This window comes from Lonchura striata, chromosome Z, assembly GCF_046129695.1.
Source record: "Lonchura striata isolate bLonStr1 chromosome Z, bLonStr1.mat, whole genome shotgun sequence".
Taxonomy (NCBI): Eukaryota; Metazoa; Chordata; class Aves; order Passeriformes; family Estrildidae; genus Lonchura; species Lonchura striata.
In genome coordinates, this window is record NC_134642.1 from 68,160,360 (window position 1) to 68,304,538 (window position 144,179).

The 144,179-nt window shown below is 36.9% G+C and overlaps 1 long non-coding RNA gene across 1 annotated transcript; it reads left to right on the forward strand.

The window, feature by feature from the left end:
* The first annotated feature begins 36,469 nt into the window (after positions 1 to 36,469).
* Positions 36,470 to 104,582, forward strand: LOC110476492 (uncharacterized). The gene is made up of 5 exons (XR_002466419.2): positions 36,470 to 36,538; positions 37,288 to 37,365; positions 96,834 to 96,879; positions 97,871 to 97,939; positions 104,543 to 104,582. It is a non-coding gene; the product is annotated as an uncharacterized LOC110476492 (long non-coding RNA).
* The last annotated feature ends 39,597 nt before the right edge of the window (positions 104,583 to 144,179 follow it).

Consider the following 144,179-nt stretch of genomic DNA (forward strand, 5'->3'; position numbering starts at 1 on the left):
TAAAACTTCATGTTGACTTTCTGATGTCTATCAGTTTCTTTCAGAAGCTTCAGATCATCAGCTAGAGTAGTGGGGGGGGTTGCTGTTTATTTGATTTTGGTTCTTTTAAAGAAAGATTAATTTGCACAAGAAGCTCACAACTTTAAATGTAGGAAGATTTTTGATTACAATTTATCTGCCTGAAAATAAATCCTATAATAAGAGACGCAGAGTATTCTTAAAAAAAATAAAAAACATTTAATGAACAGCATAGTCAGTTTTGAAAACCCTATTGAACTTTTAGTCTAAAATTATTATAAAATTAAAATATTATAGGTATTTATTTGTCCATTCTTTTATAATGCATTGATTTTGTCAAGCCAAGCAGCCCTGAAAGGATCATTTGAATCTATCGGACTGATAGAGAATGGTGTGAACCAAGATACAGGAAGCTATCCACATTTCATTAGCCATGTTCTTTAATCTAATGTAAATCTTTGAGTAATTAGCCAAATATGAAAGAGTACCGTGTAGTTCCAGAAAAAGTCAGGAAATTTTTGGCCAAACACTGGACAAAATGGTACATTTTCCTCACCAACTTTGTGGAGGCTTTTATTCTTCTAATTCACAGTGTGCATTGCAGGATACACTAGTTTATGTAGAGACATGCATTATTTAAAACTAAAACAGCATTAAAACACCAGAAATATTTATCTGAAGTCAGTAAACAGTGGAATGAAAATAAGAAAATGCAACTGGGTGTTAAAGATTATATTTCAGCCCCAGAGCTGCAGCAACTGCAAATGTTCATTCCTTGGAGTCTCATGAGATAAAACGGAGATATACAAAAACAGTAACACTCCTGCTCTTTCTGTCATCACCTCAGTGTGGCAGGTGCCACACCAAAATTGTTTCAGCAGGAGCATCCACCTGATGTGGCATTCCACAACAAAACAACTGCTACTCCCAACTTCCTTCTTCCCTCCCAGCTCCACTTAGGCAGGATTGTTATGTGAACTTGAGTGGCCACATGTGATCTGTGGAATCAGCCCCTGGGCTGGAGGGGTAAAGAATTACAACATGAGAACAGAATTATCTTGACATAATGGAAACACAATTTTATTTTAAATAATAGGATTAAATACTTCTATTTTTTTCATCCTTAGTGGTAAAACTGATCATGTAAATTTCTTTCAAGTTTTATATGTATCCACCTAACAATAATGAATGCCACTGTATCTATATAAAAAAACATATTTAAAATTACTACAATTGTCATTCCAATGATCTTGGAACACTTAACACTCAACAATTTTTAAAAAGGAAATGAAAGAGTATACTAAAGGTGGATGAATCTTTACACAGAAGCACAATCACATTCTGCTTTGTAATGGGGAAGTATTTTTGGTTTTTTGGATTTTAAAGAATATAAAGCTTCCTTCTTTATCTTGTATGAGCCAGACTGAATTAATATAGTAATATTGTAATATAAAGGCACCATATGCCAGGTTTCCAGAATGTATCATTACAACAACAAGATATATGTTATTGCAGAAGTACTAGTCCACCCTAAATATGCCATTATAACCAATACAGGAAGCATTAAATAAAAAAATACAGATAATGAAGAGACCTGTAACTTTTTCAACTCATCAGATATCTAGACATGTAAAGGTCAAGTTAAACCCCATTCCACAGTAGTATTAAAATTAGGGCTTTGTAAGCAGTGATATGATATATATGATCATGTAGATGAAATAATGTTTACCATCAGAAAATAGCATTGACACCACTTGTACCTGGAACACATTATGTCTGTTCCTGTTGCATGACTTTTTAGGACTAGAGGGTTGATTTTGGTAACCTTAAATCCATAAGAAATACTAGTTTTATCATACCTTTTACAAACATTAGACTCCATCTATCAGAGCTTTGAAAGCTTATTTATAATGGACCCACCTACAGCTACTAACCCCCACTTCTTACCCAGGACGTAATTAAACTACTCCAGATCCTCATTAACCTGTTCCTTTGATCTCTGCAGTGATGATATGCAAAGCCATCTTATAAGGCCTCATCTCTTGCTATTGGTTGGGATTTTTGATAACTGTATGCAGAGTTCTGAAGAAGCAAAATCTATTGAAGATTTTCTCAATATATGGAGAAATCCAGCTCAAAAGACCAATTTTTAAAAATCCACATTATCAAGTGAAGTGCCTTCATTACAGTCCAAGGCCTAAAAGAAAATACTAGTCCAGGGAAATGCTGAAGGTCTGTGAGTGACCTTTCTTTGGTTTTAATCACTGAAACTCCCGACAGCTTAATAAGTTGAAGGTGCTAGATCATAGTCTAACTTAATAAGGGCCCACAGCAGAGTCTTGGCCACCTTTGATTGCTCCCATAAGTCTTAGCACATCTGGTACTCTGTCCTTGGGTGAGAAATGTTTTCCATAACTTTCCCTATGTTCACTATGCTGCATGTGAATTACTTTTATTAATCAAAAATTATACAGCACTGTATCATTAACTATAATGCCATTAAGTATAATGTCATTTAAGTATAAACTTTTGCAATTTTATGTCACCATCCAACTGGGAGAGATGATTGTTTTCTCCAAAATAGAATTAAAAAATGTTTGTCACAGGAATTTCCTTAGCTTTTTCCTTCATCATTTGTTTTGTTGAGAATCACATGGGTCAACCTAACCTTCAGCTGTGACACAAGATTAAAGGGCTTAAGACTGCAACATATTCTGTAGGAACCATCTGTAATCTACTTTTGTTCTTTTTCAAAAAATAACAATACACAAGGGTAAGCACAGATTTGGCTAGTAAGCTATGTTTCAAGCAAAGAGTAAGCCAAAACCCATGCTAACTTAACTAGAAAAGGTATTTATTTTTTGTATACACAGTTTAGCTATAATGTAAATTAATATAATTTGTGAATTTATACATAGGAATTGTGGCAAAAAATGAAAAAATATTATCATCTTGAAATATATAAGTTGTATATAAGTTTTTGACTCTACTACACATACATGTATCTAGACATGTGTAGGAGAACAATAATGATTACAAAAAATCAGAAGCCACTATGCCAAAATCTTGTTGTTCCTGCCAGGTCTCATTTTACAACTTCCCATATTTGAATATATGTCTATTTGTTTGCTTTCTATTTTCTTCAGATTCTTTTCTATTCACAGCTGTAGGACATCTCAGCAACTTCGGTCTGGGCTGAAAAAAACCAATTTAAGTGGTATCAGTGATCCCTTTTCTTCCCATCTTCCTTCTAGAATAAGCATTCTGAGTAGGTTTTGGTTTTCATATACTTTGGATTGCCATTATTCTTTAATACACAATATAACATTTATCTTGGAAAAATCAAGACAATGAAATGTATCATGCCATGGAAGTATAGGCTGGTGACATTTGCAAAGATCCTTACGCTAATTTTGTAGGATTTGATTCCACAGTTTTATACCAACCCTTGAGAAAGGATTTGCACATAGATAGCTTAGCAGATTTTTGGACTTCTGTACACATAAGGGAAAAGTGCATTCATCTGAAGGATTAGAAAATTAGTAAATGCACATGACTTCACTTATCTTTTTAATATTTTGTGCAATACTGTGTCTCAAAACTGGATGGCTGAACAATTAAGGAAATTGTGCTGCTTTTACAAGGGACTTGCAAGGTTGTGCTTCTACAAGGGTGCAAGGTGTCAAAACTTTTTTGGGAAAATGAGTACTCTGATTTCAGTTTCTGCGTGGCATTCTTAGTGCTTTCTGTAAGGCAGAACTGGAAAAATAAGGATTAGTCTTTCCTTAATTTTTTTAATTGATATAGAAAAACCATTTACAAATTATAAAATTATTTACAAATATCTAATCTGAGAATAGTGGAATATAAAATTCAGAGGATCTGTTTTACTTTACTTTAAGAGGAACAGTTACTGAATAGCTGTTTTTAATTGATTTTATTGTGGTCTAGGTAGATTCCATGTGTGTTGTTTTAAGATAATCTCTTTCTAAGAATTCTTTGAAAAGACAGAAAAAAAGTACTACTCAATACATTTTGACAAAACCCTAAACTTTGTCATTAAATAAGTGCTCATGTGAGTAGTCACAACCTTCTAAAGGACTTCTCACTCATTATCAATATCCCCATAAGACAAATTCTGCTGTAATAGTAGCAGAATCATACTGGGTCTGACCAATGACCATTTAAAAGTGGCCAGAAGAAATGTCCAGGGATGAGAAAGAAGAGAGAAAATTTGTGTTAGTTATTTTAGTACTCTCCTAGTCTTCACTTATTTTCAACTCAGAGAATTCCCAATTTTGAATGGGTTTTTAATGCAAATGCTGTGTACATTCTCCACAGTTCTCAATAGATTCCTCTTCTATGAAATTATTCAGTGTAACTCAGCCCACCTATAGTTACAGATTCCCTTATGTTCTCTCGTAAAAATAAGCTTTTTTCCAGCCATAACTTCTGACCTGACTTTCACTTCTTTGATGCCTACTTTTCCACATCAGAAGAGATAGTGAATAATTAGCTTGTAGTCAGCCTCAGAATGCCACTCGTGGCTTTTGAAACTCTACCAAAGCTCTCCCAACTCATGTTCTCTCTTTTCCACAGTTCTATGTGATTATATCTCATATGGAGTTTGTGAAGAAGCCCTTTGGTGACCCCTCTACACCTACCATCTTCAATGCATCATCCACAAAGATTCTCTAAATGCTTTTTTGGGTCCCTCTAGCTCTTCTGCATGACAAAATAAGGCCAAGGCAAGGGGAAGGTATCATATGGGAATTTTTGGTATCACATTGAGAGTTTCCCTTTTCTGTTTGCTATTAAGTCTTTCCCAGCTGAAGTAGTTAGCTGGCCGTGCTAAATTCAACCAGCTCGACTCAATTTTCAAAGAAAATACTCATTGAAAATTGCAATCTTGTCTTCTTATAGCAGGTTGCATTAAGAGGTAAAGAAAATAGGCAGTTTTCTCAGACTCTGGAAAAGGTATTACACTAGTTTCAAGTTTCAAACTTCTTTTTGCTGGGTCCAGACATCAGACAATTACAGGTACACCCTGTTTTGGCTGATCCATCAGCTTTCACAACAATAAAATAACAATTTCTTTTGTTATTGGATGCTACACTGCAAGATATCTCGCAAGAACCTCTCTTTGTATGAAGGATTTTTCTGACAAGTTCAGCATTGCTAATTACATCAATACTATAATTTTAAATGCAGGCTCTTTATTTTCTTATCCTACTAAAAAATGGGCAAGGTAAAACCCAATAGACATTAATCCTGATCATTAAATTTTTAATCATTAGCTTACAGTGCAATTATTCTTATAGTTGTTTGACTGTTTTTCTGGTTTTTTTTTTATTCATGACTGTCACCATTAGAAAATTCATAGCTCCTCCAGACTGAAGTTTCTGAAGTCTATAATAAAGATAAGAGCCTTTCAAAAAATATTAAAAATTACTTCAGTGTTAGTTTATCTAAATATTTCCTGAGGCTCCTATGGGCATACTCTGTGCAATTCAGCAACAGGTTTTGAAAAGATATAAATTAAATAATATTTGCAATCAAGCGATGAACTGAAACTGGCTCCCAACCACATGCTTTGACTCATGTTCATTGGACATTTAGTTTCTTTGTCCAATTTAACCCAGCCAAATTTGAGGGATACAACAGAGGCATCTAATTAAAATCATAATTGCTTTAGGTTCTCTTAGGCTCGTGAGTAGTGACAAAGGGACATCTGGGAGACAATTCCAGGTTTTAAATACAGGTTTATTTGCTCTTTGATATGTGTGTCTCTTTCTCCATTGATTAGCTGGGAAGAAGAGAATAATGGCAATTCTAATTAAATGCCTTTCTTACATGCCTAAAATTAGCTAAGATGGATCCAGACTTCTTTGCCTTAACTTACTTTTGTAAAACAAGTTTAAAACATACTTCTCCTCTGAAGAATAAGTAGCACCAGGCATGGCTGTAAATATAAATTTTAGTGAACTTCGTACTGTCAGTTATTATCAATAGCAGTATCAACAGCAGATTCACATATCATAAAACTATCTTTTCTCAAAAAAAGCTGAGTCACTGAGATTTGAAAAAGTTTTAATTATCTATTTGTGTCTAATCAGGAGTAAAAACTGTCCAAGAGTTTGAGGCAAGATCATCTCATTAAGCCCCTTAGATATATCAAGTGATGTTACAGCTAAAGATTTGAAGAACTCAAAAGTTTATACTAAATTCCTCTTTACTCAAATCTCTTCCATTGCACAGTTTAGCCAGACCAGAAAAACCTCCCCACTGAGAAAGCGTCAATTTTTTTCACATTTACCATTCCTGGTATTGCTCAGAGACACAAATACCCTTACCCACATAACACATCCTGCTACTAATGCATACCACCTACTCATTGCTGAACCCTCTCACAATGGTGGTCTTGCCAGACTCAGGGAAATAGGAGTGCATATGAGCAAGAGAGAGCTCAAGTTAACTCCTCCTACGTCCTGCACTGTTTAGTTCAAAAAACTGTCTCTCTCCTTCTCTCTCTTTCTCTCCTTCTGCTCTCTATTAGCAGCTACAAGAGTAATACTATCCTTTTTTTTTAAGTCAGGGGAGTTAGGTTGGAGGATCTCCCCCATGCAGCTGCAGATATGAGACAGGTTTTAGCAGCTGAAGTACAAAGGCGGGAAAAAAAGCTGTTTAAAAGAATATCACCTGGCTTTTTGCCCTACAAGAACTTTCCTTCTTTTGTTGGAGGGTTCAAGGCTGTCTTCCTTTTGCTCTTTTGGGTTTAATAAAACCTTTTGTACCCCTTCCACTCTCTCTCCCCCAGGTGGTCTACATGGCTGCTGATTGAGGTCAGCTGCAAGAGATGTAATGTCCTGAGTACAGTGCAGCAGCCTTAATCTTGATGTTAGAGTTACAGCCCCTGGAGGCTGGAAACATGATTGTTTTCCTGGCTGGCTGACCTCAACCAACAGTTGTTCTGGTCAGCCAGCATGAGCCCACCTACCAAAGGCATTAGAGGAATGCTCTGCACATCTTTTTTGAGCAGAAACAGTTCTGTTTATGTAAGTAAGAGGGCAATATTGGTTGGGTGATGCAGGTGGGCAGGGCAAGATCACCAGTCTCCTGCAAGGCTCAGGACAGAGCTTGGGTCTCCCAAACAGATGGAGGCTCCAGGATCCAGAAGGGCTCTGTGAGCTGCAGTCTGAGGGCCAAGAAATTGCTGTGCAGAGCCCTGAGGCAGCTGAAGGAGGCAGGGAAGGAAACTGCAGCTCTAAAGTAGCGGATTTATTTATTCATGCCTCCTGCAGCCCATCTGACAAATAAATAGCTTTGTCCTTGATTACATGTATTGACATCCAGTCTGCTACAGATACAGCTCTTCTGTGCCCCTAGTAGACTGGACTAAATATTTCCTTAACTCACAAAATGGCAAAGATTATCTGTTTCAAATCTAATCAACCATTTAGAAATCTGCTCTTCTCTTTTATTGGTGAAGAGTCAGATTGAAGGATGAAGTAGCTCGCCTTCCTTTCAGGTTCTCGTTGGCCCTTGAGACCAGACACACACCGTGTATATGAGCTTGGAATCAGGACAACCTTCCTGCTTAAGGCACAGGTTTTCTGCAGTTGATGCACAGGGACAAGATAATGCTCTACAATGCAATTCAGCATCATCCAAATTTCCTTTGTAGTTAACAATGGAAAGTCAAGCCATGCAACTGTTTCAGTCTAAGAGAACTAAACATGGAGATATTCATCAGCTGCATGATAGACACACCAAAATCTGAGTTCCTTGGCAATGTGTGCTGATGAGTAGAAAAATTAATATACTTCATGCCCCTTTCATCTTATCCATTAAATATACATACTATAACAGAAAGAAAAAGGCAATCATAGATTGGACTGTTTTGCAGAGGTAACAAAGATGTATCATAGTGGTTCTCAGCTGAGTCAACAGCTCAGCACACTCCTTTGATGGAAGTGCTTATTTTCTTTGTCAGCCACAGGATTCAGAAAAGGGAAATTAACTTCATACAACCCAACATCCTCAGATAGAGTAAAAAAAAGTGAAAGTTCAGGTAGGGATAAACATCACTGTGGTATTTTTCATGGACATTTGCAGGGTTTTGCCAACACCATGGCCTGAATCTTGTACTGCAAAGCATGAAACTGATGTGGGGGTATGAAAGAGAAAAGGGGAAGAAAGAGCACTTCCCCATCACATGTCTGACTGGGAAGAAGAAGACAGATCTTTCCTTTTTTTTTTTTTTTTTTTTGTTGCCTTACTGTAGGCACATGACTTGGTAGACTGCATCTCTCACCCTGAAAGAGCTGCCCGCTATAAGAAACATTGCTGTGCTTCCTGGGAGCACTCATACCTTCATGGATCATGTGCACATTTCACAGTATATTTTCAATATTAGATTTAAAAGCAAACTTAGAGACAGAAGTGTTCCAGCTTCTAGCTGACAGGCACTTTCCCCAACAAAACCCTTTCTACATCCACATGCTAGTTTACCAACTGGTTTACAAAGTGCATATCACCAGAAACAGTTCTTATTCCCTTATGTAGTGTCTATCTGAGCTAACTGTGGGATACTAAGATGCAGGACAGCAAGACTGCAATCATAAAGTCATCCAGTTGATGGGTGAATTGTCCCTTTTCTCACCTGCTTATTGCTATGTTTTTCTTAAACATATATTTCCCAAATGCAGCAGCTGCTTCCTGGTGCCTCCATGAATATATGGATAAGAATTCTTGCAGAGAAACATCTTCCAGTTTACTTGCAGCAGCTACCGAGGACTTACTAGCATTCCCCATTTTTAGACATTAAAATTGTGAAATGCTCTCCAACTTAAAGTCACAGATTTAAATGGGTTTTAAAGTCAGTGATTTAATTTGAGTATTAACCTCAGAGCTGGACTCACTCAGCAGTTTTTCCCCCTAGGCTTCAGCATGCCAGGAAATCCAGCCCATGATAAATATACATAACTCTAGGTCATCATTGCTCAGATTTTGATGTGTCTGCTGTTCAGTTGTTGACTCCACATACATCAAAACCTGATATTTAATTAGCATTGGCACTGATTTAACTTGGGATAGTTAATATAGTTTGGAAGATTGTAAGTCATATAATATTTAAGCAGTTAAACACCACAGCTACTTCGATCAGTAGTAAATACTGTATATTTTTGTATGGGATGTGAAAAATCAAGATTTGCATTGTAATTATGAGGTTTTGAGCGCAATGTCTAGAATGTTGCAAAGGTGATGTAGCACTTGTGGGTGCTAAACTGTGAGGAAAAGTTTGGGGGAAGGGGGATATGCAGAGAAAGCTCACAATGAACTGTTAAGTCCCCATATTTCTTACCTATTAGTCCAAATTGCTCCTGCAATACCTCCTCGGTGGAATTAGCAAGCTCATTGACGTGCTTGTGGTATCCATGCAGGAAAAGAAAAACTGACCTGCTCTCAGATGAGGAGACTTCCAGACTGCAGCTTATATAAGGAGTAGATATTTGCTATTTAGTGTGTCCCCTTATTCTCTGGCAGAAAAGCCAGATGAAGTGCAATTCTCAGTGACTAGCATTTCCAGAGCTGCATTCCCAGTTCTGAAAATTATTTTTCCTGTGGCCTTTAGGTAAAGCATTTTCTCCTGCATTTTGGCTTCAATATGTTTCAGAAGAGCTAAAAATGGCAACTTCACAAAGACATTCACTTGGAAGCTGGAAAGCACTTTTCACATAGAATTTTTATTTTCTTTTAGTTTCTCCAGTAACCTGCTTCTCTACACCATTTCCCTAAGGAATCATTCTATGCAATGTTACTGAAAGAAAGGAGAGAGGGAGAGATCAATAAAAGACTGAATTTCCATACCATCTGGATACACAAGGTTATTTGGGGTGGAGATTAGTATAGTGAAAGGATGTCACTGAGTTTTGTTACTTCCTATTGATGTATTCATGTGAGAGGTACAATCAAATGTGAAGTCACCATTTAACTCGGCTCTAACAAAACAAAACAAACAAGAAAAGCCGAACAGCCACTAGGAAACCCCAAACCAACCTAACAACCCAGCTCCAAAGATCTTACAGTCTATGTAACTTTGGACAGCACTGAAATATAAGCATTTTCTGGAAAACTGTATTTCCTAGGCCTGCTTTCAGATAAAAAGTATCTGAAGAGTAGCCTGTGAATCTGTATTAATGTTCAATCTGTCCCAAGTGATCACTAAACATAAAAATATATACCCTATGTGCAAACTGTTGCAGTGGAATTTAACCAGTCTTCGTGAGGACAGTACAGAAGACTTTTGTCCACAGGGGGCACACTATAAGGAATGTCAGGAGACAATTTGAATACCATATTTGTTCTGGATTAAAGAAAAATCAAAACTACTATGCTGTGTTTTCAAATGAACTCTTTGAAGATCAGCTTTTAATCTTGTGGTGTTTTGAGTGCAAACATGAGGTATGTTTATACTTGTCAATTCTGTAAAGTGTTTTGTAAGATAGAGTATTTGGACTTTTCTACTGCTAGCTTTGGATTCTTCTGTAGAGTCCCTGATAATTCTGTAAGTGTTTCATAATCAACATTAATTAGCTCTTTAATAGTAAATGAACAGATGTATGGAACCATTTCACAATTCATTTTGAGCAAGCTTCCTGTGAGATCCTCCTTGAACTTGTGAGCTCCTGATAATGGGAGAGGCAGTGGTCATCTTCTCTATAGATATTGCAAAGTCCTAACATGTATTTTAGAGGGTTTTAACATAGTTTGGAAGATTGTAAGAATAAAGAAAGAATAAAGAATAAATAAACTCCTCTAATTTTGTTGTTTGGTATTATCTTTATGTTTATCTTATTGAAAACTGTCTTGTAAAGGTTTTATTTTATTTTTACTTAATAATATCGTTCCAAACATATCTTTTTGTAGGAAACTCAAGAAGAGTGAGATATCAGTCAACATGAAGAAGGAAAGAAATTGAGAAACCATGAAGACATGCACATTCACTATGCCAGTGGTATTGAACAAGCCCATCACTTTCAGTGGAGTGTCTTGCATCTTCAAGTTCTCATTCCTTTTTTGCAGTGGGATTTTTTTTTTCCACACATGGTGAACATATTAATCTTTTTCTAGATATTCTTTCTGAATTTGTTATTTAAATAAACTTCCCTCACTATCTCTAAACATCAAAGATGTAAGTCTTCCTTTTAATGTTTTCCTTCTGCAAGAGAATTTCTGCAGCATCCCATGAACACTCTTGCTATCTCACTGACTTCTTTCAGATGAGATTATTTTTTTCAACTGAGATTATTTTCTAATCCTGTGTGAGAATATGTCAGAATTTGTTTTCTGTTGGAAGCAGCAAAAATTAGCATCTGTCTTACAATGTCATATGAGTAGAAAGTGGATTCAAAATCTGCCATTTGTCAACTAGCTGTTTAGGGAAAGTTAGGCTTCCTCTTTTGTAGTGTACCACTGACAAAACTTCCTGGTGATATAAAATATCATCAAGAGTTCAATACTTCCTGAGAACCTCCGGAGCTCATACCCCTGCTTCTGTAAGATAGTAGCATGTTCTGTATACTAAGATAATATTAGCTGTCCAGATTGAATCAAGGTGGACTTTCTTATGAGACAGATTCTTAACTACTGATTAGAAACTGCCAGTATAGAAATTTGATTAAACTGGAATGTGACTTGAAACAAAGATTAAACAGATTCATAATTAATTTGTAACTGTTTGGTTTTATTATTGAGAATTTGTGGAACAAAGTCGTTGATGCAGGCATAGTAAGCTAGGGAGGGAAAAACCCAGAAGTTGTCTATAGCTGGAGTAGCCATTTTTTATTGTCATTTATAGAGGTAGACTATGAGCAAAAAGGCTAAAATTCTGCTCCATTAAATTATGAGCCAAGTGTCTACAAACCAAATTGCAATGAACTATATTTCCTCTTTTAGACTGCCTTATTTATAAATGACAGAATCACAGAATGGTTGAGATGAGGAGGGATCATCTGGTCCAATCCACCCTGCTCAAGTGTGGATACCTACAGATCTTCTTCAGCAAGGTTTTGAGTATCTCAAATTATAAACACTCCAGAACATCTCTGGGCAAGCTAGTCTAGGGAAGGAGTGCCACCACCCCAGTATTTCAGATGGGCTATCATATGTTTTAATTTTTATATACCTCTTCTTATCCTGTTTATGATAGATTTTTGAGAAGGCCAAATTCACAGGAAGCATTTATCATTTTCTTAAATAGCCTTGTACAAGAGAATATTTTCTAAATGGTTGACACAAAATGCTTGATTTTGTAGAATTCTGTTAGCAAATATGTGCAGTTGTTAAACTAAAAGAAGGAGAAGTTTGACCAGCTTAAATGCATGCAAGATCTCTCTCTTAGCAGTATAATTCACATGCTGCTGTCCTTTTTGTTCTTATGGGTAAATGAACAAAAAAAAAAGGAAGTTTATTTTCTATCAGTATGTTCTTTACAGAAGAATTGAAGACTAAAATGTTTGCAGTAGATCATAAACTAAGTTTGCATAAGTATCACAAGAGAAAATACTTCTATAGTACTATGTTGGTTATAGGCTTAAACACACTGCTGTCAAGTACAAGCGAATGTCATCATTTATGTTTGAATTGTAACATAAATATTTCATTGTATTTACATCCCTCTTGTGAATCTCAAGGGTACTCAAGTCATGAGGACTGTTTCTTTTTTTTTTAAATGTCCTTAACATCCTAGTTTCTCTCTGATGCACAGTATTTAAAGATGTCAAAAAATGTCCCTGTTATAGGGAAGCTCTATATTTCTTATTCAAGTAGGACATTCTGAAACATAAGGAGAAAGTAAAAACAGGAGGTGATGGAAAAAAGGACAAAAAGACAAAATAAGAAAGCAAGTTAGAGGCACAGTAAGAGAAAATGCAATTGCAAAGGAAATGCAAAAATAATCAACTTTCAAAATCCAGGCTATAATGTTATCTTAGGCTTATGTTAGGACATAAATTAATTCATACCTTCTTGTGATTTGTGGTGTCACGGTTAAAGCCTTAAATAGCATTAAATCTATACAACTCCAAGTTGCACAGCATTTTTTTTCTGTGTGCTGTATGTAACATCTCCATAAATAATTCTGTATTCCAGGCACAGGCACAAATATGACTTTAAAATTTATCAAACATTGCATAAGAGTGGCCACTTACTGAGCAAGTGAAAAGCAAAAATACATGATCTGAATGGAGATCAGTTGGGGATCAAACACCTTTACAGTATACTATAAGCATTAGCTTTATCAAGAGACATTTTGTAACAGCAAGGTGCATTTGCAGAAAATACAATTTTCCTAACTATTCTGGTGATTTATTTTTAAGTATTGAAGAACAAAGTATTTGTAGGGTCAGCCAGAAGTCATAATTGAAGGGAAATATGTGTGATCACACAGAGATTAAAGAGGAAATACATTCAGTTCATCCAAACATTACAATAATAGGATTAGAAAATAATAGGATTATAAATACTAAACCTTTGAGGATAAATTCTACCGTTGAGGAGATCTGTGACTGGGTCTCTTGATTGTCTGCAGATCTTTTTACACCAGTAGAAAAGCAGGAATTGTTTGGAGTACTTTCTGAACTAAATTGAGTGTTGTTTCAAATGTGATTTTTTACTACCTCTGACATATGTTGTAACCTTTTCAAAGCCCCTTACAGATGTATTTTTCTATAATTCTGTGATAGATTAAGTGTGAATTATTATTGTAAGTAGCTTGGTACATCATGCCATACACAGCAAGCAGACTGAGATATAAAAAATCTTCTATTTAACTTTTTTAAAAGAGCAAAGACCAGGGTCAAAATGCAAATACAATTGTTCCATGATGGTTTATTTCACAGAAGCAATGCAGATCTTCTCTGTTACTCTGTGTTCTCTTAGACAAAGCTATATTTTGTATATGATTCTGTTTTATACTGGTTTTGAACAGCAGCATTATATATATATATATATATATACGGTATTTCCACTAGCTATAGTGTCAACTTTAGTCCGGATTTTTATTTCCATTTCCCCACACACATGTACACACACACATAAAAAAGGCCAAATATAGAGCTCTGTCATTTTACAATGGGATTGGTTCCAAATGTCCCCTCCCATTGGCCATAAAAGGGAGGCTGCACAAGCGGAAGATGTTATGGACTACTGTCACAGATTTGATACTAAAATCATACTTGGTTTACTATCTTGTTAAATGTCACACTGATGTAAGCTGCATTCTTTAGCCATTTATATTTATTTTAGGTTTTAAACAGGAGTCAAGTATATTTTATGGCAATCCTTTGCTAAATTATGCTGACTTATTCTGAGCTGAAATCCACAGTTTTAAGAAAAAAGTTTGAAGATTTACTTCAGGATACTGAAGCAAAAGTTTGAAGATTTGCTTCAGATCCATTTACAAAGTTGTTCAGACATGCACAGTTTGAGTTTTTGCTATGATTCAGGTATTCTTCTAAAATGATATGAAGTTAAGCTATATATATCAGAGGATTTGAAGAGAAACCTGACATGGAGCAGTAAGGAAGTGTCCAGGGGACAGTGTGATCCTGGAAGCACTTTCATTTAAATTATAAAAGGAGTGAGACATGGGGATAGATCCTGCATGATGTACATGAGTTCACCCACAACAGGGAAAAAGAGAAGTGTTAAAAGTCCATGTACAACTGCAGAGCTTTTTTTATTGGTATTACAGAGAAATGGTGGGACAGTTCATGTAATTGGAAAACAGCAATTGATAGATACAGACTAAGAAAATTAAGGTATTACCTTCTTCACACTACTGTAGTGACAAGTGCAAAACTTCAAATTTTAATAACTTTGATATTTTCTGCAACTAGAATATAGCAGGTATGAGAAATACTAGAGATTGCTGGAGTGTGATGATGACAGTTACTTGATATAAGACAGGATTGAGCCAATTAAGGCAAATTTGTTGCTAGATTCATAATAAAGAAACAAGTAATAATTAATTCATAATGTGAAGAACATGGGCAACTTCTGCCATAATGACCATGAGATTGTAGTGTTTAACCCAGATGAATGAGTAGGATAAAGAAGAAAATTACAGTCCCAGACATCAGGGGGGAAGATCCATTGTCTTATTCAGGAGTCTTCCTGGCAGCATTCTGGCACCTGGGAGGCCTGGTTAGTCTTCAAGGGTATCCTTCTGAAAGCACAAGTATGGTCTGTTTAGTCTGAAGACCAGTACAGATTGCATGAGAGATCCTGATTAAAACTGAATGCTAAAAGGAAGATAGAACAGCAGTTGGGTGACTCAGATATGTGGAGCCCAGCCACCAAGGGATGAGGCTAGAGATTCAGAGACAATTGGTTGTCATAGGCATTTGTTTCTGACTGAAAGGATACCAATCCTGATGTATGGAAGATAGGAGAGATCATTTTGAAAGGGTGAGTGATTAATAGTGACTGTGTATTTTTATTGTTCTAGTTTGGGATTTCTCTTTACAGTTCTGTGAATAAAATATTACAGTTATATTAACTGTATTCCTATATCTGGTAGAAATTTGCTGATACATACTCTGCTAGAGAACAAGAGGAAAAAAAGATAAGAATTTCCTAAACTTGTCAAGAAATGTTCACACAAGAAAAAAAGTAAATGCATACAAATATGTACCTTTGTAGATAAAATTTTCAGAAAATTCGAAGAAACTAACTTTCAAAAATTTAGAGGAAGTTAGGACTTTGGAACTAGCCATCTGGAAGTAAGGAAGGTATTGGTCTTTCCTGGAGAAAATCAAAAATATTCTCATGCAAGGTCTCACTTTCTGCAGTTAGACTGAATTTTGAAACATCTTTTATTCACAATTTAATTTGACTAAAATTTGTAAACCACTTGTTTAGGAGAAAAGCAAAAATTGTATGAAAATGCAAACATTATTTGTACTGGCATTTCCAAAAGGTTTTAGTCAGGCCTACTAAATTCAGAAAAAGCCTTACCTACCAAACTAAAACCTAGGTAGGTATGAGATATTCCAGTTCTCCTTCATCTCCCCATCTAGTATAGCCTGACATGTCAAGACTTTATGCAGGAAATTAAAGGTCTCAATCCACATTCATGTGGGGTGTAATCTGGACCCTGAATCTGGAAGCTGCCCATCATTTCAACCTTTTCTTTTTTGTTGAAAATGTCTGAAATCTTCCTTTCACCTCAGAGATTCTGCTATATAACTTCAAATTTTTGAATTATTTTGAATTTATTTTTATGTTAGCAAAAATATCTTAGATATTTACACATCTATCTAGTACGCAATACCAAGGAAGAACTCTCTTATTGCATTATTAATTGTCTAATGCAGCAGAGACTAAAAATGCATCAAAAATAATGCTCAAAGTGTTCTACGATATTGACTTCCATCAAAAAATCACAGATGGCCTGCAAAGTGGTAATGCTAATTCATCCACCTTCCCCCTTTTGGATCAACTATTGGTTCCTGGGTTACAGATGCATATATTTTATCCTGTATCTATAATCACCTGAAGCGGATCATCATGCCTACGTGATGAGTGTACACATCACATAGAATTCTGAAAATTGTCGTTTCTCAATGTAATAGGTGATGCACATTACCTAGCTCTCTGCTGACCCTCTTTCTTGATATTTCCTTGCTGCCTAATTCAATATATGTGGGGAAGACTAGAGTAGTGAACTGATTAGTCTCTAATGATGAGATGCCAACTGCACCTCTCCATCCACCTTGTGATGGAGAGCTGATGCAGTATCCACTGTGGTCAAAGGGGAAGGGAGGGGAGGGGAGGGGAGGGGAGGGGAGGGGAGGGGAGGGGAGGGGAGGGGAGGGGAGGGGAGGGGAGGGGAGGGGAGGGGAGGGGAGGGGAGGGGAGGGGAGGGGAGGGAAGGGAAGGGAAGGGAAGGGAAGGGAAGGGAAGGGAAGGGAAGGGAAGGGAAGGGAAGGGAAGGGAAGGGAAGGGAAGGGAAGGGAAGGGAAGGGAAGGGAAGGGAAGGGAAGGGAAGGGAAGGGAAGGGAAGGGAAGGGAAGGGAAGGGAAGGGAAGGGAAGGGAAGGGAAGGGGAAAGAAAAAAACAAAAAAGAAAAAAAAGAAAAGAAAGGAGAAAAGAAAAATCAGCTGCAACAAGGTCTGCTCCATTTTTTTTTTTCTTTCTATTTTTATGCATATACATTGTTCTGTATTTTGTGTTCACAATTCCATGGCTAGAGCTAAGTGAGCAATGAAGTCAATGTTTGCTGTCTAAACTCAGAATGCGTAATTTAGCCACTAGTACTATATTGAGCCTCAAGGAGATTGGTGGGAATCCTGGCTATAGATAAAATGAACTCTCAGGGTCCAATGGCTAGAGGAAAGGATGGAAGAGGTACTGCTACCTGCACTCCTTTTGTGAATGAAAAAAGAGCTCCATGCCGTAATGGAAATATAGAAGTTCAGGCTAAACTGGAAAATTACATATTACTTGCACTGTTCACATACCTCCTTGAGGTTAATTTGCCATATTTTGACCTTCCATACCTGCACCATTCATCTCCATTTTCACAATATGTTCCAATAAATTATGCACTTCTGACAATGTGCCCCACTCAATCATGTCCAGAGCATTTTGTAAAGAAGGCAATTGTGCTGAGCAAGGTGTAACACTGGGTATAACAATTCCTGCACCTCAGTACAATTAAAAATAATGTTTGAGCCTGACAGCTGGAGGAAGGCTCAGTATTAGTTAATGTTTTTGTTTAATTACAGGATAGAGACATTGGGCATTTGGGGTGCCATTTCCCATCCAGGAAGAATAAAACAGAACCCAGTACAAATGGGAGCCGGATAGCATGGGCAGACTGAGCTCCTTTGCTGCCTATTTGTATTAGCCCATGTGAAGAACTGTGTGAATACTTAGTGAAAAACTACATGCGATTTTCCCTAACATTTCCAGAAATTAATTGTAACTGTTTTAAAGTTCCAAAATGTCTGGTTTATGTTGCAGATTATTGTTCTTAGTGCTTTTTATGCTGTGTTGCTATGTTCTGAGTACAGCCAGAAATTCAAAGAATAAAAACCTTAGCAGGAATATGATCTTGTGTTGATTCAAAACTAGTCATTAATAAGAGAGAAAAAAATATACTTTAATTTATTCTACAGGATTACAAATTACTATTTTCTCCATAGCATTGTGTACATGAAACAAGGCCCTGGTTTCCCAACAGAGACTTCATCAAGTGTAAACCTTCTTAGATTTTATACTGGTCTTTTATATCTTTTAGTGCTGTCACCGGTTCTAAACAAGTATTTCCTAATATTCCTATGTATCATTCATAGTCAAACATTAGATTATCCAAAGCATACTCAACCTTTCAATGCTTAGTCTGTATTGTTGTGTGTGGTCATACAGATAGTGAGTTATTCAAAGAGTGAGCAACAATAAAGTAAAATCTGTCAAAGAAACACATTCTTTAGCTTGTAAAATATGCATATTTTGGAGGATATCCATTTTCAATAGCAGGGTTACTTAAGGTACTCAGAATAATTTCTTCTTATTCATATCCTTCTGAAGAATGAAAACAGACATTCATCATATGATCTTTCTTTGGGAAAATACTGAGTGAAGGAAACTGATTCCTTGAGTGGGAGGTTCCAGAAACAGGAGTGTTTGGGAATTTATAGATTCACTCTCAATATATAATAAAGGATTTTTAATTCAAACAATCTAGAGAACACTTTTGAAATACATTTTTTCAGGAATAAAAAAGTCTGTGCTGATTTATAATGAATATTTTTACATTTTCACAGCAAAATAAATAGAGACAATATTTTAAGGGACATTATGTATTCCACTTTAAATAGGGGATAAAATAAATCTTTGAAGTATTTTGGTAATGCAGGCTTTGCTAAACACATGCCCTTTCAAGGCTGAGTTAAAGCAATGTTATTTACAAAGTTTGAATATGATGAGAAGCAGAATAAAATTAAAAAATGTTATCTAGGTGACTCAATTTGAGCACTCAGCTGGTCTCCTTCAGACATTTACAGAGGGCTCAGATAAATGGACAGAATGCTTAAAACTGGGCTATCCATAATGAAAGTGCTGTGCTGTAAGTACTAAACACCCAAAGACAACACAAGTACTGAAGTCTGAATAGCAGCTCTGCATTGAAAAGCTAGGATCGTAAACCAGCAGGGAACCAGAGCAGCAGTTCATATGACTTACTAAGCACCCCAGCTGGCATAGGTTTTTCTGTGAGTGAATTGATTTTAAATTGAAAGGAAAGGAATGTAGAGGTAAATATCTATTTAACTTTTTCATTTCCACTGTTTTGAATTTAGTTTTTATCTTCTATAGCTTATATTCTAATTCAGAGTAATAATATTTTCTTTCCCAAATAAAAAGTTTATATATATATATATATATATATATATATATATATATATATATATATATATATATATATATATATATATATATATATATGTCTTGGTTTGGAACAATACATATATAAAATGCCTCAAAAGCAAGCATGCATAAAATTTATGCATAATTGTAGATGGAGTACATGTTGAAGTGTCATAATTCTTCCAGGATGGAACACACTACAAAGTAGTACATTGTTATGATGGTTTACATAGAAGCATCAAGACTCATGGACTTTTATCTGTGAGTTCAAAAAAAAGCTAAACATCTTTACTTGACCATTGACACAGAATGTAAAATATTGGTAAAAATTATTTTAGAATTGTAAATATGTAATTAATTTTTTGACCACTTCCTGAGAAATACTACATGTTACCTAAAGAGCATTCAAGGCTGCCATTTTGAGTAGTGGTGAGAAGGACAGTACTTGCATGACACTACCACATCAGAGACCTGACAAAATATAACTGGACTTTTTCTCATGAAAACAAAATGGTTGGTTTTTACAATGGTCCTTCCCATAATAAGACACTGAAAAATCTATTTCTTAAAATGGACCTGATAGGAAGCAAAACTGCAGGCATGGATCACCCAAAGTATTGATAAAATACAGGTCTTTCACATCTAGCCTGATATTTCTAATTTAGCCTGAAGTTATCTGCTGCTACCACCTAATAACTGTTTAGTAAGCATAGAAAATGAGCTTGATGTTCTTAGTCTGGACCAGTGGATGACAAACTGATATGCAAAATTTAATAATTTAATTGTAAGTTGATTTCAAAATCATGTATTCTGTTCACTAAAAAAAAAAAAAAAACAAACTTGTCTCGTCAAGAAATTTTTCCTAAAGAGCAACTTTAATTTTATGCCAGAAGAGGAAAGAAATTTCAGCACTAAATAGCAAAAATCTTCACTTCTTGTAGTGCTCTTACTCCAATTATCCTCATTTTGTGATCAACTGTCTTGGACTTGTGTCGGTGTGGTCCTCTCATTTAACCTCATAATCCACTTTCATTATTATTCACTTGAGTACAAACACAAGTCCCAGGGAAAGGTGATCTTGACATTCCCCAGTAAAATTTACCCCATAAAGCACAACTTTGAATCATGTTACAACTAGTCCTGAATTTAGTCCCTAAGCTTAGGTTAAAATAACTGATTTTTTACAATTACAGCACAAACAAAAAATAAAAACTCTGTGAAGAAAAAAATAAAAAAGGAAAGATATTCAAAATGTATCTATTATAAGTCAAGACAACAAAATATTTTGTTCTACTCAAGAAGAAAGATTGACACCTTCTAAATTTTATGTTGTAACAAGGACTGTCTTTGGCCAGTTACAACATTAGGGCCCACTTGCCCCTGTGGGGCTCTCTGACAGCACTTGTTTATCCTGTCTAACATCCAGGTACCCTGATGTTTAGGAATAATATCTCTTCACTTTACCCTTAAGAAGAAAAGACCTCAGGCTTTTCTATTTTATGCCTCTATTGAAGCAATGCAAAAGTTGGCAATTGGATCTAAATTTTCTTCTTTTTTTTTTTTTTTTTTTTTTTTTTTTTTTTATGTAATTGGGTAATGTCAGTTGTCCTTCAGATTCTTTCCTTTGTATGGAAGCAGAGAAAAGGAAAATCTTCAATTTTCTTTTGTAGGGTTTTTACAATTCTACCATTTGAATTCAATTAATGGATAATCATTTTTCACTAAGGATACCTGACTATATGCTTCCATTTTCTGGAACACTTTTCTGGTTCTTGCTGCACAGACCATTTCAAGGTTTATCTTCAGACTATTCTAAATACTTGGAAGTACCAAAAGAGAAAAAACTTTGTACTTTGTTAACAAACATAAGTCCAAAAATTCCTGTCTGATGATACTCCATTTTAATAGAAGAACATAGAAAACTTCCTACTTGGTAGAAGTGTGCATCTCACATCTCTGTTGTAAAGTTTTAACTGACTAAACTAGCAAACTAATTTAAAATAAATAAATAAACAGAAAGAAAAAAAAAAATAAAAACACAAAAATACCCCAAAGAAACCCCAAACATAAACTCACCTCAACATAATTAATGTTCTATCCAAGTAACAGAGATAATTGTGGATCTTCCCGTCCAACTGGAACATGAGCATGACACCATCAGTTTAACAGAGGTATGTTATCATTATTTTCAGTCAAGATGCTAGATATAGTAAAAGATATTCAACACATGCCCTTTTTTTTGCAAGAAGCAAATATTGAAAAATTTAGCTGTAGTGCTCCCACAGCAAAACTGGCCTTCTCTTTCAGTGATGCCTCTAAAAATATTTATATAATCAGGAAGTATTTTTGGAAGTATGTTCAGAATCTGTGTTTTTCCTTATCTACTTATTCTCATTAAAAGAATAAAATTATAGTTATTCATCATAGTAATTTTATTAGATGCTTATCTCACTTAGGTTATTAAAATACAAAAGCTCCTGAAGTGTCATTTCATACCAACCAACTAAACCAAATCTGTATTAAGAAGTTTCATTTTTTTCATATGTGGTATAGAGTGCTGCATATTCCCTGGGTTCACCTGTCTTTATCTGTACACTTTTTCTGGAGCCTGTTTGTAAGCTGGTACTCAGAGAATTTATCCTTTTATCAGGGCCATGTTCCCAGGTTGTATTGATCCTATAAGGTCTGATATCATCTGTGAGATACATGGACAGTTTTCCACTCCAGTAGTGGTGGATAAAAAAGGGAATTCTACACATTTTGACAGTCATTGCATTCTCTAGTCGAAAAGGAAATCTGTATCGATTCTGAAATAGCTTGCATGCACTGATGTCCACTGGTCCAAAGTCTGCCTTGTCTTTATTGCTTTGCCTTGTCTGTTCTTTGACTCTACTTAGATTAAAAAAATGGGAGTAACCTAACAAATGTTCCAAAGCATTAAGAGAATACAACAGCATGTGCTTTAAGAAGTAGGGGATGACATGTAATACAACTATCAACAGGATTTTTTCCACAAAGGTATTTGGGAGCCTAGCTCCCCTTGATTACTTTTATGCATCTAGGCTTCTGCATCTGTCTCTTAGGAAGATGATTTTCTAAACAGGAAATAAGTCTTAGAGGTGTAAGACTATGACCACTCAGTCTAAATGTCCCAGAAACAGGTGTTCCAAGGATTGACAAGATGTTTCTCCTGCTCTCCAGGAGAAAAAATTCTCTTCTCAGCAGAAGTAAATTAAAGCTTCTTGTATCTCTGGAAGGTCTAATTCTGTTCTGAAGTTTATTAGACAGTAAGTCTTGAAGAAAGAGAGGGTAAATGATTTGGCCCAGGTGATGATTGTGCCTACAGCAATCTGGAAATTTACTTGAAACAATAAATATATCTTGATAGCCAAATATCTTAACTACTCAGAGCAAAGAAGTGGCAAGAAGCCTATATACATCCAGAGAATTTTTCAGACATTCCTCCCAGACAGTACCTCAGTAGATCTACCATTTTTCTAAATCTTAAAGTGCTATGTTCCGAATTTCTTCCATACACCTTCTTATCAGCTTGCAGAGTGGCAGGATATATTCTCATTCCAGTGCTGAAGCAGTCAATTCTTGGAGCTGATAATATCCTTCCGGTAAGCCAGAAAGAGAAGACAAAAGTTACTCAGGACAAAGCAAGCCAGAGGTGTACTGTTGGCTCCACAAAGTGAGATTTCACTCTATTGTTTCCCATACATTTCCCATCACTGCTAGGGAGAGTGTTGGGAAGGATGGATATTCATAAATAATACAGCCAGGATGAGAACGGTCCTCTCTGCTGGCTGGACAATGCCCTTGCCTACGGATGGGTCCAGGGGTCAAGTGGACTGTTCCATCTCACCCCCCAAAATGTATGGTTCACCTCGCACCTGTATCCCTTCCCTGAAACATCAAGTGCTTCTGACCCCATTGGCCCAAGCCTTGTTCCAGCCCACCTTGAAGCCCCCCTGATAAGGGGTCTCTGAGGGGCCAGACGCTCTCTTGGATCTTCTCCCCTCTTAGGACCTCCACCCTCTCCTAGAGCATCCTTGTGTCTCTTCCCTCCCCCATCTCCCCAGGCCTTGCCATGTGCTGCATCTGGCAGCTCGAGGCAGGACCTTTCTCCATCCCTAATAAACCTTATATCCTAAGAGCAACCTTCAGAGATGTCTCGTCTCCATTCACCTAAACTGCCCTGGAGCCCCAGCGCTCACTACAGGAGAGGAACAAAACCCAAACAAAATTGCACCAAACCACATAACTGAACAAATCCTATTGGTTAAGTGTGAGAACCCCAGCCTTGCTTTGGGGCCTCATGTGGTGGTGAAATTCCTCCTCCAACCTGTGCTTCCAAAGAAAAACTCCGCAGGCTTAGCTGTTCGGTCTCAAGGCAGTTATCTAACAGATTATGCTAGTTATCTAACAGATATTGCTAGTTATCTAACAGATTATGTTCTTGGACTGCGGCTATTTGATCAGCAGCCTGGGTAGAGGCACACACACACACTGACATCCTCTCTATCTGCTGTCTTCTTCGTCTCTCTCCCCGCCCAGGGCTGCTGCTATCTTTTATAAGATATATTACATATAACATGTTTACAATTATTCCCCAATACCTACTACCTACGTTGCCAAGTGTTTTTCTACTCTAAACCAATCTGTGAGTGCCAACATCACCAAGAACATGGAGGTAAGGAAGAAGAAGGAGGAAGAACAGGATCAGCCCACTTTCCTCCATCTTAGAACTTCTGACCCCCATGTACAAAGCGAAAACCCCCCTGAACATGTGTTAAAACCCCCCTGTACAGTACTAAAAAAATTTCCCCTCTACTTTGTAACTACTTTTACTATACTATCTAACCTTTTGTGATTGCTTGTTCCACCTCCAAAGTTGGTAATTCATTCCATGGCTCAAACTCAAAATCACAGCTGTTTTTCAGTTGTCTGCCAGGGTCTAGAATGCTTCTGACCAAGGCCTGGAACCTCTAAAAATGTCTGAGAGACATTTTGAGTTCCCACAGTTAAGATACTTTGGCAGAAATCTCTTATGATTGCATGTTTATCATCAGGGTAGCCATGAAAAATGGGTAACACTTCAAGAACATATGAACACACACATCCATTACACACTGGTTAGTAGGATTGAAAATTTTGTGGAACACCGTGAATGGTGTTATGTGGTCCTGAGTACCTTCATCTGAAAGCAAGCAGAGAACAAGAAAGTTTCTTGAGGTTATGGACAACAACTGTGAGTGGATGTGTGCATTCTGTGAGGTGATACACATTGAAAACAGCTCTGTAAAGTACCATATGTTACATATAATTATGAAGTCTGTGTATTTTGTCTTTCAACACAAAATAGTGCTCATAGAAGAGAAATTTACCAGACCCCTGTACCTCCAAGGCTTTATAGGAACATTGCTTCATCTCTTCAGAAAGTGAGCAGGCTCTATAGGAAACACCAGAAGCAACATCACTCTTGGTCACCTTGACCTGAAAATTTCAGGAGAATGAGAAATTTTAAAACATGGAAACAGAAATTATCTCATTTTAGTCCTGAAAACAAGCAAGAAATTCAGACTATAACTTCTATCTCTCCAAAGGTGTTAAATTCATTCAGTCAAAGGGAACAGACAGTCTCCAGCAAAAGGCCATTTAAAATTAAATTAGTTACCTTAGTTATTGGGAAAGATTATCTTATGACCAGAGAGCAAGCCAGGGGATTTCTAGACATCTAATTTAGCTAGCCAAACTTCATGATGTAGTTGGAAGGGAAAGTAATGCAGCAAAATACAAAATTATTTGGCATCCTGTGAATGTAAAGACTTAAACAGGGGAGATGATCTTCTTTTGCCTGCACAGAGCTTTTAGACAGACTATTAATTTTATTTTTTTTTCCATGTGATTATTCATCCAGTTCATATTTCTATTTCTTTGCATATTAATTTCTGATATACCTCTTTCTCCTGCAACACACAATGGTTTCTACTTTTAGTAGGCATTCCATTATTCCAAAATAAACTTTAAAGGGAGAAAGCTCCTGAAAATGGAAGACTGCAGCAACAGTTCTTGTAAAGTGTCATGTCATTATTAAAGGACCAGCAAAAAAAAATAGCCTGTGTTTTAATTAGATTTGAAAGTTCCGAAAGCCCAAAACTAAGTTGCTTGGTTTTGCATTGGAAATCCTGGTCCATTTTTTTCTCTATTTTCCATAAACATCTTATGGGATGTCTGGAGAGTAGCTCTTATAGTTATGACTAATGATCCACATGAACAGACAGAGTGTTTGTGAGAAATTTGGGTAATATAATGAGGCTGCCCATGGGAAAGTCATTTCTCCATGTCTTCCACACAATAGAGGCATCAAAAAATGTTTGCAAATCCTTGCAAATCAAGCAAGATGAGGCATTACCTTTAAAAATAAGCTTAATTTTTGTAGTTGTAGGTGGGTTTATTTTAAAATATAGGATTCTTTCAAGTAAAGGAGCATTTCTATTCTTAATATTTATACATACAGAGATCAGCAAATGGTGATATCAGTGTAGACACTGAAGCAAAGTTGTAAAGTTCAGTTCAAGTTCAGGTCTAAGTTCATGATCTAAGAAAAGTGGTAAGAGTTTTACATAAGTCCTGTTCCCTTTCCTGAAAACCCAGCCTTTATTCCAGATCTTAGATTACAGAAACAGATAAATAAGTTTTTCTAAAATCTATCTACAGATTTCCTCTCTTTGTAGGTGCTTAATTTACTAGTTTTATGCAAATTCTGGAACCTCTGAGTATCATATCTGCCAGTTACAGAAATCTCTTCCTCTTAGCTGTGAAAAAAAAAAAAAAAAAAAAAAAAACACAAACACAAAGTCAAAATCTGTGAATTAACTACTTCCTATTTTCCTTATTGTTTTTCACTTACATTCCAACACTTTTTCTTTGTTTCTCTCTAAAGATTGGTAGCAGTAACGCCTGCTGGAGTGGTACCGGGAATTTGAGCTCTCCCACAATGATGTTCTGCTAGCACTGAGTGATACAGACCAACATGTCTGTCCCGCTCACTGGCTGCTTCCTGGCCACATCCTCCCTCTCAGGGAGGATCACACCACAGAGCAGCCCTCGTGCCTAGGTGTCAAGACCTGGACACTTGGTCCTATTTCCAGTTGTTATGGACCTTGACAGACCCTGGAGCTGAGAATAAAATCAATGTCTCTCTAGTACAGATGGTGAACAAGCTTAAGTGACTTAATGCTTTGAACACTGGCCAGATCTATTTTAATTACTGAAACCCTGTCATTCCAGGGTCTCTGTCATGAGCTGTTACTTTGCTAAGGTAGTTCTTTTTAGTACATAAACCATGCAGCTAAATATCTGCCAATTTAAAATGCATTATTTAAATAATCTGAAAATCTTCTCTGCTTTAGCTTTTTCGACCTTTCTCAGGAAAACCTGTGCATCATTTGTATGGATTTATGGAGATTTAAATGCCTAAAGTAATGTTTCAGCACTAACAAATGTGGGTAGATGTGACTTAAAAACAAGCTGATCATGCACTGGAACAGAAAAGACTGGAGGATTAAGGCAGTCAGTGAAGATGAAAGTGTAGTCAAATCTGCAGAGAAAAAAAAATAGCTTGAAAGGAGATCCTAAACAAGTAGAACATGCAGGAAATATTTAAAGATTGCCCTTCACTGCTGTGGGTTTTTATAAATAATCAACAGGTACATAACTGCTGTGAACATGTAAGTAGATCAGTTTTAGGTGTGCCTGTCAGGATTTCCTTAAAAGAAATGTCTTATGACTCCTGTTGTCCTAAGACATCATTTAGTGCCCACATGCTTAGAAAAGTTTTTAATGAGTTCAGTAGGGAAGATTTCACAGAGCATGGAAAAAAATCCATGTGGAACGACAGCTTCCTCAGTTGTTTGCAGCTGGTGTGAGCACAGCCCCTCACAAAGCACTTCTGCAATACTTTCTTGTTAAGCATACATGCTTTTTTCCTATTTGAACAATGCCAAAAAGTGATAACTCAGACTCTGAGAATTGTTCTGACAGTCAGCTGTCACTCATTGTCCTTTATTCTGACAACCTCAGGCATTCAGCCATGGATTCATGAGTTTTCCCCTTTCTCTTTATTTTTAAAGGAGGTGGGGGATGGGTAAGTATATCAGAGGATTCAGCCCTGAATAGACTTTTGTTTTGCTCTTTCTTTTGCCTCCTGACTGTGTCAAATGCAGTGTGTCTCTCATGCACTTTCACTCTTTAGAGAGCCTTGACTGGCCTAGCTAGTTAGTATTCAGAAACAAGCCGAAGTGGATAAAATTCTCCTCTCTGGCTTGCTGAGACTGCAAAGAAGTAATTAGACTAAAAGCTCAGCATTTGGGGGAGGGGAAAGGAGGGGAGAAAATAAGACTTTTGCAGCCTATATTGTTGACTGGAACTTATCAATATATTTTACAACTTTGAGAGCCAGAGAAGAGAGAAAATTCAATACATTATTAGGAATATGTGCTAGTTAATACACTTGTACTGTATTTACCTAAAGATTGTTTCATTGTATACCCTACTCTGAACAGTGGGATTTGCCATTTGATGAGAAAGAAGGGGAAAAGGTTAGCTATGGAAATGGAAAATTCATCTTTTCCTCATAAGTAATTGAGATGTTTGAAAGACAGACATACACGGCAGAACACAGATTCCCATTCCCAGTTCAGTCTGTGCTTCTCAGTTTCCTTCACTTCCAAATGCTTTTCCATGACATCCATATCCAATCCTCTTTTCAAAACTGGCATGCCTCTGCCCCTTTTTACCTATGTAGTGTCACCTCTGAGTATTTCATCCCCCAGTTTTCTAGTCAATTACTTTCTGCCACAACCACACCTTCTTAAAAAGTGCCCTCCCTCATCCTACAGGACTGCTGAACCATCCTTCTCCAAAACCCTTTCTGTTGGTTTCTATACCCATGCTTTCTGTAATACTTCCAAAATCTGATGATTTAGGGAGAGAATGCCTGAGTGCTTGAAGGGTGTAAATAATGATTTTAAATATTTAATAATATACTGTGTAAAAGTATTCTGTAACTAAGATATCAGAAGAGAGATCATATCCAAATATACAACCTCATCCCCACATATTGTTAATGTGTATATGTAAGTGTGTACATATAAGTATATGTATTTGTATAGGAATATATTTATGTTTATATTCTATCTAGATATAGCTAGGTAAGTAGATAGATCAATAGATAGATTAATATATATTAACAACCAGAAATAAATTCTATTGCTAGCTTAAGTTCAGTACCCCATCCTTCATATTCCTAGTTAAAAATATTAAATAAAATATTATTACGATGTACAGATGACATCATAGAGACTGAGAGTTAAGTCCTCTCTTGGACAAGAGAAACAGAAATTCTTAAATGCACAGAGAGATTTCTTATATCTAGTAACTGTCAAATCCATGTTTTCTTGGTTTTTACTGGAGTTGTAAATTTTATTTCCTAGTTATATCTTTATAACACCCAAAGTTAGAGGCATGGAAGCATATTTCCCTAGACCAGGTAATTTTCTGCATATTTTTTATAAAATGGCAACTGCTTTGTGTGATAAAAGGTGTTGCCATCACCTGCGAGTATGTCCTGCACAAGTTCTTAGATCTTATAACCATAACAAAGTACTCCAGCAGTTTACCTAAAGTTGTGTAAATTCCTGTCTCTTGGAAAGGCCCCAGTTTTCACTTTCCAGACTATAGGAACATAAAAACTGCTATTAAAGATCTTTGAATTGTAAATAAATAGACTTGCAAGCTTGATGAAGCATACATACATATAAGATCTCTCTTGCTGTTGATTCTGTATGAGAACTGGAATCAAATTAGCAGAAGACTTGTTACTATCCTAGTTGAGCTGAAGAAAATTTGACTGCATTTAGTAAGCTGATAAACACCACCCATATGCTGAAATGAAAAACTCCTTTTGCCTGGATTGTTACTAATGACTCTATATGACATATTACATTTTTACATATGCAATGTTTTTACAATAAGAAATCATGGTAGCCTTGACAGTAGCTGAGACATTCTGAACTGGGTACTAAAAGCAAGAAGACATTGCATAACAACTTTAAAAAGAGAAAAATTATATTTCAAATCAGAATTTAAGATTTTTGGAAAAGGTTCATCCAGGCAAGCCATCTTTCAAGACTATTTAAGCCAGACAGAAATTTTTCTTAAAGAAACTGCCTTGAAGTGTAGGCAGATTCTATTCAGGTGAACACATTCAATGTCTCTTTCTCTAATATTTATAAAAATCCACATTTCATAGAAATCCATCAACACAATAGAAAGATATATTCTCAAGAAGGTGTATTGTTTAAATGTTATCATTATTACCTTTAATTGCTTACAGTATGACAGAATCATAGAATATTCTGAGTTGGAAGGGACACCCACAGCGTCCGTACACTGTCATTTTCTATGTATGCCTTTTGTGTACATAGATGCTTTCCCAATAATATAGGATTAATCATCTATTTACAAGGTAAAGACATAATCTGAAAAATTTATAAAAAGTATTCATATTTATATGCTTTCTATTTAATAATAACTGATTGAGAAAATTGTTCTGTCTTGCTTGATTTCACAGTTTGATTTGCACAGATAAAGTTCCTCACATTTGCAACTGATTTCAATGATATTTTGCAGAGGCCCAGCAGATTTATTTAACCAGTAAGATCTAGGCCTTAATGACCAATCAAAATAAGCAACATCATCACATCACAACAGGCTTATGAAAATTAAAACAGAAGCTAATACTCCAACAATGTCAAATTAAGTTTAAGAACTGTATCTTAAAATGTACTTAGAAATAGAAACAATGGTATGTTTTCCAGATGCAGAAATATATAAACACCAATGGAGGGGAATTCCAGCCATTGGAGTTTCTGTAATTATTGACCTCTCATGATCTCCAGTTCTTAAAAAGAAAACATAAAAAATCCTGTGTCACAAATCAAAAGTGGAAAAAGTATTATTTACTTGTTAGAATGATATCCAAAGCATGGGTCTGTGAAATCCAAACGTAAGGTCTGTGCTACTTATGCCTCTATTTAAACAGCATACATGAATGTCATTTCTATAGTGGCAAACCTTCAAAAATAATGTCTATGAGAAAAATAGATGCAACCTTATCTGTAGTTCACTTTAGAAGCCGAAGTTTTTATTTTGCTTTTATCAGAGGACTTATGGAATCTTCATATTGTACTAAAAGCCAGAAGTTTTCTCTTCATCTCATTAGATATTGACCAGATAGCTTTCACATTATGCAAATATTTGCTAACTTATTGATATTGCTTTAAAGAGAATCTGCATTTCTCTTGGTTCTTAATAATACTATAAAATCCATTCAGTGAAATTGTGGAAGTAACTGTCAAAAGGGTTTTTTCTTACAGGAACATTTTACAGTAGGCGCTAAAGTATTTCAGATATTTCAGAATCAAATAAACTATCCTAAAAATGCACTAGGGAGATGAAGAGGTAACTATAGTTCATTATTTTTTGCAATGAACTGACATAAAAGACTACGTTTTTAAAAAGTCCTTAGTTCTCTTTGCTCACTGAATATCAATAGTCCATTCCAAGGATGTTTTGCCTACTTAGCATAGAATTAATTCTTTGATAAACAATTACTTGATTTTTGGTCAGCTGGAAAACTGTGGCTTGGAAAGCTTTTTTTCTGGTCTGTCATTTATGGTGGTAAACAGTAGTGAGTTTCAGCTGTTCTGTTTTTAAATCCTTTGGGTTTTATGAATGACTCAAAGTTTCACCAGAATTTGATGTTACTGTAATTCCTCCAGAGAGGAACACTAAAGTAATTAGGAAAAATACCTTACTCCCATGACACTTTAATGCTCAAAGTCAAAATGTGTCCCCTCTCCTTGGATGCATTAATATCTAAGCCCTGGTTTGGCAAGGCATACATGCAAGACATACATGATGTTAAGCCCAAATGGTAGTCCTGCTGATTTTGATGGGTTTATACATACACTTAAAATTATTTCTTGCTTAAGTGTCTTGTTGACTGGGGACATAAAATGCTGCTTCAGATAAAATAAAGAGGTAAAATCTGGTCCATTGATACACACAGAAGTCACTCCACAATTTCAAATATTAAATTAATCTAATTTCAAAATCAGATCCTAGAGGCACAAAGGAATTTGGAACTAGCTGAAGAATGGATGGGATTTGAGAATACTGATGCTGTTGTCAACTTCCACTGTACTGGTGTAAGACCATGGCAAGTATAATACCTTGCAGTTGCCTGATAATCTATCAACATGTAATTTTTTTCTCTTCAAAGTGATGTTGCTTATCATGGCAGGGTACAAAATTCTTTCTTTTTTGCATGGTGTATCCATGACATTTTTTGTGATTCAGAAACAGTACTGACACATGCAGGAAATGACAGATAGCAATAGTGTAATAAAAGAGTTAAGTCAAAACCAAAGCACAGACATATTTCTTGTTTGAAAGCACTCACCTTAGCATCTCTCCAGAATTTTATTAGTAAAGTTTAAAAATATTTGGAAATTACTAGTGCCCTCTTGTAGTAGCCTAAAAGAGCTGACTTGTTATCAAGTGTGTTTGAGATGCTTTTATATGGAGCTATATGGTGTTTCATGCCTGTTTGTGAAAGAGGAATTTTCTTAGGCCTTTATCCACAACTGCTGAGAGGTTATTGAATGTCAGGTGTCACGGCTCAAAACAGCCTCACATAGGCTCAAAACAGTGCAGAGTTGGGGGGAGACAAAGAAAAAGAGAAACAGCTAGTGAGTTAAAAAGTAAAGGCTGTAAAAGCTTTTAAGCAGCCCTTCTGTCCTATCTCTGAAGGTCAGCATGTCACTGGACAAGTACATGCTGTATAGTCACTGCCAGTAAGTCTTTCATTAAAAAATTTTAAAAAGCTACTTGTAGAATTATATGCAGATTAAATCATGAGTTTTGATCCTGGGTTGGATTTTAGCATGAATTTTCTTCTGCTGATTAAGTGGCTTTCATGTTCCTCACTTACTTTTAAAGATCAAAAGATATCAAGGTACCTCATTGAGTTAACAGGCTCTGCCCCACAGATCTTACAATGTAATCTTCATGTCTGTGATCTCTAATTCCTGCAGTTTGCCCAGGTATTCCCATCACAAGGGGCAGAGCTGAGTAAGCAGCATATATACTAAGACAAAGGACCATAAATAAAAATTTTGGATATTTTTTCCCTCCTCCTCCGAATAAAATAGGAAATATTCAGCTTTGGTGTTGCTTAGAAGACACAGACATAATACCTTTTTCTTAACATCTTCTACACACTCTAGCATCAAATAATAAAAGATCCCTACTGAATACCCTCACATCACACTCATACCATATATAATGGTCCATTTCAGACTGGGCAGAGTTCAGTTGGGCACTGCAGTTACTGTTAATGAGGGTTGTTATGTGACAATTGAAAACATGTTGTCCATGCACCACCACCACCACAACTGTAGAAGTAGAAAGGGAAATGTCTTTTTGCTGCTGATTAGGACTTATCCTCCCACAATGGAGCTGCAGTAGGACTCAGAGGAATCTTTAGCACTGGTCTGTACCATGATGCATTTTGGACTGTATTGTATGTTTTTTTAATATGTTTTGGTGTATGTAATTAATAATTGTCCTGCAGTACATTGTCCTCTTCCACTAGCTACAGCCTGAATTCATTGATATCATCTCCCTTAAAAGTTTGAAACCCCCAGTGACAGGAATATTAATGTGCCAACACTGTCATATCTATTTCAGCTCATACATATGCAGTTTCTTTGTTTTCAAAGATTTATGTCAGACTTTGCTGAAGTGAGGTATTCTACCATTTTAGATAATAGCATGCCAAAGTGATGTTATCAGGCACATTCAGCACTCATTCAAGCAAATGGGAAGGAGCATCCATTCCTTTGTAGCTTAAACAGAAAGAAACTGTTATTTATCCTTATTTGATGAAGAAATCTTTCAAGGGGAAAGAGTGTACTTTTAGAACAAGATTATGGTCATACTGTGGATTATCTTTTAATTAAGAATGGATGATTTGTGCCCACTCTGCTGTAGCAAATGTCTTGCTGCTAATGAAGTTTAAACAGACTTACTTTATTTAATTACAGCTAATCACTAGGGTAAAATGTGGAATTGTCTTTGATCCACATGTAGATTGGTAATCCTTGTGGCAGATAGCATCTCATATTCCCTCAAATTCTTTTCTGTTTCTCCAGAAGGTCCCAGCTTAACTAAGGGTTAATTGCGATAGCTGGACTGGTGTGATTGATGCATTTTTGCTCAGGGATGCCATCCTACCTTTCCAAGGACTCTCTCCCTCCCTCTCTCTGTCTCTGTCTCTCCCCTTCCCCCCTCCCTGCACTCCCGCCCCTTCTCTCCCCTTCTCTCCCTGTGCAGTCACCTTCAGGCCATGTAATATAGTAGATGCCTGCTTGTTTGACGTGAGGGACCTAAGGGGGCCAAGGTCCTGCTGGAACAGTGAGTGGAAGAACAGACACTGCTGGAGGGAGAGCAGAGGTTAGGAGAGGGCAGCAGAGACCAGTGTAAAGCAGAAGAGGGCACTAGTAAACTGACCTATTTCAGCTCTACACTCTGAGCAGAAAACACCAATTGATGGAATATTGAAAGCCACTTGGTGAGGGAGTAACATCAAACATATTTTATCTTATATTATTGTTTTGTTTCATTTTAATTTTTTACTTAGTTTAAATTTAATTTAGGTTTGTTTGGGGTTTTTTTTAGTTTATTAAGAAACTAATTTTTTTTAGTTTATTAAGAAAAAAAAGTGGTCCTCACTTCAAGGAATGTTACCAAAGCATTTGACTTTCAGCTTTTTGAAACATGTAAAGTACAGACTGTGGAAGTGAAAAGTCACCAAAAGACTGTGGAAATTTGTATTTGCTGTAGAGAACTTGTGGTCTCATTGCCTGGTACTCACAATCCTTCCAAAGGTTTTCTTTACTCCCCCATTCCCAGGAATTTCTGAGGCTGGTGAAAACTGTAATAGCCATTTATACAAATCATGGTCAGTAAATAAAAACAGTTTAAAGGCAAAAGTCTGTACAACTGGTTTCTTATTGTTGGTATTGTTGTATGTACTTTGTAAGAAATGTTATCTTAAATTACTGGCCTTAACTTTTATCTTCTAAACTCATTTTGTCACTTTGTCTTTCCATTTTGTTTTTCTTTATTTCTTTTTTTTTATGGTAAAATAAGTCACCATTGTATGAACAATTTCTGATTTCTTGTTATCTTCTGTTAAAATAGAATGTTATATATTTCATTATTTGAAGGCAGTATGCTTGAGATTTTCTTTTTGTTTGTTCCTTTCTTTCTTTCAAAGAGTAATTTGAAATGGAAATGTTTATCTATCAGTCTGCTCAGAAATATTAACAGTTTTAATTAGCTCACTGAAAAAGTTGTTTGTTTTTATTTTCAGGAACTCTTAACTTACCCACTGGCAATAGAGGCTGAAGACATAGACTATCTCTTTTGTAAAAAAATTAAATAATTAAAAGATAATAGTTTGCAATTAGTTTCCACAATAATCAATTAAACATCTGCAATTTTTTCTCCCCATCAGGATCTGTAGCTGTCCTGAAGTCACATCCTGATAACATCTGCATGTTAGTGATAGCTTGTGTTTTAGCCTTTATGGTCTGCTGATGACAGATTCTTCAAGACCCTCTCAGTCATCAGAACCACTGTTGAAAATTTTGCTTATGACATCCTGAAGGTGGCTTAATTTACATTTGCCATATGTCATAATGCATGAAGATACTCTTAGTTAAACTGTTTAACATCCTGGCCCCTTTTCACTCTTCTGCTTTGGAGTTGGTTTTTTCCCTGCCTTTCACATGAAACTGGTTCTCACTTTTTTCAAAGATTGTGACTGCAAACTACATTTCCAGTGGAAGAATTTATTTTGTTCTGAGTTACTTCAACACCACAGATGAAATTAAAAATAATTTTTAAAGTTTGTAAGGAAGAACAGGATCTTCATTCCTTATTGCATGACAACTACAGCTGCATCCACATGAAAAGGCCAGCTTGTTAAACACCACATAACACTGATTGTACTGAATATTCTAAAGGTCAGGTATTGACAGGCCCTGAGCTGTTTATGTTTCCCAAGTGGCCCCAATTACATCCAACCTAAGTAGTCAATAAACAATGGCATTAACATATGTAGAAAAGGTGTTTATTTTACATTTCCAAGACAATTAGCAGTCTCCTCCTTGTCATCCAAATGTAGAAGCTAGATCATAGGCGCTTTGATGAATGAACACAAGAGAGAGGTTATGGGTCTTAGAGACCTCAGGCCTGTCTCAGAAATTGTAAGTAGACTGTCTGACACAGAAGCACAAAATGGATTTTTCTCTCTGGTTTTGAAAAAATAAAGATAAGGAGAAATATAAGTATATTTTCTAAGGAGAAAAGATAGTCATACAATGTAATGTGTAGCCAGGTCATATATGTAGCCAGGAAGTATTCAAAGGATCTGTGAGGATTCAATTACGTTTTAAATTAAAGTGAATTATTGATGATTTGTATTGCTTACATATTCTCAGTGCTGCTGTAGAAATTAATAATCCTTCTTACTTGTGAGCACTCTTTCTCACTCTGTGAACAAAATTTCTAACTGTATTTGGGCAAGTACAGAGACTTCACAATCCATTGTAGGAAGCATGCAAAGACCATGAAATAAAGGAGGCTTTGGGAGCTCCCTTACAGCACAGTATTAAAAAAGATATTTATCAAAATTAATTGTAAAATATTAACAAATAAGACAAAATATTGAAAATTCATTCCATTTCATTCCCAAACTGTAGGCTTTAGTGCAGGTACATTAGTCTGCTCTCTTACTGCCTTACTTACTCCCTGCTGCTGTATCGCAGCAATTACAGCTGGCTGCTGAAGGAGCAGCTTGAATCTTCTCCAGCCAGCAGCAGGAGAAGGTGGGACTGCAGCCAGAGAGGGACCCTTAAACCAGAAGGATGTGAGTGATGTGAAACTGGTAAGTGTCCCTTATCCCCTCTCCATTAAGCCTCCATGAAAATAGTATTTTCATAACAGTTACTTGCTTCCAAAGGATGAGAAGATAATTCATTGACTATCACTGCTTTGCAGCAGAATGATTTTTACAGGCTCCAGCTGACATCAGTTGGTCGTGGTGTTGCACAGATCAGAAGATATATTTTTTGCTCCAGAAGGTTTTCTGTAAAAATAAACTGTAGGAGAATATAAGTACTAACACATCTTATAGCTAGAGAAATGAGTTCAGACCGACTAACTCTCCTGTTTAATAAAGACTTAACTGTGTGCTTAAATTTCAAGGCACCACTCCAGGGTTTTATATTAAATAACGATTAAAGTGCATTGCTGGATCACAACCAAAATCACAAAACAAGTCTATAACAGTTCCAGCAGTGAGTGAGTCTCTGATTCCCAGTCCAACACTAACTCACAGGAACATCCTTCTTTAATTTAGGTTTTAATCTGATGACTCCTCAATAACAAAGAAACTTTCTAAAGGTTTAGAAATATGCATGGATCAATGACATATCTGAAGCTCTACTGAAACTTTTCTAATTGCATTGTTTTCCAGATTGAGCAGAAAAGCAAACTAGTATTTTTACAATTAATCTTTCCCCCTCTGGAGGGATACAAAAATAAATGAGAAGGACTGTAGATTAACTCAACTTTTAGAAAATCTTGTCATAGGTCTGAATATCTTCTCATTTTGTTCATTTTTCTTTCCAACAGGTGGATAAGCAGGAAAACATGACTTAGAGATGCTTTGTGAACATCAGTTTTTTGAAGTCAATCATAAAGTGCTTCAAGGTAAGAAAGCAATATTTCAACCTTTTTCACTGAGCACAATAAAGACCAATACCCTCCCCTGTACCTCTATCACAACATAGTATTTACTGATTGGTGGTTTCTAATCAAGAATCTCTTTGGTGTGTTAGAAACCTAAACCAAACAACCTAAACCAAACTGGTGTTTGATTTGCCTGTACCATACTCAAGAAAGAGGTTGAAATTATCATGTTTTTTTCTGGTTTGGTTTTTGTTTAGTCCTCCTGGCTTCTGCCAAGGTATAGGCAAAGTCTTTGTTTATAGGGTTCACCTTAAGCACCCTACCTAATTCTGCTCTGTTAAATTACTTCACTTTCATGATATGCATGTTGTCAGTGCATCCTCAGAAATTCATTCTCAGATGTCTCAGGATCACAACAGTCAAAGCAGGCTGGTTTCTCTCGGGCACAAAATCCTAGAGCAGACATGGGTAAGCAGAAAGATAAAGAGGAAAGTAAAATAAACTGGAAAGGAATTATTACCTCCAGTTATTGGTTCATTTTGAATGAATGACAGACTGATTCAAGGCTAGAGAAAAAGGAGAAGGCACAATAGAAAGTGGAATGTTGAAGAAAGGCCAAAGTAGGAAATCCAAGCACTTGGGGTGCTTCTGCATAATAGGTCATTTCAAGTGCTACTTCAAACAGCAAGCTGCTTCAGAGCTAGCATGATGCTACCTCTGAAACAGCTAATGTCCAATGAATCAGTCATTTATTTAGTTTTATTGTAAACTGAGTAATTGTCCCAATTTGGGGATTGATGCCACAAAGAATAATGAAGCTGGTCATTTTAAAAGTTCACAATTTTCATTACCATAATTGCTTTTCAATTTTGTAGCCAGTGATACATATCCCCATGTTATTGTATAAGTGTGCTCTTTCATTGTTGTTTCTAGTGGTCTGGGAACAGATGGCCTTTTGCAGAAGATGTATTATGAACACCGAAAGAAGAAATGAGTCTCCTAAAGAACATTTAGCCTAATCCTGAAGTAATTACAGAAGCAATGTAGGAAAGAACTTTTAGATGGAAATTATTCTATACATTTAGGACATTATCTAATGTGTAAAGCTTGGAATGTGATAAAGAAAAAGGAGCAATATATTACAGATACAGCTTGATATCTCACATTTAAACATAAGTGGCAGCATGAATCAGCAAACAAAATTTATAGGAATTCTCAGTCTGGAAGAGAATGATCTCAAGAGCAGGTCAGGAAAGGATCTCAAGAAGAACAGGAAGGTCCTATGAGTTGAGACAAAGATAAAAACCTTGCATTTGTGCAGAATAATAGGACATGGGAGTTTAACTATTAAGAGATTGCTGTCCACACAAGCCTGATGTGAAGACCTGTATTAAGCACTACACACATTCTTATTGCAAGACTACATATTGACAGAACAAAGGATAATGTTTTTGAACTGAAAGAGGGCAGGTTTAGATCTGAAAATAGAAAGGAATTCTTTACTGTGAGGGTGATGATGCACTGGCACAGGTGACCCAGACAGGTTGTGGCTCCCCCATCCCTAAAACTGTCCAAGGTCAGGCCAGAATGGGGTTTGAGCAACCTGCTCTAGGTTTGGAAGCTGTCCCTGTCCATGACTGACTGGTGGGTTGGAACTTGATGATATTGAAGGTCCTTTCAAACCCAAACCATTCTGTAACTCTATAAGCACACCTTGAACAATAGGAAGAGATTGTTCCATTTATTTTCCATTGAAGTTTTTCCTCCCTTGTCCTGCTTGTGGGATGTTCTTTTGACTTCTAATCTTATATAGAACTATTTATTTCCTTTTCTGTTTGCACAGCATGAAGACTCTCCTTTACCATGAGGTGTTCCAGTGCAAGGCAGTGCTGAAATTCATCTATATTGTTTCTTTGCTATTATCTCATTCCCTCTGCAAGTGTTTCTTGGCCTGCAGTTAGAAGCTGAGTACCTTAGATGTAGAATCTGGTAAACACAACTCCCAGTAGACACAGCTGTGAGGGCTCTAGTAAACTCCAGACCTCAGCAAACTCACTTATACCAAAAGCCTTGTTAAAACCTTTCTGGATTGGGTTGGTGGAGCGTGGGCTTTTTGGCTGTAGCATTCCTGTTGCCTTTTTTTCCAATGGCATTTTTAATTTCTGTGTCACTTTGAGTGTCTCAGCACTTTGTTTTTTTAACCTCAACAAAATAATTTTGGAAAGAGGCATCATACAGGGCCAAAGGTAGTAACTCTAGTTCATGTTTCTGAGCATAACGGTGGAGGGCCATGTGTGCAGCTGCAATTTGGAAAAGTATATAAATGGTGGCAAATTTAGCCATCACACTGCCCATATGGCTGATACAGGAGCACCAGGGTATGAAGGTCATGAGCAAAGGCAGGCTCTGTAATGCCTTTGTTTATAAAACTCCCTGGGCTTACAATACATGACCATACAACTGCTGAGGTGCTGCAGCCCAGGGTGTCAGGAAAATACCAGTTTCATTAGGATTCTTGAACCCTATCATATTACACTTCAGAACTAGTGACCAGTTTATTTAAAACAAAGAAGCTTTGACCTTTCTCCCCTTTCAAAACCAAAAACACATGAAGATAAAGTGACTCATTTCCGGCTTCAAAACAAGTTCTAAGAAATATTTTTTCCCAAATACAATTTGTGCACTTTCTCTTCTTTCCCTCTGCAATCTCTTCACCCCTGCCTGGCTTTTGCATAAATATCTCATATTCTTCTTATCAAGGTCAACATATTTATTACTTATATTCACTGTGTAGTCCTTTTTTGTTTCCAGTTTTCTTTCTTTTTTCTTTCCTTGCTTTCTTTCTTTTTATCTGTGTTGTTTATTACCATGACCCTTGATCCTCTAAGTTTTAAAACAGCTTGGCTTTCAGCAGCTAAATCTGACAAGGTCAGCATTTTTCTGTTTATTCTGAGAATACTATTTACCCTCTGGGATTTTTAAAAGCAGTTCTATAAAACATCACTTGGAAAAAGTTTGTAGCCTTCAACGACTTTCATAAACCTAGTGCTCAGCATAGAGTAACTGTTAATTCTTCTTGTAGTACTCAGAACAATTAAGATTGATTTTCCTCCTCCCTGCAAAACTTGCCCACAGAAATGCATTTTCCAAGAATATTGATAAGTATTTCAGCCTAAACACATAAGCAAACTACTAGCAGTTAGCATAATCTTTTGTATCATTGTCAAATATAATGAAATTAGACATATTGTATGATCAATTAGTTCCTAGGATATCCTTATTTTTACATAACTATAACAGAGCTGTATTTATTCCTTTGGGGTATTTTATTGGAAATAAATGATTGTTGTGTCAGCATTCTGTCAAAATGGCAAACAATCCTGTAATTTTCAGAAAGTCAGAACATGACAGAACTAATTATATAGAAACAATGTTTCCATGAGCTAATACCAGAATCTTTGTAAGTGATGTTGAATTAATATTAACTTAAAACAAGCTAATTTAAACAACCTCAAAAGATTTTCCAGAAAAAGGTAATTGCTCAAACACAAGTGTCCCCAAGACCACATTAAAAATGACACTGCTGTTAGCGCCTGTTGGGAATTGCAGACAATTTTGTAGATTTTCCCTCGTAATTTCCTTTTCCCTTTCCTTTCCCTTTCTTTTCTCTTTCCTCTATTCATTGAAAACCAGTGGGAATGATGCTCTGCAGCATAAGCAGAAAGTGGGGATGCAAAGAATGACAGAAAAACATCTGCAGCAAAACCAGAGGATTTCTATGAGTGAGAGAAAAATTCTGCTACATGAGATTTTGCTTTATAAGCCTTCTGCATGTCATTTACAGAAACAGATCAGAGAAACCTGCTAGCAGCCATCAGGTCACCAGAATGCGAAAGGTTTCTACTAGAAAAAGAGAGGGAGGGATGGACAGACAGACAGAGAGAGACACACATACAAGCTCAGAAAATCTTTCCAAAACCTCTGTCTATAGATAAGGTGCATACTTCAAAATCTCTGGTCTCTGGAGAAAATAGTTTCAGACATACTCTTACCATGAACTCAGGACTATTACCCAACTGAGTACTGCTTAGTTCCTCCACTGAGAATATTCCTCAGGAGACAGGAGGTGTCCTTCACTGCAAGAACACAGTGCTCATCTATCTTTTATTTGTCCCTCTGTGTTTTCAAGAAGGAGGAGAGATTAGTAAAAGTAAACATTTGAAGAAGCTCCCTGAATTTTCCATGCTTGTTCTCAGCCTAAAGGTAAATTATTCTGGAAAGTTTAGTAAGATTCTGTTTCTCTGCTTTTCAACTAGCCAGGCACATAATAAAATGTTTTTCATATTTTAAGATATTTTTCCCAGACTGCTTTATTTCCTGGTTTAGATAATGTCAAAAATGGTGTATTTTAAAAGAGATTGCCTTCTGGAAGGAATGCTTTGTTCAGTTTGAAAAGAGGTGGAGGACAGAGAAAAAAGGAAGCTAACCCCAAGTAAAAATTTCAGAGAATATATTAAGAATATATCATTTTCCTTGCTGAGAGGCTGAATTTCATCTTGCACAGAACTTGCATGTGATTGTGTATGGGTATTTAAAACACGTTGAAAGGAAGGAGAAGATCAGGGTAATGTTTCACAAACACCCTTCTACTGGTGGTTTGTTATGATTTTTTGACAAGTCACTACTGTTCTCTATGTGTTAGAGTGCTCACCTCATTTATCACAGTGCTATGAGGAACCATTAGGTATCTACATAGGATGTTTTCAAAGTCCATTTTTTACCATTATTATGATTCATGGATCAAAGAAAATAGTTATATGCTTACATGGAAATTAATATGAAATCAAAAGCAAAGAACCTTCTATTGCAAAAGCAAAGAACCTCCCCTTGGTAACAAGGGTTAATCCAAAGTCAGGATGAGTTATCAAGGACAATTTGAGTGTCTGAGTCAATGGCTTAGTCTCACATACTTCACATCAGCAAAATCTGGTCTAACTATAATAAGGCTAATTGAAAGTATTCACAGAAATTGTGAAAAAAAAATCTGGTGTAGAAAATATTACAGTGATAAACACGTAAATGTTGCATGCAAGGTAGAGAAATAAAATAAAATTGCTGTAAAAGATTAATTTCATTTTAAGGGAAACAAAGTTTTCTGTATGAAAATGTTACATCTGGAATATTGCAAAAACAAATTTTTAATCATTGTTTCTTCATGGTCATTCTTGAAATGAACACATTGTACTGTTTAAATATTTTATATAAAAACATGGTCGAGACATGTACATGTACCAGTGGAATGAAATCATCAATAACCACTATCTAAAATGAATTACATTCCAAAAGAAGAGGCTAATGCTATATTTTTTTTTTCATGGGACTGATCTCTATCAGATTGATTTATGTAGCAGCCAATCATGTTTCAGCAAACTCTAGCATGCACATGCATCTTTAAGTGATGATAAGCTGTGATTCACAATTTATTTGTACACCAGAAGCCAAAAACTTTTTGAAAATCCAACACCCCAACCTGCAAGAGTAATAGTGTGTTTCCCCAACATAAAAGCATGCAGGAAAGCTAACTTCTCCCATTGTTCCTTAACTTCCATGTCACATGCATGGCCAAATTAACATAATGGGATACAAAAACACATATCCTTAGGGGGGAGGGTTAAAAAATGTATGCTATGTAGCTATTCTATGACAGATGATAAACAAGCTTATTTTTTACTTGCGTGTTTACATTGTTTTCTTTGGTAGAATGTGGGGGGTTTTTTACATTACATTATTTCCTTTGATAGTAGATGTGATAGTAGATGCTTTTGTTGGTAGTGGGAGTGATTGGCAGCTTCAAGCTGTTCTGTTTAATTGCCTTTCCACTTTGCAAAAATCTAAGTTTAGAAGACACTGTTTCACAAATAAATCAAGTGTGTAGATGTGTGTGTGTCTGTGCAAGAGAGACAACTGGGGAAAGAAAGAATTTCTTCAATCAGATGCACTAACCATCTTCTTATGTTTTTTTCCATATTTCTTTTAACTGTGCATTGGTTTGTTTCTATCTTCTTCTCAGTCCCTTTCCAAGTATGGTGTTGGTTTGGATTAGTACTATCTGTGGCATCCAGTTACTTTCAAAGGAAGTAGGGGATATGATGGAATCTCAGGAAAAAGTGAAAAAAAATTGGCTACAGTACACCATTTGTTTTTACATAAAAGAAAACAAAAGGCACACATAGAAGGGAAGAAAAAAAAGTTGTCTGTATTGTGTTCTTTGTTTTTCTTGCTTTTTCCTTTGGACTACTTTTTAGAGGATATTTAGCAGATTTTATTCCATGTCCTAATTAAATTGTTTTTTCTTCCTCTTATTTCAGACCACAGTATATGAATCCTTTAGAAAGTATATTTTTCGTTTTTGTTTTACTGACAAAAGGAAGTAAATTCTGATTTGTGTACTTAAGTAAGAGTTTGGAAGCAAGAAAAACAGTGTCTACATCACATGAGCAACTACTGCCCAAGCCTGTAAAGAGTTGCTGAAAACATGTAATTTGAAAACTTGATGTCTAGTGACATCTTTATATTTCAAATTAGCCAAGATATCTCTGAATTTGCTATTCATTTTATTTCCTGAAATTATAACAGAATGTTCAAAAGGTGTTTATTTCAGTAGTGACACTACTTTCCTTTGATTAGCAAACCTGAACAGTTTTAGGAATTTCATGAGCAGTTTTAGGGGTCTCATGAATAAATAAATGGAAGCATTTCAAAATTGCTGTATAAAAATGTCTTTTTCTTTACACACAAGTACAGATGTTCTGTGCGCTGAGGTGTAATATTAAGATGGAAGCTGAGTTATGTTGGTTCATGTTCTGAATTGTAGTTAAAAACAATTGTATAGAAAAGGTCCAAGACATTTAAGCACTTGAGGATTTCAGAAAATGTTGTTTCTGCCATCTTAAATTGCAGAGGGTATTAATTGAAACTGTTAATTTTTTTCTAGTAATTCCTTTCCCTTTAGTTTTCCTATAAAAATTAGTAAACCAGGATAGAAAATCTCACGACAATATCAATCAGCAAATTGCTTAAATAAGATCCATAATAGACTGTATATTTTCATTTAGAATCTTTTCTTAATTTGGGATTATGTACATGTTTTATGTTCATGTGTGTTTACCATGTGGATACTGAGAATAACACAGTGGAGGGATAGAGTGCGCTCTTTTGTTACAGAGACTTGTGTAGTATATTTCTACTGTATTTGTTTTACCTCATGATGAAAGTGAATTAATAAAGCACAAAGAGGAAAGATGGAATAAAAAAAAAATATGTTAACAAAAATCAGAAACAGAAAAATTATTTCAGGGTAGATACAATATTTTTTATCCTGTGACTGTTGGAGTCCATATTTAATAAATTATATCATATATGGGAAAAAAATAAAGCAGATTCTGATCAATGCAATTGTGCACATATAAAGAATCTAGCTTGTGCCAGTTCAGAAATTTACTCAGAAAAACAATGCACAGCAATGAGTACTCATTTTTTCAAAACACATCAACATGTCTAAATAAATCTGACAGATTTAGGGTATTTCCCTTCTCATCAGCCCTCAACCACCTTCCAGACTCAACAGAAAAATGAGGTGAGGTGAAAGCCAATGACATAACATAACATAGATAGCATGCATAATATATTGCATTAGTGTTCTCTGCATGACATTAGAAAGCTATAGATGTGTATTGGACAAAGAAATAAACAACAAATATGTTTTTCCCCACAGTGAAACAGCAAAGTAAAAATACAAGCTTCTCATACAAATATTATCACTACAGTCATTTCTTGCCATCCAGCTGGACAGCCGAAAATATTTTGATCTATATGACTCCTGTGGCCTTGATCCAAGGCCTATTGAAGCCAATTAAGAATCTCTATCATCTTTAGTGAAGTTGGACCTAGCCCATTAAGAGATTTTGCCCTAAGGGAGTAAATGGAGGATTTTTAAGGGCCACCCTCGCATGTCACTTCAATTTATCACAAGGGAAAAATACTTCCCTTCATTAAAACTGTGTAAGTCCATTTCCTTTTCCAGTAAGTGCCGTATGCTTCAAACTCTTCCTCTTAGCTCTTTACTGATCCTTTATACAAAAGATGACTGCAAATATAGTGTAATATTACTTCTCAAAATAGTTCTTAGGAAGTCTGCATTTCCAGAAATTCACATAATTTTTCCCTGCTGCAATGCTCAAGTGGGTAGTATATGAATGATGACAGGTAAATTAAAAGCTATGCTGTCTGAATGGACTAAAAGACTGGCAAAACCCAGGAAACTATAAGATAAATAGAAGTGACAGTTATAGTCACCTTTCACATAAAAAACTATAAAGTATTTCATGTTGTGTCCTATTTCTCAGCTGGGACATGCTGAAAGAAGCAGGAGTATTAGGGAGCTAAAACAATTCTTCATTTCTTTCATGGATGTACAAGTATAACATGGAGCATGGAGTTTTGCCCAGATTAATTTAGCTTCATGACTTCTGACTTCTTAATTGAACATAGTTCCCCAAGCAGTTGAAACACAACACAAATATGTATAACAAAGTCAATGCCTTTTATTTAAAAAAATAATGCCTCTCTGCAGTTCTGCAAATATGTTTCTATGCACTATCTGAATACATGCAAAAGATAAACAAGTTACAAGTATGAGTTAGTAACAAAAAGAGGTATTTCTTTCTCACCCACAGTCAGACTCTGGTTCTTGCAGTCTGCATTTCTGTTCTGTGTGATGTAGTCCATTCTGGCCTGAGTGGTAACAACCAGGAGTCTACAGTAATCTCTGATCTTTGCACAAGGAATTGGCCAAGGAAGTTGCCAAGTCACTCTCCATGATATTTGAAGATTCATGGCAGCCACAGGAACTCCCATGTGGCTGGGAAAAGGAAATCACCACAACTATCTTTAAAAAGGGAAGGGTAGAAAGAAAGACCCTGGGAACCCCCAACTAGTCAGCCTTACCTCTCTGCCTGGGAATATCCTGGAACCAATCCTCCCAGGAGTTCTGATAAGGCATGTGAAAGACATGTAGGAACTTGGAGAGAGCCAGCACAGTTTCACCAAGGGCAAGTCCTTCTTGTCCAACCTAGCGGGGGTTCTATGATGGGGTGACTGCATCAGAGTACAAGGGAAGGGTTATAGATGTTATTTATCTGGACTTCTGTAAAGCCTTTGGCACAGTTCCCCAAAAACATCCTACTCTCTAAACTGGAGAGAGATAGATTTTATGTTGAATTTGAATGGACTGTTATTTGATGAATAACAAAGTGGTTGGATGCTCACATCCAGAGGGCCAGTCAATGGCTCAGAGCATCAGACACAAGCAGTGTCCCTCAGACATCTGTATTGGGACCAGTGTTATTTACTGTCCTCATTAATAGTGTAGATGAAGGGATCGGGTGCACCCTTAGGAAATTTGCAGGAGAAACCAAGCTGAGGGGTGCAGTTAACACTCCTGAAGGATGGGATGCCATCCAGAGGCACCAGGACAAGCTCAAGAAGTGGCCCTGAGGAATCTCATGAGGTTTAACAGGACCAAGTGCAAAGTGCTGCACCTGGGTCAGAGCAACCCCCAGTACAGGCTGGGGGATGATCAGATCCAGAGCTGCCCTGCCCCGAAGGACATGGGGGTGCTGGGGAGGGGCTGGACATGAGCCAGCCACGGACACTCGCAGCCCAGAAAGCCAAATGCATCCTGGGCTGCATCCAAAGCAGCATGGGCAGAAGGTGAGGGAGGGATTCCTGCTCTTCCACTTCACTCTGGTGAGACCCCATCTGCAAAGATGCCTCAGCTCTGGGGTCTCCAGCAAAGGAAGAACTTGTTGAACCAAGTTCCAAAACAGTTTCTCTAGAATGTTCAAAATTTTGAAATCCTGCTAACCACTGTTCTTAAAATACAATCCTGATTTTTTTTCTCTGCTGCAATTATCAGATGAATAGGAAGCCAAATATTAATCCATATTACTCCTACCCCATGAGCTCGAGCATCCATTTGAGATAACACACATACTATCTGGAGAACATGAAGGAAGAGATGTTCTGTGAGGACATCCTTGCATTATCCCTCAGCTTGGAGATGACACAGGGACACTGCCTCTCCATACCGAACACATATATGAGTTTTGGCACATCCATGTAGTAAGTGAAAAATAGTAACATTTTCCAAAGTTTTCTAAAAAAACACCTCCTGCAGAGTATATTTTTGAAATTTTGTTTTGTTTGAAGAAAAGAAAAAAGTCCTGTATTTTAATTACATTACAGGAAAATATTGTTGCCATCTCTCTTGCTTCTGGGAAGTTACTGCAGATACTGTAATACAGCACAAAATATATAAATATACATACAATAAATTTAGATACAATTTAAATACAATTATTACTCTTTTTAAAGAATAAACATGTCAAGCATTAAAAACCATTCTAAGTCTACTATGCTTCAGTTTCAGTCATAATACCATTTGTTCCTCTTCAATGAATATTTGAGGGAATAAAATGACACACCTGTTAAATTAACATGTTTTATGTGGAACAAAGCTGTTCATTTGTACAGTAAATAAGTTAAAAATTTGATTCTCATGTAATCCACTATTCAATCTGACTGACTGCTGAACCTCCCTAATCAAATACATCTACATGATATTGTAAGCTACATTACAGTACATTATTAGCTTGTAAAATGAAATTGCTGCAAAGTTATGTACTGTATATTTGAAGCACTAACAAATTTACTGGTGATAGATGAGCTAATGGATACATTGTATTGCAATAAATATAAATTCAGAGTAGCAATTGAAAAACATTAACATTTTTATATATGAGTTTAGGCATTTATGAGGGCTGATCCAGCTAGCAGTAAAAACTGAAGAGGTATTTTTGCTAGCTGACATTTCTTTTTTGGACTGTTCTGAGTATAAAATAAGTACTTTCTTTGTATCAGTGCTTTTATACCTGACATAAGAAACCATTAATGGAATTTTGGTAAGTAGCTATTGCTTCTTTCTCTAAGGAAAAGTTCTCGGTACACCTAATCTGCAGGTCAAACCCAGACACTACTTAACAGTAATTTTCCATGGCTATGCTGTCAGTGTTTCTCCTGCCCTCCAGACTTTCTCTTCCAGTTTCCTCTTGAGCTGCTAAAACTATCATTAACTATCCAGCAACTGCTGTTGTCTAACAGAAACAAAGCCACTTCAGGAAAAGAGTCAAAAATAAAGTGAATAAAAGTAGAAAGCAGCAGCCAGTTGCAAATGCTGGAAGGAGGTCTGGAGACCTCTCCAGGTGTCTGGGCACCTTTCACAGAAATTTTTGAGAGAATGGGTCCTCTGTGGCCTTACAGGCAGTAAGTTGGTACTGCAGGCAATTCCCCCTGCCAAGTCAGAACACCACGACAACCACATTCCCCTTGAGAGGCAGATTTTGAATATCATCCATTGTAGCAGCCAGAGGACATGGGAATTGAGAGGTGTGGTGCAGGAGGAAAAGAAGGCAAGCCAGAGGGCAAGGGATTTAGTCTAAACACTTACAGAATGAGGACAAGGCTGAAAATTTTTATATGGAAGCGTGGAGCTGGTTAAGAACCATCAGCATCCTCATGTGTTCAGAGCTCGTCTTGCAGGCTAGATGAGCGGTGTTTGTGTGAGTGCTCTTGCACAGTGGTGCTTTACTCAGCAATATTTGCTTGGCATTTGCAGCCAATATTTTCTTCACATACTGTCCTTTTCTTTCCAACTTAATAAAATGAGGGGTATGTTGCAGACTCACATGCCACAATGCATTTGTGATAACAACAAAAGCATGTCAAAATGTGGATGCAATTATAGAGTTACTGGAATGGGCAGAAATAAAATAGTGTTTGAGTATTATAATTCAGATTAATGTGAAGTGCTGTTAGTTTGCTTGCCACTGAATATCCTTTTAATTAGGGAGTCTTGATATTAAAACATGCTGCATTTGAGCAGAGACCAAAGCAATGTGCCACCATTACTCTAAATTTATAATGATGATTATAGTAGATAGTCACCTACCTTTTTAGAAAAGGTAAGGCACAGAGACTGGTGAATTAATCAAAATCTGTAATCTTATGCACTAAAAGAGCTGTAATGCACTAGTTCCAAGCAAATAGACAGGTGCTCTGAAAATGTGGAAGTGTAAGGAGCACAGAGGGATCTCTGAGCAAATTTGAATTTGTCCTAGACTACTTATGTCATCTTGTGAATTACTTCACTTCACTGCACTGAATATGAAGTGGATATTCAATTATTCATAGGTAATATAGTCCATTCCACAGTAAAACAAATCAGCAAAAATCACAACTGGCTAAGACTTTTTTTCCAATCAGTATGGTTAAAAATTATTACTGTACAAGGACAAGTAAAATAATTTAGAGAAACCAAAAAATATGTAACACTTTCTTTGATGAGCAGCTTATAAATCTGCCATTTGTCTATTTTTAAGACCTATTACTGTAGCTTATGAGGGACTTATAAGTGCTTGTGAATGTGTCGCACCACACTGGCAGAGTTGGAAAATTTCATTACTCTGAGACCTGAGAGGAGATAAGTTTACACAAGGGGAGACATGAATGCTTCCCAGGTCAGGTAGCACATGGCCACATATCAGGCCACAAGATGGTAGGATTTAGGCATGCATACTGCTCCTCGTAGCTCACATATATACACACAGAGCAGAAAGAAGCTGAGGTGTGATGATTTGGGTTGGAAAAACAGACCAAACCGCAGAAGACAAGCACCTGGCAGCCCAGGCACACCCCAAGCTTTTGAGACATAGACCTGAAGTCTTATGTTATGAACTCAGGAGCTCATTAGCATAAAATAAAACCACCAAAAATATGGATGATATTTCATTACATTTGGAGAGGTTACTCTACTTTTTTTAGCATCTCAGTGACAATCCTTTCAAACACAGTGTTTCAGGGCTAATGCCGCTCTGACCTGTTTTTACATTGATTAGTATATATGTATTGTATACTTCTGTTCTTTCTGTATCCTCTGTCAAGTGAAAGAAGGATAACTCCCTCTCCTAGGAGCACACTCTTGTTCTTAAGCTTCCACTGAGGAAAACTCTAGGAGTGTCAGCCTTTAATTTTTGTCTTAATTTTAAGACACTTGTTTTGGCATATCATCATCAGTTTGACCATTGTCAAACTCCCCAAAATTAAACCTCTTTAGTAGTTCCCTGATAGTTTCCTGGCAAGAACTGTAAGCTGTATGTTGCCTTATATTTTTCAACATTTTCATTCTTCTAAATTATATATTTCTTTACTCCTAGGTGCAGTGATTTGAGCTTCTTTTAGCTTCCATGGTTCCTTTCTCTCCTGTGGTCTGACACTACCCAAAGTTGCAAGACTATTTTACAGATATATCTGTTTAAAAAAAACCCTAATCTATCCTGTCATCAGGTCCATGGGAGAAAATAAAAACTCAGATTTTTTAAATTAGCTTCTAACATATTTTGAAAATACTTATTGGAAAACTATAGCTTAAATTTGTCTTGAAATTCTGTTTTGATCAGCCAAATCAACTTCATTCATACAAAATGTCCTCACAACATTATGTCAAAATTAAATTTAAAAAGAAAACTTCCAAAGATTACTTGACTTGTTTTGCACTTGAAATCTACCATCAAGTCTTAGAAGAGGAGAGCGTAAACACTTTGAAAAATCATAGCTTTGACCACATAGGAAATATGAGGTGTTTGGCCTTTTGAAAACTAATTTTCCACTGACTCATATTATCCACATAACTAATGAAATACAGAAGTACACAGAAATATACAGATAAAATTCCTTTCTTTATTTTGTTCAATGTTAATTAATTTTGCATAGAATTATAGGTAAAAGTTCAAATTAGTTCATTTTTTTAAACTACTTTTTTTTCAGAATTAATATATTTCACAGTCTTGACTCTGGAATACATTATTTTTTTACATATCTTTGCTGGCTGTGAAGAATTAAATCTTCAACCTATTTAGTCATCAAATAGTCTATGGCAGCCAATGCATTTCCACTTGTGGATTTGAACTCACAGGTCAGCTTCATCAACACAATAATGAGACATTTTCTATATTTCAATTTTTTTACATTTTTCATATCCTTATTCATCAAAATTTAAGACATGATAAATAATAGATGGTTCTAGATATTTCTTTTAAATAATTTTCATAGGAAGAAAAAAGCAAGAACTTTGTAACTGTTGAGTTGTGCTATTGTTTACATTTATAATGGGTTGCTTTAAATGAATATGTTAGATAATTTTTACCAAAACTTAGTTATTTATTAGTAGTTGCATCATAAGGATTAGAAATACTTAGATTTTGTTGAGTAATTCAAAGGTTTGCAGTACTTACTGCTTCTTTTGTCAGCCCAGTTTTGTCTACAGATAAAATTCAAAAGAAAAGATTTGATGTTCTGTTCTTGATTGAAAATACAGACCATATTTTTATTTGAAAAGAAAATTTCATGCTGCATTTCATTTATTTTTTCACTATATTCACATGACATTGCATGTTAGTGAAAATTACATAGTCTTACCTCTTCCCACTGCTAGGACTTTACACATAAATTACTTAAATTGTTTCAATTTTTTTTCCCATACACTCTGTATTTTATGTTGTCAACCACATCTATATGTAATGTTATTACAGGAAAGTAAAGATACATCAGAAGTAAGCTACACAAGTAAGAAGACAACTACAACACTGCTCAACAATAATTTGTTTGGACTTGCACATGAGAAACTCATACTCAGTATTTCCCCTTCCTGTGTGCTTTTTTGGTAGGTCCAATCTCAAACAGCCTCTGCAACATGGTACCCTCAGTAGGCAAATTGTACCTAATATTTAATAAGTCACATCAATAAGCACTGGATAATTAGTTGCAATAACTTTGGATTGTGGAAAGGGTTTTTTTTCTACCTTTTCAGAAGGTGTGGCTTTTCTCTCTGCATTGCCATGAGTGGATACATACCCAGTGCAGCACACTATGCATAGAAGGGTAAAAGCAATGCACACCAGCAGTGAGGACATTGCAGAGGGTCAACCATGTGATTAACGTGCTGCCTAAAGCACCGTGTATCAGCTGTCATCAGAAGGGCCAGCACTACATAAGTGCTGCTAAAAACGAGCTAGTCTTCTGAAGATTAACTGCTTGTTAATACAAAATCAGTATCAAAGCATGTGGGATGTGAGTGCTGTGTTCTAAGAAACCTCTGCCATCTTGGATTTCACAGAGGGATTCATACCACATCTGCTTTTAGAACTATCCACAGGTCTGTCCTGGCTCACCTGAAGCTCTCCTCCTTTCCCTTGCTTCCTAGAAAAACTTCTTGCAGACAATTAAAATCCAAAAAAGATGGACTTTGTGCATAGCACAAATACATTTGAGTAGGAAATTGCTTTGAAGCCTGGTGTTAATCTGTCAGTCAAGCAAAGAAATAAATCAGTTTCAAATCTTGGATGAGATCAAATTAACTGACTATCCCCAAGCCTGTTCTACAGACTAAGAGAACAGAGGGAATCCTATTTAATTAGGCTGAAGAAAGGTGCTCAGACCTTTGTATTCACTGTGCCTGAAAATATTTCATCTAATGAAAAATGCCAAAAAAATGTCACAAAGGAGTTTACTAATTCAAGTGATAAATCTGTCACTGGAGTATTCCCAGATAGTGGGATAAAGACTCTTTTATCCATTTTTTTCAATGGACAAATTTCCATTTGTTTCAATCTGCTGAAGCTCCACAAGCCTGCAGACTAAATATTTCTCAAGAGGATTGTGAAATTGTTCATGTCTTATGTGTACAGTCATGACCCATGACAACAGTCTGCTCAAAGTTTCACAATTATTTGAAAAAAAACATTTTGAAGATGAAAAAAAAAATTGATTATAAAAGATTTCATAATTTTTCAACCCATTTTCTTTGACCTGTGGTTCACCGTAAAGAGAAGAGATTGTTCTGTCTAACATAGGATAGAATAGGTAACATGCAGCATGGTTCTTAATAATGGCCACCATTCAGAATATAAAATCTCACAAATACAAATACAAAATTCTGTTCTGACCAGAACACTTGTATATTTTCATTATTTAATCATAGGGCTCTCTATCTCTTTTGAAACTAGTTATAAATCTATGTTGCCACTGAAATATTACTCTTCAAAGTGTATGTTCAATAAATAGCTTGTATCTTGAGACACCCTTTCACTGCCTTCCACACCTGGGGAGATTTTCCTTAAAACAAGCTCTGTCAAGAGTTTCCATTTTAAGAAGATTGATGACATGTAAGAGAGTACTGGCACAGAGCCTTACAGTGCCTGCAAAAAATTTCAGCTTGGTTCAGCTACCCAAGAACAGACATCCCTGCTTCTATGAGTCTGCTGTGTCATAAACCATAAAACTCTGCCCTCTTCAAGAAAAATAAATTTAAAAAAAAAAAAAAAAAAAAAAAAAAAAAAACCGAAAAAACAGAAAAGGAGAAAAACAAGCTGTTCAGGGGCCACAAGGGGTGTAAAGTGTCCTGGTCATGTGGAGGTCAGTCAATCTCAGCACCTAGAGTCAGCATAGACCAAATCAGCATATATCTCTCCGAGATTATACACTGTTAGTTCCCCACACAGGCTGCTCCAGAGAAGCCATATGTTGTCATGCTCTCCCACAAGCAGTGAGAAGACAGTAAAGAACATTGCACACAATTTCAGTGGTAAGCTGACAACATCTGACTACCGCACTCTTGACCCAGCTGCTTCATAGTATTTGCAGCAATTATACCAGTTCCTGAACATTTTATTGTGAGCTGAACTGTGAGCAATCATTTTGGTAAGAACTCAGCCAAGCCTGGATCCTAATGCCATGTTTCATTTCATTTTCTTTGCCACCACTTTCATTTGGCTTTTCAAAATGATGATGTGAGCATCGAATGCATGCTTGCTCCCTTCAGAAAGCAGAAAAATGTCACTTTTGGATCATGACTGAGAGAGTCTTGAGATCATATGTTTCATTTTGCTGGTCTGACTCACTACCTGCAAAGTAAATACAGAATAATGCAAGAAATTACCATGTAAATTAGTCATTAAATAAATCGTTAGAAGTGGATGTTCTGAGCCAGATATAATGTTTAGTGTAATCTTGCATATTTGCAAAGCATGCCTGTATGTGTTCTTTACACACTTGTAATGAGCATCAAAGGGCACTTTCTCAACACAGAGCTCCCACACTTATGCTGCAGTCAGATCTGTGCCCAGCAAGTTGCATCTTTGAGCTTACTCTAAGGGTCTTGCTCTCAACTAAGTTCATGAACCTGCAAACCTACTGTTCTAGACTGACTTTCAGTAATTTTCCTTAACTCTGTACTACTCAGAGCTGTGATATGCAGAGACCTATTCGCTCTAGAGACTCTCTAAGTTTTAGGGGGATTCACTAAATTAAGAAAAAAACCCCCTTTATTTGGGGATTTGAATGCGCTTGAAAATAGACATCAATGCCATCACTAAAGGTTGCTGTGACATATCATGTGTTTTGGTTCATTGTGGAATAGAAATATTTTATGGGGTTTGCTGCTAATAAAGATCTGCTTTTAATTCATAAATCATGTTAAGATTTCAATTTCAGGTAGAGTTTTGTAAAGCTTGTCATCCTAGATAAACAAAAATATAAATGTTTGTGTTTCATATGTCCTTTCATAATGAAGTGCAGGGGGTCACTAAGTTCACCTCATTTATTTGACATGCTACAATACCCAAATAGAAACTTAATCCATTTCATTGCAAGAAGTGTCATGCACTGATTTACCTTCCTTTAAATTGCTGAATTGTTTTACCATCAACAGTCTTCACTTTTTCAGAAGGTTGTGCTGGAAAACAAAGGGCTGACTGTTCTGTCACCAAAGCACTTTCATCGCCAAAAGCTTCAATTTTACCAAGTCCTCTTAGAGTTTTCAAAACCAGACTCCTCTGGTGCTGGCTCCAGAACTCACTTCACTGGATTGGATCATTGCCATGTGAGCTCTGGATCATGTTCTTGGTGAATGAAGCTAAGGATGTTGGTCAAAATGGACTGGGGAGTGGTAACCAAAGGTATGAGCACTTATGCCACTTCTGTATAATTAACACTTCTGTGTACTCTTCCCTCTTGTCTGAGAAAACCAATGAGTCATTGGTTATGGAATCAGAATTAATCAATGACATTTTCAGTAATTTTCAAATATATTACAAATGTTTTGACAAATCTTGGATTCTTTAACCAGATTTATGCAACTCAGTTTAGGCTGAACTGTTACTGAACTGTGTTCTAGTTTCGCCTGAGTAACAGTGGAGCAAGAATGTGAGAAAGTCTTTAGGTACACATTGATAAGCTTTAAATGTCAACTATTTTGATCCTAAAATGTAATATAAAATTGAGATAGAATTATCTAATTTTTTACTAAAATCTAGGCACTGAAATTTCACCTGGTTATTTTGCCTATATGTTAGGGACTAATTGAATCAATGGGGACCATAGGTAAAATGGATTGATTTTACACAGTTCTCATTATTGCTAGTGGGCTTTGCAAACCTAAAGGCTCCTCACACACTCATAGATAAATAAAACCTTGGCCTTGTTTTGCGAGCAAACATAGCTTCAGTATTTAACACAGAGATATATGGCTTTTCATGAGAGGGGTTAAAACAACGTGAACCTTGATATGAGAAAAAGAGGAATCTGACAGCTGAACTGAGTCAACGACATAGATTAGATAGGGAGAAGAAATTAGAACTAACACAAAATGCTAACAAGCACAGAGTGAATAAATGATAGCAGAAAGAAAATTGAACCAATAAAAACAGCTGCAAAAGGGTATTGTTGGCATAATTTCAGGCCTAGCATTTTGAAGAGGACAGAAACATTTCATTGTTGAGCAGCACTTTTTAAAAGATGTTTTACATTTTACATAATTACGTTTTGCATAAATTCATCATAATTACATTTGAAAACTATTTTCTGAATCACAAACTTTCTGTAGCCACAGTACTCCTGAATTAGCCTGAGTTTTCTAGAGATCATCCCTCTTTTCTCATCTGGAGAAGTGGAAGGGAAAAAGGAATTCTACTGTTTTGCCCTCAAATATCAGGCAGTATGGCAACCTTAATGGTACCTAAGTGAGATGCCATTTGCCCTGCCTCTTGTACTCTTTTCCTCTTAGTTCATATTGTCTCCATATTTTGTAATTTTTCTCATTCTGACCAAGTCCCAAAGATTTTTGAGGCTATCATGGAGGGCAGGTCCATCAACATGATAGACCACACAGTCGAAGATATATTAGCATTTTTTTAAGAAACCTGCTTTCTTCTAGGTGAGAATTATTTTTTCCCAGTCACTCTAATGTTGAATATAAGTCTTTTAGCTCTCTTTGCAGGTCTCCATGCTTTGATGGAGATGGTTTCTTGATGTTTTTGACCAAATATATCTACCAAACACCAGCTTTTATGGAGAGTAGAAATGGCAGTTTACAAACAGAAACAGAAATCCTGATAAGCTGCTTCCTCTGGACTCAGACTGAGATGAGGCTTCAATTCTCCGGCCACGCAAATGGTATTGCTGCCTCTTGGGTGAAAGCTAAGAAATCACTGAGTTAATCACTACATTACAACAGACTCTGGTTAATGTTAGTCACCAGCAAGTCAATAGGAGTGTCTATTCTGCTATATCAGAATATTCTGACAATGTTCTATTTATATCTTGTATAAGATTTCAGCTGAAGCAAGTAAAGCATGCTTAAAGCCAACACTGTCTGCCACAGACTTCAGGGTAGACTTGATGGACAATTGCAATACTAGAGGGTCAGCAACGTCTTAGATGAAAAATTCACAAATTACTTTTTTAAATCTGTCTAATTAGTAGCTAGACATGTAAACAAGACATATGTCTAGTACATTTGTCTCTTTCTTGTTTGTTCCTTTCTCAAGGATTTTACCTCCACAACCCTTTTTCACAGGGTAAATTATTTCTGGGAAGACATCCTTTCCCATATGCTTGAGGCTTATTATTCAAATTGGTGGTCATTTCTGGATTGCAACTTTTTTTCATTCATGCATGCATACATACCTATATACATATATATATATATATATATTAGCTTTATTATCCATTAATCTTATTAAAATTTCTTTCAATCTCTATTACTGAGTCTTCTTCTTATCCCTCCCTTAATATCACTTCCTAAAATTAAATTTAGAGGTGATATTCTCCCAGGTTTAATTTTACCACAAAATTTAAATTCCAGAAAATCTAAATTCAAAATCTAAATTCTTCTGTTTTGATTGACCTTTTAGGGTAGAGGACACAAAAGAAAACTTCTTCATTAATTATCAGATTTTTAACTTTTTTTTTTTTTATATTCACAAGGGAATTCTTCTTCAGGTTTTCTTTGCTTAAGAGTATATGCTGGGAAACTCAGCATACTTCATGAGACTTCAATGAAGGCTGATAAGTTCCACAACAAAAATGTAAACAAGTTTAGAATTTTGGGAAATGTAATGAAACTGACTTTCTTTTTCCCATGAACTTTATCAAAAAAATCTCTAATGCTGTTGTAAAATATGAAGCAGTCACCTTCACATATAAAAATTGTAAAAAACATGCAACCTGATATGCATATTAGAAAGTCTGAGAAGCATTGAGATCTGAGGATGACAAGACTCACTCTGCAATTCCATATTGTAATGAAATGAGCATGGGAGTGAAAATCCAGAGTAACTGAATTCCAGTTATATTTCTATTTCCCATATATTTGAAATGTACCTCATGCTTATGCAGTGCAACATTTACATACTTAATCTTTAAAACTCACAGTGTTCTAGCAAAGATTTATTCTTGTGTGTTGCTCTCATGTATATGTAAAACTTGTTTCTCCTTTAACAAGGATCATTGAAATCACAGAACTGGACCTGACAGTGAAAGGTATTCTGTGTTCACAGACCCAGGTGGTACTGTTAGAAAATAATTTTATTATAGGTGGTTTATTTTCATCTGCTTCCTATGCCACAAGGATGAAAGCAGGAAAAAAAAACAAATGCACACAATTGTGAAAATAAAATGTTTCCAGAGATTGTGTTTTCCTGCAGCCTTCCATGTTCACTGACGTATTTTTAGCAATATTTTGTCTGCATTATCACCAAAACTTTAGTTTATGACATTTTGACCACTTCTCTGGGAGAAGATTACAATAAGTTTAATGAGATTTATTCTCTTCCCATACACTGTGCAAAGAGAACAGTACTGCTGCATATGGAACCTTCTATTTCAAGAAATCATTTAGCCCCACCTGAATAGCTAATATTAAATATAAAAGCCTAAGCTTAGGATTGAAAATTCATGGGGTTTTATGAAGGACAAGGAAAGAGATCTGTCTAGTGGAAAGGCACTAACTCTGACTCAGAGAACTTCTGTACAGCTTTTTTTATTGTGTTTATCTTGGGCTGTTTCTAGCCAAAGGGGAATATAAAGGGCATTACCAGGTCTGAAAAATTGTAGCTGGTTCAGAGTAACCATAATGGTACAAGACCAGTGGCCACAAAGACAGCTAGAAAGAGCTCAAAACTTGGCAGCATTTTCACAGAGACACTGTCTTCCAGCTGGTTCATTTGACATACTTGGTAATAGAATCTGGTGCAAAAGGATAATTTTTTTTGGCGGGGCAGTGGAGGTGGTGCAGGGAACCCTCTTTGGTAGCTCTGGGCTTTGTTTCAGCCTGTAACTAACTCCAGCTACAGGAAGTATACGGTGAAAGATCAAAGTAAGAAACACTAAGTGAGCCTGTTGAAATGAAGTGTTACAGGCATATGTTCCTCATCTCACAGCTCCATTGACTGGGTGCTGTAACAGCTGGGATATAAGAAAAATGTTTCAGGCAGATTCAGCAGAAGAGCCTGTACTTCATTTGGCCAGCTCAGAGTTTGTATCTCACCAAAGGACTGCAGCAGCTCCATGGGGGGATGCTTTATTTTAGCAACGAGATACAAGGAATTTATTCCTGTTTTTACACAACCAGCTCAAACCTCACTGGATAACAAGCAGCCACTGTGACCCTCATTGCCCTCAGGACGTGCATTGTGCTCCCTGCTTCCAGAATCAAAAGGAGGCCAGGAAGCTGCAGAATACAGGTCCTTACCCTGCCCCCTGGTTTTTCAAAGTAGGAATAAGGTCTGTTCTTTATTCACACATTTGGGCCACCTCAACACACTACACCCTGCTCCTCTGCTTTTGCACAAGAGCTGGTGACTGTCTGAGCATATGATAATGAGCATGATGTGTCTCAGATTGCTCAGCCAGCACTGCTGCTGATGAAGTCACAGCAAATTAGGGTGATTTGTGCAATGAATGAGTTTGACAATTAATTTCTTTCCTATCATGAGTGGCATGGCCAAATGGCTAAACCTGGGACCTGGGAGAGCGAGTCTCCTACTAATTCAGCCGCTGATTTTCCATATACCCTACAGCAAAGGAAGCTTATCCCTTTGTCCTTCCTACTTCAGGTCTGCCCCATGGGCAGTGAGCAACCACCTTACACAGCAATCTTTGACAGCCACACTGTGTCTGTGATCTTACAGACACATGGTGTTTGTGCTGGTTTTGTCAGTTTTTAGTAGCTGAATTGAATTATTACATTTTTCTCCAGAAGGAATTTTGTACTTGCATAAAGATCTGTTTTGTAGAGATATTCTGTCCTGGATGCTAAAGATATTCCTACCACACCTGATATAAATAGGTCTGAAAAACCATTAGTCATCACACTTCTCTAATATAGCTACTCATTATAATTTCTGATGTTTTTATTCCTCATATTAATAGACTTTAGTACATTGTAATATTTGGATTTAAAAGAAAAAAAAAAGCAGATATGCACATGTGTATGTCTGTCCCTCCATGCTCTAATATCTACATGCTTGCTTTGATAGTTCTGTCCAGACTTTCCCATCTTAGAAATGCACTGAAGTAGCAGGAAGGATTTTAAAGTGCAAATGCATGTACTTGAGGTGGTTAATTTCTGTACAGTATTAAATCCTCAGTGTTAGAAGCCATACTACTTATTGCAGTTTTAATAGGAACTTACAGGTGAACATAAAGAAGGATAGATAAGACAGAAATTGTAGAAGCAAATATAGTCCAGATATTTAGAAGATCAGAGAGTAGCTCATGCTGTGTTGTAATATCTTTTTGACTTTTTGAGGATCCTCCAGACTATTATATGACAGCTTAGCTTCTCACCAAGTAATATTAACTTCATCTTAATCAAGGTATATTGGTTTTCAGCTTAAGAGTGAAGAGAACTATTTAACAATATAGTTTTTCAAAAAATGGTTGACTAATTCTCTGGCAGGGGTGGGAAGGGTCAATCTTTATTTATCTAAGGAATTAATATATTTTATACAAGCAAGGAGTATATTTTACCCAAAAATCCATCCCTGTCTTGTTGCCTGGAATTAAAATCTAATTACAGAGTCTCAGCACAACTTCCTTTCCAGGCAGAGTGATTTGTAACATGTAAATTTGAAGCAAGTTTGATTTAAATGAAGTCCAAATCCTGGTTTAAAAACAATTCTGTCACCATAGATAATTGATGCATGTGACTAACACAGTGAGTTCTCCTTTATGCTGCTTGGTTCAGCCTCACACTGTACAGTAAGTGATTTGGCAGTACTGTACCCACAGCACTGCCAAGAAATCAGCAACATTTACTTCTTGGTTTCTGAAGTAAATTTGTATTTTTCTTGAAAGAAACCTGACCATTTTTCATATGCCTGAAAGTAAAACAACAGGGGTTTTATGAAAGCCTTTTGTACCTACAACACTCAATAATTCCCAAATTAGAGAAGGGCTCATTTGCACACAGTTAGAAAGCAGGTTTCATGTCTTTGCTTACAGACCTTTGCAATATTAATATACAAGCCTTGGCCCTCAGGTAATGCAGTCACCTCAGAAAACAATGCATTTTTGGCTTGCATGTAGATGCAAGAAAGAGGGTTATCCAGACACTATCTAAGTTTCTGAATGTAAACATACCAATTATTTCACCATTTGAGGGGATTCTGCTTCCTAAAATCAATGGAGACTTATATGTGACTTACTTTTTTCATATCTTATCTAAAGATGACAGGTTTTGCTAAAGTATAATAAATTGCAGTGGTTTCTAGTTTTCACAGTTGATATCAGAAACACAGGACAAATTAATAAGATGCAAAATTAATATTTTTGTAACCTGCTTTTAAAAGTCAAGTTACAAAGAATGTATATTCTATTTAAATGTTATTTTAAATTGTCTGACCTTAACTGAAATTTTTTAATCTTTTAGTATTGCTACTTTAAGCAGTGCCAAATCTTTTTCCAAAGCATGATATATGCAAATAAACTGACTCTTATACCTGTGCATCATGTTTATTTTATCTCAAAAGCAAATCAAAGGAACATATATCAAAAAATACAGACATATGAATTTTCCCTTGTTGTAAGGACAAGGTGTATTTCAAGTCACCTATATCCTGAGAGAATGTTTATAAGTATAGATAACGCACTGTTAATGCCAGCTGAAAGAACAGAGTCTGTTCATTCTGCTTCATGTCTCATGACAATTTGATGCTTTCTGTTAATTTATCAGTGTACCTATGATGTGGTACAGTGATGAGGACAGGGGAAAAATCATTAAAATCTCTTAGCAAACTAGACCAAAACGCCCTAGTTGCGAGCCTTAAAGGTTATATTCAAATGCATAATTTTAGACTATGGAGCAGCAGATAAGATTGCCTTTGAGGGAGGGAAAAAATATTGTACATTATAAAAATGAGACCAAAGCGTACTGGCACAGGAGTTTGGGACCTTATTCAAGACCAGATACCTATGCAGTGAAGACATTCAATAAAGCTATTAGCTATGTACCTTGATATCAATTCTCCACACCTTCCATCCTAAGCTTTTAATCAAGGGTAATCTGGCAATGAGACAGAGAACAACTTTCCAAGTTGATTAGTTTGGTTTCTTTGACTTTATGGAAAAGCACTATCGAGTTTTCTATTCCAAGACACCACTTCTCAACAAACGTAATGGTAAAACATCAATAAACATCCTAAATGAGAGTGACAGGCATAATCATGAAGGCAATTCATAGGCAAAATGCACTGAAGTAGTACACCAGCCACCCCAATACAAATGTCTTGCCCCCATTCTTACAGATATTGACCTTTAGTTTTCATGCAGCCTCTAGAATCCCCCTAAAATAATTTCCTTTCACTCAGTCAGATCTTGACATTTTAACACTATACTTAAAAGTTGAAACTGTGGAAAATAAAGAATTTGATACAGCACTTTCAGAGAAAGGGCTGATTTAAATGCACGTAGTTATACTGATGCCTTTCCTCAAAATTTCCCTAAGTAATCAGGATACTATTTCTCATTTGTCATCATATTAACACTGGAATACTACTGGATTTAGTTCTTGAGTCTGACTTCAGGTAAAAGCTATTTAGATTTTTAAGCTTTGGGTAAAAAATAATATTTTTTTTTAATTACTGGTTTTCATTAAAAAGCAATTCTGTCCACAACTCTACAGCTGCGGATGCAGACAGCCCATGCAGAAGAGAAAGAAGCTTTGTTTTGGAGAGTCCATCTCCATTGTGAGGTGATAGCACAGGGTGGGTCTGGGCATGAGCTACAGGAAGCTGGGGACCAACAGAGAGATCCCAGGTCTAAAAGAGATGTGAGATTGCCCCTTTTTTGTCATGTGGAAATTGTTCTGTTTAGCAAGAGCTGATCTGCATGACGAATCCTAATGAAAGAAACTTAAGTGAAAGCAACATTACCTGTTTCACTGGAATAATTTCAGAAGAAATTCAGGCTATAAAGGACAGTGGGGAACTAGCTGCTTCTCAGTTTGCTGGAGCAGAGATATTCAGCTTCTCTCCCATTAACTAGGTTCAGAGTTACCCTCCGTTCTTGTCTGTGGGTGGGAAAGGCACGCATAGCTCTTCCTCATCAACTCCTTGCACTTTGTAGACGTTGCAAAGCAGAGCAGGTGTGGCATGCAGAGGTTCACAGATGAGCTACAGGCACTTCTGCAGAGAATTCAAATGCTCAGTACTGCTGCTGAAACCCAGATCTTGGGTCCATGTCACTGTAGTACAAAGGACCAACCTATTTTGGAGTACAAGTTTTAGTTTAATTGTATATATTTGTATCTTGTCCTTAGAGATTTATCAGTGTACAAAGTACAATTCATATCCTTTTCTATTGCTATATCATAACTACATTATGCAGTGTTAGACAAAATAAATTCACACTGCCAAGTGCTGTAATTAAAACTGTGCTGACCAGTTTGATTTTAAAATCTTCTCTTCGGTCATGAGTTTCTGATAAATGTATCTAGCCTAGAAAACTATATGACATAGATTCATGTCAGCAGATGGGAATAATTACTCTGAGTATAATTAATGCAATCTGAAGGGCTTCAATAGTCATGGAGTTATTATGTAACCACACATTAATTAAATGATCAAGTAACTACTCAGTAATTTCATGGTGATTTGTGCTATATAAGATATTTTCCTTGCACAAACAAACAATGCTGTCATACAATTCAGAATGGATGTGAATATCTGCATGTTGATACTGAAATATATGCCAGATTTTTGATGGCTTGCTCCCAAAACGGTGACTGCCTCTGAGCATATTTTCTGTAAGCAGGAAGATTAGGAGGCACATCTATTTTTAATGAAATTGTATATTCATTTATACATAAGCCCTTTCATGGGCAAAGATGGAACTATTTCATATTTAGGATTGAAAATATTTAAGACATGAAACATAATGATGCATATCTGGGGCCCTAAATTCAGAGACTGAGCCGTAGAGAAGTTTCTTCCCAAACCTGATCTGTACATTGGGTTCAGTACATGGACTAACTTGTGTTTTACTGTTCATGTCTGCAAATACCATGCTGCAAGCTTATTTGGATCCACAAAGGCTATGAATACCTGGGAGCAAATCGTGGAAATTCAGTGCTGTACACTGTGGAAAATCAGACAGAACTACTAAAATATCTTAACAGTTTTGAAAGATAGAGGGGTTAAATGAGTCATGGCTAAATTTCATCCTTGGTAGAAAAGGCTGGGGCTATTTATTATGAATTCTTAGTTGGAGAGTGGTATCTGTTTTGGTGTGTGGCAGCAGTTGATACTGATTTTTTCTTTTTCATGCATATTAGAAACAGAAAGAGTCCCAGTTCATACTTACAAGACTTATACAGACCCGAAAGAGAATGTTTGATTCTAGTTGAATAATTATATGCATTTTAATATTTGTTTACACCTATGTAAAATAACACCTGTGAGAAGCCTTCTAGTTTCCTTTGAATCTGTTCCCCAAAGATGCAAGAGATCATACAACAGCCAGAGGCTTTCACTTTTCTGTCTTCGGTGTTACCTTGTCCAAGGGCTCCAGAGGGGAGCTGAACCAAATGTTTGGTTCCTGACAGATCCTGACAGATCCTTTGTTGTTCACAATGTTTTTACTCACAACTGCCTGCCAGAAGTACCACATATGGGCAGGGCATTGGGACAGAGATGGCACGTTTGCTGGGGATCTGGTGATAGAAGCACTCTTGCCAAAACTGTAATAAGCAACAAAGATATGCCCAGTAGACCATGAATAATTCACTTACCATATATGCTGAGACAAAAATGTGAAAGGTATCAGAGGAAGGAGGTTCTGTTTATTAAAGTAGGGTGTAAATAGGAAATATTTTTGGAATATGATTTGGTAATGCTTCATGTAATCTCCACTCTAAGTTTTGCAATAATATTTATAAAGTTGAACTTAGTTTCTGTTGGGTGTAGACATCAGCACGGAGCCTGCTGATCTGAAACTAATAGCAAGTTTTGTTTTTAGGTTTTGTGCCATTAGCTGTTGAAATGAAAGGGCAAAAGGAAAGGGGAAAGGGCAAAGGGGAAAAGGCAAGGGCACAGGGAAAGAGGAAAGGGAAAGTGGGAAAAAGGAAGAGGGAAAGGGGAGGCAGAAAAGGGGAAAGGGGAAAAACAGACCACAAAAAGGAGATGGGGCAGAATCACAGGATGAATATTCTGGCCCTAAGCAAGCTAAAATCTCAGAAGCACTCTGAGTACTTCTTTATAAACCACCTCTGGAAGTTATGATGAAGAAAAGAAAGTAAAAAACAATGAACAAAAGAAATAGGAATACTGGAAGGGAGGAAAGAAAATACATGGTACTTGAAAGTTGCATCAAATTATATATCAATAATCTTTGCCAGTATTGACTATTTACAATATCAATTACAAAATTAAGGCAGTGTATGTAGTATTTGTTTTTTCATTCAATGCAGGGTCAAAGGACAATATCTCTTATTTAGCTGTTCCCTTTTTTACTCTAGTGAGGATTTATTTTCATTCTTATATTATATTCTTAAATATATTTCACAAATTCCTTTATTACAGAATATGTGAAAAAAAATTTCTTAAAACAAAACAAACCAACAAAAAAACAGAGACCCTTTAGTTATTGTTCAGGAAATAAAACCATAAGCAGAATATTTTGTGGGCTATTGCTGAATTTTATTTTTTGCAGTGTAACAAATCCTCATACATTGGAGATACCTTCTCCCCCTATCAACCAGTGGACTTGAGTACAGCTAATGATATCACTAGTGACAGTTACCAAATTTTTATCTGTCATAGGAAATATTAATGGATTGAATTTTCTTCTGTAACTTCTTCAACATAAACTACTGGCAATGAAACATAATGCTATTTCAAAGAGTCATTGCTATCTTCCTAAATGCCTTAATCCTATTCCTGTGTTATCCTCACACTTCATGCCCCCACCTTGAGAATATCCAACTTTTGCTCCAAGTCATGACAGAGATGAAAAATCTCTCCATGTGTAAAGATGTTAATGGAGGCTCTTTCATAACTCACACACTATAAATCTCCCGATAACTCCAGCCTTCTGTTGGGATCTCTCATGGGGTTCTCAGGCCTGAATCCATGAATAAGTCATAACCTCTACTCCTTCTGTGCAAGCAAAATTAAATTAAGATACATGCACACTGCCATTAACAAGAGAAAATAGTAATGTGTATGTAGAGAGACCAAGCCATTTGGACTAAACTATGTTTATATATTGCCCAAATATAGTATTAATATTTGCATCACAGTGCAACTGCACTACAAACTGAAGCTGATACACTCCAGGTGTCATGAAGGTGTGTTCTCTGCTGACCTCAGTGAGGTCCTAGCATGCAATTTATCCCTGGAGGCTTCTAATTCAGGGGTGAAGCTTTGTCGTGGTTTGACACGGAAAGATAATTTTTTCCAGAAGGAAGAGGTCAATTTAGATATTGACCAATTGAAAGTAGACACGCCTCTGAGAACACAGAGGGGTTGAAAGCAGAATTTTTTCCTGTTATTAAGCTTGGGCCTGCTTTGCTCTATTCTAGATTCCACTTCACAGCATTCAAGGTAGGGATCACATTTTCATGGGGGCACTGGCATTGTGCCAGTGTCAAACGATGACAAGCTTTTAAACTAGGGGAAAGACCGCTACTCTGAGCCGGTTCCTACTCTTAATTTTCAAGAAAGATTGTGCAAGACTTCTCACACAAAAGAAAGCAGAATTAATATCTCCATGCCTATTTCCAGCCACAACCAAAGGCATGTGTTTGCAACGTTCTCAAACTGTCCAACTTGGACTCCTGAAACTGGCAGCCTTGGCTGGACAGGAATCATATTCAGTCTTGAATATCTCTGAAAAAATGTCTTAATATTAGCTTATTAACCTTAATAAAGATTTATGCCATACAAAGGTCCCAGGGAGCTTGTGATAAGGCTACTTCATGAGCCAAAATATCTGAAAGACTGTTTCTTCCTCCTGTAGGAGGAGAGAGCTTTTCCCTATCATCATCTACCCAACACCATAAACAGCATTGTCAGAGTGGGAAAATGTTGAGGTACACTTGGCTGTTTGTGAGGAACAATTTCAATTACACCATATGATCAATCTTTATTATTTTTCTTTTCTGCTTAATTAAAATATGTTGGAGAGGTGATCAAGAAGGAGAAAAAAATGAAAGCAAAAATAGGGAAGAACAGCTGCTATCCATGGAAGCCATAAATGAAGGTGTATGAAAATATCCTCAGAAGCAATAAACTACTGGATGATAATGCACTAGTTTCGAATTCAAGAAAGAAAACATCATATCTCACTCACTACAGAGACTTTATGTTGGAAGAAATTTCCAATAAAGACAGATCTGCTGTCTGTCCAAGTGAAGGAATTAGCACATGCTAATACTTCTTTACATCCTACAGAAATACTGCCATACTTTATCCCTGCTCTGAATCTGATCCTTTGCTACTTTCTTCCATCTTTAAACCCTGTATTCTATCCCTAGCCACAGATGGACAGCATTATGTGTTTATCCACATGTACACAAGTAGATAAATGATGTAAAACTTCTGTTCAGGGGTGCGAGTACTGAGCTATACATATCCTATGTGGAGGCAGAGGACTCCCTTTTTTGACTCTGTTTTACTGGCTGAAATGCTTAAGTCTGCTCATTCTGTCAAACACTACAAATTCTATGTATGCAAAGTAAAGCAGAAGTTTAAAAAACCAACCCTCTTGAATATCTTGATGTATTGCATCATCTTAGGTTTTTTCATTTATCTTTGAGTTATTCTTGATGTAGACATAAAGAGATGTCTACGTATCTTAAAAGGAATTGCAATATTTTCTATCAATCCTTCACCAGATGTATTGCAAGAAAATATTAGGGAATTATTTTTCAAGATCTTGTATCAGAAACACATGTCCTCAGAAGGGAAACAGCTGAATGACTTCACTGGATTCAAAACTTAATCACTACAGAGTTTTTTAAACACTTAAAATTCTTAAAGCTTCAAAATACTTGTAGTGCTGATAAAACATGCACTAGCCATTCCACAAATGAGGTTTATGGAAGCTTCTACTGCAGGTAAAAAATACTGAGTAAGTAGTATGTTATCTATCCTTTTAGTTTGATTCTGTGACATTTGAAAATTAAGTCATAAAAGATAAACAATAAGGGAAAAGGAGAAAGAAATTTAGTGCATAATCAGCAAGGAAAAATCCTTGCACCAGATTCTCAACATAAAGTATGGGTGCAAATCACTTGGAAGTGGCATATGATCTTCCAAAGAGACAGGTGTTTCCTTTTTCTTAATGGCAAGAGATTTGTTGGTTTCTGAATTAAATTTGTAGAAATTGATTGAAATTTCATAGCACATAATGCAAGTCCAGGCCTATAAGTTACAGGAATTTGTTGGTATACAGAGAATGAGAGTAGGAAGCAGCCAAGGAAGACCTAACTGACATAGCTCTGAAAATGCAAGTGTAACATCAGTTGTGCTAGGAAAGAGTATTGATAAATCCATCCAGGGCATTGGTTTAAGTTCCTAGAGCATTCTGTAATATATTGGTAGTGTATGTCTGTGAAGGAGTAAACCAAACTGCAGAAAATGGGTATTAAGTTAATCAGGGAAATGGATGGGACAGGAAGGGGTACTGAGGAAGCTGGGCAGTTTAGTGATGCATTTAGCTATGCAAAGGGGCCCAGCAGGACTAGAATTGTTCCTTGTAAATAACTACATATGTCAATATCAGGGGAGAGAAAAACTGCTTAAATTAAAATACCAGAAGAGAAGCACATTTATTTCCATTGTGCATGAACACTTTTCAGCCACAATTAAAAGTTTCTAATTATCAAAGCCACAAGTTGCAAGTCAGGAGAAATTGAAACTGCAAAACTATTTCAGGCACAACTTGTTTTCTTTTAAAATGGTTGTTGACTTTTAAAACAGCATTGCACAATGCAAGCAGTGGCAATATCTGTAGGCTGGACTGACCAGCCTTTGAGTCAAAAACCATTATGTCACCCACTGCTTCCATTTAGAATGTTGTTGGCCTGGGGCATTTTTTCCCCAAGATGGTTTTCAGATTCCTGCCCATTGAGCTGTTATTTTATTTTGTCTGAATTTTGGCCCCACTTCCCTGTCATGAAATTCCTTTGTACCTGGATTCTCCTTTATCCTTACACATTCATTTTATATATATATATATATACATACATACATATGTGTGTGTATATATGCATACCTAAATAAATGCCACCTTTTGAACCATTTGCCTGTGCAAAATCTGATATATTTTCATGCATTACACTGTAGTTTCAATAATATTATTAAAATATGCATTGTGGTGCTCCAGTAAAATTAACTGGTATAATACCATGAAGACACCATTTCCAGGAAAATCAGTCATGACTGTAAATTGTACCATGGCTTTCTTATGTATGTTGCAAATATGTCTTGGGTTTATTCCAGGTTTATTTTCTGGATGTACAGAACAATGTCTGAATCCACAGTACCCTGCAGTTTAGGGACAGCAACATTGTCTGTTGTTCAGGAGCACTTATCAATGTTGACTATTCAAATTTATACATTAAGCATTTTCTATCTATGAGTGCCTGCTGACAGGTAGATAGGGAGTAGTAAAATGAAATCTTACTAATTTGAAGGGCAGTTTCTATTTTTCAGGTATCTTCTCATCACAAAAACTGACCTACCGTCAGCTATGACATGTTCTCTCCTTTGGTTGCATTAATGATACAGATGGGGAAAAAAAAAATGTCAACAAACAAAGCTCAGAAAAGTTTTTATTAGATCGTTATACCAATCATGGAGTCCGGAGAACGTACTGGTATTTTGTGGCTTAAGTGTGACTAATAGTCTCTCCTTGTAAATATCTAGAATTTGAGAAATTCAGACCCAAGCACCATTTTACCTTGAAGTGAACCAGAGAGGTATTTAGATAAGAGCTTTAGCTTCAGAGCAATGCAAGAAAGATAATACTTTGGAGAAAAGTGTCTGGAAACCAAAAGAAAATTTTCAAATGTCCATTGAAACACCCTCCAAACTTCTAGGGACTTGATGATGGACTCTCACTACAAGCAGCTAGGTCTTTAAACTCCAGCAGATAAAAGCACTGGTCAAGTCTCAGAGACTAGATATCCCCACATGAAACATAATATAGCATGAAATAGAAAGAAAGGATATCCTACTCTTTTAACTAACAGTTCCCTGACAACAAGGTTGAGTGTAAGCAGATGTTGTTGCTGCATAAACAACCAAGCCCTTTGTCCATATATGTCTTAAGAGCTTAGCTTCTAATGGAAAGGTGGATGGCCTTGATTTACAGAGTTTGGCAATAAGGCTGGAAATACCTTTTTATAGCCCTAAAGATACTACCTTCTTAACACCAGGCAGTTTGCAAGCACTTCATAACCTTTAAAGAGGCAAATTTACTGCTCAAAAAAGAAAACAAAGCAAATGTTTAAGGGATTTTGCTAACAAAGTTTTCCACCCTTATCAGAGGTAAGGTCTTGAGAGCAAATTTTCTAAGTTTAAAGTGAAAGTTGCAACCCTCAAAGCAACTTGTTTGAAGCATTGTGAACTGCAGACGTCAGTAGGTGAAATTCTAAGTACTACAGAATCCCTTTTTTTCTTAACATTTTCTCTCTCTTTGCACCTTGGATCTGATTTTTCTGGAATGGTACAAAGGCCAGATGGCTCTACCATTGGCTATCATGTATTTGTTAACATCTGAGGTGCACACTTTTCCAGGCAAAGTTTTTGAGGTCCAAACCCTGGCTGAGAAGCAGAGTGAAGCAAGGCATGAAGGTAGGATTCACTCTGTGGCGCAGAATCACTAACTGCCCTTCAGATTTGTATTCTGATCCACATCTGCACAGGATATTGCTGCCTGTGGCAGAGGGATTGGAAGAAGAGAATCTTTAAGTTCCGTATTAATCCATTCTAAAGTCCCACACCAGGAATTACTCCCTTTCTCCTCAAAGCTGATGTAAAATCTTATAGTGCTAATAGGAGTGCTGGGTTCTGGCTGAACAATCCTCTGCACATGCAAAAGAAGCCCTTTTTGTCCATTTTATATCTTGGTTTTTTTATATACTGTGTATATGTTTATATATTTATATATATTTTTTTATTTATATATATATATATATATACACACATATATATGTATACATATACATATATATATGTATATATATATATATATATATATATATATAAAACATATGTGTATATGTCCCACTAGGGTGGGAAACACAGTTGAACTTCCTCCTTTTTCTCTGGAGCACACATTGGTTGCTATTGTTTGTCATGATGTTGCATATTTAGACTCCAAACCATAAGTTTGAAAAAGAGGACTTTTTCCTTTTCCTAAAAATGCAGCTTGTTTAGAAAACAAACCATCAAGGCAACAACAGAAAGGAGGAAATTTTTATTAGCAAAACTGCAATACCATCATGATGACTTTTCTGAATGCTGTGACTGATTCCAAACTGGTTTCCCTGTAATTGGCTGATGATAAATGCATAATTCTGACCAGAATACAGAGTGCAAATCATTGCAGAAAGGAACTAATAAAATATTATTCAAAGGACAAGTAACTGGTAACTGGCAGACAAAGTCACACTTTCTGTGATATTCATGACTGCAGATTATAGAAATGCACTTTGTAGGTTTAGGTATCGAACACTTTGGATTTTGGATGTGACAGAAATGCACATTTCTGATCAAAACACAGAGTGCTAAATTACTGGAAAAAAACATTGATACAATATTATATATTTGCAAACAGCAACCACAGATAAATTCAGCATTGTAATATTTTTTACTGATTATATTAAAAATATACTTTTTCAGTTTAAGTGCTATATATTTTCTTTCTTATCTGACAAGATAAATAACATTTACCTGGTAATAGCTAAAAAACTTTTTTTTAAGGGAAGAAATTGCAAGAATGTGCTTAATCCATAAGTTTTTGCATGTGTCACTGCCAAATAAGTATGATATAACAAAGTTTTAATAAAGGAAGTTGAGATGTTGCTCTAAGCAAAATGGGTTTTTAACAATGCTTTATGATTTCAGTTTTCCTTTCACACTTTCTACCTTACATTGATTTTTTAATTATAGAAAATTTTCCATACTAGATTAAATAATGCCCTTAATATGTTTGCCAGTTTAAAGAGTCATGCATAAATGATAAAGATGCAAATTCTGAGTCATCTGAGTCATATTTCACTGCCATTTGTCATAAAGAAATGCATTCATTGTTTATTTTAAATCTTTTTTGCAATGTTTTCAGACAGAAATAAGTCAAATCACATATAACATCAGATCAACAATAAGCAAAGGTCAATGTTCATCATGCTGGTTTTTAAATGTGGTAGGTCAATGTGCAAAACTGTGGGATTTGTGAAAATAAAGAAACAAATCTTTGAGGAAACTGCAAAAGAGATGTCTTGTTTTAAAACACTTATTTTAAAAGACAAATACATCCATAACAACCAGCCCTTGATGTCTCTGGCACAAGAAACCTGCAAAAGTCATTAAGGCTGTCCCAGTTGCTCCTACAGTTGCTTCACTTTTGGGTGGGTGTAAGCATGCTTAAAATTAAATTACTTTAAAATAAAGTTAGAGCAATAAGCAATATCCTGCTTTTGACTCAGCAGGGTTTCCCGTGAGAAAAGAAAGTGTGCAAAAACATCTTAAAAAGACAGACAAACATATTTACCCCTAGGTGGAAGGTACAAATTAAATTAGCTTTCCACAAAAGGGAGATGTTTTCTCTTTCTGTTCAGATGTCATGGTAGTAAGGAAACATCGTCTGGGGCCAAGTAAAATGGCACAAATGCATTCATCTAAGCTACCATTCATCCTGTTCCAAGGACTAAACAGAGCACATAAAAGAACAGCACTGCTGAAGCACTTCCTAGTTACCAAATGGGGACAGAGGAACATGGGAGAGGAAGGCAGGGATATTTCCAGCATGGATTTCACTGTTGGAGTGGAAATGACAGAGGATTTCACAGACCTGATGAGGCTAGATATGAAATGCCATTGCCACAATCTGATTGCCCCTTTGCCTTGAGGGGAAGCATCAGACTGTGTTTGGTGTGTTATGTTGAAAAGTGCATTACAAAGTGTTTCCTCTGTCTCTAAAACTGAAAAACAGTAGAAACACTTCCTGAAAGTCAAATATATCTTTTATTGTGCTTCATTAATATGCATAGTTTTGGCAGTCAGTAAGGTTCAGCTGGTACACTTTCCAGTATCTCATTCTTTATTTATATGAGACCGGGAGGTGTGACCTATGGAGCCAGTTGGCTGTCATGAATTGGAATCTTCATTAAGCCTTTTAAATTATGCATTGACTGCTTATAAAACCAAGATCCATGACCAATCCAGCAAGGACTCTTTCCATTAGATTGAAAGATCCACACATTGGTGAAAAATATACACGTGTGCTATACACTGCAGAAATTGCTGCACCAGTAATCCAGGGAAGTGCTTGGGGATTTTGTGCCTCATGCTCAACAAAGTCAGTCTAATCTTTGTTTTTGTATTTATTTGAAGAGTTTTAGAGTTGAATTTCTGCTCTTGAAAGTCACATTTGCACTGTATTTGTCTAGATTTTGGGCTTTCCTTCAAGCCATTCAGCAGCCTGTACAATAAATTGGTTTTTTGTCAGGCTTAGAGATCTGCATCTGGCAATAAACCTTTTTTATATAGATATCAAGTTCTACCTTTTGTAAGGAATTCAGTATTAAGAAAGATCTCTCAAGAATACAGATACTCACTAAAAGAAAGCTCATGCTTGCCTGCAACGTCATTTTTTTTTTTCTATTGGGTGAGGTTAAACATCATGCAAAAACTAGATTAATTTTCAACCATTGCTTCTGGGTTGTATGTGCATTAAGTTTATATTTGTCTTTAGTGATTTTTAAATAAAATCAAATACAAAGATTTTATTCTCTAAAGCTGGTAGTCAGGATTTTATAAGTATTTTGAAGGCACAAACTATATATTTTCTTTAAACATTACTGTTTACCTAGAGAAGACTTAAAAGAGAGGCAAAAGGTTAACATATTTTTTTTTTTAAATCAGGGAAATTTGACATGTCAAGTTTAACAATGGATTTTAGTAGTCTTTGTCATTTTAATAACATCAGCAGGTCTCTACAGAAAAGTTGTCACCTTATGACATTTTAGCTTGAGATTTGTAGTCACAGTATGATCTACACAAGCCACAACTGTAAAAAAAAATCTAAAACAAAACAAACAGTCAAACAAAACCAAAACAAATTAAACAACTTCTATTGAAAAGTCTCCATGTCATTATTCCATTTGCCAGGAGGCATTATGCACCAGATTTAAGTGATAGTCTTTCTGCTGAACCATACCTGCCAAGGCCAGTAGCAACTCCATGTGAAGCAGCTGGGAGAAGTAAAGCTCTTCTTGCACAATACAAATTCACTGCATTGTTTGTGATAAATTCTGTGGCCTGGCCTGAAAGTGGATAGCCTGATCTATGAAAAGGTCATGGGTGAGCTCTGTGTAAAATGGTATTGTTTACAGGTTTTTTAGTAAGAGATTAGCTGTCATTTATTTCCACATATCTTAACAAGAGCTTTGAAGGTTCCCAGCAAGAGCATGTTCTTTTCTCTTTCTCAGCCTGTCACATACTTGTCAGATTCAATAAAATTCCTTACCTGAATTATGCAGATTAGGTTTTGTTGTGTCCAGAACCCATCATTGTTCATCTCCACTACAGCTGAAACTTCTAGCAGCCCTCTTGCTTATACTGCCTGATTTCAACACTCCTTAGGTCAAGACCTTTCAACCTCAGGGCTTGACTTATGCCACAACCATTTGACAAATCATCCAGGCCTTCACAAAAGCTGGTTGAGCTCCAAAGTGACTACTCTCCAGACACCACTGTTTCACTGTTTTGACATTTCCTTCTCACTTTTCCCCTCAGTAATCAGACAAAGGAAGAAAAAGACATTTGTGTCCAAGGAATGCTTTCATTTAGGACTGTGATAAATGGCTACCCTTTCCAACAAGCTATGGTCCCACTGTAGGAGGAAGTTTCTTCACAAGGACAAGTACCCACTTTCAGCTTTGGGGGGCAAGAGGGTATGTGAGACACATCTTCCACTGTAAAACCTGCACAGTGCATCTATTGATCTTACGTAGCTTTTCATCCAATTAATAAAAAAGAGTTGAGCAAGTTATCCAGGCGCTCTATTCATAAATTAGCATGAACAGGACAGTGTCGCATGTATAACAATATAATGGATGGAACAGCAGACCAAGCTGAACTAAAACATACATGGTAGAAATTAAGAAAAAAGCATACTACTTCCATTTATTTAATGTTTCTGGGTTTTGTAGGATGGACAGAAAAGACAGGAATTTTTAATCCCAACATTTACACAGATTATTCTTTTTCTTTAGTGTTTCTCAGCTTCAGTCTAGCCTGCAAAATATAAGTATGATATTCACAGATTCTTTAAAGTATCTGGGAATCTCCAAGACTTCTGTATGAAGCCAAGACATTGTTGGAAGCAGGACCAATTATAACATTGTTCTTCTACCAAATTAAAGCACTGCTTAATTCAGAAGACCTTAGTCTCATCAGTACTCATTGATCCCTTTTGCCCATTATTTTTCATGTATTTATATCAAAATAACACTACTTTATTGGACTAACAATTATTTAATATATTAGTAGGGCATGAAAACTTTGAAAGCATTTTTAAGGTATTCAGATCAAGATGTTTAGTTGCAGAAGTTAGTTTGGCTAAAACAAAAATGCCATTGTAATGTCAAATATTTCTTAATAGAAAGAACTGTCAACTATGTTTTTATAAGCTTCTATCAGATTATTGTGTTAATGATTGTTGTTCCATTGGAAAGAATGACTACCAAATAATTGAAAATAATTGAAATTTAAAAATTGAAATAATTGAAACTGCATGTGGTTTTTTCTGAAGCTGCAGTGAAAAATTGGTTAATTACAATTTATGATATGGTTAATCTGTCTCTTCTCTTCATGATAAAGCATTAATCAGAACATTACCAAATGAGATTACCAAATCATTCAAGTTATTTTTGTGTTTTGATACTATAATAAGATTAATAAACCAACAAAATTACCCTCAAAGTTCTGTGGATGATATATGCCCCTTCTCTCCAAGGCTTGTAAATAAGAGCACAACAAACACAAGTATCTTCTGAATATTTAATTTTGAGCCATCTCAGGACACTTCTTGATCCTTAAGAAATAAGAAAGCTAGAGTGTATTACTTGTAACCAGAGAATCATAGAATGTACAAGTTGAAGGGGATCCATTGGGATCATCAAGTCCAACTGCTGACCCTGTGTAGGACACCCATGTGCCTGACAACATTGTTCACATACATCTGGAGCTCTAATATAGTAGATTAGATGTATTTGATGTGTATTTTCTCTGAAGTATGTACAATATGGGGAAAATTGCTGGCCTAGAAATGCTGGACTTCAAGAGACTGAAGTCTCCTTTCTCGTTTCCATTGTGCATCATGTAAAGGAATCCATAATGCAATAATTTTGGAATCAACCCTATTATTAATTTTAAAAGTCCCATTAATTTAACAACCCTACTATTTACTAAAAAAAAAAAAAAATCCATGAATTTGACATGAGAAATTAAAGACTCTCTTAAGTTTCCTGTGTTAATGTACTGGACTAGAGAGACTTATGTATGTGAAATAACACAGCCCCAGGGCTGGAAGCAGCACACATTCCAGCTCACACTTCCTTTTCAATAAATGTGAATGTATTCAGTAGCGGGGTGGGGTGGGATGGGATGGTGGGAAATGGTGAACTAGTACAGCATTACTGAAATGGATAACCAGGTTAAACCAACCATTGCAAATCTAATGATGCTGAAAAGCAGCACACCCACATCCACACTCCTTTCCCAGAAAAAGTGCAACAGTGTTATTAGGATCTTGACCTGTCTTCACCTACCGAACTCAGTCAGATTCAAACTGGTAGCTTCCTAGTACTTTCTATGAAATACCACAGTTCATGTTTTCAGGAGATGTTCGCTATGTGTCTTCCTCTAGCTCTCTTTAATCTGAAGGATCTTGGTTTGTGGGACTTGCCAATACATACCTTTACCTTTATACCAGTTTTCAACTCATATCTTGAATGTATTCATTACCAGTTTTAAGGTCTTAAATGTCCATTTGCAATTATTTTTTGCTTTCATTAAGGGTAAAGTACTAAAGTAGTGTGATAAGCACTAAAATAAAATCCCCATCAGAGACTGTCCCAAAAAAAAAAAAAGGACTGAGTACTTTGACTACTGTCAAAGTAAGAGAATTGTAGAATATCTATTGCCAAATGTATTAATTCTTGCAAAATCAACATGATGCAGGGAGTCAGCACTGGTGGATGAGGGAAGAGCAATAGATATCCTCTGCCTGAAGTAGTGCAAAGCACTTGACACTGTCCTGCATCATTACATCTTTGTCTCTAAAATGGTGAGGAATAGATTTGATGCTGTAGCCGGTTAACCCTGGCAGGGAACCAGGTGCCCTTTTCCATAAGGACAGGGGAGAGAATAAGATGGAGAACAACCAGCAGGGTGAGATAAGGCAGTTTTATTACAGCAAAAGAAAGAAATAAGCAGAAATCTGAGGACATATGAGCTAAAGAGAAGTCTCTACTTCCCATCAGCAGCAATGTTCAGACACTTCCTGAGAAGCAGGGCATCAGCACTCATAACAGTTCCTCCAGAAGGCACACATTGAAAAGTCATTAATTCCCCCCTGCGTCCTCTCTCCCTAGCTTATATATCTAAGCTGACATCATATGGTATGGAATACACTCTTTGGGTAGCTTGGGTCAGCTAGCCTGGTTGTGTTCCCTCCCAGGATCCTGCCCACTCCCATCCCTTTTGATGGGAGAAGGAATGTCAGAGGGACAGCACTGCTTGGAGGTAGCCAAAGCGCTGGTCTGTTATCAACACCCTTCCAGCTACCAATGCAAAGCACAGCACTGAAAGGGCTGTGAACTTTACCCTGCTCAAGCCCAATACAGATGGACAGATCACTCAAAATGTAAGGAGTGGCTGTACAGTCTCGCTACAATGGAAACTTGACAGTCTTGAGAGGTGGGCCTGTGTGAACCTTATGAAGTTCAACAGGGCCAAGTGCAAGGTCCTACCTATGGGTCAAGGAAATCCCAAGCACAATACAGGTTAGATGTAGAATGGATTAAAAGCTGTTCTGTGGAGAAGGTCTTGGGAGTGTTGCTGGATGAACCTTAACACAACCCAGCAAAGCAATGTTGCAGCCCAGCACAAAGTGTGTCCTTATCTGTATCAAAATGAACATGGCCAGAAGGGTGAAGAAAGGTAATTCTCCCTCTAATCTGCTTTCGTAAATCTCCACTTTGAGTACTATATGTAGATGTGGGAGGGCAGACATAAGAAGATAAAGTCATGCTTCCATTTTGCGTTTTTCAAAGCCACAAATAAAAATACCAGTTCTGTAGCTATTGTTTTCACTGATATGTTGTACCTGTTCTGTTCAACATCCTTGCTTCAACACACATATGGACTATACATTGAAATTTTGGATCAAACTAATGAGTGAAATCTGACATCACCGTTATAAAGAACCACATAACACAGTAACAAACTCCTTAAGATGCAAAGAAATATCTTAATTACTTTAGTTTCAAAGGTGTATATTTGTTTAAAAAACCTAACACGTTTATTCCCATGGCACCTATTGAAAGTTAAGAATCATAAAACCTGAATGTTCTGTGTCACATGAGTTCTGATGAGAAGAACATGCAAAGGTGCTCATGGCAGTGAGGTGTTTCCAAGAGATATTACAGCTCTATCAGAGGAAAGAACCAGTGTCTGCTCCCAGTCAAACACCAGGCTGTTGCCAAAAGAGCAGTGCAATGTTGTCATGGGCTGCCCATATGCTGGTTCAAAAGCATGTATGCATCAAACCTGTGATTTGGCCAGCTCTAGTACATGAAATCAGAGTAGTTTCTTCCCTGCTGACCTTGAAATTTTCGTAGATTCAGCTTCTATTATCATCCTGTATTTTTGTGAATAGCTCATATGACAAAATGCCAAAGGCCTAGTGTTTGTAAATCATGCTGGCCCAGAAGAGAAAAATTGTCAAATATAGACAGAATTACACTTTTTCAGGAAATATTTTCCGATTTTCTATTATATTCATTGGACACAGAAAACACAGAGAAAACCACTTGATAAGAGTGATTAATTTTAATTTTCATTTCATTCTCAAACTACATTTTGCACTAATGGAATACCTTTAAGACCTCACAACTACTCCTTCTGTACAGGATCAACTGAATTCTATATGAATATACACTATATAAGAGGAAATACTACTATCTTCAGTTATTCTTTCCTTACTATTCCCAGAAACATTGTTTAAATCAGATATGCTTCTATACCTTAAAAGTCTTGATGCATCTAAAGGAGTTACCATTCTTTGTGATCAAACATACATACTAATCTTCAGCTGGTGTAAATGAGAGTAACTACGCTGGCATTTCAAATGTAGCCCATACAATGTTGTTTATAACAACCTCTAATAAGATTGCTGTTATATGAATTATTCTGCTGTAAAACATGCAATAACAGGTTTGCTGTAGTTCTGTTCTAAATGTAGACCATTAAGAAACTGGAAAATGCCATGTCCTGAACATAATAAAAAACTTACCAAAAATGACCAGCACAATCTGCAGATAATTAACTAGAATGGATGGTTGGCTACAATCATTTAATTGCCAAACACTAAATACCTGTTAATTAAAAGATTATAAAATATGATTATTGAACACAATTAAGGAATGCTGAAATAATATTTCCATGCAGCCATACTATATCTCTGTGATATATCTCATAATGGATTGTAAACTTGCACAGCATTGCAGTTCTAGTGATAGCAGCAATGTGTGGGTGATTACATCCTTTAAACCAAACCACATGGAATAGTATCATTTCTTTAATCATAATCATAAATGCTCTGTCTTCTGCCTTTTCACAACAGAAAGTGAAAAGGTATTATATTCTAGGGCCAGGAAAAATAATATTAATTCTTTTAACTTGTGTCTGAAGCTATATTTTACAGTAAAGATGTAAAAAGTTTAAAGTTTTCATTTCATATTAATGAAAAAAATACCTACAAAATATGTTCTACTTTGAATAAACTTGTATTAAGAATAGTAATTATTACTAAGTTGTCTTTGGTGACTACCTAAGTTTTTCACCTAGTAAAATCTACAGATTGTCAACTATTAAATGCTCTTAGTAACTGTGGCTAATGCAAAAGCATTTTTTTAAAAGCATTTTATTTTATTTCAATTTCTAATTTATGCACTGGATTTTTCCCTTTTGATCTTTTGCTGAAGTTCTGGCATTGATAATCAAGTTAAAAAGTGAAGAAAACACGAGAAACAAAGGAAAAATGTGTGACTAAGGAGAGTTAGGGAAACTGGGGAAGAATAAGAACAAAGTGGAAATGTATCTACTAATGTAGAGCTAAGAACAAAATAGTGGGAAATTTTTAGAAAATTAGTTTTAAAAATGAGGTTTGCTAGTATAAATAAAAAGAAACCATAGAAAAGTTGAAGAAACAGTTAAGAAAAACAAAAAATTAAGAACAGATGAAAGAAAGGTCTTGTAATAAAAGAAAGATGAATCTAAGTAGTTTTGAAAAAAAGTGGAGCATTTGTTCTAACTCAGACACTCCTCTCTGTCTGTCTTCATGCATCTTCAATTTTCAGTTGAATTATAAGAAGTAGAAATGTTAAAATGACTTTTCCAAATCAACACTGAGATTTTTGCATCCATGGAAAAGCAAACTTTAGTGTGATATTTTATAGCAAATCCTACAGCACTGACAAGGCTGGCACCTGAGTCACCATTTTAGAGCATCCTACACCACAATGATGAACATTTCATACCCATGATTCATCTCCCTCCTAACTGCCTTCTCACTATACTTTCACCCGTGAGCAGAGTTCTTCTGCAGATTTCACAATCTTCTGTTATTCTACTTAAAGGGTCCTGTCCAAGAAATTCTCCCATTCAGGGTTCAAGTAACAGCTGATTCCACAAAATGTGTGACAGATTAACCTCAGCAGAGATCATATGTCTTTGTGTCTTCTAATTATTTCATAAGCCTTTTTCATGTTTCTGTTCTATTCTTACATTTTTTTAGATATTAATCATATATCTACAGTGCCTTTCCAGGAAAGCCATATATAGTGTTGGGGAGAAGCTCTCATTCCTCAAACATCTTCAGAAACTTGCCTTGGAGCTACCTCAGACCTCTGCAGGGTTACATGGTCAAAGGCCTGAAGCCACCCACATATTTTCCATATTTGTTTTGTCAACATCAAAATTTCACTACTACTTTAATTCATCCCCATTTGTTGACACCTTTATATTGAAATCTTTCTCCTAGTTCATTTTTCTTTCCTTTCCATCAACAAATCCATTTTCACCATTTTTACCTCCTTCCAAGACAATATTTGGCTTGGTACCATTGATATATCATCTCTCTCCTCTCCTATCTTAAAGAACAGCAATATAATTCAACAGCATCTTATAATTCAACAGTATCTTAAAGAACACAATTTCTTCTTCTTACTCTGTCTGAAAAATTTCAGTGCAATATGAAACTGATGAAATGGCTTACCAGTTTTAGGGTATCATTTTCCTAAATTAAGATTTTTTTATGCTGAATTGAAATTTTCTTGCCAATTTTGGATTATTTGAATACTCTCTCAATTTTTTTTTTCTCAATGGAGATAAAAATTCCATAGGATTATTCCTAGGTCTGACCTTATAGGATTGAGTTTTACAGCACCTCTTTTCTATACTGTTACTCTTTTGGCCTACAACAAATTAAGACTGTTCTGCTTTACCCTACCTGTGGACTTCTTTCCCTTCCCATTTTCCCTTCCCCTTCCCTCCTCCCTTCCTTTTCTCTTTACTTCTCTATTTCCCTTCCCTTTCTCTTTTCTTTCTTCTGTATTTTCCCCCTTGCCATCTCTTAAAATCAAACTTGTTTTAAAAGCAGAGGGATCACATGGGAAAAATACATTTTAAAATCTCCCTAATTTTCTTTTTGTCTTCTTCAATCATGATTTCAAATCATTTTTGAACCTATAATGGCCAAGACATCAGAGGATGTGTTGCTCTAATTATATACTTACACAGAGGTTTTCAAGAAGGGTATCAAGTATGAAATTTTTTTTTTAGATCTCCCTCCCAAATGAGCCTTCAAAATGATGAGAAGAGAGATAAAACCTTTTCTTTTCACAAGAACTTTACTCAAATCACACTTGCCCCTTGCCCTTTTTGTATTTCTCCCATAGCCAGCACTAGGTGTTAGCCTGTTTTGAAATCTTGTTATAACTGGGGAATAAGAAAACACATTTTTTTATTTGGAAGTAAAATAGAGGTCATCTTTACTTTCTGACGTAAGAAACCCTTAGGGCTTTCCTTTCAAGTAGGAAAATGTGTGAGTGGAAGGAGGGCTCAGAAATCACAACTTTCAAACCACAGCAGATGAAACCTATCGTCTCCCACACAGAATTCTTACTTTAGGTAAAAAAAGAGTGTGACTGTTGTTATTACTTACAAAATCAGACAGCATCTGCTATTCTGAAGGGTGGAAAAGTCCCACACCTTTGCAGCAGTGGAGATGAATGTCCTGGTTTAGCACCGCAGAACAATAAAATGTTCCAGTTTTAATTCCCAGTAAAGCTTTCTACAAATGGGAAGCTCATTTAAATACATTTTATTTCCAGCCACACTGCAGCTCTCATGATGGAGGGAATTCACCCCAGTCAAAGAATGACTGTTTACCAACCCTGGAGGCCGGGGCTTCTGCTTCTGAAATGGACATCCAGGAATTCTTCTTGATCAGGACATCTAGGACAGTCCAAGTGCCCAGTAAATTTTTTTCTCTGCGTTGCACAGTGAATGAGAGAAGCACGTCTACTAAAACATTTTGAAGTCGTAAAAAGCCAACAGAAAGTACCCAGAGAGCTCTTGTTGACTAAAGCTCTGCTGGAGAAAAGTAGAGACAGCAAACTTTTTTTATTCTTTCATACAAAATCCTCTTACACACATGTTTGCAAATACAGGTTTTTTTCTAACTACATTTCAGATTTCTTTTCTATTTAATTGCTATATTCCTCCATTGAGTATCCTTCTCATTTATTTTTTTTTTAAAATAAACCATCCTGCTATCATTTCTCCGGTAGCATCAATAAGTTGCTACTAAAGGCACTGATCCCGGTCTTATGGGAAACAATGGAAAATGCACAGGAGTCCCATAGACTTCTGTGAAGTAGGATTAGGCTTTAAATAGCTAATATTTGACCACAGATGTAGAATAAAAAGGTTTCCTCAATTTATAAAAGAGGCTTCTCTGAGAAACTCCTTTTAAAATACAGGCCTGGAGCTAAGGAAAATTAAGACCATTAAGAGAGTTTACAAAAGTATTAGGCTTGGATTTTTCATATAATTTATCCTCTGTAGGCTAGCACTTATGTATTGTCGATCTGAGCTAAGTTTTCCTCCTGAAGTATTGTATATTAAGATGTTTTATTTTACAAAATGTGAAAATATAGAGGTGGCATTGGAGTTTCCAAAAACTTCTTACCTTTGGGCAGATTCAGAAGTGCAAAGATGTTTTTACAGAATAAATTTATTGGCTTTGTGAAATTTGAGGAAAATCTTTGTAGAATAAATTCCCTATTTCTTAGGAAAACAGACTAATGTCTCCTGCTTGTTCTGATAGCCTCCCTTTAATTTCTTCCTCTTGCCTCTCAATTTGTGCTTTTTTAAAATCTTTTTCTCCTTTTTTTTTCCTCTTAATGGAGACTTTTCTTTATCCCCACATCTGCTGTCTAGCCAGGGCATGACACCTTTTCTTACCCTCTGCACATGCAGTCCAGTAAAAATGTGTCACATTGCAGAGTTCAAGTGTTCCAAAATGGGAAACAAAACGGCTGCATCTAATCACTTGCATAAGGAAGGGTTTTGGAGCTTCAGTTTTTAGCTCCCATCTGCCTGGAACCCCATATTCCCTGTGTCCAGATTGAGTGATAGGCAGTGTCAGAGGTCTTTGATATATGGACATCATATTCAGAGCCAGTGTTTAACAGCTGCAGTATGCTTTTTAATTTGATATAACATCCAGACATTTTAAGTGTTGTCCCCACAGAAAGAAGCACAACATCTTTACCAGTCATTTATCAAGCTAGAGATAATTCAAATTGTGGAACTGAATGGGTGTTTTATGCAAAATTTACCTATACATGTCACAGAGGATGTCAGGCATACAGCTGCTTGCAGAGACAGAGTCCATTGCCTTTTTTTCTTTAATATCCTGAATGCTGCTCCATGAGAATTACATTTCCTTAAAGTGTACTGTACATTTCACTTAAAAGGCCTTCTTGAGCTGAACTGACTTTTTACCTTGATGCATCTTGGGCAAACCAAGTGTGTAAAGAACAAATCTAAGTAAAATGATGCTGCACACTATATGATCATACCATAAGTTCCTCTTTATGTGATCAACCAGATTGTGTCAATTAATGAATTAGAAACCTGGGTGCGAGCAAATAATTTTCTCCTGGTGATGTACAACACACAGAAGAATTCACATTCTGATTCACAAAAAAAGTTTAAAAAGTAAAATTAATAGAAAACAATGCAAATCCAGTTCTCCTCCAGTGCATACCTGGCTTTTAAAATCTTGCTGTTCAGGATGACAAATTTGAAAACTATGTAGAGACAAAAGGCAACCCTTAATATTGGAATATTAAGAAATTTTGACGGATGAGGTTTCAAAAAATATATAATTGCCAAAGGACAATAATATGTATTCTAGTAAGCATTGTAATTTTGTTCATTTGTTTAGATGTGCTATATTTCTACTGAATGGTTTGATTTGACCTCTGCTACAACATTTTCCCAAATTGGTCTTTGTGATCAGTTTGCAATGCGAACAATGTTCTCATTGCAATGCAGTTCAAGTGCAGGAATGATTATCCCCATAGATATTTATTGACCTAATTTTAAACAAACAGTTCCATGTGTACAGGCAATAGTCCTGTTAAAATGCTGTTAATTTTCAAGCACAGAGGCTGAAATAAGCTATAAAATTACTGAAAATTAGTAGAAGTGCACTTCCCTAAGGTAAAATACAATCAGTAGCCTCTGAATTATGAGATTAAATTTTTTTCCATGATTCTGTTTGGTGGATTTAACCTGGGCAATCCTCTCCAATCATCTCTAGAATGCATATTTTTCAATTTTTTTTCTGGAGTTCATTGCAAAAAAAGCCTTCATTGCCTTGTTCTCTGATTGGCCACTGTGGAATCAGAAAGGAACATAGCACTGAGGAGGGCTTATTTATTTGATTTCTTCTCAATTTAGCTCCTTACAAAATCATGTTTTTTTCCTTAGATCCTCTCTTTTGAAATAATTCAGAACTTCCTCTGGTTTTGAGTCCTTCTTTACAAAGAATTAATTTCTATTCCAGCACATGACAGAAGACATTGATTTTTAGCCTCCCAAAAGAAATGGATTTCCACTGTCAGAACACATGAATTCGGAATTATAATTTTTCAAGAGATCCCTCCTATTAAACCTGTATCATACTCTTAATTTCTGAAACCATATATTTTAAAGTAAATATCTGGCTGCCAAGTTTATATGTATGTGTATATATATATATATATATATATATATATATATATATATATATATATAAGTTTAATTACCACAGGTAAGAAATTACTTAGGAACATGCAGGGAGTAAAAATAGTGGAAACAAAAGCTTCATTTTTATTCACAGGGAAAATCCAGCATATAGCAGCTGTATTTCATGCTAAGCCATATTAGCCTCCTTATGACCTCAGTTTTGACCTTAAGTCAAAATTTCTTGCTCCATTTAAATGCAAGCATTATTTTTCTTTCTAACCTGATTTCTCATGAGGCTCTTTTGAATGCAACTTTTAGTTGGCCTCATGGAAATAAGCTAAATACCTGAGTCAGATATTAAAAATTTCTCCATTTATAGGAAGATAAGGCCATCTTGTATGAACTCCATGCAATGACTTTCCTTGCAATTACAAAGCCAGAAGCTGGTGCTTGACTGTTCCACACTGTGTTTCCAGATGATAAAACTAAGCTATCTGCTTTCAAATTAGAATGTAAATCCTACTTAGAGAATCCTACAGAAACCAGTCAAGAACATGGTTCACACTGCTAGTGTTTCAGGATTCCTCTGTGCTCAGTCTGAGTAACTCTCTAATCTTGGCAACAAACTCTCTAATCTATGGTAACAAACATATTAAGATAGTAAACCAAAACTAGTAAATAGTCTCCATTGTGTAATATACTGGAGAATAAATCAGTTTCCAACTTTCTTAGTAAAGGACAGGAAAGCTATTTGAATGCCAGGCTAGGTAATATCTGTCTCATAAAATTGACTGAATTTTTTTCTTGTTGTGTACATGTTGAACACCCAGAAGTCCAAACTGCTTAAGAATTTGCTGACTGAGAATTTATTTTTCAAAGAAAGTAAGAGAAAGTATAAGCAAAATATCTTGACAGTCTGTCTTCATGGTCTGCTGTCAAAGATGAGAAAATATGTCAGCAAGTTAGGTTTGGGATTTCTTTGAAGAATGTGCAGATGCATCCAAAAAGGAACTTCATGTACAGTTTTGGATTTGAGGGTTAGGCACTAGGCAGCTGAAATCTAAATGTTGCACTTGAGTGATCATTAAGCACCAAAATACCTTTTGGCTTTACCCTTTCCTCACACAAAGATGAAAGTTGTGCTATGACAACAATATTAATCGCTGTATTACTAACAACTGCATTAAACTTCAATTTGGACCTACTTCATGCCTATGCAGTCTTAGGTTTTGTTTGTTCTTGTGCCAAGATTTTTCATTTGGACTCAATATTTTCAGTTGATAACAATTTTTATTTTATTTTTTATACAAATTATAAGTATCATAACATATTCTTCCAAATTTTGATTGACTCTTCACCAGCTTGGAACTCAGATGCAGCAAAACTTAATTCAATATGTTAAAATCAGATCTTTCTCAACCTTAAATTAATTTTTTGGGACTACCTTAAGTTTTCCTGTTCTGTCTACAAACAGTCAGGCTTCTGCATTGCCTTTGTTAATGATCACCAGAATTCATGAAATTCACTTGGAAAGGATGATGCAGTACAGAAAATAATATATGTCTAATCTGCTATTCCATTCATTTTTCTAGTTGTCTAGAAACCACTTTCTTGTACTGATGCTGTAAATATATTGTCACTTTCCAAATCATGAATATTTATGGTATTTTAAAATTATATTGATCCCAAACTGACCATCATCCATGATAATTTCTTTCCCTGAAATGCCTACAAGTCTGTGAAGGATGCTGAGATTCATCCAAAAATCAGAACTACCTGATGGCATCACAAAACCATTCCAGATGATTTTGAGGGACCTTGGGAAGTCGTAGCTGAAGTTGTTGGTCATTGTCCCAACTTCCAGGAAGGGCAAGAAGGACCCCAGAAACTACAGGCCTGTCAGTCTCACTTCAATGCCTGATAAAGTTATGAAGATTATTCAGGGAGGTATTGAAATACACCAGAAAGACAGTGCAATCTTTCAGTCAGAACCAGCACAGCTTCATGAGTGGAAAGTCCTGCTTATCAAGCCTGATTTCTTTTTATGACAAAGTGACCCACCTTACAGGTTCTCTTGATCAAAGGAAGCCAGTGCATGTACTCTTTTTGAATTTCAGAGAAGCTTTCAATAGTGTCTCTCCCAGTATCCTTCTGGAGAAAATGTGCAGCACACAGCTGGATAAACACATCACGGGGTGGGTGAGCAACTGGCTCACAGGTCAGGCATGAAGGGTGAAAGTGAATGGGGTGACATCAGACTGGTGACCTGTCACCAGTGGGGCTCCACAGGGCTCCATTCTTGGCCCTGTGCTCTTCAGCATCTACATTAACAACCTGAATGCAGGACTGGAAGGGGAACTGAGTAAGTTCACTAATTATATAAAACTGGGAGGAGCTGTTGAATCCCTCAAAGGCAGGGAGGCCCTGCAGAGAAACCCCAGCAAATCACAGGAATGGTCAATCACCAACCATACAAAGTTCAGCAAGGGAAAGTGCCAGATTCTGCATGTGGATGAAGCAACCCTGGATGGATGGACACACAGACTGGGGAATGAGATGCTGGAGAGCAGTGCCATGGAAAGGGAACTGGGAGTCCTGGTCAGTGGCCAGTTGAACATGAGCCAGCAGTGCCCTGGCAGCCAGGGGGCCAAGCGTGTCCTGGGGGCATCAAACCCAACATTGCCAAGCAGACAAGGGAGGGGATTGTCCTGCTCTGCTCTGCACTGGGGCAGCCTCACCTCGAGGGTTGGGGGCAGCTTTGGGTGCCACAATATAAGAAAGATATAAAGCTTTTAAAGAGCAGTGACAGAAGGGAAACAAAGATGGTGAAGGTCCTTGAGAAGAAGCTGTAGGAGTGGCTAAGGTCACTTTGGCTGAGGTTCAACCCAGTGAACAGGAGACTAAAGGGACACAGTCTGGAACTTCCCTGATAGGGGAAGTGGAGGGGAGGACACTGATCTCTTCTCTCTGGTGACCAATGACAGGAGCAGAGAAAATGGCTTGAATTTGTATCGGGGAAGGTTTAGATTGGATTTTAGGAAAAGGTTCTTCACCCAGGGTGTGGTTGTGCACTGGAACAAGCTCCCCAGGGAAGTGGTCACAGCACCAAGCTTGACAGAGTTTAAGTGTTTAGACAAAACTCTTGGGCACATGGTCTGAGTCTTGGGGATGGTCCTGTGCAAGTCCTGGAATTGGATTCAATTATCCTTGTGGGTCCCTTCCAACCCAGCTTATTCTGTGATTTTGTGATTTTTTTCATGATCACATTTGTTCATCCAGCTTTACTGCACTATTTGCAATTCTATCTGGAGTCAAGTTGTAGAAACACATTGAAAGAGAGTGTTCTGACAATTACAGCTCAAGTTTTAGGTTAAACTCTGACAGGATTCAAACTAGCTTCAAAGCTTTCCCTGTACTGAACCTCTGAAAATTGTTTTCTCTTCTACTGGTGGTTTGAACTTCCTTAATTTGCAAAAATATCTAAAAAAATTTAGATGTCTAGGAAATTATGTTCTGTTTTCTTGAATCTCTATAACAGACTTTTGAAGAATATGGGAGAGACTTCTCACCTGTCCAGATTACAACCAGGATAGGGTTGATTTTTGCATTAGCCAGGAGGAAGCATGGATAGGAGCTGGAAAGTATTTGACACTACATCATGTCATTGTTGGGGGCAGGGTAAAGCAACTCACTTCCAGGGAAAAGGGGCTCCTTCTAGTCAAGAAAACATGGAGGGGGAGCCGACTGATACTGTCTATTTTCACGAGATCTGCAGTGAGCATTTTTGCATGTGAAATCACTCTCTCTCTTTTACATTTCTGTTATTAATGTTGTTGCTGTTACTATTCATTTTTCTTATCTCATTTCTAGTCTCAATAATTTTTTCTTATCTCAACTGTTACATTTGCCTTTTGTGCCTCCAATTGAAGTGAGGAAGTGGGAGGGAGTGGACCAATGTACTTTTTTTTTTCTTTTTTATTTCTTTTTTTTTTTTAGTTTGGTGGGATTAGTAAATTGGAGAATATAAATCCTAAACAACACCACCCAAAAACCACAATGATAAACCAGCTGGTATAGCTTTGGAACATGAGATATAGACAATGGGATCTCCTTCCAGCTGACCACCTCAGAAGACTTGCCTTGAAATGGCTAGTGGGAATGTGGGGAGCACAGATAGTCTATCAGGAAGTTTCCTTTTCACAAAGAAAGTAATAGTTGGAGTTACTATTTGCTGTACTTTGTTATATTAAATTTCTACTGTACAATGCAATCAAAGAAATGGGACATTAGGTCTCTCACTCATTACCTTCATATTATCAGAATCTATTTTATGGTAGTTTTTAGCTAGTCTCTGTTTAGTTTTGTCCCTGTCTGGACACTCACTTTTAAACAGTGAGCAAAGCATGAAACCACCAGTTGATTCATGATAGTTTACATAAAAGTACCAGTTGTTCAACCAGTTGTTCAGTTGTGGCCAAATTCTGTTGTTCAGTCTGAGAAAATCTTAGCATCATCTGGGGAAACTTATAGTTTAAAAAACTCTCTCCTGTGTTTTGGAAATACTACCTGTCTTTATTTATGTATGCACACAGCAGGTTAAAACAGGACCACAGCTATCAGCACTGGCACTGAAGATTGGTGAGAGATCATATTCTACTTCTGTTACTTGTTTGCAGAACCTTTTATGTGTAAATCAGTGGATGGCATTATCTACCTAAACCTCAGAGTTAGCAGAGTAAGAAGCTGATAGCTTTTCCTATTTTTCACTACGAGAGAAAAATACTTCTATGCACTGTTGCAATGTGTCTTTTTGACTTATTGACTTGACACTTGAAAAGTCTCTCTTGTATCTGTTTCAGGCTTTCAGATAAAAACATATTTTACAGCCTTAAAAATATTCATTATACTTATGACAGGGTAGTATATAACTTAAAATAATATGTGTAAGTCCTTCTAAGAACAAATTATTATTTAACCACCAGGACTGCTCTGTTCTATAGCTCTGTTCTATATAGATATACTTATTAATAATTATGCAATTACCTAACAGATTAAAATGGCTCATGCTTAACTATCCTTGAACTTCATGTAAATACACCTTAGGTCATAGAATATGCTCATTAAAACTGCATCCTTAAAATATTTCAGAAAATAAGCAGTTACACTAAGGCTGCTAAGGCCATTTTTTTCAGTAGAGCTTAGTAAATTTTACCTCTTCCTCCTCCTTGTTATGTCAAATACAATTATATTCTATCATGGACTAATATGTTGTTAAATTAGGTATATTAAATCAGGGGTAACAAATACCAAAGAAATACACACTACAATGTAAAAGAGATAGCTCTAAAAGGCTTAAACACCCTATCCTTTCACCTTCAATGACTAGGTTTCGGTTTCTTGTTTTGATCACCAGCAAAGACAAGTCTGGTGGTCAGAGATGAGTCTGTCAGAAAATCCACATCACTCTGGCAGTTTCTGCTCTACAAAGACCAAAGACTGAGTTGCAGCTAAGGCAGACCTTGAACCTGTTTTGGGTGTGAAAGTTAAAATTAATGTCGTCTGTATTAAGCTTCAGCAGGGGAAAAATCCTTCTGATTACAAAGTGGTAAGAGCTCTTAAATTTCTTAATTCTTCCTTATCTGATGAGTTTCCAACTAGATTTTCAGGTAAAAAAAATAAAAGAAGGTATGTAAAAGCTGAGAAGAAAATACCAAAGATTGTTGTCTGTGGACTACTTAAAAATCAGACTTCACTGTGTTCAAATTGCCACTCTAATTTTAAGTTTATCTGTGCCTTTCCTGCTTTCCATGCCACAAAAAAAAAAAAAAGTAACAAAAAAACTAAACTACTAATTATTTTGTTATTCTGCCTTTCCAATTAATCAGCTTTGTAAAATGCTTAATTTGTTCTGTTCACACTGTTTAAATAAATCTGGAAACACTAAAGCATTAACCTTTCCATGTGCCATGTTCAGGGGTTTAGTATGGGTATGAATCTTTATAGTATAGGGAGTAAAATACTTCAAGGCATATCCACAAGAGATTTCATATAGACAACCAGAATTTATTTTCCCAGTGGATGCTGTAACCAGTGTAAGTGAGCACTGTGGCGTGTTTTAAGATCTCCTTAACCTGTCTGTGCAAATTGCATAAATCACAGCAATAAAGTCTCTCTATTCAACATGCTGAAGCTGAAGAGCACTGACCAGCTTTTGACCTCCTACTCTGGGCCCCAACTGACCCTAACTTAGAAGTTCAGGCGGTGAATAGCAGGTCACTGGGGGTATCTGCAGTCTTGCTTAATTTCAGTTTGATTACAGGGTTAACTATAAGCCACACAGGTATCCTTTGGTGCCGTAAGTCTTCCTGACCATCACAGCACATGAGGCCCTTACTAAGCCCCCAAAGACATGGAGAGTGCATAGGGAGCCAGAGAAGGAAAAAAATGATAACCAAAGTTGCTTTTGGCTGGCCATTTCCAGTTTGGCATAGACCAAGTTGGTCATTTATCAGTATAATGGATCTACAGACAGCCCTAAACAATTGTCAAACATTCTTTTAAAAGCCATTAGTTTTTCAACTAATATATATCTGGTTTGAGCATTTGTTGAACCCTTCACTTGTCACTGAAAAGGGCCTGTTAAACTAAACAGAGGCCTGATCAGTTTTCAGTGAGCTTTGAGCCTCAGAGTTCACCTGGGTCACCTAAATGATTTATGGCAGCCTGGTACCAGCATCTGGCTGGAACCGTGAGTTCAGCAGCGAGCGGAGCCTCCCCCCACATGCCAAGTCCCGCAAGGCTGCCCTGCCATTCCCAGCGGCTGCCAGAGAGGCAACAATATTGATGACCTACCTGTACAGATACCAAAGTGGACATCAATAAAAGGAGATGGATGTGAACCATCAGAGTGACATGCCTCGCTGCTGGGCTGGCTGGAGAGCAGGGGAAACAGGTTAAAAAAACACAGGAAAGTTATTTATACAAGCTTCAAGGACAAGGAGTTTGTCACTACTTGCTTGAGAATTTAATCTTAACATGTTCTTCTGGTTTCCATCAGTCTCCAGCTTTACATACATACAGACTGAGAACAACATTGTTTTTTGCAATAACCATCTCTTAGGTTTAAAACACACTAAAGAAACCAACAAGGAAACAGTTCTCAAAATTTCTTTCAATTTTATGCTTGAAGTGTTTGCTTGCCCTCTGGAACATTTTCTGCATTCTTATTTATTATCTAAATGAGATCTAAATCTAAAATGTGATTTGTGTACTTGGAAATATTATGTATTCATCCATATTAGAAGAAATGGCAGATGTTTACAAAGTGCTCTGCTCTTCACACACAGCATTCAACATGCTATTTTCCCTAAACTGATGTTCTAAGGTGACATACAAACAGATGAAAGCCAAAACTGTACCTTTAATATGATGTACTTTAAAGTATAGCCGATGTTAAGCATGATCTAGCACCTGAGGAGATTGAAAAGTGTTTATTTAAATTTAATTTCCATTTGTGCCAAAACTTTCCTGTACACTCATGTTTTACCTTCCTACCAGTGAAAGTCAAATATTTAACAGCTCAGTAACAAAAAGGTAGGTTTCTATTTATTACATGCTGATACCTTCAAGAGGGGACATTACACCATAACTAATATTTGAATGATTTTTTTTTTCCCTGGAGCCTGTGTGTAATGGGTTGAAACCAGCACACTGGAAAATGGAATTTAATAGGTACCAGAGATCTGAAGGTGATACAGCTGATTATATCAGAAGCAGAAACAGTTATGGAAGGAGAGAACCCTTGTGTGAGGACTCATCCCCTTTAAGTCACTCAATAGTGTACCCACAGAAAGTGATGGCTTTTTCTCCCTGTTCTCATGTCTTGTTTACTGACTGAAATACATGTGTTTTCTACTAGCAGGGATGAAGGCAAAGAAAAGGCTTGAACTTTGGTTCACAGAAACAGAAACTGAGTAGCTTATAAAGTGCTTCATATTAGCTGAAGATATAAATATTTTTGAGCAATTTTTAAAGGCCCTCATGTAGCAAAATATCCAATATGTTTTTTAACCAATTCACTGATGCAAACGACTACTTTTTTCCAGGTTGTTTATATTACTGATAAACCACAGCTGGACTAATTTTCAACCAAGTTGCTCCTGAGAACACATTATCTTCACTTATACTTCTTGAGAGGAGCACATTTTATTTCCAGAGTATTCATTAATTTAAAATTGTAGACATTTTGCTTGCCAATGTGTGCAATTAAGTTTGTCTGGAGAACTGGAATAATAATTGCAATAATTAAACTTTTAAAACTTTTTCATCTTTAACAGCCTGATACTCTGTAATTTGGTGATTCTTCATATCCTAACCCACTTCTACAAACATCTGTGTGTCATTAGAGAGCACCTTGCTATTTTGAGAAGGCTAACTACGTTTCTCTTGGAGAAGTATTAATGCTATGAACAATTCAAAAGTCCTGGTAGCTTTCAGGTGCCACAGGAACTCCAGATTTTGTTTAAGGTCTAGCCAAAATTTTCAAACTCTACAACACCTCACTGACAGTTCACAAGTTCCTCACATGGATTTGACAAACCCTCAGGCATCTGAGGTTTGTTATCATGTGAGAGGTGTTATCACCTCATAGGATTTCCTGCTGCTTACAAAACTGGCAGGACTACTTGTGTGGATACATAAATGTATTTAGTAGTTCTTCAGGATTTTATAAAATCATCAGGGCTTCTATTCTTTGCACATCTATTTCCTCATCTTAGAATTCACAACCATAACATACAAAGCAAACAATTTCTACCCTGACAGTTAATGCTTAGATCACCAAAAAGTCCTTTTCCTGACACAGCTCTAAAATACCCACATTCAGTAAATTCTGTTATGAAAGATCCTAAAGTTCCAAATTTTCACTGTCCTTAAGTGTCTCAGATTACAATAAAAAAATCAGTGAAGAGTGAATATAGTGGAAAATTTATTGTCAAGAACTATAGCAATTTACTACAAAATTCTGAATCAGATCAAAGTGTCAGTTTTCATGTACAAAAGTTAAAAGAAGTCTGTAAGGAAATGAAGATCAAGTCATTCCACTGTAAGACATTCGTAAAAAATGGTTATAAATCCTCTGTGAAAGAATTTTTATATTAACATTACCTGATTCATTTTAAATTCCCATTAGTTTTAATTTTCTTACCCAATGAAATAAAAAGACCTCACAAGAAATTGCTTATATTTGTCTGCATAATTTAGAAATGTTAAGCTCACAGTAGAAACCTGCTAAAGTGTTCATTGAGGAAAAATCTTACAATAATCAGCTTTTGAAGGTAGAACTGTGCTTCTAGTTTGCATCAATTTTAATAAGGATTGCCAGTTGCCAGGCACAGTAACAAAGATCTTTATATTTATTAATAAAAATAATAAAATTTTTATGCTCAAATACCTGTTTTCAATCAAAATATATTCACCAAGTCTGTAAGTATTCACAGTGCTAAATTTGTTAATTGGAAAAATCTCATTATCTTCAGTTTGAGATTCACTAGAGTAGGGATCAAGACTAAGCCCAGCACTTTATATGCTGCTTCTCATTGCTCACAAATTGCTGCTACTTCATGATATAGAAAATATACTAAATTTTGGAACAAGCAGATTTTTTTGTTGTTAAGTTTAATACCAAAAGCAGTGTTTCTTTTCAGATGTATATAACCTCTCATCTAGAGACAATTTTTAAAACACTACCAATGAACACAGACACACAGAGTACACAAGTACACATTTCCCTGATGAGATTAGGAATTAATATCTCCAGAGGAGGCATATGATGTCTGTTAATAGGATATCATGCCCCACATATATGTCTTTAATGTTTGTGAAAATATTGCCTCAGGATTCTTTCCTTTCTCTACTGATATTGTATTGAACAAAGATTGCAGTGCCACAAGGTTTTTATTATTATTAAAAGTAGTTAGATTTAGCATGAAGATATCATATTTTTGGAGGGTAGATGGAGTGGAGTAGAGGGAGCATTGAGTTTTTCATCACTAAGTCTTTGTAACCTAGTCACTTTTTGCAACTGTTATTAAGCAAACAGTGAGAAAAATAGACAAAATGAACACTTTGAAATGCATTTTTTTTCTTTCTTACTCTTGCTTATCTATTACTGTATGTGGTCTACCAGCCAGGAAATTATAGATGACAGGTAGAACTCAAAATCAGGAAAGGCATATATTTTTCTTCTGCAAACTGTATGGGTCTTTTCCTGGTTTGGGTTACAACAATGCATGATATCTTTCCATCATTGGCTTCTCTGATTTCATGGACTATGCTCTGACGCTTACCAAAATCTAGAATTTTAAGGGTCAGTTAATGATGATCCAAACAGCCGTATGACTTCTAGGACAAGGTAATTTTTATGAGTTTTAGACAAAGCAGAAAAATAAATGCTAGTAACATATTACTATAGTTCTCTTCTGTAGCAGCACTTTTTATAGCTATGTCACTCTGGATCTCTATAAATTCTGACAATGAAGAAATTTTGGCAGACTCCAGAAAGAAAGAAACCAACTATGCAAATGCATTTGCAGATTTTTTTTTTCCTTTATAACCTCTGATGTCATATTTCTTTTTTCCCTTATTTGACTTCTTCCTGGGCATTGTGGCAGTGTTTGTGGAGACTAAACTTTTTTGTTACTTGGTATTCTATTTTATTTTTAGTGGTTTCTTTAAGGATACACAAACACAGAGGAAACCCACAGTCGAGGTAAGATTCCTACCCTTTATTGAAAGAAAGTTTGGGTTTTCTAAGGGGAGGGAGGGTTTAGCATTATGTTTGCTGGAGACATTCTGGAAACTTTAACTGAAAAACTGTAATATACATACAGTGTTTAAAATATTGCAGTGTTTATAGTGCTTCTCATTATAGTGCTTCTCGTTATTTATTTAATGCAAAAGCTTTGTGACTTATGATATTGCTACTTTGTCTTTTAGTTTTTTGTCTTTAAGCTCACCTGGCCAGAAATTCTATACTTCTTTATAGTTCTTACTTTATGCCTAGCACACTGGGATTGACATGATCTGGGGCTGTATCAGCTGTCTAGATATACAAATGAAATTTAAAAACTGAAAACTAAAGAGTCTCTTTAACATCTTTCATTAATTGAGCGAGGGAATTTAGAAAAGAACCAAAACATTAATTCCTCTATTCTGTAGCTCATGAACTGGGATAGTAGATAGGCAAATAATAAAGTTTCTTTCATTTAAAAAACTATTTTTGTGCATGGTTATATTTCATTGCAGTATGAAGATATCCTAGTATACTAGCACAAGGGCTATTATCCTGCTGCCATAATTGTAATTCTGTTCCTTACTACCCAGCATAGGTGAGGGAAACAACATAAAGCAAAACAAGACAAAAACAAAACCAAAAATAAAAGTAACAATAAAAAGTGGGGGGAAGGAAGGGAGGAAGGAGGGAAAGACATCAGAGGCTGCAGTTAACTCTGCTGGATGGAGTGTAGATCCTTTCATTTCTGTTAATCCTATCTATTGTGGCTTGTATACCGACTGTGGCCACACAATGAGGCAGTCCTGATTGCTTCTAAGGTATACTGAAGTGTTCATTTTGAAGATCCTCAAAGCTTCAGGTTTCGTTAAGGAAAATAAATAATTTTTCAAGTACTGTAACTAGCCACATAGTTCACCTTTCTGTTGAACGGCTAAGTCCATTGGTCTCTTCTCATTATTTTTTGCAGTGAATTTCACAATAGGTACTGAAACATGGAGAGGACACATGGAGGTGCCACACAGTTAAGCTAAAAAAGGTAAATGTTTTTGCTTGCCAAATAAAACCTCTAAACCACTTGACCATCATCAAGACATAGATAGTACAGCTATGATGATCATGAATCAGCTACAAATGTCCCTGAATTTCATCTGAAACAACTAGGCAGATTTCCCTTCTTGTACCCTTATTGTAAAGTAAATCCTTTTCAAGGGGGTAGTGACAAGTCTAATGGATCATTTACAATCTACTGCGCTGCTGTATTAAATTACAGTCAGTCTGTAGACCAAGAGGTTTCAGAGAAAACAGTAGTTATTTGTTTATTGCCCTCTCTCAATCCCCCAGTTATGACAGATCTCACTTAGCAGTGTAGTGCAACTAATTGCTTAAAAAGAAGAAAATTACTTAGTCTTTATAGGCTTCTTCTATTTTAAGGTTTGACTTCATAATTCAGTGTGTCAATCTCTCTAAGGCATGTGGAATAAGTGGAGTGTATAGTTGCATACTTTAATTTAACAAACACTTCATTTATAAACAGTAAACCTGGATAGTTTCTGTTAAGCATCTGACAAAAAATTGTCACTTGATGGCATCTGGCTTTACACCACTGATAGGCACTGAAAGACCAACAGTCAATAAAAGAGGATCATTAGAACTGATTCAGATAGTGTGTCTTAGAATAAAGAAATTGGTGATAGAATGAAAATCAGTCTCCTCAAGTACAATGATTGCTAAGTGACAGACTCTTCAACATTAGGAAGGGATCCTTGACTGCAACTTCATAAAGAGTGGTGTTATCTACTGACTACTTAAAAGAGAAAGATGCCAGAAATAGACTGTGGAGAAAAAAAAAAAAAAAAAAAAAAGAGGGTGATAGTAGACACTGGGTTTATTTCTGGAAAGTAATAAAAGATCCATGTTTTTTCCTTATTCTGTGGAAGGTAACTGAGAGAGAAGAGACAATCTGCATGCTCTGGCAGCACCTTACTGTATTCCTCATTACCCATAAATATGTTCTTGGGGCATAAATATGTTCTGTGAAGCATTAATGCAAGTCCTGGGGCTGACTGTTTTGCATGGGTTAGGATCAGTGTACAGAAAATGAGAGAGAAACCACAGAACAGAGCTGCTAAAGTCAAACAGAAACAGCAAAAACAGATGAGCAGATGGGCAGACTGCTCAAATGGACCAACAGCTTAGTGTCTGTGCATCAAAAAAAATTGGTCTGGCTTTCATGACTATTTTCCAATTGCAAGACATGAACCAGACATGACGCAGAAGCAAGGATACTTTGCTTTCAACAGTTTCAGTTGTTGATATGAATATACGTATTCAGAGCAAGACTATATATAATCTTATGTCACAAGAATATTTGAGCTAAAATAAATTGCAGTGAAGTTTGCACTTAAAAGGAATTCCAATAGGCTATAGCTTCTCTTAAGACTGCTTCAAAGTATCCTTAAGATTTCTAGTACAATTATATCCAGACTTAGTAAAATGCCAACTGCACTTGGCAACTGACTTTTTTTTTTATTCATAGTCCCTGGAGTGGTAGCTTAAGACATCTCTTGGTATATTTCACCTGCCTGAAACACTTTCACATGTTCATAGGGCTAAATTAAGCTGAAATTACTCTTTTCTATAATCCACAGTACAGCTCTTAGATAATCCCTAAAATAATTCTGAATAAAAATATGGCATCAAATGAGCTTTCAGCATCTGCTTATTAAACTGTATAAAGCTAGTATGCAATATATTTCTAATTCTCTCAATTGTTTTCCTCAGATTTATTCTAATTATATGCTAATGAGTCCTAAATTCATGATGTTTCTGAGATAAATAGTATGTTTAAAATCTCAAGTGAAAGGCTTAGATCAGAAAGTAAACTGAGTATCTGCAGTGTAGTAATGGCTGAGAAAATCTTTGAAATGTTGTGGATATGTGAGAATGAATTTTCCCTAATTTATGCTTATAAATTTGAATTTTAAATAATATCATCTGAATTGAGATGCATCACTTAAAGGCACCACATTCACCAAGACTTCAAATTCAATTCTAGTGGAAGTGGGAAACAAAACAAAAAAAACCAAATCATCTGCCCACCAAAATCCGCATTTGTTTCAGTTTTATTCATTAGCATTTACTGAGTAACAGCAAAATTCACTTTGTTTTGTTGACAGCCTGTCTTCACACTGTCACCCAAAACACAATGTAATACCTATTTTGTGCTACCTCTGAAATTAGAACTAAACCTTTTATTTATGATCCAAATTAGTGCCTCCAGGTAGTTCTATCCTCATACCTTTACAGCCACTGTGAGTTCATCCCTCTCTTTGAAGTGGGTCTCAGCAGAGCCCTGTTTGGGCACATACATCATGTCAAACTCTCTTTCAGATGCTCATGGTGCTCAGTCACCACACTACTGCTGTTATGAAAGGCACCAATACCAGTGAAAGGCTATAAAGTAATGTCTTACTTTTCTTTGGGCATATGGTTCATATAGGAGTCAAGCACTTTCAGTTACATTTCTAATTTATTTTAATAATTCTAAATAAAATATAGACATTATCAGCTGCACAACAATAAGAAAATAATACTGAAATGGGATTCTGATAATTTAGGTGTTACATTTTCTCTTACATTGAGTTTTTTAGACTCATATTCTCAATTGCAAGAAAACTGAAGCACTAATAAGGTTAACAGTGTTAGGTAACTGCCTCAGAGATCTAAAACAATAAAAATCACAACAAATTGCTATTATTCATATAGTTTAAATGCTTCTTAAATCAACTTCGATGCTTCCTTTTCCCTGATAGTAATTTTGTTCTTCTAAAACCTACAACTTCAGTAAATCAGTAAACAGGATCATTACTTCTAAGTGTTTCAGATTCTGAATCAAGTGTTTCATTCAATTTTCCAAGTGGAATAATGCATATAGAGGAGGATGTCAAACTGCAAATAACCTGTATTAGAATGGTGTTCACAGTGCTTATGGTAAGTAATCAACATTATTGACTTAATGTAGAGATTTAATATTATGAAAAATACTAACAGAATAAATTGATTGGAAAATAGAGATGCACATCACTGTGCTACAAAACTGAATTAAATGAAAGTAAAACAATGCAATGGTATCTTGTAATTTAGAAATACATATTCATAGATATACATATAGGTATAGTAAAGATAGTACCAGTAATATTGACTTAAATTTCCATAGGGACAAAGAAAGCATACTGACTTTGATTTTAATGGCTATGCTGGGATTCATTATCGGTATGTTAAAATACAAGTTGTTGGCTATATCACACCCCTGTAGAACTTTTTTTATTAGTAGTTAATGGCCATCAAGCCTTCCTTTTCATGGTCTTGAATGCTATCTATTTTTAATTCCTTCTATAATCACCCTTGTCACACCAGAAATCTCTCAATAGATAATGAGAAAATTCAAAAAATTCATTGCTGTATCCAAATGCTGTAGGCATGTATTTGTCAGTAGGAGCATTTAAAATGTAATGCTTTGTGATTCTGCATTTCACTTTGAACAGCCAAGGCTGCCATGGTGAAGTACCTCTCAGTATTTTCATAGTGGACCCAGGTTTAAGGTTTTTCAGTAACCCAGAAATATATACGGCCCCAGCTCAGAACTGGAGTTCTATTCATAGAGTCCATCAGATGTGCTATAAGCAAACTTAGGCAGGAAAGATACTATTTGCAGCTTACAGTGAATATGATCCCAGTATTTTTTTCTGTTTATCATTCACTATATTCTTTGTATCTAACACAAGTGATGTTAAAGCCCAGTGGTGATATTCTTGCCCATATTAAAAAGCTCCTTAATGTCACTGGTTTTGTTCTTCATTTCATTAAAACTCTTTCCTATATAAAATGTTAATTGCAAAAGTTTATCATGATCTTGCCCTGAGTGCACATAGAGTGTCTGCATAGGAATTCTCTTTCACTGCAAAGTCACTTTGGGTTGATATCATGTCAGACCTCACAAACACCATATCTCTCCTACCTGGATGACAAAACCTAGAGAAAAACCCAACCTCCTATGACTGATCTGGAGCAGAAAGGGTGAACAACATTGTGTGGTGATGCCATGTCTGGACTTAGGATAAAAGTAGATGATGCCTATGTTCCCTACAGCTCTGCTCTTATACTTTTTGTAGAAATTAGTTATTAAACTCCACAGTCCTCAGCAGACAGTTTGATCCAGGATAAGTGCTGCCCTTCTAAACTGGTGTGCAGGCTGCATTTTACCCTGTAGTTCACCAGGTTTGTCATGGATAAAGTTTTATCTATCTACCTGCAAATTGATGTAATTTGGAAAACAGCATGGGATTTCATGGGTTGAAAAGTGCTGTCTAATGGCCTAGTCCTGTTCCTGAAAGCTGTGCTAATGCTAAGTAGTAATAGGTTGATGCCTCCCTCTGGCTTTGGAAGCATTAGTGAAAATTTTACTTCAGCAGAAACTACAGCACTAGGCCTATGTGAATCAGCTGCTTTCCGTACATCTCCCCATCATGCAGTGCTCATGCTGTAATAAAATCATATCATTGCTGTTCATTAATGTTAAGCTACCTTATAAACTCCTCCAGTCAACTGAATAATCTGTTTCCATGGCTTTGCATGGCAGATTTGTCTAAGACCACCCTATTTACATCTATGTGTATCTGAATATGGGTGAGTTAAAATACACATATTAATTAGAATTTTCCCTAGTTTAGTCTTGCAAAAGACACGGTGATCAGCTAAGCATTTGAAAGCTGTGATGTGTGAAATCACAGAAGCACAAAATTGGAAAATATTCTGAGTTGGAGCGGACCTGCTAGAATCATCTGTCTTCTGGCCCTACAGAGGACAACCACAATCAAATCATACAGGAAAGTACTGTCCAAAGGCTTCTTAAACTCTGTCAAGCTTGATGCTGTGACCACTTCCCTGGGGAGCTTGTTCCAGTGCACAACCACACCCTGGGTGAAGAACCTTTTCCTAAAATCCAATCTAAACCTTCCCCGATACAAATTCAAGCCATTTTCTCTGCTCCTGTCATTGGTCACCAGAGAGAAGAGATCAGTGTCCTCCCCTCCACTTCCCCTATCAGGGAAGTTCCAGACTGTGTCCCTTTAGTCTCCTGTTCACTAGGTTGAACCTCAGCCAAAGTGACCTTAGCCACTCCTGCAGCTTCTCCTCAAGGACCTTCACCATCTTTGTTTCCCTTCTGTCACTGCTCTTTAAAAGCTTTATATCTTTCTTATATTGTGGCACCCAAAGCTGCCCCCAGCGCTCGAGGTGAGGCTGCCCCAGTGCAGAGCAGAGCAGGACAATCCCCTCCCTTGTCTGCTTGGCAATGTTGGGTTTGATGCCCCCAGGACACGCTTGGCCCCCTGGCTGCCAGGGCACTGCTGGCTCATGTTCAACTGGCCACTGACCAGGACTCCCAGCTCCCTTTCCATGGCACTGCTCTCCAGCATCTCATTCCCCAGTCTGTGTGTCCATCCATCCAGGGTTGCTTCATCCACGTGCAGAATCTGGCACTTTCCCTTGCTGAACTTTGTATGGTTGGTGATTGACCATTCCTGTGATTTGCTGGGGTTTCTCTGCAGGGCCTCCCTGCCTTTGAGGGATTCAACAGCTCCTCCCAGTTTTAAATACTTTGTGAATTTACGTCGTTCCCCTTCCAGTCCTGCATTCAGGTTGTTAATGTAGATGCTGAAGAGCACAGGGCCAAGAATGGAGCCCTGTGGAGCCCCACTGGTGACAGGTCACCAGTCTGATGTCACCCCATTCACTTTCACCCTTCATGCCTGACCTGTGAGCCAGTTGCTCACCTACCCCGTGATGTGTTTATCCAGCTGTGTGCTGCACATTTTCTCCAGAATGATACTGAGAGAGATATAATCAAAAGCTTTACTGAAATCCGAAAGGATTATATCAACTAGCTTCCTTTTATCAAATAGTGAGTGTCATGGGTTCACCCCAGGCAGTAACCAATCCCCATGCATCCACTGTCTCCCTCCCCATCTGTGGGATTGGGGAGAAAACTGGAAGTGTAACAGCCACAAGACACATGAGTTGAGATGAAGATGGTTTAATAGCGAAAACCACACACACAAACAAAGCAAAATAAGGAATTAATCCTACACTTCTTACAGTGGTAGGCAGGTGTTCAGCCTTCTCCAAGAGAGCAGGGCCCCATCAAGCATTACTGTTACTTGGGAAAATAAAGGTCATCACTCCAGACATAGCTGTTTTCTTTCTTCCCCATATTTTATATGCTAACTATGATGTCATAGGGTCTGACCCTTTGGTCAGTTTGGGTCACCTGTGCCTCCTCCCACCTTCCTATGTACCACCAACTTCCTCACCAGCATCACAGTATGAACAGCAGAAAGGCTCTGTGTAAGCTCTGCTTCGTAATAATAGAAAAACCTCTATATTATCAACTCCCTATTCAGCAAAATTCCAAAATATAACCTATACCAGCCACTGTGATGAAAATTCACTCTACTCTAGCTGTAACCGTGACAGTGGGATACTTTGTCATAAAAGGAAAATCAGGTTTGACAAGCAGGATTTGTCCCTCATGAAGCTGTGCTGGCTGTGCTGACCAATTACTCTGTTGTCTGTCTTTCAGGTGTTGTTCAACACATCTCAGAATAACTTTCTTAATCCCCTTAACACGCACTACATTGAGACTGGCACTGCCAGTCATCCTTCTTGCCCATTTTGAAGACTGGGACAATGTTAACCAGCTTCCAGTCAGCTGGGACTTCTCCAGATCCCCAAGACCATTCAAAAATCGACAGAGGCTTCACGACGACATCAGCTAGGAGGATTCTCAGTCATTCCCATCAAGCTTGGTCAGTGTCATTGAAGTATCCATGAGCTGGTAAGTGGCATTGAAGTGCCTCATATCAGTCCATTCCCAAAGAGGTCTGCACTCCATACAGGTAATCTGGCAGCTCCTAGACTGTCATGGGGCAGCTGTGCTGCCTGCAGCTGCCACCACACCTGTCTTCACACCACATGCTTTAGGCAGGTTAGCAGACTGCTGCAATTTCCTGGGGAATGTATGTGAGTGAAAGGTATCATATCAGCTATTCATATGACAGCAGAACCTGAATGGGATTCCATGGGACAAATGAAACAGCACTTCTGCCACCCAGGAGTCTCTGTCAGCTGAAGCCAAGAAGGGTTTAAAGCTATGAGAATCCTTTAAAGTGGAAAGATGTAGCCTCTGCTTCTCCTGTAGTATTTGGTTTATATATCACTATTCATAATGTTATTCTGGGCACAATAATGGCCCAGGAAAGGCCAAACCTTGTTTCCTTTGCCACTGCTTGCTGTGGCATTTTATCCCTTTCAGCTCCAATTGTTAGTGCATCTATTCAGCTTCTAACAAGGATTGCACAATTTAATTCTTCTCCTCTGGGCTATACAGATGACATACTTCATATACCTGCAGCTTTAAGCATATACATCTTCATAATATATTTGTAACTCATGCTTCACATGAGCTGAGTACCAGCATTTCTGATGTTTGAAGATGCATTTGGGCATTCACCAGGGATAATTTCCCCAGCACGCTGGAAGAGCACTCCATGAACCTCCTGCCATGTTTCCCCAGTTGAGACCAATGTTACTGTTGTTACAGAAGAGTTATGCTGCTGTTAAAAATAATGACTCAGTCCATTACAGTGGATTTTGCTTTTCCTCCAAGTTCTGTTCACAGATTGTCATGTAGCTAAAAACTACCCTTAGTATTGTTTTCTGGCTGGTTTGCTGTGCTCCTCAGTTGGGTTTGCATCGAGTCCTTAACAGGAAAGGTTATGCAGGGCGTTATTGCATTAGTACAGGGTTAATTGAGAAACGAATTTGTAACTTAATCAGTTTTCCACGCGCCAAATTTGGTTGTGTATAGCTGTATGAAAGTTTGGTAGTGGGACCTAACCCTATAATGTGATGGGTCCACTGTACCCCAGCACTTTCCCAAGCACATCACTAGGTTTTCTTCAACAGCATGATGTGAAAGGCTAAGGCGATACAGCCTTCAGAATTCACTGAATATGGCATGACTTCAAGAACATTTTAATCCTCATCAGAAGGAATTCGTTTTTCCTTATTTATCAATGTCTCTAAGGTTATAAAATTTATTCTTATATGTTCTCTATATTTTATTTAAATTGACACATAAAAACCTGTCTATATACAGTTTCACTTTCTCTCACTTAAATATTCAAATCAGTTTTGAGTGGAGTAGAACTTTTGGGTGCCTTATTTCTTTTTTTTAATATAATTTTTCCAAGAGATATGCTCAGTAGTTTAAAGAATTGTAATAAATGAAAGTACTAATGCAAACCCACTGCATTCCCCTATTAAAAAAATTTTTTTTCTTGTTTCCACCATAAAATTTTTATAATCTTGAGATATTTTCCAAATAAAAGTGGCAAAACATGGTAATTTATGACTGATATAAATGGCTAATAAAAGCTCTTTCCATAATATTTTTTCCTAAAATAATTGAAAATTGAAAGAGATTAAATTAATTTCTTGCAATTTTGAAGTAAGTAGCAGTAGTCAGGCCAGGTCCTCTAGCATGGAGATGAGAATTAGACCTTTGCCTTTGCAGATATCCAAAGGCATCTTTGCAGTCTCAGCCCTGTAGGAAGGCAAAAATCGGTGTGGAAAAATTTGTTTCACAGTTCCACAAGCTAGGACTTGATTCACAGTTCACACTGCTCACAGTATTGCATGTACTGTATCTTAGTGTGATTTTTTTGAATTAGTTGTTGTTTGTATCCTTTGCCAAAAGACAGAATTTCTCATCACCATTGAAACAAAAGTTCAGCACTATTTTATCAGCAACCGGTCTGCAAGGAACAGGTAGCATAGGTAGCTGGAATTTTTGAGTAGCCAGTAAAATTTAAATCAGTACTCAAAAACAAATTCCTAATTATCTGACATAATAAAGAATCATCTTCATTTATCTTTTGTGTCATATACCATGCTTTCCTATTGACAAAATATGTGAGAAGGGCAGAAGTACAGAATCATATAATTGTGCCTCTCTAAGTCTTTTATGCAGCAGCATCGGAATGCTAACATGGCCATGGGTCTCAGCTCTAGTGAGCAGGGATGAACAATAACCCAAGTCTTGTATGTGGCAAAGACAGAGGAAGGGAGGTTCCTATTGCCAGTGTCCTCCTGCTCTCCAGGAGGAGGAATATTATAATTCCTGTTTGTGTCAGCTCACACCAGTTCCAACAGCACAAACCTTTTCATGTAAGTATGATGCCAGCCTAGACCTTGACCCTTACAGCATTTCTACAGACTCTTTCCTTGAGAATTCACCTTATTGCCAAAGGAAGTTCACTTAAGCTGCAAACAGAGGAAAGAGGAATCCAAAAGTTTAAAAAATGAGCACCTGAATTGAGAGATTCAGCTGTGAAACAAGCAGAAATACAGACATTGAGAAATACAAAACAAAGTCCCAGAAAAATATCCAGACAACACATATATATTTTATAAGCACTAGGTGTCATATTTTAAACCATGAGACAAGCAACAAAAATAAAACTGGTTTGTGAATCCCACTGGCATATGTTTAAGCTGATCTATAGCTCTTGTTGTGGCTTCCCCATTTTTGGAAAGGGCTCTTAGTCTAACTTCCATGGAATATTTAGTACGTACTCTGATGTTTTGAAAGACCAGGTCTTTCAAAAAGAGCCATAACTGCGAGAAAATTATTTAATTACATTGAATGCACTCTTCTAGAAACTGTTAAGAAAAATGTAAACAAATGTGGGGAAGTTAAAGTACAAATTATGTAGGGTATATAACTTGTATATCTTCTGTTTTTGCAAGTGTCGTGATTTGATATTAGCCAAATGCCAGGCATATATGAAAGTGGTTTGTTTACCCTCTCCTGCCACAGTTGGGCAGAGGAGAGGGAAAAATTTTAACAAAGGGCACATGAGTTGAGATAAGGATTGGGAGGGGGGAAAACCACTCTAAGGGCAAAACCGGTTCAAATTTAAAGGTATAAAATAAATTTATTACTAATAGAGCCAGAGGAGGATAATGAGAAGTAAAATAAACCCTTAAAACACCTTTTCTCCCACCAGCCCCTCCCTCCTTCCCATTGTCAGTGCAGGGGAACAGGGAGTGGGGGTTTTAGTCAGTTCATCACTCGAGACCCTGTTCACTCAGGGAGAAGAGTCTTTCCTCTGCTATGCCATGGGGTCCCTCCCATGGGCAAACAGTCTTCCCAAAATTGTTGTGGCATGAGTTGCTTGTCCACAGCTTGTAATCTTTTAAGGATAGGCTGCTCTAGTTTGGAAGCAAGGGCTATCTCTTTATCTCTGGAAGCAGATGCCCTTTCTCTCCATTCAGATCTTCCAGAGATCACAGCTGTCATCGCTAATCTCCCCACTCGGGGATGAGCACATTTCCCATAAGCTACAAGTGGATCTTTATGTTCCCCCATAGACTTCATGCATTACAAGGGGATAATTTTTGTCACCACAGTCCTCACCCCAGCTAGCAGAGGAATCTCAAGTCCAATGCTTGGAGCATGTCCTCTCCCTTTCCTTTCCACAGACCTTGGTTCTTCCAAGTTGTTTTCTCTCACACATCCTCACTTCCTCCTCTTCTCTGACTAGAAGAAAATTATTACCAGTAGCTGACAGTAGGTGCCACTGTCAACAAGTTCTACTAATCCAAATATTATTTCAAGATCCTGCAGCACTGAGAAGTTGATCTTGTCTAGGTTCTGTGTCGGGGAGTCACTCATCATGCTTTTGATGCTGGCCAGGTGGCCCCCAACCCATGGCTAGGGCAGTAGCTGCCACCCTGGTGTGGCACGGTTTAACACTGTCCTCATATGGGGCACCACTCAAGTGGGGAAGGGGAAGCCACCGCCACCCTTGCCTTTTGCCTGCAGCATGCTTAGCTAGGGGTAGCCAGGAAGGCAGAGCTTGGTGTGGGCTGCACCATCATGGCAGCAGCCTCAGTCACTGCGGCAGTTCCCCACTCCTGGGGAAAAATTGTGCCTGAACTGTTTTGATCTTCTTCTTAAATGTGTCATCACAGAAGCATTGTGACCTTCCCTAACTGGAATGGCAGCATCTCACAGAAGGGGTAGCTTATTCCTGTGGCCCTCCCCTTTGCAACCAAAAGCTCAGGCTATTCTAAATCAACACAGCAAGCCTATCTCTGAGAATGTAGCACAGAAAGTATGTCTTCCTTCTCACACTTTTGTGAGCTTCCAGCACATTCTGCAATTAGGAAAGATCCCTTTACGTTCCAAAAGCTGCTGACAAGAATGGAAACTGATCTATTATTGGACATAGGTTTATGAACACAAACTTTCACCAGATGTGAAACTTACATCCTTCTGCAACAAATGGCTGCTTTTTAAACAACCTGATACTATGAGTTTTGTATTATTTAATGACCTCTGACAAAAAGTTAGGCATGGGAAAATATGCTTCTTGGGAGACATGAGATGTGATTGATGTAAAGTAACATGGAAAAATCTATAATTGTCAGGAATTGTTTTGACAGACATGGGAGGAGATAGGAAGATCTCACCACTGACATTTTATTTCATCGGGGAATTCTACACAGTCTGATTTCTTTCTTCAAGCCAAGGATGTCCTGGTGTGAGAGTGCGAAGTTTCCCACATCTGCCTAATGATCATGGCAAGGACAGAGGCTAAGACCCTGAAGACCCTGACTGGAGTTCTGGCCTGGTTGAGGTGGATGCTAGCCAAGTGATTGTTTGCAGGTGTGCTTGCTGTGTCACCACGGTACAATGCTTGGAGCAGGGCCTGGCAATTAGCAGCTTGCTTTGTATGCTTACATTTGCTTCATCATCCCTGCTTATCACAACAGCCCGTGAATTTCTCCACCTCTTGGCCAGATACCATTTGGTTTAGAGAACTTTGGTGATTCCCCCATGGAAGATCCCTCATCTGCCTCATGATGGCCATCAAGGATGGAGATTGAAGCCCCACCAAGGACTGAGACTGAAACCCTTAAAATTCTAACACAGGGGTGCTGGCCTGACTGAAGAAGGATGTCTGCCAAGTGGTGCTTGCAGATGCGTTGACTGGACCAAGACCGGTTTCCTATGGTAACCAGTCCTGAAAATATGGTTCCTGCTCAATGCTGGGACTGGTTTGTCCTGTTAGGAACGGGACTGTCTGTTTTTGTTCTCAATGGACTTATTCTTCATTGTCCTGTACCTGCTCCCTGGATGCACTATAAAAGATCCCTAAGTTAACCAAAGACTTTGAGATTCTCCCCAACATGTCAAGATGGATCTCTTGGCTGGACCATGAGGATTTCATCTCTCTGTTGGTAGCTATTGTCCCCACTTTTTTCTCTCTATCCTTTATCTCCTTTCTAGTCCTTGTATCGCATTTGCTGTGGGCACTCAATAAAAGGTGCATTTGTTGTGATTGATACTGAAAATCCCTTCTCTGTTGTTTTTCGCACTCTGACATCAGTAAAATGAACAATCGCGACTCCTGCTTGTACTAGCAGATCGTAACACCTGGTAGCTCAGTTCTTGTTTTGGTCTCAAGATAGTTGTACAACAAACAAGACTGTTGACTCCTAATAAATTTCACCTGTTTTGCTCCTAGGGTGAGCAGTCCCATTTTTCATTTATTCTCACACACTAATAAAAGTTGAATGATATTTGTAATACCTTATTTTCTTCCAGTCAAGGTACAGAAGCAATGATTTAATTTTAATCTTCCAGTTTTCCACTTCAGAAACAGTTTCTATCTTTGCTTCAAAAAGTAATCTTATTATTTTCATACAGAGCATATTTTATTATGAAGTTTTTATCTCTAAAATCTGCAACATTTTATTGCTCTGCTAGGGACAGGTGTTGATGATATATTTCTTTTTTCTGTGCAGCAATATGTTATAGGGGATGTTTTCCCTGTGTCAGGAATTACCATTGATAAAATACACAAAATTCACAAGAACTGGCACTGAAATTTCTGAATGGAAAATGTCAATTTACGTACTCTGCTTCCAATGTGGTTTTTTTTTTGTTGTTTTTTGTTTGGTTTTTTTTAACTTAAATCTTGTGAATTTATTTACTTTGTAGTGACTTCATGGCCAGATCCTGTCCAGAAAAAATCTGTGCTTTAGAAATAGAACCATGCTAGGGTACAGCAGGAGCTCTTCAAACTTCAGACCAAGCTTCAAACCGTACCAACCACAAGTCACTACGTGCAGGCAGACACACACGGAAACAAAAAAATTGATTGCCAACTACGCTGATAAATTGCATTCATTACTTTTCTGTGGTTAAGGGAAGTTTCTTTTTTCTTTAATAACCACAGCAATTAATTTGGAATTCAAAACACCACTGGAATACAAAATATAACCAAGAGAAAAATCAAAGCATATTGTTTCTGTCATCTGAGACAGTTTTTCTTCCATATTATGCTTGACAGTAGTTTATATCTTTTGCTAGACTGCTGCCAAAAATCTTTTAAGACCTTTCTACTTTTCATTGTTGGAAGAGATCATGTGTTGGATAGAAAAAAGTCATCTTCCCATATGCCTTAGTATTTAATTTAGGAAAATTCAAGTTCTGACTCTATTTTTGCAATGTTTACTGTCTTGATGAAGCAATCCTACCAGGTTCCATAATATGAACATCCCATATCATTATTCAGAAAGAATCAAGTTGGGTAAAGTTTTTTTATTAATTTTTAGCTATTTGACCTCAAACTGATAGTGCTACAGGTAGCATAATTGAGCTAATTTGTTTAAATAGAAGTTGAAGAGATAGAGGAAATTAAGATCTGTTTCTTTTGCAGAACAGAAAGAAATTCTATTTAATACCTAAAAGCAGGTAAAATAATGCTAACAGGAAAAGTGGACAATGATCCCTAGAAAGAAGGAGGTTCTTTTCTACTTCACAGAAAATTACTGTTTACCCATTACAGCTAGCCCCTCTGTTACTTTACAGGATATTAATAGTTTATCATTTAGGGTTTTTTATCACTTTAGTTTTTGTGGCTTTTCTAAATTAACATGCCTTTTTAGTACATGGCTTTAAAGAATAGATTTATTTTCTCATGAAAAAAATAAATCTTTCTATCATACTTACCTGTCTGTGTTACATGTTGAAGTGCAGTAAAATATGTATGTATAGAAAAAATTAACATAATTATTTAACACATTGCACATTGCTCTAATAAAAAAACCATCCAATGCACTTGCTCAAAACCCTGTCACCACTGGGCAAGAGCATTTCAGTCAAATGAATATTTGTGTAACATTAATATAAGAGAGGCTGTGTGTCTGTGCATATCAATCTAGCTCTCTAAGCAGCCCATGTTGGTATAAAATTCAGATAATTTTGTCTCTTCTACTTAAGAGTCCCTTCATTTATTCTTGAAGGATTTTGTCGCTTCACCTGTGACAACCACAGGTAAATCTCTGATTAAAATTTGTTCCAATCTAAAATGGATTCTTTCTAATATAGCCTGAAGCTGCTTAGCTTATGAATTTTGTGGTGTGTTAGGATACTCTTCAGTGATAAGAAAAGAGTAGAGATTAGATATGTTCCAAGCTGTGTGTATGTTCCCTGAAAGAGCTGAGAGAAGCAGTCTCTAAAGGAATGTTTTTTTTTCTTAAGACTTGATAGTGGCATATTTCTCTCTTACCAAGGTGACAGCATGTATGAGATGTAAAGACTAGTTTGCTCAGGCAATTACCCCTTGTTGATAGCCAATTACTTCCTCTGTCAAACTTGAAAATAACTTGTTGGTATGTAAGTTACTGCTGTTCTGGAGATGCAGTAGTTTAGTCTCCTGTATCCTTTATGAGCACATTTATTTTAATCAGCAGAGTTTGGAAAGGCTCTTTTTATGCACCCCCTTGTAATATAACAAGGAGTGTATTTGTAGACATAGGAGAAAAAAGATTTGATATATTGCAGAAGAGCATGCCTGATGGGGGAAATCATATCCCATGCTCTTTTTCCATGCAAAGAATGAAAAGTTCATTTTCTATAGCAGTGGCCCAAATTCTTTTTCTAAATAAACATTTCATTTCAGTGAGATACAAACAGTATCATTTATACTTGAGAACAGTGTCTGAGAAAACAGTGATCACACACAATTGGTCTATGAAATTGTGCCACAGAAAATCAAGACTTGCTTTCTTTTGGGCTCATTGCTTATTTTTGGTTTTTTCTTCCTTTTCTTTTATGAGATGTTCTTGTTGCTGTTTGCAGGGAGGGGGGATTTACTTTAAAAACTTTAATATAAAGCACGCATTTTGTGGAATATCTAATGAGTGGGATACTTTGCAGAAAAATCAGTTACCATAAATGAAAAAATACCTGCCAAAAAAAATGCATATTGTATACTTTCACATGAAAACAGATATTAAAGTGAAAATTACCTCTCTTGCCACTGGACAACTTTCTGAATGTAGAAATATTTAAATTTTTCTTCAACTATCAAAAGTTCAGGATTCATTTTGCTGAAGTATATGGAGCCATTTCCATGGCAACTTACTATTTTAGATCTGTGGCAGACACTGGCCTAAATAAGAACTAAAAGTTTACCTCATAACAGTTGACATATTTTGGGTCAATATACAATTATAACATCATTGATTAATATATAAACATCAAAACTACTACAGTACATAGTTAAATACATTAATTATTAAAAATATTTCCATATAAGCACATTTTCACTTCCTACTTAAAAATTAAGAGCCTTCCTTGATGCATATTAATGGCCCACATCAAGATTAATGTTACTTTTGTCAATATTATAGCTTTTTAGAAAGCAAATAATTGCTATTTAGAATAGCAATTATTAGTGTTATCACACTAAAAATAAGTGTTATCACATACCGTATGGAGCAATTGTGACTAAATATTGTCTTTTTCTAGTAACCTCACTATTTTTTGCATGCGTCACCTGAGATTTATTCTCTTTGCTTAGTACTGACATCACTTCTACTGGCATAGCTTTTCATGCTCTTAAACAAAATCAGATTTTTTTTGGAAAGCATACATAGAAAACACGCGCTAAATTAGACTTTGCATCCATGTTCTTCTGTACTCTGCTGAAGTTTGCTCTGCCTTTAGTGTTTTTGCTGGCAGAAGTTATGTTTATTTTCCAATGATATGTGACATTCTTCTGAGATGTATTATGGTTGATCTGTGATTCAATAGTCATATGCTGTGCTCTGGAGATACAATAGTCTCCCTGATTTGTCTTTTTCTTCCTAATGCTGCTGATGCATGTCCTCCATTACTGGTTTGTCCTGATTGTGAGGGGAAAAAAATTACATCTATGAGCACATCTATTTATATCTATTCTTGTTGATAAGAATGTAGCTACTTCCCTGTATCAAAATAGCATGTTGATATTTGTTGATTCTGTGCAATGTCAGCTGCTTTATTGAATTAAAAGGTTCTGCATATTTTTCTAAAAATTCACATTAGTACTGAGAAACAAATAGTTTCTATGAAAACCTGTAGCATGAATTTTTTAAGATGCAAAAAACTACCTACATTTTTTAAAATATTTTAACTTTTTGGTGTATGCTAGAACAGTCATACAGAAGTGACAAAATATCAGAAGACAAGGATCCTTTGTACTTGTTACTTAAGCCTGGAAAGTAACTGAAATATACATGCAAAGTTGTTATCATTCTTTGGCATGTTGTTAAGAATAAAGAAATTTAACCAACTATAAAAGCCCTTACAAAAACATTTAATGCCAATTTGATGTTTACATGAAACCAGGAGAGTTCCAAATACCAAAAAACTTATTGCATCCATGTCAAAGGTGTACAAGGGAGGAGTAAATATTAAAAGAAAAGCCCATTTTCATGGATATTTTTTCTGAAATATCAAAAGGAAAACCAGGTAAATCCTACCAAAGGGGTAATGATAAACCACAAAAATTATTTATCACATTAAAATCCATGTGAATTTGAATACAAATGCAGGAATCTTCTAGAGTAAATTCTCTTTGAGAAGGACTTGATTCACTGTTTTGGAAGACTGGACATTACTTACCAAGGACACTAAAGTTGCAGCTGCAGATTTGAAACAGACTAATATCAAAAAAATAGAACTTTTGATATGCTTTAATTTTTGAAGGTTATTTTCCAAGTCTATTATAGGCCATATATTCCTTTTTTGTACAAAGGTAAATATGGGCACTGTGTATTTATGCAACACTTAAAAAGTTGATACATCAACCCCGTTGGACCAGAAGACTCATGTCTCTGAAAGACTGAGAGATAAAATTTTTAATGTAATATAGTGTCCTAATTAACTCATATGATCCCTCTTTGGTCATTCAATTGCACTCAATTCAATTGGCATGGACAGCTTCCAGGGATGATATCTCACCTTGCACTTTTTGTCCTCCTGGACTTGCTCAAAGCATTTGAGAAAGGTAGAAGCCACAGATGGGAACTTCTGCTCAGAATTGGTGGCTTACAGTGGAGATCACACAAGATGTTGGCAGCATTATGCTATGGAAGCATGACACAGTGAACAGATGAACTTCACAGTTTTTCACAGCTTTTCCAGTACCATATCTACTTGAGTGAAGCAAAACTTCCATATAATCCATTATGCAAAGTCTACCATTTGTCACATGCTGAACAAAGTCCTGCTTCAATGGTGGTGAATCAGAATTCTGAATAAAAAAGGCCTTCTTCATGTCCTCCTGTGTAAGAATAGGTTTGTATCTTTCTAAATTGTTTATAAATCCTCTAGCTGCTTGTTCAGTGCTGTAGGCAAGAAACAGCCAGAATATGAGAATAACAAGGGCCTGAATGTTTGTGAATAATCTATCAAATATATTTGTTTGAAATTTTCTCCATTGATATGGTTATCTTGCATTGAAAAAAAGGCATTTAAAAAGCTATTTTGCTTTACTAATGCATATTAAATAAGGCAATCACCTTGCCTTCTTTCAGTTAAAAAGTTAATAGATCTCCCTTGCATCAACTACAAATACTTGTGTGTGTGTGCATAATAGTCCTACGAGTAACAATGCAATGCAGGATATGGTTAAAATTCACATAATATTTAAATGCTATTTTTGCACCTCTGTGTGATACTTTATTAAAGTTCTGTACCCTGGAGGCTCTCGGTCACTGGGAAATAAATAAAGGTACAAAATAAAAAGTCTCTAAATGTATGAGTGTTTTGTAAATCAGTGATGGGTTTTACACTTTCCTGCTATGTGTCAGACCAATATGAGGGTCTGCAAGGAAGTCAGCAAAACTGCAAATAGACAATAAATATGCCTCTGGCAAAGCAGTTAGGTCTGGAATGGGTGACAAACTCAATGTAATCACAATATTTGAAAGGAGAACACTTTTTCTTTTCCTTGAAAACACTTACCACCTATACAGAAAACACTCAAATCGTCTTTTATGATTTCCACCAGTCAAGTATCCATGAACCAGATTGTTTCCAAGAAAAACTTTTATTAGCTTGGTCTCCAATATGGGAGCACCTTTCTACACTGTGAATATTGCTACTGATGGCACAGATAATTGAAGCATCAAAGAAACTTCCATTCCATCTGCAAGCAGACATATAACCTCAAAGTGTCAAGTGTATTTCATTTACATAGAGAGAACATGAGTGTGTATTTCACTACACTCAAAACAGCAACTTCTAGATATCACTGAGAGAACATTAAAGCTTGTCCTCTTTGCATTTGTATTTACAGATTTTTGTCTTCTGTCAGTAGCCAATTTGTACTATACTGGCATTCAGCAAAGTCAGACCGTGATCACTTTGAATGGGCTGAGCTCATAAAAATTTTCCATGAGTTCCTCAGAGAAACCTAAATGCATTTTCTGAGCTCATAAGGACACCAGAGAGATAAGCAGGTGTAATCATCAAGTTGAAATAAAATGTTACTCTGAGATACATTTTAAAAACACCCCTTCTTTTTTGAGAGAATTCAGAAGTGTTCACAGCCATTGAGCCTCAGTAAGTCTAAGATACAGAACTGTATCAAGACATGTTGTCACTTCAAAAATGTAAACTGGAATCACCATCCAGATCAAAATTGTTCTTTGGACTAGTAAGAACATTCCAAGATTAAAGGAGATATTAAAACATCAGACTTGGATAAAAAATTGAACTTGTAATATTCTTTTTACTGTTTAAAGGTTAGTGATTTGGGGATAGCTGAACTTCAGACCCATCCAAAGCAAATACTTCACCCTTCTTTTTTAATTAGCATAGAGGTAAGATTTTTCATGCTTTTAAACATTTTCATCTAGGGTGTAAATACACTGCTCATCGTCTCCCTCAATTCCTTACGGATAGAATGGTTTAAATGAGTAATACGCTGTACATGAATAGGATTCTTGGTGCCTACTAATATTACCTGTGGCTCAGATTCTTGGAAGACTCAATTGGCTGTTTAATTATTACTCATAAAATTTTCACAGATAAGTGTTTCCCAGTGTATGAAGCTGACGCCAAACACTCACTTCCACTCATAAGTACACTGTACACTGGATTGAAAAAGGCTAAATGGAATTTTGTTTCTCTGCTAGTGATGTGCTACATGGTTGTCTTTTAGCCACTTTGGTCTTGCATGTGCCACACCAATCTTACTAGGTATTGTTTTAGCTTCTCCAACCTGTGGTTGTGAAACCACAAAGCAAGTAAGTCTTGTAAGATTTCTTAGTGTGTTTGATGCAATTTTGACTATAGAATAACAGGTTGTTTGCAAATATTGTATCCACGATTGCACATTAATATTTAAAAAAAACTTGGCATTTATGTATATGTAAAGATATCAACCTATTTAGGTAGCTATATACATGCAATTAGTGCCACTAAATTGGAGATTCAACTCACTGTATATACATGAGAAATGAAAGCATATAACCTACTACCCTGTGTAGTTCTCTTTCCCATTTGAAACAAGCCTCATCATGAAGGCAATACTTAGATAATTAATGGTGGTTTGTCCTTGTTGCCAGTTTTAGCCTACAGCATTGTCTTCAGCAGCATATCAAGACCAGAAAAACAGTGACTGATGCATTGTGACAATCCTTGTGCAAATCATATTAGTCACCCTAACACTAATTTTGCCAAAGCAAAGATAATGATTCTAAATAAAAGATAAGCAAAAACATTATAGCACATTACTAGCAGGTATGGAGGGCTCCTATGGCTCATTTATAACAATGCAAAGCTGCAGAGCTGTTATCTTTATCAGAACCACTTTCTCTTGTTTGTGATTTGTGCCACCAGCAAACAAAACAACCTTGGCACCAGCAGCAGTTTGGGATCAATGTGGGTGTTAATGACATTGTGAGTAGATAAATACAAGGGCAGGAATCCAAATCCCACAACAGCCCTCTTGCAGTTAATGCCATCTCTGCAAATGGCATATTCTTGGAGCTAGTCCAGGAGCCGTGGTCACAAGATGAACTTTCCCTGACTTTGCAATGCATTAACATCCAGTACACCCTGGCATCCTCAGCCCCGGCTTATGAATCACACAGAAGCCCCTACATATATTTTCCAAATAAGTGTCAGCAAACATGTTCTGTACTAAAGAGTACAATTGTTTAACACTTTGTCAGGCAGTTACCATGGGTTGTATCAACACAAGAGGATATGTATTTTATAATTCACTTGGAATAGATTTTTGACCCATGCACCAATGAGCAGGTTGCAGGCTGAGTAGTATTTGCTTTCTAAAAGGCAGTATGATATCACAAGGTCAGTTTACTGTCACTTTTTTCCCTTAATAAAAAAGAAAAAAAAAAAAAAAAGAAAAAAGAAAAAAATTACGGGACATTTAAAATATTTTGACAAGGTGACCCACAATTTTTCATTGATGCTGTGTTTGTCTATGCCCCTGCGCATTGATATGCATGGACCATGTAGTCATTCACTGATGTCTCACTTGGGGGTGGGAAATAAGGCAAGTGGGACTTCTCCAAGGTCTTTCACAGATAGACAGCATCTAGCTATTGATTAAATATTTGGATTGTAATCAACACAGCTAAGCCCTTTTAATCTGCCATGTGCTGTATAAAAAATAATTCACAAAAGAGAAGGACCCACAAGGAGACAATTTTCATTTTTAAATTCATCATAAAATATACCTTAGCAGAAAATAAAGAAATAGAAAATATTGTGAAATCAGTATTGACCCCTGATTCAAATACCAAACTACAAGCCTTGATGTGTTAGGCAATGGCTGGGCTATTTAACTCCACCAAGTTTTACCTGCAGCAATGATGGAGTACATGTTCACAAAGAAAGCCATGTTTTCACTATTTCTGCATGCATTGGAGAGAAGCAATGCTAAATTCCCAGTTCAGTAGCTGAAGATTTTTTTCAGATTCTCAATTCTATCACATCTATGAAATAGGATAGTTTTGAGAGTGTCAGGAGAGACCACCTGTAATGTGTAGGACTCATGAAATTGTATAGAATTGCTTTGTTATTTACATTAGTTTTTGCCAGGATGCCAGTGAAAAAAGCACAAAAAACCCTCACCAAACATCTGGAATGCTGCAGTAGTTATTTCACTACTATCTCTACAATACTCACCTGCACCACGTACCTTCACTCTATGTCCTCCAAAGCCACCAGTCAAGAATAACACTTCTGGTGTTATTCTTGACTTTAGTAATATCTCAAAATTGCATTGTTTTCAAAGGGTCCAGCTGGAATGGGGCTTTTGGTACATGGGAGAGCCTGCAAAGCATTCCCCATATTTGTTACTGGCTCCCTGCAAGAAGAGAATCAGCAGAGGTTAACTCAGCTGGTGAATATCTGCTGAACATCAGTTGCTCAGAGGGAGGATCACCCATCCCTTTCCTACCTCTGTGGTGTTTATAGCATCACATCTGTGAACCCAGCCATTGCATTAAAGATTTGTTGCAACTGTAAATGCCATCTCCTATTCCTCATTAACCATTTCAAAACAGCTTATAACTCTATACATACACTCTGCTCCAGGTACATATTCAGGGGTTCACTTCTTTGCACCCATGGAGGCTGCCTTTAGTCTGGATACAGAGGACACAGCACCAGAGACTCTGTGAAGTGCCATAACTGAAAGGAAGGTTAATACAGCAGGGGAACAGAGCAAAATTCCAAACTAAATAAGTAAAGGTATGGCTACAAATCTATTTAAACTGTTTTAACTGATAGACTGACTAAAATGTCTCACAGATAATATACTGAGCACTAATATATTAAGTCTCACACATAATATATTAAGCACTTTGCACTCTGAAAAGTGTCTTATAATGCAGCAGTTCAATTGGTGCACTAATAATTTGCATAGAAAGGTACTAGGAAAAGATGGAGTAAGAAAATAGCTGTTTCATTACTGTGATTTGTCTATAATAGTACTGTTAGGGAATAAGTTGTATGCCATAGATAAATTAAACCCAAATAGTCTTGAGCTGTAATTTTCTCTCCTTAGTTTAGTGGTGGCCATGCATCTGTACAGCACATCTCTCTTCCATTATTCCCATAGTAGTGAAGTTCATTGAAAAAACATGACAAATTATTTATAGTGCCCACAGATAAAATTGAAAACAAATTAGTAACTATGCTATGTAATTATAATTACAGTTGTAATTGGTTAAAATGAATGTGCAATAAATATCTGAAAGGATGTGTAAACAGAAAGTGAGTTTCAGTTTTGAATCAATAGCTGATGATGCATTCATAATTCTCTTTCTCTTTCTTCTTTTTTCTTCTATCTAATATTAGTAAAATATAAATAATGTAATTTTTTTAAGTTGGAATCTTTTTTATGATTGGGTTAAGAGAAAATATCTCACTAATATTTGTTTGCAATTTTAATGTTTGCTAACTGCAATTCCTTACTCAAAATAAAAGTTTAAGGCTTGACATTCTTCATTGTCACAGGCAAATATAACTGGAAAACAAGAAAAACATTTTTATTCATGGGCTCTGGTTACTCATGAAACAGTAAATCACCACAAAAATGGTCCTAACTTCTTTCCCCTCATCCAAAGATCCAACCAGTCTTTCTAAGAGCAATCGAATTTGGAAAGTAACCACTTCCCAATGGCTCCATTTCACAGCATAACTAATTAATGGGAACAACCATAAGTCTTGGAGTAGAGACATGCCATGTCACCAGCAATTGGACAACTACCACCTTTCTACTAGGCTTGACCCATCAAGACTTTTAGAAGCTTTTGAGGGCTCTGAGCCTCCTCAGCAAAGTCACATGGCCCAGTGCACCTGGCTGGGCACACCAATGGCACAACAGCAATCTACCACAAGATTAAGCACTATTTTTCAGTTTCTAGTCCCACTAACCTATTGTTTATGTTGTGGAAACACCACATCAGAGGTTAAAACTAGAGTCTACTGGAGGAAGTAACTCTGCTCACAAAAAAGACGATCTAACTGTGGGATTCCTTAAAATCAGAGGGTTTGGGGCACATTGCAAAAGGCAGGCCTCAGAGACAGCATAATGGTGATTAGAGCTAAGCAGTAGCTATAAGATTTGTCAGCAGAAAAAGTATACAAGAAGTAAAAAGAAAAGATAAATAAAACAATGGTCTGTGTATTAATGCTTGGGTAGAATAACTCCCTAAGTTGCAGAAAATATATCTGGTGAGATATTAGGAAGTTCTAAGCTTAGTAATGGAGCTCTGTGCATTGTATCTTAAGGTTTACAAGCAAGTATTGTATTCGAAAAAAGCAAGCATTATTTTAACCAAAGGTACTTGTGCTTATAGTGGTTGGATAGAACTACTGTCGTCAATATGCTTTTGCTTTGTGTGATTGGTCAAAAAGCTTTTAAAGTAAGTTGTAACATTAAGTTCTTGGTCTGCTGCCTGGGATGTGAGCTGCTGGCATCTTCCCATTCCCATAACCATGTAATGAGACTGATGCTAAGAAATAAACAGCTCGAGATGCGTTCCACAGCAGTCCCGTCACATTCATGATTTGTACATAGCCCCCAGATGGCGATAAATGGTGCTCCTCTGTGAGGACAATGGTTAGACTAGTGGAATAAAAAAGAAGATTGTGGACTACTCGTACGCTGGAGGCCCAGGTTGTTAATAGGGAGAATGTTCATCCCCTTCTCCATCAGTATCTGATATCCTTGTAAGTGTTAAGTAGCAATTTTAGGGGCTCCTGAGAAACGAGATGGGAAGTCATCTATCTAAAACATAATGGGACGTCTTTTACCAGCTTGAGACAATTTTACAGGATAAAAGACATTCAGATATGTCAAAACATGAACTAAAAGACTTATTAATCTGAGTAAAGGCGAATACTCAAAATATACACTTGAAGTCTGCTTTTACCTTTGATTTTAAGGACCAGATAAACTGGAAAATTCACAATCTAGTCTCTCAAAAAAGAAGAGACTTTGGTCAAAACTAATGCCTGTCTCCAGAGCTTTAATGGAGAGTTTCAAACCAAATGATCATGGCAGAGACTTTCTTGAGCATCAAATCAGGACACCTGGTTCTGAAAATTTAATTCTGAGTGGTGCTGGGTCTTTGTCCTCCTCTGTGGGGGTGTTGGGTTTTGTTTGGGATTCCTTTCATTCTCCTGGCATGTCTGGGGTTTCCCCAGGCAGTGTGAACAACACCCCGACCCCCGGGAAGGGGGAATCCGATCAGCTCCCAGGTTCAGTCGTGTCCTCTGTTTCTTCTGGAATTCCCTGCGTCTGATGCTGCACTGGGCGTCCTCCCACCCCTCCACTAAATCATCCAGCCCGGGAATCCTGGGAAAGCATTCAGGATTTTTGTTGTGTTCTGAGAATCTGGAGGGTCCGTGATCATGTTCTGGGGAGGCTGGGATTCTAATGGGTCCAGGAGATGAGAGTTTAGGGAAGCTTTGCAAAACATGGCTGTTGTTTCTGTGCCTCGCTTCTCTTCCAAGCAGGCTGCGGCCAGGCCTTGTTTGGAAGTATTGCAGGCAGGGTGTGCCGAGGGGGGCTCTGGATCCACTCTGCCTGGCCAGGGGGCTGTGGGAGTCACCCCTGCCACAGGGGCCTCCAGTTTCCCCTTCCCAAGAGGTTACTTCCTCAGACCAGGCTCAGAAGGACAGATTGTTTTGCAGTTTGGAGACCTCTTTTTGTGTTAATCCTTCCCCCAAGCCCCTTCCAGGGTTTTCGCCACTTGTAACCCCTCAGCCTGCAATTGTAGCTGGAGGGGGCTTTGGATTTGGCTCTGCCTGCGGGGGAGCGGGCAGGAGGGCGGACGGAGGTGATGGGCAGCAGCCAGGGGCTGGGCAGGGCAGGGATGGCTCTGCCCAGAGAGATGGATGGGGTGGAGGCGGAAGAGCTCAGGAAAGTTTCTGTGGAATACAGACAGATCATTTGGAAGCCTTGAAGCCTGCCTCATTCGCTGTTGGGGGGAAAAAAGCATGTCAAGATTGCCGTTTGGAACTGAGAGTTTTCCAGCTGTATCCCCGCGGGCGGGGATATGGTTTGGAACCTGTAACAGTTCATTGGAAAGTGTCACAAATACCAATTCGAGATCTGCAGCTCGAGAGCAGCCAAATCTGTATGAATCTAAAAGGATCCAGTTTAGTGAATTGAGACGTGATTTAGCAGGCTCTGGCTTTCTTTCTGTGACTGATACAACATATTCCATGGCCGCTACCTCCAACAAGGGGGGTCAACGTTGGGAATGTGGAGCTCTCCTCCTCCACCCTTTCCAGCAGGGCTCGCAGGGAGGCCTGTTGCTATGGCGAAGCTACTGCCAAGAACTTGGAGCTTCTTGGCAGGGTTCCTGGGACAGCTGATTGTTCTAACACTACCTGTTCTTCTGGGTCACACAGGAGTGATGAGAGGGAAAAACAAAATGTGGTCTAAGTCAGAGGTAAACCTTCCACTGCAATTACCTAATTGGTCTAATATTAGTCAAAATTTAGAAAAAAATTTGGATTCAAATAAACAACTCCTTGCCTTACCTGTAAGGTATGGTTGTAATGATGTAAACCCACAATATCAAACTCTTTCTCACCATGTTATAAAAAAACTCCATCAGGCTTTGAAAAAAAGTGGGTTCTCTTCTCCTTATTTTAATAATGTGTTGAAAGTATATTTAATTCTTATGACTTAGTCCCTGCTGATTGTCAAAATGTGGCTTCCCTTATCTTAACTGAATCACAATATCTTTTATGGGAATTACAATGGAAAAAACTTCTTAATAAATTGGTTGAAAAATATGAAAACACTCCTTATGAGAATATAGATATTGCCCAACAAGAAGGTGATCCACTTTTCCATAGACCGGAAAATCAAGCAGTGGAATTGCCTCAGCCTGTGCTTACAGATATTAAAGATGCTGCTAGAAAAGCTTTGTTTTCAGTTGAGCCAGCTGGTACCCATGTAAATGCTTATACTACTATCAGACAAGGTGAATTTGGAATCTTTTGGCTCTTTCTTAGATAGATTAACCCAAGCTGTTGAAAAACAATGTCCAGACGAACAAGTACATTCCTGTATTATTCAAAACCTTGCTTTTGTCAATGCTAACGAAGAATGTAGAAAAATTATTTTAACTTTACCTGATCAGCCTGCAACTGTAACACAGATGCTAACAGCTTGCAGTTATCTCACTTCTCAACAACATCTTGCTAATGTGCAAGTTAATGCTTTTGGAAAGCAAATTACAGAATCTCAAGAAAAGTTAGGAAAAATATTGGGAGATAATTTGGCTAAAGCTTTGGGAGAAAATTTTGGACAACAAATGGAAAACTTCAGAAAAGCCCTAGAAACACAAAAATTTTTGAAAAATCTGTTAGTACTGTACAGTGGGACTCTGACAAAAAGACTTGTTGCTTTGCTTGTGGTGCCTGCTAGTGTTGTTACTGAAGTCCAAAATGCTGGACTTGAAATTTCTATAACCAAAATTCAAGAAGATTCACCCTAGAAGTATCTGGGATGGAAGATGACCGAAAAAACAATTACACCTCTAAGGATACAGCTCCAGACCAGTGTCAACAATCTCCAAGATTTACAACAACTTCTAGGAGAAATCAATTGGGTTAGACCTGTTTTGGGAATTCCCAACGACGAACTGGGTCCGCTTTTTGATTTACGGAGAGGAAGTTGTGACATCAACTCTCCTAGAACTCTAACAGCTGAAGCTCATGCAGCTTTTGACAAGGTCATGGAATCTCTCCAAAAATGACAAGCTCATTGCTGTGTCTCAGTAAAGCCTTTCCTTTTTGCCATTTTGGGAGAAAACCTGCAACTTTGTGGTCTCATTTTCCAATGGGATCCTTCTGAGAGAGATACTTTGTTGATAATAGAATGGGTTTTACTTCCCTACAGGTCTCCTAAGACTATTTTTACAGTTTCAGAGATGATAGCACAAATTGTAATTAAGGCCAGAACAAGATTGTTAACTTTAGCAGGTCAAGAATTTGCAGTTATCTATTTACCACTGAAAAAATATTATCTTGATTGGGCAATGCAAAATTCTGATGATTTGCAATATGCATTATTAAATTTTCCAGGTATTTGTTCTGTTCATTACCCAGCTTACAAATTATTACAAGCAAAATTGAGTTTTAGAGAAAAACCTATGTTAAGTGAAGAAACTTTAAATGCAATAACTCTCTTCACTAATGGATCTGGCAAAAGTAACAAATCAGTAATAACTTGGTTGAACCAAACAACTAAAGCTTGGGAATCAGATGTTCAAATAGTAGAAGGATCTCCTCAGATTTTTGATTGCTGCTGTGGTTCAGGTTTTACAGCTCTTTCCACAACCTTTTAATTTAATTACAGATTCTGCTTATGCTGTTAATGTGGTTAAAAGAATAGAAGGATCAGTTTTAAAGGATGTTAGTAATGATACTTTATATCATTGGCTTTCATGTCTTTATACAACTTTGCAATACAGAAGTAATCTATATTTTGTTTCTCACATTAGGGCTCATTCTTCGCTTCCTGGATTTCTAGTGAAAGAAAACACGAGAGCTGATAAATTGACAATGGTTATTTCAAACACTATACCAAACATTTTTGAACAAGCAAAACTGAGTCATGCCTTTTTTCACCAAAACACGCATGCACTTGTGTGAATGTTTCAAATTTCCAAAAGTCAGGCTAAGGCTATCATTAGTGTTTATCCTGACTGTCAGCTTGTGCAGCATCCTCTTTCTACAGGAGCAGTCAACCTGCGAGGCTTGCAAAGCCTGCGGCAAACGAATATCACTAAATATCCTTCTTTTGGTAAATTTAAAAATATTCATGTTTCAGTGGACACGTTCTCTGGTGCAGTTTTTGTTTCACAGGTGAAACAGGTAATCATGCCTGTTGCCATTTTTTGCAAGCTCAAAAATTAGCCACATTTTTAAAAGATTGGGGTGTTCACCACATCTTTGGTATTCCTCATTCTCCCACAGGTCAAGCGAATGTTGAGGGGGCACATCAGACATTAAAATGCATTCTTGATCAACAGAAGGGGGGAATAGAGGCCACACCACAGATGAGGTTGAACAAAGATTTATAAGTTTTTAATTTCTTAAACAGCTCTGTTTCAGAACCCAATCCCTCAATTTTTAGACATTTTTAAAATAACACAAAGGTGAAATTGAAAGAAAATCCCCTTGTTTTAATTAGAAACCCTGAGGCGGGACAAACTGAAGGTCCTTTTCAATTAATCACTTGGGGCAAAGGGTATGCTTCTGTCTCTACAGGTGCAGGAATTAAGTGGTTCCCTGCAAAAAACGTCAAACCATATCACTCCCAAGAATGTGTTGATGAGTCCAAGACTGTAGAAGCAAATACATAGACGTGACCCGAACAGAGACATCATGGGTCACGCCTGGCATTCCTTGTTCATCGCTGGAACCCACAGTCTTCTGATTTTATGCTATTTATAGATGTGTAACTGTTTGTTTTGTGGAGTTCTTTTCGGCAAAAATGGGGCCAAAAAGTTATGTTATGTAATAGATCCCCTCTATTGGATTTTCAAAGGTGAAATTTTATTTTAAGGTCAAAAGCAACATTTCTAAATTGGTATATATGAGTGGAATTTTTGCCAAAAATTAGCTCACGAAAAAGAATGGAGCTTTGCACCTTGGCTAAGGAATCTGTAAAAAAGTTTTATATGTGTTTTATATGTGTTAGGTGCTTTAGTACCTTGCATACTTTGGTGTGTGTGACAAATGATGGACAAAGCTATCAAAGAAGTTTTTATCATACAAGAGAGAGAGAGAGATAGGAAATGGATTCACAGAGAGTTCTCAAAATCTTACAGGGATAGTGGATGAAGGTAGAGAGATGGAGGAAGGCTTTGAATTAAGAGCTTGGAACCAGCAAGACTTTTTTGAACAATAACTTGTAATTGCTATCAAACATGACTTATGCACTTTGAATTGACTGGACCTTCACAGGATTAAAATTGCTGTGTTGTAATATAGCCATGCTTAATGCAAGCAAAAATGATACTTTAAGCAAGAAATAAGCAGATATATTATACAAAAGCTATGAAATGCAAGGTCGTTAATAAGCGACAAGGTTATAACAGCTTTTTAGTTAAACCAAGAGGGGGAATTGTGGGATTCCTTAAAATCAGAGGGTTTGGGGCACATTGCAAAAGGCAGGCCTCAGAGACAGCATGATGGTGATTAGAGCTAAGCAGTAGCTATAAGATTTGTCAGCAGAAAAAGTATACAAGAAGTAGAAAGAAAATATAAATAAAACAATGGTCTGTGTATTAATGCTTGGGTAGAATAACCCCCAAAGTTGCAGAAAATATATCTGGTGAGATATTAGGAAGTTCTAAGCTTAGTAATGGAGCTCTGTGCATTGTATCTTAAGGTTTACAAGCAAGTATTGTATTCAAAAAAAGCAAGCATTATTTTAACCAAAGGTACTTGTGCTTATAGTGGTTGGATAGAACTACTGTCAATATGCTTTTGCTTTGTGTGATTGGTCAAAAAGCTTTTAAAGTAAGTTGTAACATTAAGTTCTTGGTCTGCTGCCTGGGATGTGAGCTGCTGGCATCTTCCCATTCCCATAACCATGTAATGAGACTGATGCTAAGAAATAAACAGCTCGAGATGCGTTCCACAGCAGTCCCGTCACATTCATGATTTGTACATGCCCCCGGTGATATCTAACTATGTTCCTATGGAATTCCAAACTTAGCACATGTCAAGAAAGAGTAAGGAAATTAACAAAGGGAGAAGAGGCAACTGCCAGTTATCTTGGAGGGAAAAATGTAATAGTCTTAGCACTGTAAACATGGTCTCAGCCTAATGGCATGTGCAATAATATCATTTCTATCGCTGCTTTTTGGCAACTTTTTACAAAGTTTTCCGTGTGAATAATTTGTGTGTGTGAATGTGCAGTCGACTAAACCCTGAGTTTGTGATTGAAAAATTGTCTGTATGGTAATGTATAAAAAATTAATCATTTAAATATCTTTTGTGGAAAATATCATGATTGTTATTGAGCACTAGGAAGCTATTTGTATGACCATGTTTTAAATTGGTATGTCATTGATGTCTATTTAATGCTCTTTGCCACTGTCTATGAAGTACAGGAGTTTTATAGGGTTCCAGAAGTGGAAAGATTTATATAATAACCATTAAAGAAATATACGAATGTCAGTTTAGAGACTGGAATTCAAACATTTTTCTTTTGGTGGTTTTTCCCCTAAAATGAACTTTTATTAACTCAGCTAGTGATATTATTATCAGCTACTGATATGAGAATGTTGTTCAGCCTTTGAATACCTTTCATTTTACCACTTTTAGTGCATTTTAATATTTCACATTTATCTTATTATAGGCAGAGAGCATGAGATGCATGCTTAGTTTCCACACAGTTTTAAAGTTCATTGCACAGTCACAATTCTGAGGGGAGATTTCGCACGTTTATGAAAAACAAGGCATTTTTGCAGTAAAGTTACAAAGTGTGAAAAAATTCTTGTTTTATCTGCCTTACTTATCATGTTTATGAGTTATTTTGCCTGGAAGTAAATTGACAAGTTGTCAATGAACAATAGACACTGCTTCAGCTAGGCTTTTCACAGGTTCGGATGCCTTTGGGCAAAAGGGCTAAATCTGTAGTTTGCAATCTAGCATATGGAGTACTGAAAAAAGTGTCAATAGGGTGAGAGACATTTAGTGAGAAATTCATATGGCTGCTGATCTCTAACCAATTCGTTTGGTCTGGGGTTTATGAATTCATGGATAAGTGCTCTAGCCTTGCAGTTAGATTTCAATTTACATGTAATGACCCAATTCCATTTATTCCTGCTGTACTGCTGATCCCCCAAAATAAATACTTTTATTTTCACCACAAGCAATGGCACCTGATCTCGAATAATAAGGCTTTCTTTAGAACAGTCTAATACAGCGTTTTTCCATATTCCACATTTTTGTTACAACACTATATTGCACTATAACCACCTAATTAACACAAATCTTGATATCTTTATCCCTACCCTCATTATAAGGATACACTCTTGAGGTATTGAGTATGTTGTACACTTTACAATAAGATTATTTTGAATTCACATACTGTAGTAGGGTAACATCACTGTCATTTCCTTTATGTGATGTTGTATTTCTCAAGGGACCTTAAAGCACAGGGGTGAAAAAATGTACTGTCAAAAGATTATCCAGTTTCCACATACTCTATAAAAAATTTTGTGTGTGGTAAAACAATGATGGGAGAGCTCAGAATTTCTCTCTTTTTGGGGTAAGGTCTATAATGTCTGCCTCCTCTTTATCTTTCTGACTACTGAAACTATTAAACTGCTATTAAACCCATTAAATGCACAGTTTACCTGACCAGAGATAAATTCATATTTTAGACATTTGTTACCCACACACTCACCAACGTATTTTTAAAATAAGCTGTAAGAAATGCTGAGCTGTTTTGCTAGAAAGTATTTAACCATTTATGTAGTTTAGGAGCATTATAGTTGGCAATTAGCATAAGAAATAATACTATGAGCAGCAACAGTGATGATGAATGACAAAAGGACACTAAATTAGACTGGTTATCACACTTAATTAAGGGACAACTGTGCTACTTGCTTGATGTCAGTATCGTACATGTGACAAAAAAGGACAAGCAGCCTATTTTTGTTATTATCATGGCCAAAGGAAGTACAACTCAAGCAAGGAATATAAATTATAAATACATCACATCATGTAATGCACTAGTAAAATCATGTAAAAACCTGAGGAAAATAATGAATGCATTATATTTTAATGACTTACAAACTCTTCAATTATTAATGATCATAAAGACTATTCTGGCTACTCTATTGAAATATTATTTAGATTTTAATTATCTGTGTGCAGCAATGAAGCATGTTTTCCAAGATCCACAATTTGCATGCCTGTTTTGACTTATAGAGAAACAGAGAGATTACAATCAATTCTATTCTTAAATTACTTATTTAAATTCAAGAAAGTTTAAAAAAAAATCACAAGAAAAATTCCAGAAAAGCTTTTGCTGGATGTTATCTATCTTGTGCCAGCTACAAAAACAATGTATTTCCAAAGCTGTAATAGTTGCAGAATACCAGGCTGCCTTTCAAGCAGTCTGTCTCTTCACTCTGCCTTTTCACTTTCATGAAAATTTTACTGATCATAAAATGAAGCACTATATTTCTTCCAAAAAATGTTGAATTGCTCTCAGTAAAAGAGAAGAGAGGAAACATGAAACCTCATTTTCAAATTTGGCTAGATTTAAGGTAGAGGGCCATCCTTAAAGTAGACAAATGCATGCCGTAGTTTCTGGGAATGCCCTCATTGTTTCTGTGGGTTAAAAGCGTATTTTCCCCTTCTAATTTTTCTTGCTGTGCTGTGGCAATGCTGAATACTCCTGCAAAAAAAAAAAAAAACAAACTAGGAAACAAAAAAAAATGTAAAGAAAGTTCCTGACTTTAAGAGAGGAAAGCGCCAAATTTGTGAAAAGTCTGAGATGGTCAGTGTAACTACTCTCCATGCTACCAAAGACCTGAGCCATGACTGTAGTCCTGGTTGTTCATGAAGGGCTGTGAGAGAGTGAGCAAATCTTGGACCCTGACAAGTACCAGCTAAAGCAGGAAAACCCCACTGAGGGTGTGACATGCCACATCTCAAGAGTCAGAGGACCACAAGGGTTTTCCTGCCCCAGCAGCACAATTACCTCATGGGAAGACAACTTCTTCCAAATCTGGGAGAGTGTTGCTCCCCCAAGCAGCAATAAATTGAAGCTAGGTGTCTAAGCAGCTGCTAGAAAGCTAACATATCGGATTCCTCCAGCTTGCTTTCCTTTAAAGAGCTCTAACTCTCCCATGTATTTAGGATGCAACTTTGCAGTTTGGTGCAATTATGCAAAGTGAGCATGTTTATGATTTTGCAGCAATCTACTAGCTGCAGAAATTTAGAAAATGCTTCTTCTTATGTGTTATCTATTAATGGACAGATTTATCTTATGTGTTATATATTAATATATATATTATTATCCATTCAACTTTAATTCATTCCTGCCTGGGACTTCATATCTTGGTTTGCTGTAGAAGCTTGGTAGTAGTGACCTGATTGTCAAACATAAACTGGGCACGTAGAAGGTTTTGTGTAAAGTACTATATTGGCCAGGCTTATGCAGCCATGACTGAAGGAAAGTCCAGGGGTAAGACTGAGCCATACATGATGATTCCTGAGTTCAGCACTAAGCCTCAACAGGACCTGGAAGTCCTCAGCAGCTAACCAGGCAATGAGGGAGCAGTTCCAGGAGCAACCCAGGGTGATTCAACAGCTCCAAGGAGCACAAGCAACTTGGAGTACCATGAACCCACATCACCTCCTTTAGTAAGAGGAAGACAAGGGTAGTTGTAACAGGAAATTCCCACTTGAGGGGAATGTAGGGCCTGCTCTGCAGACTAGACCCAACCCACGGAGAAGTCTGCTGTCTCCAAGGGGAGAGATAAGGGACATTACTGGAAAACTCTCTAGGCTAGTAAGGTCCTCTGATTACTATCTGCTATTTATAGTTCAAACCAGTATCAGCAAAATAACAAATAGAAGTTGAAAGGCAATCAGAACAGATATCAGGGCTCTGAGATGATTGGTAGAAAGATCAGGAGCACAGGTGGTGATTTCCTCAGTTCTTTCAGTAACTACAAATAATAGCAAAAGGAATAGGCTGATCCATCAGGTCAGTACATGGCTCCAAGACTGGTGTCAGCAGAAAAAAATGGGATTTGTTGACCATGGGACGATCTCCACATCTGGTCTACTGACATGTGACAGGATGTACCTATCTCAGAGAGAAAAAAGAGCTCTAGCATAGGAGATTGTTGACAGAACTTTTAACCAGCTTGGCAGGAGAAAAGGGACAAAACGACAGTCACCAGTGAAGACCAATAGAATACTGTGCCAAAACTTAAGGAAATGAGCATTAATAGAATTCCTCTATCTACTTCAGGTGGTGTTGGCTACAATGCACCATACATTAAATATGTCTACAATAATGCACAAAGCATGAGGAACACACAAAAGGAGTTCAAGGCCTTTGCTGTGTCCCAGAGATTTAACATCTGGTATAAGCAAAACCTGTTGGAATGAGTCCTGTGACTGGAGGATTCATTCTAGGCTCTGGAGGAGGGACAGGCAGGGCAGAAGAGGCTGGCAGGTGTATGTAATAGGAGGGTTACAATGTATATGGAGTTGGCAATGGCACAAGTGAGAGCCTCTGGGTAAGAATCAAGGGGCAAAAAAATAATGGTGATATCATCATAGGAGTCTTATATAGACCTCCCAGGCAGGACAATAACACCGACAATCTGTTCTTTGAGGAATTAAGGGACACCTCCAAGCCAACTGTCCGTGTCCTTATGGGGGACTTCAACTTGCCAAAAATTAACTGGGAGCATCACACAGCTGGTAATACCCAGGCCAAAAGATTCCACAGGAACCTGGATGACAGCTTTATGGAACAGGTCCTGAGAGATCTGACTCAGGAAGATGCCCTCCTTGACCTACTGCTCATCTAAAGGGCAATGTGCTCTCATGCAATGTGCTCTCAATGCAATGTGCTCTCATGCAATGTGCTCTCAATGTAACCTCATAAGCAATGTGGAGATTGGCAGCTGTCTTGGCCACAGTGACCACGAGGTGATTGAGTTTAAAATCTCTGTTGAGAGAAGCAAAAGTGCCAGGAAAACCTCCATTTTGGACATGAAGAGAGCAGGTATCAGGTTGCTCAGGTCCCCTGGAAAAATGTTTCTGCAGGTGCTGGAGTCCATTAGTGCTGGTCATTTTTTAAACATCACTTTCTAGGGACACAGGAGAAGCATTTCACAGACAGCAGAAGTCAAGCAGGTGAGGCAGAAGACTGGCTTGGCTGAACAGGAATCTTCTCTTGGAAATTAGGCAAAAATAAGGAAGTTATATACCCAGTGGAAGCAGAGTCAGATGACACAGGAGGAATACAGATGTGCTGCTGCCACTGTAGGAGGAACATTTGTGTGACTAAAACTCAGCGGTAGTTGAAGCTGGCCAAAACTGTGAGGGACAATAAAAAGATTTTTTTCAGATATATTAATGAGAATAGGTAATATAAAAACAACATTGGCCCATTACAGGATGAGGATGGTCACCTCACAAACAGGGGTATGGATAAGTCAGAGGTGTTTAATGCATTCTTTGGTCTCTGTCTTCAACATGGATGATGGACCAAGGAGACCTCAGTGCCCTGAGCTGGAGAACCACAACTGTGAGAATTAACAACTCCCAGCTGACTCTGAAATTGTGGGATCTGCTGCTCCCAGCTGGATCCCTACAAATCTATGGGACCTGATACAATTTAACCAAGAATCCTCAGAGCTACCTAGTATCATAGCAAAACCTCCCTAAATGCTCTTTGAGAAGTCTTGGAAACCTGGAGATGTCACAGCTGACTGGAAGCTGGCAAACATTACCCCAGTTTTCAAGAAGTGCAGGAAGGAGGACCGTGGAAAATACAGGCCTGTCAGTCTCAATTCAGTGCCTGGTAAAGTTATGGAGAAGATTATTTAGGGAGGTATTAAAAAACATCTGAAAGACAATGCAGTCATCAGTCACAGTCAGCAGAGCTTCATGAGAGGAAAGTCCTGTTTATCAAACCTGATTTCTTTTCATGGCAAGGTAACTCACCCAGCTGATCAAGGGAAGCCGGTAATCTAATCCTTTTGGATTTCAGAAAAGCTTTCAATACTCTCTCTCACAGTATCCTTCTGGAGAAAATGTGCAGCACACAGCTGGATAAACACATCACGGGGTGGGTGAGCAACTGGCTCAGGGATTTGGCACAAATGGTGATAGTGAATGGGGTGACATCAGATTGGTGATCTGTCACCAGTGGGGCTCCCTTGTAGCCCTGTGCTCTCCAACATCTTCATTAACAACTTGGATGTAGGACTGGAAGGGATACTAAGTAAATTCACAGATTATACAAATGTGGGATGATCTGTTGAATCCCTCAAAGGCAGGGAGGCCCTGCAGAGAAACCCCAGCAAATCACAGGAATGGTCAATCACCAACCATACAAAGTTCAACAAGGGAAAGTGCCAGATTCTGCACGTGGATGAAGCAACCCTGGATGGATGGACACACAGACTGGGGAATGAGATGCTGGAGAGCAGTGCCATGGAAAGGGAGCTGGGAGTCCTGGTCAGTGGCAAGCTGAAGATGAGCCAGCAGTGCCCTGGCAGCCAGGGGGGCCAAGCGTGTCCTGGGGGGCATCAAACCCAACATTGCCAAGCAGGCAAGGGAGGGGATTGTCCTGCTCTGCTCTGCTCTGCACTGGGGCAGCCTCATCTTGAACACTGTGTCCACTTTTGGGCACCACAATATAAAAGAGACATTAAGCTATTAATGAGTATCCAGTGGAAGGCAACAAAGATGCTGAATGACATTGAACGGAAGCTGTATGAGTAGCTGAGGTCATTTGGTCTGCTCAGCCTGGAGAGAGACTGAGGAGAGACCTCATTGCAGTTACATCTTCCTGATATGAGGAAGAGGAGGGGCAGATATTGATCTCTCTGGTGACCAGTGACCAGACCTGAGGGAATGGCCTGAAGTTTTGTCAGCAGAGGTTTAGGCTGAATATTAGAAAAATGTTCTTCATCTAGAGGTTGTTAAGCACTGGAACAGGCTCCCCAGGAAAGTGGTCACAGCACCAAGCCTGGCAGAGTTTGGGATGCATTTGGACAGTACTCTTTGGTACACGGTGTGACTCTAAGGGATGGTACTATGCAGGGCTTAAAGATTGACTCAGTGATCCTCGTATGTCCCTTCCAATTTAGCTTATCCTGTGACTTTTTTTCTACAGACAATGTTTAAAAATATTGAGGTTTTCTTTTTCCCTTATAAATCAAACCAGAAATGCTCCCTAAATTGCAAGTATTCTCACTGCTGTTATATATTCTGTAAAAAAAACAGAGAAAAAAATATTTCCTGGCCTGGGACAGTATGTACCAACAGAGAGAAAAAATAAAATTAGCAAAGCATTAATAATCCCTAGATTCTTGCAGATTAAATGGAAAAAATCTATGCTGCACTGTGCTCTGGCCACATGTCTGCCTCATCGTTTTCTTCTTTTAACTGACAACTCAAACCCACCAGAAAGATCTGCCTTGTTAAAGTTGTTTTCTTATGCCTTGACTAAGTTTTCCTTAATTATTTCTCTGATTCTGTCAGCAATGTTATTGCCCCACTAGTTTAAAGGTTAAACAAAGCACCAAACCTGTCAAAGTGAGTGAAGCCAACTGGTGAAGTGCTATCAGAAAGCAATCAGTGCTAATAGGTACATAATGGCTAACAGTGAGCTGTTTGCACTGAGATACATCACCCAGACAGAGCACAGAGCTCGATGAAATCACACTTAAGGAAAACAGAGTAAAACAGCCAGCTTATAGCTGAAAACAACAGCACAGGGCTCTGAGTCCACAAACCCTTTTAAAAATAGCACATACTCTAGTTACTAAGGTTTTGCCATATCTCAAGTTCATCACAGGGCTTGTCTTCCATTGCATGTTTGACACATGACTTTTTTTAAAAAAAAAAAACTTTTGGAATAATTTCCTTGGGATAAGAAGGCAAATGTCAAAAAACTTAAGGCCTTCAACCTTTGCCTGAATTTTTCTAAAATAGTTTGAGGAAGCTGGCAAAGATGTCTTGTAATTGTATTCCCTTCTTCTTCATCATCTTCTTTTTCTTCTTCTTCTCCCTCTGAAGATAAATTGTAGCTCAGTAGCAGTTCCTTTAAATCATATGCAAAAAAATCTTTTGTCTGTAATTTTTTTCCTCAGTGTCACTCAAAGATATATTGTAAGACGTGCCTGTAATGATTAGTTTTCAGCACTCAGAGTCTGATCTTTCAAGAACTTGAGAGTTGTACGGTATTCAGTATCATCAACTCAATGAAATTAAAAAATGAGCAGGTCAGTGCTATGCACAAATAGGCACATTGTTTGTTCTATGGTAGGACTTAATTTCTCTTTGAATTCATCTAAGATCTCATATGACAGTACTATCCCTCTACACATAGCAGCCATTTCTTATTCCCAAATTGAACAGAGGAAAAGCACAAGATAAAACTTTCCTTTTGCAGCTTAGATTCACACTACATGCTACTTAAGAAACACATTGCACCAAAACCTTGGCCCTTTTCCAGGGGACATATTTTTGTATGGATCAACTATTTTCCAAGAAATGTAGAGGATCTTTTACATAAAATAGAGATATTTCTCTTGCACATTGTACATTTAGAATGATCTGTTGAGAAACTGTCATTTCTTCTTCCTCATCCCTCCAAAAATATTGAACAAAATAATTTTCAGAAATTAATATCTTTCATAAAGTATGTTCCATGCCTGTTTCTGAATGTAAACAGAATCATTTAACTATTTCTTATAACTCTGATGGAGAATTTTCTGTCTCACGAGTAATTTTTAAGAAGTGATATGGGCTATTTAGTCTATGGTTTAAAACTCTAATATATAATGGCAACTGAAATTATAACAGAAAAACTGGTTTTTATTTGCTTTATATGTATTGATCATGTAAAGCAAATTTCTAGCTTCTAATAGCATTTGAATAATATGTTCTAGTCCTACTACCCCAAGGAAACCATCAGAATACCAAGGAAACCATCAGAATACCAAGGAAACCATCAGAATAAAGTGTAATTTAGAAAAACTCTGTTTATCATTACACAGACTTCCAGTTAGATAATGTAGATTTTGTCATACCAGATTACATAAGAGGTTTATTTAGCCCTCTTTTCTGTCCCACAGAGTGAATCACTTTTTGAACAATTTAAGTGAAAAATACTCAAGAGCTTGGGTACAGGGAAACATTCATTTTTACTGCTAGTCCCTGACTTGAGTGTGAAAAATCCAGATGTATAAAACATCTTTTTAATCTTTGCTTTGGTCATTTTGATGCTCACATAGATTTTTCCTCCATTAAGCGCTTTCAAATTTTGTTAGTTTCACTAAATTCTGTTGTGTTTTCTTGCAGACAGACAGAAACAAAAAAATCCCGTTACCTTCTCTTTTATAAAATAAGTAAAAATTGAATTACCATCATTAAGCTTTTCTGAACACTTCTAAAGCTTTCTCATCTCTTGCATGAATGTTTTCTCACTGTTACCCCTTCTTTTAAACTATATAAGACATTCCTAATCATACTACATCACTTATGTATGGAGAAGTTTGTGTTAGTAAGAATTAAATAGCTTTTTGGAAACTATAAAAAATATGGAATATGGAACAACACTATTTGTTTTAATCTCAGTATCTGTAAATATTGCCAACTTTTCAAAACTACCTGTTTTCTGGAGTATTACTCATATAAAGGGATTAAACTGTAAGAGTTGAAACCATTGGGAAGAAAAAAAGCTTCTAAAAATGTGCCACTTCCTTTACATTTTCAAGATGGTGCTTAGTTATCTTACAGTATGTCACACTTCAAAAAAAAGGAAAACAAATAAATCAACAAAATACAAAAAGTCCCAGTGCTGAGAGAACCTAAAAACAACTTTAAAGATTTCTTTTAGACTGAATCACAACATTCTTATGAACACTGCATTATCAAAGCTTTAGGACAGAGTATCAGGGCTAAATTATATCTTATTATATACCTTAAATTATAAGGAAAATTTAAAATAGCAGAAAAGTATCTCCAAAATTTAACCAGGAGTCTTCAATTTACAAAATGTATCAAGGTTTCCTTAAGGCAGGAGCAACCAGGATCTTGTTTGACCTCCTTTTTAAAGAATAGTTTCATACCACTGAGCTTAATACTGATTTAGAAGAAATTTGGATCAGCACCATTATTTTTCCCTTGGCTGTAGAAAGAACAGAGCTGACCATATTCAACTGATGAGACCTGTTGTAAGCATTGAAAGACTGAACATTTCAATAAAATACTTTTACAGTGAAGGCAAGAATAACTGATAACAGTCACAAATTGGAAGTATGTATGTGGAGAGAAATATTTGAAAAAAGAGTACTTTAAAAACTTTTAGGTAGATCTGTAAAGTGTACTTTTATTTTAGAAGTTTATTCTACTTAACACTTTTCACCTATGACATTATGTGTATTATGTACCATTTGTATGATGGGTGCATATATATCTCCTTATATAAAAAGAAAAACTTTATTTTTTCACAGTGCTGATGCCAAATTTAAGTAAAATGAATGCATTGTATTACTGAGTTTAAATTCTTGAAATTTTCTGTTTAAAATGGAAATAGTAGAACTCTCAAATGAACACAAGGCGTTATTATCCTTCCTGACAAAAGTATTTACCTGTCTGCTCAGCGTTTCAGATTTTCTCAAGATCTAAATAAAAGTCTAAAAGTGTAAAAAACAAAAGTTGTCCCATTTCACAAGACTATAAAAAGGCATAGTGAGTTTAACAATTTTAGCAGAACTCAAATGTAGAGTTGTATAATAAACTACTAATCACTGTAAGAGTGCAAATTTTTCAAGTCCTACTGTAATAATTCACTATTAAAAATTAATTAATAAATTTGGTTTCTCTTTGTTGGATGAAGTAACCATGCAGCAAAAATTTTTTCATCAAATTATTTCTTAATATCCTTAAGACCTAAATACGTATTGTAATTTTTAAAATATCAGTTAAAAAAAAGTTTCTGAAACAACTTGGAATGCTTAATTTTTTCTGCAACTCTTATTGAAAACTTATTTAATTCTTAAGGTATTTGAATTTTTAAGTGATTTGCTAAACTCAAGAGTAGGCTATGTTTAAATATTTTAATTGGTTCTGATTTTCTGTCCTTTTCACAGACCTCTAAGTCTTTTTCTGTTATATGTGAACTATTTACACAGAATAGTTTCATATTCTGTGTGGAAAAGTAAAAAGCTTTTTTTATTATTATTCTGTATATTCAATGTGCACTTATTTGTACATTTGTGTGCAATTTACATTTAGATCACTTATTTGTGGTAGATTTTTTTTGTTTAAATCATGTTACTATTCAGTTCATGGTTATGAATAACCATCTTTTGTGGAAAATTAAAGATTGACAAAGCATATTTGTATAAAATTACGGTATTACAAGATAGAATATGTAAGTTTAAATGTGTATGCACACTTGTTTAAAAGCATAAAACCAAGACATTTAGTTTAACCTTTAAATTATTATTGTCTTCTTTTCTTTTTAAGTGAAAAATTCACTAACTCAAGATGGCCAAGAACAGCAGAGATTAGTCAAACCTCTATCTATCTTCTCTTGATTTTCTTTTCTTTGGGACCATTTATGTGGTTTAACATTGAATAATAATTCTGCAGGAATTCTTTGAGAAGTATTCTGCGCTGTCTAAAAATAGTGTCTAGTATATTCCACAGGTCATGCAGGATGATCACCTTGTGACTGGTTGTTATAAATAAGGGCTTTGGGGTCAAATCTGTCTTTTCTTTGAAGAGCTTAGAAGGTTTCACCCAGAAAGCAACATCAGCCCTGAGTCTAGAAAGCCAGGTCCCAAAAGGATTCTTTGGGCAAGCACTTCTAAATAGCTAAGAGTGAGACAAATGGCATGGCAAATGTCAGCTTACATAAACCCAAATGAGAAAAGATGAGAAAATTGTGTCCTTTCCACAAGGACAGAATCTAACTGCTCTAAAATAATTTAAAAGAAAAGTATAACAAAACAAAAACACACTCCAAAATAGGAAAAGTTTACATACTACACTTGTATTATTGTGCACCAGTATATAGCCTAGTGTGGCTTTTCTTAATGGCATGGTTGCACACTTTGGATAGAAAAGTATCTATCATCTGTAAGTTTCATCTTGTTAATTCAAACTACTTTTCAATTTGCTTTGAACTTTAAAGCACAATTTGAATGAGGGGAATCTAATTTATCTGTCTCTGGTGCTATTTGGTTCCTAGTGCTAGTCAGTTCCTCATCACCATTCAATAATTGCAGTAGTGTGACATCCAAGTTATTGAAAAGAAAAAAAATGCAAAAACTCATAAGAAATGCATTCAAGGTGGCTTTGGATTAAATTTGACCTTTAAAATCTAAGCTTGCACCCTAAGCCAAAAATCCAAGAGCTTGTTCATTCCTGGTCAAAACTTTTGCAACACAGCCTAAGAGGGTAATTTGAGTTTTGCATCATGGTAATCCACTTTCAACATAATTAAGACTGAACAGCAGAATCTATTTATAGTTCAATGTAAGAAGGAGGGCAGCAGTACAGATTTTAAAGAAGCAGTGGTGGTCAATGAACTGTTAAATTAATTATCATGTTGCAGTCAGAAATAGGTGTTTTTCTAACCTGCACAAAAAAGGCTGCACATAAATCCTATAAAGATATTTTAAAAGGTCCTTAAACACAGTAGAGTTAATATAAATATTTTAATCATTTTTATGCATTGTTGAGTTTCACTTAGGTGTCAACCTACAACAGCTTTTACCTAGCACATTATTAGTTTGAGTACTTGCAGGGACATTAAGACCAGTGCCACTGAAGCACAGTTGGGTGAGGTTGAAGACTACTGATACTAAGGACAAGTATTCAGAATGTGTTGATATTTGTCTGATTGATATACGATGTCCTCATCTAGTTTGCTAGTTTGCATAACTCATTTGCTGTGCAAAGTTCAACATGCAAATTTCTAGGGGAGTAGCAACTGATGTTAGGGGATCAAATCTAATGAATTGTTCAACAAAGCATAAACAATCTGTAAGTGTTCAAAGGAAAGAGACAAAAGAACTAGGGAGAACTGAGGGCAGATGAATCTTCTAGAATCTAATGTACCAGACATCTATTTTCATGACAAACTAGAATGGTTTCAATGTCAGAATACCATACTTCCTGGACAAGAAATTTCCATACAATACTTTCCTGGAGGTCAGAATATTTCCAAAAAAGGCAGAAAGCAGGTGGCTTCAAACTGAGTGCCTCCAAGTCACCAGTCTCCTGCAAACACAATCTTTTTTGCTTTGAGATGAGTGCAGATCTAGAATTGACCAAGACCTAGACCTAGAACCACTTCAGTCAAGACTGACTTAATTTTAGAACTTGTGGGAGCCCTTATGGGGAGGTGGGGGGGAAATAAATGCACAGCACACTCTCTTCCCTTGAAGAAAGATAGAAAAACACAACTTTGTGTTGTAAAAAGGAAATAACATAGATGATGAGAAATAAAACACAGTCTCACAAGGAGTATGCTATTAGCACAGTAAATTCACAATACATATGATTAGTAAACTATCTGAAAGTAGAGAAGCAAAAAATTTAGCTAAAACCCCCACATTTTCCTTTCTGTATCTGTGTTTGGGAAATATTGTTGCTTTCAGCTGTATCTTGGCCCAGTTCATGGCTATGAAAACTCCCCTGGAAAGAGAAAAACTGTGAGTTCATAAAAACAAAAGGAACCTGAGTCACACATTATCACTTTCAAGAGAGCAGAAATTCAAACTGAAACTCTGGTTCAGGGATTATTTATTGTTGCGTTTCTGCAAGTTTTTGTCCAGTCTTGCGTGCTGAGTCATTCACCAAAATTGTTCAACTGAAAAGCTGTGTGAACACCCAATCACAAAAGAGTTGGATTTTTGAAAACAAGGATATTGGACACCATAGCAAAACATAATTTCAATTTTCTGCATTGGCCTTCTTCAATATAGATTTACGGGTGCAGAATTTGAGTATTACATGAGAGTATAAACCCCCTGCCCTACCCGAGACATTAATTTTCTGGTGATAGGCTGGAGTTCTCATGCATAAAACTACTATTGATACTTCTTCCAAATCACTATGCCTAAGTTAAGAGATAGTAGCAACCATATAATTAATAGAACTGGCATGTTGTCATTTCTTGCTGGATATTGGGTCTTCCTCTTGTTCACTGTTAGAAATACCAAAATGAAAATTCTATCAACTTCAGCATCAAGATTTCTCTTCAAAAGCCCTTATAGGGCACCATAAGACGCACCGGTAAAATCAACTTCTGGAACAGAGCAGAAATAAATCAGCATTTAGGTGGATTGGGTAAGTAGATTTTTTAAAATTTAAATCACAACCAACCAATTCTATGAAATAAGTCAATGCATGTTTGAAAACAGCCTTTTTTCTTAGTAGTCTCCATGCATCTTCTACAATGTTGCACTCATATAGTACCCTTTATAAGAAAATTATTCACATGAGAAGTAAGAAAAAGTAACATTTTCAAAAGGTATTTATACAAAAGGACTAAGCAGAGAATGAGAATGCTGTTTTACCCTTGAGTTTAAATATTTGCAAGAAATACAGCCTGAGATTTAGTTAAATGCAGGGAGGTTTATGACACTGTATTGTATTCACTGCAGAAAGGCAATGGCTTGAGAATAGGAATGGCAATCAGTGCTGAGATGTTTTTCTGAAGGTCTGCAAGGAAATTACTGCACTTTAAAATTTTTGGGAGCTATAAATTCATTATATTGCTTTCATAAGCTTCAGTTTGCTTTAAAAAGAGCAGCTTCAAATGCTGCTTTTTTTTTGTTGTGTATTTTTCTTCAAACATTTGCAAGTTACAGACAGAGCATGCCAAATTTGCTGCATGTCCTGGTTCTGGCCAGAACAAGGTTAATTTTTACATCAGCTGTGAGGGACTCAGCCAGGCCCTGGGGCTATTCTATACCATCTCACACCATGCAGAGGGTGATAGGGACATTTTCCTTGTTTGCAGTTTGAGATTGGGTGGCACCAGGCATGGTGAGCAATTGCAGGTTAATCATTTGCTTATCTTTAACATTCTGCTATTACTATTGATGTTACTGATAGTTTTTCTTATTTTATTGTTGTTTACAGTAAACTGTTCTTATCTCAATCCATGATCTTTACTTTTACATGTCTCCAGTTCTCCTCTCCATCCTGATACAATGGGAGAATGCAACAAGCAGCTCATGGTCTGGGATGTTTCAGTGGGAACAATAAATTGGGGAGTACTATTCCTAAACCATAACACTGCTGAATCCCCAGAGTTGCACTCCCACATTTCCCTCCTAAAACTTCCCAAAGGAAATTTTCCTTCAAAATTTTCAGACCATGCCATTCAGAAAGTGAATTAGTTTCCAAGGCTGCATTTCACAGTGATCACTACAGCCTATCAGCATCCTGCATGGACTGGGATAGCTCACCCATTGTCTTGGGTTACAGTGAAAGATGTAACCAAAAGTATGCATTCTACCACCATCTACATGAGCTGTTAAAGTGGCTGGAGCAATGTCCTTTATTTTCTCCATTACCCAACCCCCCCACTTTTGGGGGGGGGGGGGGGTGGGCAGGGAAGCAGCAGCAGCCACCCTCCAGAAGGCCACCTCTGCTAATGGGCCATCAGGGTCTCCCAGAATTACTCATAGAATTACATCATCCCATTGTGCCATGGCCCACCCTGGGGGAGGAGCCAAAAGTTCCTACCTCTATGTAATCTGGAGCTTGGAGTCCCATTATACCACCATGAATAGATTCCTAGCAGAGAAGAGCTGAAACCACCACTGGACCTCCAGAGATGGGCCAGACCTTTCCATAGGATCACCACTTCAACAGGACTGCATCCATCACTCCAATTAGACTGTTGCCACCACCTTGATCAGCAGGGTGTCAGGTTGTATTCTGATTTTGTTGGTATAAACCAGTGTTTCTATGTTATTGCTTTATTGTATTTTTTCCTATTAAATTTTAGTTCTGACTTGGAATCTCTCACAACACATTTGTGTGAAGTTAA